The 141,513-nt window shown below is 39.0% G+C and overlaps 3 protein-coding genes, 1 non-coding gene and 1 pseudogene across 12 annotated transcripts; 1 reads left to right on the forward strand and 4 right to left on the reverse strand.

Annotated features, from left to right (window-relative positions):
• Positions 1-11,856: 11,856 nt before the first annotated feature.
• On the reverse strand, positions 11,857-48,421 carry LOC128601621 (zinc finger protein 850-like; annotated as a pseudogene).
• Positions 48,422-52,251: 3,830 nt separating this feature from the next.
• Positions 52,252-55,061, reverse strand: LOC128601505 (gastrula zinc finger protein XlCGF7.1-like). The gene has a single exon (XM_053614769.1). It carries the CDS (start codon positions 53,310-53,312, stop codon positions 52,584-52,586), a length of 729 nt encoding a protein of 242 aa, XP_053470744.1. The 5' UTR covers positions 53,313-55,061; the 3' UTR covers positions 52,252-52,583.
• Positions 55,062-66,434: 11,373 nt separating this feature from the next.
• On the forward strand, positions 66,435-74,014 carry LOC128601489 (zinc finger protein 664-like). Of its 5 annotated transcripts, none has more exons than XM_053614737.1 (6): positions 66,435-66,484; positions 68,506-68,624; positions 68,754-68,841; positions 69,131-69,269; positions 69,386-69,478; positions 71,583-74,014. In XM_053614737.1, exons 3-6 carry the CDS (start codon positions 68,776-68,778, stop codon positions 72,554-72,556), a joined length of 1,272 nt encoding a protein of 423 aa, XP_053470712.1. In that variant the 5' UTR covers positions 66,435-66,484; positions 68,506-68,624; positions 68,754-68,775; the 3' UTR covers positions 72,557-74,014. The 5 variants fall into 5 exon arrangements, with proteins under 5 accessions (XP_053470712.1, XP_053470716.1, XP_053470715.1 ...); XM_053614741.1 differs by having other exon boundaries at positions 69,131-69,245; XM_053614739.1 differs by having other exon boundaries at positions 66,436-66,640.
• A 3,252-nt stretch (positions 74,015-77,266) lies between these two features.
• On the reverse strand, positions 77,267-84,877 carry LOC128601479 (zinc finger protein 260-like). Of its 5 annotated transcripts, none has more exons than XM_053614714.1 (7): positions 84,511-84,877; positions 83,997-84,129; positions 83,698-83,808; positions 81,875-82,146; positions 81,633-81,700; positions 81,286-81,476; positions 77,267-79,840 (listed from the first exon to the last, which is right to left on the reverse strand). In XM_053614714.1, the coding sequence occupies exons 2-7, from the start codon at positions 84,115-84,117 to the stop codon at positions 78,042-78,044; spliced, it is 2,562 nt and encodes an 853-aa protein (XP_053470689.1). In that variant the 5' UTR covers positions 84,118-84,129; positions 84,511-84,877; the 3' UTR covers positions 77,267-78,041. The 5 variants fall into 5 exon arrangements, with proteins under 5 accessions (XP_053470689.1, XP_053470690.1, XP_053470691.1 ...); XM_053614715.1 differs by having other exon boundaries at positions 84,341-84,877; XM_053614716.1 differs by having other exon boundaries at positions 83,713-83,808; positions 84,511-84,876.
• A 182-nt stretch (positions 84,878-85,059) lies between these two features.
• trnae-uuc (transfer RNA glutamic acid (anticodon UUC)) lies at positions 85,060-85,131 on the reverse strand. Its single transcript has one exon. It is a non-coding gene; the product is annotated as a tRNA-Glu (tRNA).
• Positions 85,132-141,513: the final 56,382 nt, after the last annotated feature.

Raw genomic sequence — 141,513 nt, forward strand, 5'->3', positions numbered from 1 at the left:
GTTATGTTAAATCTGGATCACATCCATTCGTTACCATACATGGTACGGCCATATGTTTTCCACCCCACACATGTTGCACACATGGTCTTTCTAACACTCTGTGGTAGGTCATAAAAATATATATAGTTATGTTAAATCTGGATCACATCCATTCGTTACCATACATGGTACGGCCATGTGTTTTCCACCCCACACACGTTGCACACATGTTCTTTCTAACACTCTGTGGTAGGTCATAAAAATATATATAGTTATGTTAAATCTGGATCACATCCATTCGTGACCATACCTGGTACGGCCATGTGTTTTCCACCCCACACACGTTGCACACATGTTCTTTCTAACACTCTGTGGTAGGTCATAAAAATATATATAGTTATGATAAATCTGGATCACATACATTCGTGACACAAACGTTACCATACCTGGTACGGCCATGTGTATTCCACCCGCACACGTTGCACACATGTTCTTTCTAACACTCTGAGGTAGGTCATAAAAATATATATAGTTATGTTAAATCGGGTTCCCATCTATTCCTGACACAAACGTTACTAGTTATGTTAAATCGGGATCCCATCCATTCCTGACACAAATGCTACTATACATGGAATGGCCATGTGTATTACACACAGACATCCAAACAAAAATATGACACACACAAACACACTTTATTTTCACATTATTTAAAAGGAATTTAAGTGTTATGTACTAAATTACCATAATTATGAACACAAGTTGTTAAGTTGACAATCATTTTTAAAATTACGTTTCTCCATTTAGATTGTCTGCAGTAGAATGCAGTCTTTTAAACCAGGAAAAATGACTGCCTTTAAGTTTTATAACAATAGTAAGTAAAATCCAGTGTGATTTACATTACAAATCTCATACGTAACATCTCTGCAGGATTTATAGACGTTAAAGCACTGAATGAAATGAGCAATATAGACAAAAAAGAAACACTCTGTGTCTACTACTTTTATCTCTCTCATAGAACTAGCCACAGTCCAAAGGCTGTGGAGCTAGAAGGCTACGTGTGCGAATGACAAAAGATTTTAAAAAATAAAATAAAAAATGTATCAATACATGAAATTAGATTACACAATGTAGTTGAGGTTTACATGAATAAGCAGAAATGTAATCATGCTTATCTTTCCTATAGCACAAATGAAAAGCCCTCTCTAGATGAGCAGATTTGTCAAATGAAACTTTTTCCTTCTTATCCACTGCTATGGTAAACTAAAGAGTAGATATTCTAATTACACTGCTAAATATGACTAGCATTAGCTACGTGTAGTAGTGCAAAATAGTCCATCAAATGTATTAGCAGGTGTAGCCTATACACGAGTCCACTATTGGTCATATCACTATTGAGAACATGCCCCAAATTCATTGCTTTAGTAGAATTTAATTGTAAGTGAAATGATACTCACATTGTAATGTCCTTAGTATTTGTTCAGTCTACAGGTCCTCTAACACTCTGTTAAATGAATAAATGTAAATGTACTACAACGTAAATTTTGTTTTGAATCAATTAATGCAGAAATTACACACAATATTAAGTTGATGTAATTATCAACATTATTATGTCAACACAACTCATCAAAATAATGTGTACAACTTTAAATATTTAATTAATTCAATAAATTAGAATTTTTATCTTGCAACCACACATTAAATTTAGATTGTGGGGGTTTGTTTTGTATAACTCCGCTGTTAGAAAATACATGATGGTTGAATGTGAACATAAATGAGCAGAATGTAAGCTTGTGAAATAAATTAAACTTTATTGATTGCACTTTTGAGAAAATGGCATGACTTTGAATAAAAATTTACTGAAATAAATACTCTAAAACATTGATATACCCGAAGAAATGTAAAAAAAAAAAGTTTTTACATACCTTCTAAATAGGTCCCTTTAGGAGGTAAACGTTTTAAAGACGGTGTTTTATAAGAAACGCGCGTATTACGTGCCTTCTAAACCTAACCCTTTAGGATGTAAAATGTTTAAAGTGCTGCTTAAAAGAATCGAGAGTTTTGTTTAAACTAGAAGACACATTTTCCGGGCGATGTCTTGTAGGCGTATACACACTGTCCTACACGTGTTTTCCCGGGGTGACAGTTCTGTAGATAGTGTAAATTTTACATTTATGAGCTCTGGTGACAGTGTCTGAAGTGTGTGTGTATGTGGGTGTGTGGGTGTGCGTGCGTGTGTGTGGGTGTGTTAGAGAGAGGGAGAGAGAGAGAGAGAGAGTCATGTGTTTCTTGGGGGTTTGCTGACCAGAATGCTTACAGTGTGTTTATGTTAATGAATTAAGGGACGAGTCGTGTGTTTCAGGGTTTTACGATCCCTACCAATGTGTACATTTGTGGTTTAAGTGAATCTTTGTTTCTGAAATTACTTCTGTGGTAATTATCAGTTTGTGTAACTAATCTATCAGAAAATACTAGACCTGGTGACTGAATGTGGTAGATGTATTAGAATTTTGGACATGTTATGCATGTGTAGCTCCCTATGTGTATGATCTATGTGTAATCCTTCTGTCAAGAAATGAACAGACTGAGGTCTGTGAAATAATTGAACTATTTATTGGCTACGTTGTTGAGAAAAACATTGTGATGTGTAAAACATTTCTACAGTCCTTCAAGGCTGTATGATGTCGTTGTTCTCTTTTACTGAAAGAAAGGTCAAAACCATCGGTGTTATTCGTTGTGGAGACTGAAGTGACAATATGTCTGAAGAAAATGAAAATATGTATTACATATCCTACCTTCTAACCAGGTTATTTTAAGGGTGAAAAAACCTTTTTAAAGACGGTGTTTTAAAAGAGTCGTGCATTTTGTTTAAACTATAAACAAGATTTCAGAAAATGGTTCGCCAATGAGGATACTTACACAGAACTATCGCTAAATACATAAGCTTTTGTCTATGCTTTGACATCCCATGTCCAGCAGTACATATATGACCTCTGATGACCATGTGGGTGTGCGGGGGTGTGTGTGTGTGTGAGAGAGAGAGACACAGGTGTTCTTTTGGGGGTTTTGCTGACCAGAATTCTTACAAATGTGTTTGTTAACGAATTAAAGGGAGTCGTGTGTCTCAGTGTTAAAATAATGGTTAAGATGTCGTAGTTAAAACACAGAAGAAACTCTGCAACTATCTGTTACAATGTCTGCTCCGAGAAATCCTAATACCCTTAGATGATTGCTGTGTATTCACCAACAAGAGGACCTGTTGAAATGAGAGAGGACCTGACTTTTGCTCCAAAAAAAAATAAAAAAACCAAGAGGTTAGTTTGACAATTTATTAATGAAGGTAATGTAAAGACGTTGTTGTTTAACCCTGAGCAGGGCGTCAACAACTCCAAAGATCGTGTCTTAAGTCCGAGGGTTTAGTTAGGAGGTAGAAAAACATTTAAAGATGATGTTTTAAAAGAAACAAGTGTTTCATCCTTAATGGTAAAAAAGAAAAATGGTTGTACTCCAATATAAAATAAAACGGCAGAGACACACTGAGTACATTTCTGTTCCACAGTCTATAAGGATCCCCAAACTTCATGTAGTGTGAAAAATATATACACCCTCCGTGACTACGTTACTTAAGGTTTAAACATTTTAATTTTGTGATGGCAGCAAGACAATACGGTTGTGCATTTGGTGTCTGGTGATTTTAGAATGAGGCCCCAAATGTCAAATATGTTTTGTGTATGGTTTCGTCAGGCAAAGATCACGATGGTATGAAAAGAGTATACAAGAGTAATTGGGGTGATCTAATGCTTAGGACTTGTACAGTACGTCAACTCGGGAACGTCCCACCATGGCGTTCAGAGAGGCATTATCTAAGGTACACGTATATATATATATATATATATATATATATATATATATATATATATATATATATATATATATATATATATATATAATATAGATCAGATCACCAGTCTGTCTTTACCCACTCCTGATCTGCAGTCAAAATAATTAACGTTTATTTCCTTGTAGGGATTTATGACCGGGAGCAGTCATATACACTACAAGCCAAAGTTATAGAAGCAGTCGAGTTATTTTAAAAGGTTCTACTAGACATTTAGTGTAAACTAGTGTAAGAAAAAAAAAAAATCTCTGAAATATTTCAGTGAAAATAGTGGTCCATATTTAATGCATTATATTAGAAATGATAGTACAATCTTTGTTGATCAGTTACCAACTCATACTTTATAATAATTTGTTTAGGAGCATCTGAATCTGGCAAATAACTTTTATTGCATTTAGGCATACAATAAAAGTTAATAAACAAATTAGGAAGAAATGACTTGTACACTACTGCTGCGGGTATTAAGTCAAACCATTTTGTTCAAACTTCAGCATGACCCATAGAGAAGCAGAAACTTATGGCACCTTATGAATACCATGTGAAGGATTAAGTTGACTCGTCACTTACGGTTACAAAGACATGTCCTTGTGCAGGATCACCTTCGCACCAGCATCGATCCCTCTTCTCCCATTTCAACGTATAAGAAAAGGCAAAAAGTAATATAAGATATATAAGAATATATTTATAAAATATAACACATTATGAGGAAGAAACATAAAATATTATTTAACAAGGTCTGCCATTCAGCCCTCTTAATTGTAAGAGCATTATCAGTATTGTACAGCAGTTTCAGATGTCAGATATAAAACAACTTTTTGAGTCACAGTGCCAAACTACTGGTATTATATTTGGATCCTTCTTTTTCAGCATGAAGGACTGGCATTTATTTAATAGACAGATGGTACAGCCATATACTTGGTCAGAGGATTTAGGAATTTCTTTGAGAAAGGTTCATTGTTTTTGTTCTTTTATCATAGCTTCAGTTTGTATACTTACTTTGGTTAGTGACTTAAACTGTTTTATTAGGTATTGACAGATTTCATTAACAGGGAACGATGATAGGTGAAGATTAAGTTGGTATGCGTGTACAAAATAAAACTGTCTATATGTATATTTGTCTGCTATGTATCTGTTTAAACACTGCTGTAATGGCGATATAAAGAGAGAGAGATACCCATTTACTAATTCATAGAACCCCTTTCCACCTTTTCAAGTTCGTTATACATTTTTCTTTTCAAGCATCGTGTTCAGACATTGCAAATCATCAGTCTGAAGGTTAAGGGTTACTTAGATTTTTGCTTCTTCAGCATCAAAAAAAAAAAAAGTCTAAACATTAATCTTATTATTAAACTCAGAAACAATATAACTGTCTGGCTGTGATCATAATAAAAGGCAACGTGAAAGGTGACTTAATTCCCAATGAGATTTCTCTATGTTCTATATGACCTTTCTACAGTATATGCCATTAAGTCCTAGTTTCCAGCCATCATTACAGCACGGGAGAGGAAATCTCGTTTAACAGATGTGTGATGTACGTCTAGACAATCTGATAACAAACTATACACAACATTTATGTTGAGAAAATTCAGCTTGATCTTTGTTCCCAAATAACATTGGATCAGATCCATAGTTTACAGCATCTGTCCCACACGTATTTAATCTGTATTACGAGTACTGAACAAGTTAGAGGAGGAGAAAATGTAGATTTACTGTTCATTGGAACTTTATTGTTTATTTAGATCTGTCTTGATTCATTTTCATATTCAAATTTTAAAAAAAATACATTTTTTTTTTACATGCTTACAGTGTTTACATAAACACTGTAAGCATTCTGGTCAGCAAACCCCCAAGAAACACATGACTCTCTCTCTCTCTCTCTCCCTCTCTCTAACACACCCACACACACGCACGCACACCCACACACCCACATACACACACACTTCAGACACTGTCACCAGAGCTCATAAATGTAAAATTTACACTATCTACAGAACTGTCACCCCGGGAAAACACGTGTAGGACAGTGTGTATACGCCTACAAGACATCGCCCGGAAAATGTGTCTTCTAGTTTAAACAAAACTCTCGATTCTTTTAAGCAGCACTTTAAACATTTTACATCCTAAAGGGTTAGGTTTAGAAGGCACGTAATACGCGCGTTTCTTATAAAACACCGTCTTTAAAACGTTTACCTCCTAAAGGGACCTATTTAGAAGGTATGTAAAAACTTTTTTTTTTTACATTTCTTCGGGTATATCAATGTTTTAGAGTATTTATTTCAGTAAATTTTTATTCAAAGTCATGCCATTTTCTCAAAAGTGCAATCAATAAAGTTTAATTTATTTCACAAGCTTACATTCTGCTCATTTATGTTCACATTCAACCATCATGTATTTTCTAACAGCGGAGCTATACAAAACAAACCCCCACAATCTAAATTTAATGTGTGGTTGCAAGATAAAAATTCTAATTTATTGAATTAATTAAATATTTAAAGTTGTACACATTATTTTGATGAGTTGTGTTGACATAATAATGTTGATAATTACATCAACTTAATATTGTGTGTAATTTCTGCATTAATTGATTCAAAACAAAATTTACGTTGTAGTACATTTACATTTATTCATTTAACAGAGTGTTAGAGATCCTGTAGACTGAACAAATACTAAGGACATTACAATGTGAGTATCATTTCACTTACAATTAAATTCTACTAAAGCAATGAATTTGGGGCATGTTCTCAATAGTGATATGACCAATAGTGGACTCGTGTATTGGCTACACCTGCTAATACATTTGATGGACTATTTTGCACTACTACACGTAGCTAATGCTAGTCATATTTAGCAGTGTAATTAGAATATCTACTCTTTAGTTTACCATAGCAGTGGATAAGAAGGAAAAAGTTTCATTTGACAAATCTGCTCATCTAGAGAGGGCTTTTCATTTGTGCTATAGGAAAGATAAGCATGATTACATTTCTGCTTATTCATGTAAACCTCAACTACATTGTGTAATCTAATTTCATGTATTGATACATTTTTTATTTTATTTTTTAAAATCTTTTGTCATTCGCACACGTAGCCTTCTAGCTCCACAGCCTTTGGACTGTGGCTAGTTCTATGAGAGAGATAAAAGTAGTAGACACAGAGTGTTTCTTTTTTGTCTATATTGCTCATTTCATTCAGTGCTTTAACGTCTATAAATCCTGCAGAGATGTTACGTATGAGATTTGTAATGTAAATCACACTGGATTTTACTTACTATTGTTATAAAACTTAAAGGCAGTAATTTTTCCTGGTTTAAAAGACTGCATTCTACTGCAGACAATCTAAATGGAGAAACGTAATTTTAAAAATGATTGTCAACTTAACAACTTGTGTTCATAATTATGGTAATTTAGTACATAACACTTAAATTCCTTTTAAATAATGTGAAAATAAAGTGTGTTTGTGTGTGTCATATTTTTGTTTGGATGTCTGTGTGTAATACACATGGCCATACCATGTATAGTAACATTTGTGTCAGGAATGGATGGGATCCCGATTTAACATAACTAGTAACGTTTGTGTCAGGAATAGATGGGAACCCGATTTAACATAACTATATATATTTTTATGACCTACCTCAGAGTGTTAGAAAGAACATGTGTGCAACGTGTGTGGGTGGAATACACATGGCCGTACCAGGTATGGTAACATTTGTGTCACGAATGTATGTGATCCAGATTTAACATAACTATATATATTTTTATGACCTACCACAGAGTGTTAGAAAGAACATGTGTGCAAAGTGTGTGGGGTGGAAAACACATGGCCGTACCAGGTATGGTCACGAATGGATGTGATCCAGATTTAACATAACTATATATATTTTTATGACCTACCACAGAGTGTTAGAAAGAACATGTGTGCAACGTGTGTGGGGTGGAAAACACATGGCCGTACCAGGTATGGTCACGAATGGATGTGATCCAGATTTAACATAACTATATATATTTTTATGACCTACCACAGAGTGTTAGAAAGAACATGTGTGCAACGTGTGTGGGGTGGAAAACACATGGCCGTACCATGTATGGTAACAAATGGATGTGATCCAGATTTAACATAACTATATATATTTTTATGACCTACCACAGAGTGTTAGAAAGACCATGTGTGCAACGTGTGTGGGGTGGAAAACATATAGCCGTACCAGGTATGGTCACGAATGGATGTGATCCAGCTTTAACATAACTATATATTTTTTTATGACCTACCACAGAGTGTTAGAAAGAACATGTGTGCAACGTGTGTGGGGTGGAAAACACATGGCCGTACCATGTATGGTAACGTTTGTGTCACGAATGTATGTGATCCAGATTTAACATAACTATAAATATTTTTATGATCATGACCTTTGATCTAGATATAGAGAGTTAGAATGTGTATCTTTTTGACCTTTGACCTATACCTGTCAAAACTAAGGTTACAATATATACAAACTATCTCTCTCTGCCAGTCCATCGCAGGACACACAGGGATGGGGTATATCCATCCATCCATCCATCCATCCATCTTCTACCGCTTACTCCTTCTTCAGGGTCGCGGGGGAACCTGGAGCCAATCCCAGGGAGCATCGGGCACAAGGCGGGGTACACCCTGGACAGGGTGCCAGTCGGGATGGGGTATATTTCCAACTGTTATAAAAGCTTGTTAATCTTTGATAATTGAATAATGCAGTATATACTTTCCCTTGTCCCTAACCACTTTTTAGTAGACTTTGCACTGTAATGTTGATTACACTCATATTAAGTAGCTTTCCTTTAGGTTCAGATCTTTCATTTTCATATGCTGTACAGTGAAGGAACACATGATCCACTGCATCTATTTGGCTGCAGTATATGCATCACCCTGTTTCATGTTTTCCTATTATAAATAGTGACTGATTTAGACCTGAATGTCCTATTCTAAGACGATTAATAATTGTATCCTCATTTGGTTTATTATAGACTATCCTTTGTATTAACTTGCTTTGAATACTCTATAGTTGCCTTTCTTTGAGTCCTCTGTCCCATTTCTATTGCCACTACATTTTAATATTTGCGTTTATATTTGTTTTTAACAATTTTTTACTTAATGGGACCTGAATATCAATATTTCGGTGTCTTAAAGCTTTAAACTTAAAGCAGTTTGCCCTCCACTCCCACATGTGCTGGTATCCATAAAAAAGACAGGATTTACTGTATGTTGTGGATTCTGAATAAACTTGCAAGAATTTCATATATTATATATTGTCTTGATGAATATTGTGCACTTGAGAGGTACAGCGTCTCCTGCTGGGGCAATCTGTTGAGCATTATCAAAATAAATCAATATATGTCTCTGTGTGTGTGCGCGTGTGTGTGTGTGTGTATGTGTGTGTGTGTGGGAGTGTGTGTGTGTGTGAGAGAGAGAGAGAGAGAGGGAGAGAGAGAGAGAGAGAGAGAGAGAGAGAGAGAGAGAGAGAGAATGCATCAGAACCGGATTTAAAGTTTACTATTGACAATAATCATATATCTTTAACCTTCATCTGTCAAGATCAATGACTGATCTATGGGAAACGAGAGTCTCAGGAGTGTTAGCCTTTTATAGACAGGGGATATGCACTCTAAAAAGTAATTCAGGGTACCTATTACCACAATCTAAATTAAATGTGTGGTTGCAAGATAAAAATTCTAATTTATTGATTTAATTTAATTTAAAGTTGTAAACATTATTTTGATGAGTTGTGTTGGCATAATGTTGATAATTACATCAACTTAATATTGTGTGTAATTTAAACTCAAATTTCTGCATTAATTATTTAAAACAAAATGTAAGTTGTAGTAACTTAATTAAATTGGCTTGATAACGTCAAGTTACTAATTTCAAGTCCCCTCCCCTACCCATTTAACATGCCTGTTCAAACTCAGACAATTAAGACTGTGGTAGAGGACCTGTAGACTGAACAAATACTATACAAAGGACATTTCAATTTGAATATCATTTCATTTACAAATAAATTCTACTAAAGCAATGATTTGGGGACATATTCTCAATTGGAATATGACCAATAGTGGGCTCGTGTCTAGGTTAGGTTACACCTGCTAATACAGTTGATGGACTATTTTGTACTACTACATGTAGCTAATGCTAGTCATATTTAGCAGTGTGATTTGAATATCTACTGTAGTTTACCATAGCAGTGGAAAAGAATGATAAAGTTTCATTTGACAAATCTGCTCATCTAGAGAGGGCTTTTCATTTGTGCTATAGGAAAGAAAAGCATGATTACATTTCTGCTTGTCTAAATATCAACTACATTGTGTAATCTTATTTAATGTATTGACACACTTTTAAAAAAAATCTTTTGTCATTCACACATATAGCCTTCTAGCTGTATTGTAGTCAGTTTGGTCTTTGAGCAGAATTAGCAGCCTTTGGACTGTGGATAGTTCTATGAGAGAGATAAAAGTAGTAGACGCGGAGTGTTTCTTTTTTGTCTATATGGCTCATTTCAGTCAGTGCTTTTATGTCTATAAAACCTGCAGAGATGTTAGGTATGAGATTTGTATTGTAAATTAAACTGGATTTTAATTACTATTATTATACAACTTAAAGTTAGTAATTTCTCTTGGTTTAAAAGGCTGCATTCTACTGGAGAAAATCTAATTGGAGCAGTGAAATTTTAAAAATGATTGTCAACTTGAAAACTTATGTTCATAATTATGGTAATTAAGTACATAACACTTAAATTCCTTTTAAATAATGTGGACATACTAGTTGGAAAAACTTAATTTTTATGAGTAATCAACTTAAAAAAAATGTGTTTATTATACAGATTATTAATTAAGGGTTAATTGAAAATACATTTGATTGTAGAGGAGGTAAAGGTAATTTCTTTAGCTCAATTTCATTCCTTGGTTGAAATTATTTAATTAATTGTTGTCATAACTTCATTAGAAGTTGTCATGTTTTTTTTTTTTTTTTTGAGCTTAAACATTTGTTTTTAGAGTGTGCATGCATGGAGGTGTGGAGTGCACATGAATGTATTGATCTATGTGAAAGAACGTGTGTGTGTGTGTGTGTGTGTGTGTGAGATGAAATGGAGGCTGAGACGAAAGCAAGTGCAGGTTTGGCAGTTTAATAACAACGAAGTCCAAGTATAAGGCAGAAATCAGTAGACAGGCAGAGGTCAGGCGATCAGGCACACAGGCAAAACTATGCAGCGCAGAGAATCGAAGTCAATAGAGTAAACAAAGGTCAAATATCAGAATGGCAAACACGAATATAAGGCTTGGATAATGACAGAGACTACGCAAAGAACGTATGAATGAAATGAACGTATACTTCGCAAAGTTGAAATGTTCACAAAGTCTCTTTTATGCTATGTTTGTGATTGTGTGTGAGATTGGGTACAGGTGTGTTTATTTAGAACTCCGGAGAAGGCGAGCGTGTGCGGGAAGTGTAGTCCTCGTTGGCCATGTTTGTAGTTTGTTTCCCAACCGGGAGGGGGAGGGTATCGTGTTACTCTCTACACTGTACACAACCTGAGGGATTCCTGCACTTTCCATCTTTGATGAGAGACAGAGAGAAAAAAATAACTACCACGGCAGCCAGAGTCAAAGTAAAGATAAAGCCGGGATAAAACACTACCATGGCGGCTGGAGCCTAAACACAATTAAGATTCAACTAACAGTTACTTCCAATTGCTTCCATAGAACACCACAGAATATTTATGCAACACATGTAGTACAATTGGGATACACGAAATATCTACTTCTAGGCAGAACAAACAAATTTTAATTATTCTTACCTCTCAGTAGATATCCTGGAACGAGCCCCCAAAAAACTGTTAGGATTTGTGAAGAGAGGGTTACAGGTTACGAAACAGGAAAGAGAAAGTACACAAGAAAGACAGAACCCTCACCCTGCTGCACACTTACTGCACTAAGTGCTTGGGAGAGTTTGCCAAATGACACAGACACAAAGTTCAAATGGCAAGATTTATTCAAAGAAAGGCAGAGTATATATCATGCTTGACACACAACAGAGACAATGAGTTTACATATTTGCAGAAAACAGGAAGCATATCAATGTATAACAGGAACAACTCCATATATGGTTTTTAGGATGTCATAGAAATACGAACAAATATATTTTATTCGGGAAGGTATGTCAATGCATGCAAATGGTATTTGGGGAGACAAAGGAATGTGCAGATGGTGAGGGGCTTTACCTGTCTGTACCTGGCTGGGAGGAGTTAACACACACAGCAAACTTAAATAGGGAATTGGTAGCTCAGTGATTAAGATGTTGGGCGACTGATCAGAAGGTCATGAGCTCAAATCCCAGCACCACCAAGCTGGGCCCTCAACTGCTCAGTTGTATAAATGATCAATGTAAGTTGCTCTGGATAAATACTGTCAAAGGTCAAATGCCATAGAAGTAATGTTTAAACACAGACACACAAAAATCTTTCAAGATGGGAATCAAACCCAGGCTGCCTGCGTGTTAGTGCTGATTCTTAGCCACCCTCAGTCCTACATCGACTCCCGGTCCCAGAAAAAACAACAACAAACAGGTTCAAATGGATAGCTAAATGAACCACCTGTTACATACAAAGCAGAACACACACAAAAGGAAAAACTACATAAGAGATCGTATGCAATTTTCTTGCCTTTTTAATGACGTAGGAACATTTTAAAATCCTTTAGCACCACAGTTCAAGTTCAAAAGAGTGATTTAAAAAAACACACACAAACAAACACTTTTGTTTAACATGGAAGCTCATTCGCATACACAGCGTCACGTAAACAAACTCTGAGCTACCACTCGGCTGTTTCTGATCGCACATGAAACGAGAAAACAAGAAAAAAATAATAAAGAAAAATTAATTTAGGAACCTGGAAAGAGTGAAAATTGTTTAAAAAAAACTATAAACAAAGACTCATTGCAATCTTGGTTATGCAACACTCATTCGAATGTGCCAGCGTGGATGCGTGTGTGTATATGTCAGAATGGCAGGTATGTCTGTGAACATGCATAGGAAGAAACTGTCCAAGCTGGCAGCACGATGTGGCTGAGAGTGACTTGGGTATCTTGGTGTAGTCTGCCCATCTTGTGCGTTCAATTGGATTGCTCCCTGAAGCCACCGGTTTTGGGAGTACGGTGCAAAGCTCCAGTTCGGTGCCGAACTTGACAATGAGGCGTTCGCTGGCGGAGGGAAACGGTGTGTTAATGCAAGCTAACCCAGAAATGCACACTCCTCAAATAATCCACTCGCAAGGACTTCCTCCAAAAGGACATAACCTTTCTGGTCAGGTGAACATGCCCATTCAGACTCTAAACATTGCCCCTATATATACACACACGTTTACTCTTTCCCCTTAATTGGCGCTCTCCTCCAAGCCCGATGTAACATAGATGGGAGGACGTAACAGAGAAAGTGAAAGTGAACAAAAGGGGTGGTACAGAAAACATCTTCACTGCCACAGTATTATGACTAAAACACAATTTAAATAAGTGGAAATGTGATTGTATATTGTTACGAGCCGGTCTAGGTCGGGCCACAACATACAATAAAAAAAAAAAAAGGGTTGGCGAGACCAGGATTGCGTTTGCTTTGTTTTTTTTTTTTTTTTTAAATTTTATTCTCCAAATGGAACACCTTTTATATATCTATAGTGGTTATCTCTTCAGAAGCCGACTAGGCCAAAATAATAAACAAAACTACCCTCTAACTGTGCAGAAAGAAAACTAACAAATCTACACAAAAAGAAAACAAAAATACACCGTCTTCCCTCACTCCCTAGCTAACCTAAACCAGGAGAAAAGAAGAATCAACATAAATGGTGCCGACTTCCTACTAACCAGCCTTAACCATGCACTATTCACAAAGGTGACTATTTGTGTGTTAATTAAAAAAATAATATATACACAAGTGTATCACTTGAATCGTAATGGGGCAGAGCATAAACAAAGTCAAATCAGGCATAAGGTCATACACAGGCGAAATGCACTTCTCACTATACACAAAGCAATGGCAATGATCTGCCCCAGGATGGAGCCTGACGAGGCTTAAGTACACTTCCGTAAACGTGCAGCCAATCAATCCCATCATACAAGGCCGGAGCAGGCGTGGACAAGATGTGATCATCCAGTAGCAAGCTGGAATGTGACGCATGCAGTAGGCAGGGCCTAGAGAATGGGGAGGGGACAAAAGAAACCCATCCCACCACCGGCATAGACACACAAACGGCACATAGAGCAAACAGAAATACATTGGAGAATGTAACAATATTCTATATTTAATCTGAACAGTTTTAACAGTATTAAAAGGTTGTTATTAAAGTTATAGAAGTTGTAAATCAAGAGCATTTCCACCATTATGAGTGGGTCCACAATGTTCTGATTAACCTCTACTGAATCTAGAATGGACACAAGCGCTGTTCTCAGAGGGTCTTCTGGTTATCATAGTGAATATTAAAATCTCCAAGTTTTTTTTTTACAGAAGCAACCAGGTTCCACAAATTAACAAAGACATTCAGAATATGGCCCTGGGGCTCTGTAAATAATAATTAGTGGAATTGACTGGGTAGCCTTTTGTTTTTGGCTACATACAGTATGTTATTTTTCTGTAAAGAATTTCAAATGAGTCAAATTGATGTCCAGGTATGCATGTGACGCCTAGATTATCATTATAAATAACTGTGACACATCCTTCTCTGCCAGTTAGACAGGCCAGTGTATACAGGTGCATCATAAAAAATTAGAATACCATGGAAAAGTTAATTTTTTCCGTAATTTAATTCAAAAAGTGGAACTTTCATGTACTCTAGATTCATTACACATAGAGTGAAATATTTTGATTACGACTTACAGCACATGGAAATCAAAAATCCAATATCTCATCTTATATCTTCCCACACTTTGAGCACTCACAGCTTTTCTCCTGTGTAAATGCGCTGATATACTTTGAGAATATCTTTATCTGTAAACATCTTCTGAGCACTTGTATGTTGTTTTTCTCCTTAGTGAATGCGTTGGTGTTGCTGAAGATTTCTTTGTTGGGAAAAGCTCTTTCCACACTCTGAGCAGTGATACGGCTTTTCTCCTGTGTGAACGCGCTGGTGTGTTTGTAGATTACTCTGTTGATTAAAGGTCTTCCCACATTCTGAACAGTGATACGGCTTTTCTCCTGTGTGAATGCGATGGTGTCTTTGTAGTTCACTCCGTCGAATAAAGCTCTTCCCACACTCTGAGCAGTGATAAGGCTTTTCTCCTGTGTGACTGCGCTGGTGTGATTGTAGTTCACTCCTTTGAATAAAGCTCTTCCCACATTCTAAGCAGTGATACGGTTTTTCTCCTGTGTGAATGCACTGGTGTATTTGTAGTTCACTCTGTCGAATAAAGCTCTTCCCACACTCTGAGCAGTGATACGGCTTTTCTCCTGTATGAATGCGCTGGTGTGTTTGTAGATTACTCTGTTGATTAAAGCTCTTTCCACAATCTGAGCAGCGATACGGCTTTTCTCCTGTGTGAATGCGCTGGTGTATTTGTAGTACACTCCGTCGAATAAAGCTCTTCCCACACTCTGAGCAGGAATGTGGCTTTTCTCCTGTGTGAATGCGCTGGTGTCGTCTGAGATTACTCCGGTCAGTAAAACTATTCCCACACTGTGAGCAGGGATAGACTTCTTTCTGCATTTGTTTATTAGAGGAGTTACTGTCGAGTGTAATGGAGGCTGTTTGCTGAATATTGGAGCTTATTGTGGTGATCTTGTTCATGTCTTTTAACTCTCCTGATTGTAGCAGTCTCTCATATTCCTCATAGTGGTATCTTCTGATGTGTTTGTGGAGGTAAATTTGAGATGTACAGGAAAGTGAACACTGGGAGCAGGAGAAGACTTGTACCTGGGCATCATCCATGTCTGAAGCAGAAAATGAACAGTATTAGAAATAAACTTATTCTGAAAATAGTTAAAGTATTTTTTAGAAAAAAGAATGAATGTAACCAGTGCTCTATAAATTATAAACGAGGCAATGACAAATATAACTTCTGGTGAAGATGTACGGAGAATGGCTAACCAAGCCACACAGCACAAAACTAAAATGTAAACATTAGAGGCAAGACATCCTCTTATAATCTTTTTATAGTAGATTCTACAGGATCCCAACAAGTCCACAAGAATAAATAGGATTTACATAAAGTAAGGCTGAGGTAAGTTCTGGTAGCCCTACTAGACTAACCATGATAGACTAGACCACATGATGCTATACACCTGGGATAATGTGTACGTCGATCTTTTGCTACAGAGACATACATCATAAAAATTAGAGCTGAACAATATCGCCAAAAATGTTATGATGATAAAGTCTTCTATGATTGATCTCAGAAATTATCACAAATATAGAATTTTATAATACTGACAGCTTTTAAAGAATATCGTTCTAAATAATGCAGACTGCACAAATGTCCATTACTGTTTAAAATATTTAGAACATATATACAGTCAGACTGTATATTAAATATTATATAAATCTACATGGAAGAATCCTTCTTTCTTCACTATATTTAGTGGCATCATATTTTGATGAAAATAAACTAAAGGTTACAACCGTTCATGTGGAAAAATAGGGACAACCCCAGCCCCAAAATGAAAAAAAAGTATATATAAAAAAAATCAATCTCCTTTTGAACAATCTCCCTGCTTCTATGGATTTATTATTGTATTATTTCAACAACAGCTATAATCAGACAAGAGTTATCATTTGATGTTATATAGATTGTTATATAGATTGTTATATTATATATATATATATATATATATATAAAAAGGATAGGTTGACCTTGTTTTATTTTTAAGCAGAAAACTTTAAATACATCATTGTGGCAGAAGCACAATGATGAAGCAGCAGATCCTGTCAGGTGGATGGAGCCATGCAAGCGGGATTTCTGACAGGCAAACGCGGTTTTGTGTGCAGCGCCCGCTGTTGCATCCGCCTGACTTTTCTCTCCCTTTTCTTTTGCAGACTGATGTGTCAAACAGAGAGCTGGGGGCCATTTTGTCCCAGGTGGTGGAGGGGGAGAAGAACCGGTGCTGTACATCAGCCAGAAGCTCTTGGGAAGTGAGACCAGGTACAACACGAGTGAGAAAGAGTGTCTAGCCATGAAGTGGATGGTCCTCACCATCCAATACTACTCACTGGGGTGTCCTTTTACCCTCCGTTTTAATCATGGCCTTTAATCAGGCTACAGCTGTTAGCTCTTTCAGCAAGGTGAGGAAAATGGAAATGAAAGTTTAACACATTTGAATAACCTAATCTTAAGATCATCATTGGGGAAAACTTTACAAAGAGTCAACAAAGTTTTATTGCCCACCAAGTAAAACACACCCAAACTGTGCCTATCACACAGATACAGCTCAGTCCAAGTAACCTTAAGTTATGTACATTAAACCCATTTCTCAGAAAAAAACATATGACACAAATATGGGTTACTACATCTTTATGCACCGGGCTGAATACACATATATTCAGGCCTGTAAGGAAGGGGACACTTGGCAACATAAAGGGTCATGTCAGCCATAGAGTAGGGCTGATAAGTTTAAATATTTTTTAAATAACTGACAATAACGATTATCAATGTGGATTTCTTATACACTAAAAACACATTCACACACACACACACACAAAAAGTAAATGCATGGTATAATGCCGTCTGTGCAAGGCATTGATGCCTTTCATGGCAGTACATCAATAATCCATGGGCATTGAAAATATAAGTAACCACAAATTCTTGATTAGTAAATGAAATTTAATAAGTGGTTGATGTAATAGCATCATTATATTTAATTTTTTTTTTTTTTGGATGGTAATGGTACAGCTAGCCTCGACACTGAACTGAACACTCTATGCAAAATGACGTAGCTGGTTAAAAAAAACATAATGATGATCTATGTAACTTAGTAGAGATAGACAAGTAATGCATGGAGATTGTCAGTACATAATGAACACAAACCAGTGAACCTTCAATCCGCCCCACCGACACAGCGATTCAGTTGGTACATCAAAATTCAAGAGGAAACTAGCAGCAACAATTTTTTTCCTAACTCGATAATAAAAATACTACACGTAGCAGTGTGTACTGAATGGCTAAAAAAAATTATGCTTTTTCATATTTAATGTGTTAACATTAACGCTACACATTATTTCAAATTAGGGTATCATTTCAACTGAGGGTACAGTAATGTTAGTTCATCTGGCTAGCTAGCTGTCTAGTAATGGTAGAGCTAGCCTCGACACTGAACTGAACACTTAATGCAAAATGATGTAGCTCTAATGTTATCAATAAATTAAGACAACAGCTTACTAACGTTAGGTAACCTTATCAAGGGCGTACAACTACGAACTTCTGAGTATGTTTTATTTCTCCTATTCACCGTACTTCCCGCTACCACCACTCATTCTCTTCATTCGCTGTTTAGCTCGCTCCATGCTGTCAGCCAAAGAAGAGAGATGTCCTCCCTTCATCCTAGTAATATCTCTGTACTCATGGCAGGGTTGTACAGCTCTGATCAGTCTGATTGCTAAACTCTGCTGTGACTGACTGCAGTAAAATTGGTTTTATACTGGACATTCAAGCTTCTCTCTTCTGTTTCTCAATAAATAAACACACAAAAAGGACAAAATGTGTATTTTCTTACTTCGGCGTGGGCACAGAACCAAGTACAATTGAACATATTTTTAATTTTTCTCCTGTTAAAGACACCTGAAGCCAATCTTTGAGCAATGCAGGTCATCAGCACTTTATAGTAATGGGGTCAATAAGGGACAGTCTGAAATGTGCATGACCTGGGCAACAGTTAAAGATTCAACCAAGATTATAGTCATCTACTTCGCAGGATATCTAATGCATTGCACTGTTGGTAGGCTACAGTATAGATACAATATTTGTTTATTTTTTTATAGCCCATATTGTATTAATGATTAATAATGATATAGATTTTTATAACCACAAACTTATTGTGCCACACAAAACGCAAACAGGCAAATTAGAAAATGTATTCCATAGTGTAAATAATTACTTATTTTGAAAGTTATTTATTTTTATATGTTCATCAAAAATCAGTGTGTTTTATTCTTTATATATATTGAAAATGGAAAATTTATTTTAATATGTAGTTATTTCATAGTTATTTATGTTGACATATAGATAGTTATCTATTTTGAGTAGTTTTTTTTTGTAGTAAGTGGTTTAATCATAAACCTCTGTTTGACTAGTTTATTACTGAACCTGCACCGTCACATGCCGCACCAACCACCACCACAAATAAATTCTCAACCTGGGAAACCTGCACCTTTCTGAAAATATGTGCTTTCTGGGGAAACAAGTATTTTTCTAGAAGAGAAAGTTAATGTCCCTGGAATTTTGTCTTTCCTTTGGCACCACTCCAACACCTGTCACTTAAAAGTAGGAAGAAGTTCTAAACAGTGAGAATAAAAGCTTGCAGGCCATTAGACTTCATGTTTGACCTTTCAGCAGGTAAATCTGCTAACTCTTGTGGGGACCAGAAGAAGGAAAGACCTTGCAGTGCTGCAGACGGACATTCCATATCAAGCTTTTGAGCTGCACCATCAAAAAGCAGAAGGAATTATTGATCTCATGCTGCATGCACTCGGCAGCCAAAGGGACAGACTGGCCAGCCTGCAAAACCTCTATTTCTTTATTTGAAAGGCTCTTAATAATGAGGTTGAGCACTTCCTCGTTATCATAAGCTGTGAGTGCAGCAGGTGAAGAGAATGTGTCTGCTCTGGCTTGCACATTTCTGTGAACTGCTCCACCTGTTTGGCCCAGGTGGTGTTACACTCATCTATATCTTCCATGTTGCCATCAGAATCCCTCTGGGGCGGCTCAGCAAACTAAAAAGAAACAAAAATCACCCTACTGTTCCACCATTGTATGTCAGAATTTTTTTCAACAAATGTGACCCATCTGGAAGAAAGCATACACATCAGGCTGCATCAGAAGTGTCCTTTACTATACCCAGGCAAACCAAGTAGGTATCACAGGCATCATCTTCCTGTTTAGAGAAGAGGTACAGTTCTCAAGACAAGTACAAATACCCACCTTCTTTGAAGCCAAGGTTTGATGAGACCACAAGCTCATGTTACTAAGCTAAACAAAAACTAGTTTAGAGGCTTGTCACAGTGGGCTCAAAAACTAGCAAAAAATCTTCATCTTCATTATCATAAAATGACTCACTGAAGTATGTTATCATTCTAAACCAATAGAGCAAGTATAAAATGTTCTAAAAGAGGTGAAAAGTGTAAACACTGAAAGACAGTGGTGAAGACAGCTGTATAGCTGACATGACCCTCTACGTTACCACACCTCACCTTCCTTACAAGCCTGAAAACATGTCTTCTCTTCAGCAGGATGGTGAAAGCTTGGTATCCCATACATCCTGTGTTATACCAAGTGAACTGACTGAAAGGCAACAATAAACTTCCAGCTGTCTGACTGCCTCACAGCTACCACTCTTGCTGAAGATCATCTGGATGTGGAGGACACTTGATTTCACACATGATACAGGAGGTCTTTCCTGATTGGGTGCCCACATGACAATAAATGTTGATATTAATAAACTGTACAGTATAGCAAGAGTTTGAGCGAGAATGAAAGTGTCAGTGTTACTCAACCCCAGTCTGTCCTTGTACAGAGCTTGTCTTCATCTTCAGAGTCTTCCTGTTTTACATGCTTCCTTTCAAATCCATTATATTGGTCTACATCTTTCACAGAGTTTGATGTCCCAGCATCTGAAATGCCAAGATTTACATTTAAATACTGTCAACTCAAGTAAAACTATAAAGAACAAGAGGGAAACCAGCACTGAAGGACTGGTCTAGTCACAAATAAAGCCTAGTTAAGACTTCAAATAGTTATTCTTAGGGGTGTAACATTACATGATTCGATTCAATTCATGATACTGGGTTCATGTTCTGATATTGTCACAATATTTTAAACAAAATCTGAATGGAGGAATACTATGACTGAAGAGAGTACTACTTTTTATTTCTGAATCTTTATTCAGATCAAATCTTTATTTGAATTCTTTATTCTAATATTTTGAGATACTGCATTTTTGATTTCCATGAGCTATAAGCCATAATCAAGATTAAAACAAAAAAGTCTTGAAATATTTCACTTTATGCGTAATGAATCTAGAATATATGAAAGTTCCACTTTATGAATTAAACTGCAGAAAAAATATACATAAATATAATATAATAAAATATAATTTTAACTCTATGGCATCGGCAGATTGGGACCTCCAAATGTTCCAACATTGCAACTGCATGAGTCATAATTAATAGAATGCTGATATCACACAGTTCCACGCAGCACATCAGATTTTTGAATCCTGATGCATCGTGTCAGGTGTCATGTATTGTCACACCCCTAGTTACTGAGTTCCAGTCTGGACCGTAATACACCCTGTTGTCTTACAGAGATAGTCTGTATCTTCAGGTTCTTCCTTTTTCACATGATTCTGTAGGTCCACAGGTGTGATGTGTCCCACAGAGACTGGTGTCGCTTTAAAAAAGTGAAGTACAAAATATAAATGGGGAAAAGTCAGTGATGTGGTTCATTCACAAATTAGATTAGACGAAAAATTATTACTGAATATTAGACTGGATTGTAATGTGCCATATTGACTTACAGAAGTATTCTTCATCTACAGTTTCTTCCTTTTTTACATGTTTTTGAAGGTTCACACAGGTGATGTGTTCTACAGAGTCTGATGTCCCTCCATCTGAAGACGTATATTTTTCTGTCTGCACATCCCCACAAAGCTAATGAACAAAGAGTAATAATACTTATTTACAAAAGAAAGTCAATTAAGCGATATTGCATAAGCAAAAGTGCTGTTATACAGAATATCGGCACGGCTGTGATTCGGCCGTAGACACGAGGTTGCAGGTAATCACAGCAGTGCCGATATTCAGTACAGCAGTACAACTGCGAGTGTGATCTTGCTTTTATGTGACAGTTTTCTTAATAAGAAATTAATATCAAGTAGCTAACATTTCAGACACAATATGGCCAAATATTGGTTTATTTTTACTGTCAATGGAAATAATTCCCAAAACAGCCACAGCTAGATAGAGCTTTCCATGTTGCCGTGTAACACACAGACTAACTGACAGCCTGTAGTAAGTGTAGTAACAGTTTCAATGTAATGACCTACTGCTAGATTTGTAATTTATGCAGCAAACACAGATAAGTGGAGTGATGCACACAGTGAAGTGTCCCAGTGCCGTTATAATAAATATCAGCACTCTTGGAATGTAACTTGACCAATCAAATTAGTGGACTGAAACTAACGGTGGTATAACACAACATATAGTCCATGAGGATACTGAACAGATGATAATAACATGGGTTACTTGATTAGTAGGACAGCATGCAATCTACCAATGATGGAAGCTGATTAAGAGAAGAACAGTCACACAGTCAGGTGAATCTCTTAGTTATTAAAAATGTTATGTTTAATTGCACACATATAGATAAATGTTACCTGTGAGTCAGTGGGACCTGGAGTGTGTGGAGGTTTTCTAGAAGAACACAGTCGTATCCCTGCTGATTCCATTATAAGTCTTATTATGAGGTCTAAATGGTGTTTCTGGAAAAGGAGGCTCTGATCATAAGCATAACCCACTGTAATCTAAAATACTTCATGTAAATCATGAAGCTTTCATTTAAAATAAAACTGGGAGAATAAAAATGATTTAATACGCCACTGTATCATTCTCTCTGTACTGCACTTCGAAGGTTTGGGATTCAGTCACTAACTATTAGCCGAGCAGCTCAGCTAGTTAAACTTACCTCAGGTTTTAAAGTAGAACATAGTGAACATCCTCAAATACAGACACAGTAACAAGCTTGTTTTTAAATCGATCAAATCTGTAATTGTATATAAACCAGTCAGGAATATTTTCATGTAGAAAAGATCAAACAGTTCTGTCGGGGGTGAAACACCGCCTATACTATTCTTTTGTTGTGTTTTTCTTCTTCTTTAAAGTTTTTTTAGCGGTGGGTAAGTCAGCTTTTTGGTTCATTACCGCCACCACCTGGATAGGAGCAGCGAAAGTAGCTATAAAAAGGGAGTATATTTCAAACTTAAATCCTGTTATAAAAACCTGTTAATCGTAGATAATTGAATAATGCAGTATATACTTTCCCTTGTCCTTAAACATTTTTTAGTAGATTTTGCGTTATAACGTGGATTACACCAATATTGAGTAGCTCTTCTTTAAACTCATGTAGTGAATGTAAGTGTTATGTTTATTTTGACCAGTGGAGGGCGCTCTACAGTTAGACATGTAACATTTCCTCAGAGTCTGTAATCCAGGGCAGTTCCCAGTTTTTGATACCTGCTCCTTTGTTCATGTCTTCAGGGTCTGTGGAATAAAAAGCAAAGTTAATTCCCCTCTGTGTCTCATGTGTCAGCTGCATTTAAGAATATTACAGTTAAAATCTTGAATTTTCATATGCTGTACAGTGAAGGAACACATGTTCCACTGTCTCTGTTTGGCTGCAGTATATGCATCGTCCTGTTTCATGTTTTCCTATTATAAATAGTGACTGATTTAGACCTGATTGTCCTATTCTAGGAGGAGTAATAATTGTATCCTCTTTTGGTTTATTATAGACTATCCTCTCTGTATTAACTTGCCTTTGAATACGCTATAGTTGCCTTTCTTTGAGTTCTCTGTCCCATTTCTCTTGCCATTTCATTTTAATATATGCTTTTTACTTAATGTAAAAAAGTAATTTTTACTTAATGTAAAAATGATCTGAATATCAATATTTCGGTGCCTTAACGCTTGTTTAGCCAACATATCAACAGTTTCATTGTCCTCCACTCCCACATGTGCTGGTACCCATATATATGACAGGATTTACTGTATGTTGTGGATTCTCAATAAACTTGCAAGAATTTCATATATTACAACTTGTCTTGATGAATTTTGTTCACTTGAGAGGTACAGCACCTCCTGCTGTATCAATATACATCTTGAGAACAGGAGCCGCTTCAGAAGCGCTCACTACTGCTGGATCTCTCTCCCTGTCCACGGACTTCAAAATAAAATTCATACAGTGCCGAGATTTTTTTTGTGTGTTAACTTTTGATAAATGTTACCAGCTGTTTTAATCACCAAAAATATGTTCTTATCCTGATTCCTCTGAAATATTTATAAATTTAAATAAAAGGTGTAACATTCTAGATAGACGTTTAGGTTTTGGATAAACTATATAAAACAAACAAACAGTTACTTAATTTTACATTTCTCTTGCATAAAAATCCACGTTTGTATCTTGTTGCTGTGGTCATGCTGATTTGATCAGTTTGTTTAATAATTAAATGTTATTTATACTGATTTAATTGAGCTAGCAGGGAAAAAAAATTCTGCCTCCACTTCAAGTCTCTTCTTTAGAGTTTAATGAAAATAATATGACCATGACCATGGCTCAGCCATGACCTCAAACCCATCACACATACCCTGTAAACTGTACTTGGTGATGTATTTAACAATCAGGTCCTCCATTATTAAAATGCAACAGAAATTCACAAGTTCTCTTTATGACTTCTCATTATATTTTAAAGTATTAGGTTATTGTTTCTCATTTTTGATAACATATTGGTAACACCATGACAGAACAAACTGTATTATAGACATAAGAGTAAGTGCACCCTTTGCTAATTCTGACAAGACAGAAGTACTTTTATTAGGACCACGTGTAGCTAGAAGTAATCTTTCTGATCTCACAGTAACTCTGGATGGTCTTTCCGTTTCATCATGTGCAGCAGTAAAAGACCTTGGTGTGGTTATTGACTCCAGTCTTTCATTTGATGCTCATGTAGATAATATTACTAGGATAGCCTTCTTTCATCTCAGAAATGTTGTTAAGATAAGAAATATAATGTCACTACATCATGCAGAAAAATTAGTTCATGCTTTTGTCACCTCCAGATTGAATTACTGTAATGCCATACTGTCTGGATGTTCCAGTAGTAGTATAAACAAGCTCCAGTTAGTCCAGAATGCAGCTGAAAGAGTCCTTACTAGAACCAGAAGATACAACCACGTCACCTCTATCTTATCCACACTGTATTGGCTCCCAGTATAATTTAATATTAATTATAAAATACTATTACTGACCTATAAAGCACTAAACGGTCTCACGCCACAGTACCGAACTGAACGAAATTTTAGTCATCAATGAGCCGCCATGCTTACTTAGATCAAAAGGTGCAGTTTATTTGTTGGTACCTCGAATAATGAAGGCTACAGCCTACAGGGAAGATCTTTCTCTAACAAAGCCCCACAGTTATGGAACTGCCTTCCAATTAGTGTTCGGGACTCAGACACAGTCTCAGTGTTTAAGTTCAGGCTGAAAACATATTTGGTTACTCAACCTTACCATGATAGACTTTCTTTTATGCAAAGTACACAGTCTTTCTTATCCATTATGGGAAAGTAAGCATACCTAATAATCTGTCCCTCTCTTTACTCCCTCTCCTTCTGTCAAACCACACATGATTTTATGGAGATGCCAGTGACCCTAACCCTTTCTGCACTCCAGACCTCCGCACTCATCAACTGGAGGCTACATTCTGCCACTGAGGATGACCCCAAGCAGTGCAGCCTGGAGATTGCTGAGGATAGTACCACTTGAAGTACCATGGAAATGGTTTTGGACTTCAATTCCACATGGACATGAACATTCTTGCTGTAGTTGCTGGGACTACGGGTCTGCTATGGCCTTGGGACTGCAATTACCACATACAGTTTTGCACTCAGGTCTCCTTTAGTGAATAGGGAACAAGGTCAACAAAACAGACTTAATATGAAAACCATAATGAACTTCCCTGTCCTTTCACACTATCCGTTGTTACCCAGACATGGATGGGTTCCTTTCTGCATCTGGTTCCTCTCAAGGTTTCTTTCTCATATCATCTTAGGGAGTTTTTCCTTGCCACCGTCGCCACCAACTTGCTCATTAGGGAAAAATTCACACATTTAAAATCTGCATCCTGTGTTTATATGTTGCTGCAAAGCTGCTTTAAGACAATGTCCATTGTTAAAAGCGCTATATGTTTAAAATTGAATTGAAATTGAATTCCACTATAAAGACTTATGAGGCCTAAAGGGTCATGTAGGGTCATGAAGGGTAATTCCCTTCATAGAGAATTCATACAGAGAGTTCAGTTAGTTTAACTTAGCTCAGGGTTTAAAGTACAGTGTAGTGAACACCCTCAAATACAGCCACAATAGCAGATTTATGTATTTAAATAAACCAAATCTGTTATTATAAAAACCCATTAATGTATAAAATCCGTTAATGTTCACAGTGCCTCCTGCTGGAGCATTCTGTCACAATGCATAATAAGTTTCATACATAATACTTGTGGTTTTTTCTTAACTTTTGAAAAATGGTACCAAGTGCACTAGCATGTAATTTCTACAAGGGGTTGCTGAAATACAGTACATAATCTACCAGGGCTAAGACCAAACTGAAGAAAAAAAAATCTTCAAACCTTCAAATAATAATTCAATTCATCCATCCATCCATCTTCTATACCACTTATCTTTTTCAGGGTCATGGGGAAACCTGGTGCCTATCCCAGGGAGCATCGGGCACAAGGCAGGGTACACCCTGGACAGGGTGCCAATCCATTGCAGGGCACAATCACATACACATTATAAAATACACACACACCCATTCATACACTACAGACATGCCAATAAGCCTACCATGCATGAATTTGGACTGGGGGAGGAAACCCACAATGCAGCATGGGGAGAACATGCAAACTCCGCACACACAGGGCCACGGTGGGAATCAAACCCATAACCCCGGAGCTGTGAGGTGAACGTCCTAACCACTAAGACACCGTCCGCCCTAATTCAATTCAATGCATTTTATTTGTATAGTAATTTTAACATTGGACATTGTCACAAATCAGCTTTACAGAAATGTTTTAAAAGTTTGAGGGAAGGTAGTACCCCAAAGTACTACAGTGTCACAATGTATCAGCCCGATTGGTTAGATGGTGGTGCTATAGTGAGCACGTTTGGAAAAATGTCCATAACCTTTGAACAGTTCGTCACAGACTCCAGTGTCTTATATCTATGGAATCCTTGGGACCAGACGAACAAAATGTAGATCAGATTTCATTTCCGCCAATAACAATAACAATTTTCAACCAACTAGTCCTAGGTTTTTTGTCCCATCGGGACCAAACCAGTGCAAAACAATTCTATGGAGTCTCATTATCAAACGTTATCAAAAAAAGTTTGAGCTTGTGAATTAGCTACAGTATGTGAAGACACAGGAATTAGGCATGGCCACTTTTACATAAATGTATATAACTCTTGAAATAAATGAAATATCTTCACCAAATTTGGCAACCTTATGTGTCAGGACAGTCTATGGTCGCCCAGAAAAGATGGCACAGTTTTCCACATGGCAGCGCTATAATACCAAAAAACATAAAATTGGCTGTAACTATGGACCGTTTATCCGAATGACTTCAAACTTTGCCTACAGTGTCTTTGTCTCAGTTGCCATCACTGTCTATGAGCACATTCATGTGTGTTGAAAAACATGGCCACCATTGGCCAATAAACTTTCAGTAGCTATTGGACAAGGTTACCACTGGCAGATCAGAGCAAAACTTGGTGGACCTATTTGGCTCTTGGTCTAAGAGGTTTGGCCAAAGTTTTTAAAAATCGGCCCTCTAGTTGGCGCTATCATGATTTTTGTCCTTGTTAACAGTTGTAAATAACGCACTGTTTTGAACAAACACAACTAATATATATCAAATTATTAGGCTTCTCATTCTAAACGTATTTGCCTCAAAAACCATAGGTGTGTCAAATCGTTCAGTAAAGATTTCATATAACGTTGAAAACCTACTTTTGCGAACTAGTCATAGGTTTTTCATTCAAGTGAAAAAACTATTGCAGGACAATACTTTGGATGTCCTAGAGAAATAGTTATCAAGAAAAAGTCGAACTTTCAACTTACCTTTGCAAGGGCACATCAAAAGTTTTGAAGAGGGCATGGCCACTTTTACTTAAATGGCTAGAACTCTTGAATGGAATGAGAAATTTTCACCAAAATTGGTATAGTTATGTAGGATCTACCTCTGAGGTCCACCTACCCCCATTTGTCAATAATTGAGCAGTTAATAGTAAAACAAATACATGGAAATGACTGCACAAATGGTAGGTGAATGGTTGTATATTATCCAATGTGTCAGACATGTTATTTGTATCATGTGTTAGGTCTCCTCATTTTGAACAATTTTGCCTCTAGGACAACTGCTTAAATATTTGAGATTTTTGCAAACTAGTCCTCGGTTTATCAATCAACTGAAATAAAACTATTGCAGCACAATTCTATGGACTATTTAGATCAATAATTATATATATATAAAAAAAGTTTAACTTTTAATTTAAGCTTGCAATGGAACATCAAAAGGTTTTAAATGGGCATGGCCACATTTACTTAAATGGCAATAACGCTTGAATGGAATTTGATATTTTCACCAAAGTTGAGGACAGTTGGTGATAATTTCACCAATCTGAGGACAGAGCTAAAAAAATTGTGTGACCAGTTGGTGGTGCTAAAACAGGACAAAACATGAAACTGGCACTAAAAGTGGAACCACTGGTCCAATACACATGATAAATAAAATGACAACTGATGCTTGCAGCTATATTTCTTTGCATTTTTGACAAAAAATCTGACAAAGGGGATTATTATCACCACTATTACCACATCTCAGGGAGAAAGGACTTCCCATGCCACTCATATCTGTGTGACAAAGTAAAGACAAAAAATAATTTTTTTTGCCAACAACAGCAGACCGGGCCACTTTAAAACATCAAAGCCATATAGGAGGAAATAATAATGCTTACAAAAAATACATTCAACAATTATTTTTTATTACATTTTTAAATTGGTATGTAGAATTAGAATCTTAAACAAAAGCACAGCAAAACATTCTGGCCTTGGTCTCCCATCTGGTCCCACTGAATCTAGGTGTAGTTTTTTCTCTTTCTCCAAGGACACATTTAAAAACATCGGGTACAATCACTCACGGGAGGAGAGACCGGTGAACGTGACATTGTGAATTTGAAGAAGTGTTTGGGGTTTCTGACAGCTTCAGAGAGAATGGGGATATTATTGAAGAGTAATGGGTTGAAGTGTTGGGAAACTGCAGATGTAGATCTTTGAACTGGTGGCTCGCAATATGTGTCGAATGATCAAATTTCACCAAGTGAACCCATTAATCACCCATTAAATTTGCATGCGAATCCAAAGCTACTCATAAGCTATTCAAGCTACTGTAAATGAGCATATGTGTTTTAGTCCCTGGACTGCCCAATGAAACAAACTGCATTCCTTTTCTTAAAAAACATTTTTAAAAAGTTAGCGTGTCCGCCTCCTACATCGGTCGACGCTGGTTCGAGACCCGCTTTGAACAGGTGGACTGGGAACAAGAGCATGTTTCAAAAATAAAATAATACATTTATTGTAAGAGTTAGCAATATTTGTTCAGTTTTCTGAAGATGTTCAAATAAAAACAGATGATGATATTTATGATAATTAATTACAGCCACTTAAGAGAGGGAGCAATCCTTACATGAGATTCAGTTTGGCACTGAGGTTCAAATGCAGGAGTACTTGAGTCCATGCACCACCGGGTGGATATTCTGGAAAGTGTAACAAATGTATTTGATTCTAGGAGACTGGCCTTGCGACATTCTGCATTATAGGTGTCCGGATCCTTCATGAAAAAATTTGCATTTTTTAAGGCCACATCTCTAAATCTCAAATTGTGAATTTGTTGGTGTTGTATGAAATTGCTCGTTTGATTAAAACTCTTCACACACTGATATACTTTGAGCTTATCTTTATCTCTAAACATCTTCTACAGTATGAGCACTTGTACTTTTTCCTCCTGTGTGAATACGCAGGTGTTTTTGTAGATTACTCTGTCGAATAAAACTCTTCCCACACTCTGAGCAGTGGTACGGCTTTTCTCCTGTGTGAATGCGCTGGTGTATTTGTAGCACACTCCGTCGAATAAAGCTCTTCCCACACTCTGAGCAGTGATACGGCTTTTCTCCTGTGTGAATGCGCTGGTGTGTTTGTAGATTACTCCGCCGAATAAAGCTCTTCCCACACTCTGAGCAGTGATACAACTTTTCTCCTGTGTGAATGCGCTGATGTGTTTGTAGATGACTCTGTTGAATAAAGCTCTTCCCACACTGTGAGCAGTAATACGGCTTTTCTCCAGTGTGAACTCGCTGGTGCCTTTGTAGATCACTCTGTTGAATAAAGCTCTTCCCACACTCTGAGCAGTGATATGGCTTTTCTCCTGTGTGAATGCGCTGGTGTTTTTGCAGATTACTCTGGTGATTAAAGCTCTTCCCACACTCTGAGCAGTGATATGGCTTGTCTCCTGTGTGAATGCGCTTGTGTGATTGTAGTTTACTCTGTCGATTAAAGCTCTTCCCACATTGTGAGCAGTGATGGGGCTTTTCTCCTGTGTGAATGCGCTGGTGTGATTGTAGTTCACTCTGTCGAATAAAACTGATCCCACACTGTGAGCAGGAATGTGGCTTTTCTCCTGTGTGAATGCGCTGGTGTCGTTGGAGATTTCGCCGCTCAGTAAAACTCTTCCCACACTGTAAGCAGTGATAGACTTCTTTCTGCATTTGTTTATTAGAGGAGTTACTGTTGAGTGTAACGGAGGCTGTTTGCTGAATACTGGAGCTTATTGGGGTGGTATGGTTCACGTCTTTTAACTCTCCTGATTGAAGCAGTCTCTCATATTCCTCATAGTGGTATCTTCTGATGTGTTTGTGGAGGTAAATTTGAGATGTACAGGAAAGTGAACACTGAGAGCAGAAGAAGACTTGTACCTGGGCATCATCCATGTCTGAAGCAGAAAATGAACAGTATTAGTATTAAACTCATTGTGAAAATAGTTAAACTATTTTTTAGAAAAAGAGAATGAATGTAACCAGTGCTCTATAGATTATAAATGAGGGAATGACAAATATAACTTCTGGTGAAGATGTACAGAGAATGGCTAACCAAGTCACACAGCACAGAACTAAAATGTAAATATTAGAGGCAAGACATCCTCTTGTAATCTTTTTGTTGTAGATTCTACAACAAGGGATCCCAACAAGGCCACAAGAAAAAACAGGATTTACATAGAGTAAGGTAGAGGTAAGTTCTGGTAGCCTTACTAGGCTAACTATGCCACACTATGCTATACAACTGTGATAATGTGTAGGTCGATCAAACACTGCTACACAGATGTACATCATTAAAACTAGAGCTGGGCTATATCGCCAAAAATGTTATCATTATAAAATCTTCTATGATCGATTGATCGATCTCAAAAATGATCACAATATAGAATTTCATAATACTAACAGCTTATAAAGAATATCTTTTGTATTGCAGACCGTGTAAATATCCATTACTGTTTAAAATGTTTAAATGTTCAGAACGTATATACGTGCACACAGAATATACAGTATTATATAAATCTACATGGAAGAATCCTTCTTTCTCCACTATATTTAGTGGCATCATATATTTAGCCACAAAATAGATTAAAGGACACAACCTTTCATGTGGAAAAATAGGGACAACCCAAGCCCCAATTAAGAGAAAGTTCAGCTTTTGTACAACATTCCTGCTTTTATGGATTTATTATTGTATTATTTCAACAACAGGTATAATCATACTAGAGAGTTATCATTTGATATTGTATGGATTATTTCATAGAAAAAAAAGGATGGGTTGACCATGTTTTATTTTTAAGCAAAAAACTTTATATACATCATTGTGGCGGCATGGTCGAGCGTTAGCTGTGGAAGGAGAGGAGACAGGCTGAACCTGGAACTCAGATAAAGTTCTGGAACATTTTGTTTACTTTGGCACCACTCCAGCACCTGCCACTTAAAGTAGTAAGAAGTTCTAAAGAGTGCCAATGAAAGCTAGTAGGCCTTTAGACTTCATGATTGATATTTCAGCAGGTAAACCTGCTAACTCTTGTGGGGACCACAGGAAGGAAAAACCTTGCAGTGCTGCAGAAGGACATTCCATATCTAGCTTTTGAGCTGCACCATGAAACAGCATAAGGAATTATTGATCTCATTCTGCATGCACTCGGCAGCCAAAGGGACAGACTGGCCAGCCTGCAAATCCTCCGTCTCTGTATTCGAAAGGCCATGCTCTTTAATAATGAGGTTGAGCACTTCCTCATTATCATAAGCTGTGAGTGCAGCAGCTGAAGAGAATGTGTCTGCTCTGGCTTGCACATTTCAGTGAACTGCTCCACCGGTTTGGCCCAGGTGGTGGTACACTCATCTATATCATTCACATTGCCATCAGAATCCATCTGGGACTAAAAAGAAACAAAAAAAAAAAATCACCCTACTGTTCCACCATTGTACGTCAATTTTTTTTCAACAAATCTGACCCATCCGGAGGAAAACATACACACATCAGGCTGCATCAGAACTGTCCTTTACTATACCCACGCAAACCAAGTAGGTATCACAGGCATCATCTTCCTGTGTTGAGAAGAGGTACAGTTCTCAAGACAAGGACAAATGCCCACGTTCTTTGAAGCCAAGGTTTGACGATACCACGAGCTCATGATATGCACCTGTTGGAAAGCTAAACAGAATCTAGGTTACAGGCTTGTCACAGTGGGCTCAAATACTAGCAAAAATTCTTAATCATAAAATGACTCAACAAAGTATGTTATTACTCTAAACCAATAGAGCAAGTATCACAAATGTTCTAAAAGAGGTGAAAAGTGTAAAAACTGAAAGACAGTGGTGAAGACAGCTGTACAGCTGACAGGACCCTCTATGTCACCACACCTCACCTTCCTTACAAGCATGAAAACATGTCTTCTCTTCAGCAGGATGGTGAAAGCTTGGTATCCCATACATCCTATGTTATACCAAGTGAACTGACTGAAAGGCAACAATAAACTGCCAGCTGTCTGACTGCCTCACAGCTACAACTGTTGCTGAAGATCACCTCGATGTTGAGGACACTTGATTTCAAACATGATACAGGAGGTCTTTCCTGATTGGGAGCTTCCATGACAATAAATGTTGATATTAATAAACTGTACAGTATAGCAAGAGTTTGAACGAGAATTAAAGTGTCAGTGTTACTCAACCCCAGTCTGTCCTTGTATGGACGTTGTCTTCTTCTTCAGACTCTTCCTCTTTTATATGCTTCCTTTCAAATCCTCCTTTATTTTGGTCTACATCTTCCACAGAGTTTGATGTCCCAGCATCTGAAACTTCAAGATTTACATTTAAATACCGTCAAGTCAAGTAAAACTATAAAGAACAAAAGTGAAACCAGTGCTGAAGGACTGGTCTGAATCATAACCAACGCAAACAATGTGCATTTTTGTCTTGCAAACAAAGGTTTAATATTGTATCAACATCGAAATATTGATATATCGAAATCCAGTACAAACTGATAAACAAAGTCTATAACTGAGGGAAACAGGAAAATACTGACTGAAACATAATTAGCTCTGCAGCAGTGCCCACGGTGTCATTTTTAGACAGAAAAAGAGCTCCAAATTTTTTCCCCCAAAATTCTTTTTCAGGCACTGAAGATCGCAGATGCATGGGGCTGGTTTTATATGAAAACTACAGAAGAGATCTTTTATGGTTATAATATGGTGGTGTAACTGCATAACATAACATCAGTAGTTTTGATCCAGAGATATAAATCACTTTTCAAGTGCAGATGATTCCCTTCTTGGTAACGGTGCAGACTCTCCAAGAAAGAACATGGTCATGTGACCAGCATGCTCTGTATATACAGTATTTTAGCTCTAAGGAAACCACAGATTGGGCCCTCTGGTTTTCAAACATTGCAATTACGTGAGTAATAATTAATAGAAGGCTGATATCACACATTTTCACAACGCAGATCATCACATTTGTGCATCGGGTCACGTGTCATGTATTGTTACACCCTTAGTTATTGAGTTCCAGTCTGGACCATAATGCACCCTGCTGTCTTACAGAGATAGTCTGTATCTTCAGGTTCTTCCTTTTTCACATGATTCTGTAGGTCCACAGGTGTGATGTGTCCCACAGAGACTGGTGTCGCTTTAAAAAAGTGAAGTACAAAATATAAATGGGGAAAAGTCAGTGATGTGGTTCATTCACAAATTAGATTAGACTAAAAATTACTACTGAATATTAGACTGTATTGTAATGTGCCATGTTGACTTACAGAAGTATTCTTCATCTACAGTTTCTTCCTTTTTTACATGTTTCTGAAGGTTCACACAGGTGATGTGTTCTACAGAGCCCGATGTCCCTCCATCTGAAGATGTATATTTTTCGGTCTGCACATCCCCACAAAGCTAATGAACAAAGAGTAATGATACTTATTTACAAAAGAAAGTCGATTAAGCAATACTGCATGAGCAAAAGTGCTGTTATACAGAATATCAGCACGGCTGTGATTCGGCCGTAGACACGAGGTTGCAGGTAATCACAGCAGTGTTGATATTCAGTACAGCAGTACAACTGCGAGTGTGATCTTGCTTTTATGCGACAGTTTTCATAATAAGAAATTAATATCAAGTAACTAACATTTCAGACACAATATGGCCAAATATTGGTTTATTTTTGCTGTCAATGGAAATAATTCCCAAAACAGCCACAGCTAGATAGAGCTTTCCATGTCGCCGTGTAACACACAGACTAACTGACAGCCTGTAGTAAGTGTAGTAACAGTTTCAATGTAATGACCTACTGCTAGATTTGTAATTTATGCAGCAAACACAGATAAGTGGAGTGATACACACAGTGAAGTGTCCCAGTGCCGTTATAATAAATATCAGCACTCTTGGAATGTCACTTGACCAATCAAATTAGTGGACTGAAACTAACTGTGGTATAACACAACATATAGTCCATGAGGATACTGAAGAGATGATAATAACATGGTTTACTTGATTAGTAGGAGAGCATGCAACCTACCAAGGATGGAAGCTGATTAAGAGAAGAACATTCACACAGACAGGTGAATCTCTTAGTTATTAAAAATGTTATGTTTAATTGCACACATATAGATAACTGGTACCTGTGAGTCAGTGGGACCAGGAGTGTGTGGAGGTTTTCTAGAAGAACACGGTCGTATCCCTGCTGATTCCATTACAAGTCTTATTATGAGGTCTAAATGGTGTTTCTGGAAAAGGAGGCTCTGATCATAAGCATAACCCACTGTAATCTAAAACACCATGTAAATTATGAAGCTTTCATTTAAAAGAAAACTGGGAGAATAAAAAATGATTTAATAGGCCACTGTATCATTCTCTCTGTACTGCACTTCGAAGGTTTGGGATTCAGTCACTAACTATTAGCCGAGCAGCTCAGCTAGTTAAACTTACCTCAGGTTTTAAAGTAGAACATAGTGAACATCCTCAAATACAGACACAATAACAAGCTTATTTTTAAATCGATCAAATCTGCTATTGTATATAAACCAGTCAGGAATATTTTCATGTAGAAAAGATTACCTCAGTGACAAAAATCCACTGTTTACTCGGGGTGAAACGCCGCCTATACTCTTCTTCTGTTATGAGTTTACAGCGTCTCTTTCTTCTTCTTTAAAGTTTTTTTTTAGCGGTTGGTTTTGGTGCATTACCGCCACCAACTGGATCGGAGCAGCGAAATGAGATATAAAAAATGAGTATATTTCAAACTTAAAGCTTGTTAATCTTTGATAATTTAATAATGCAGTATATACTTTACCTTGTCCTTAACCACTTTTTGTAGACTTTGCATTGTAATGTTGATTACACCCATATTGAGTAGCTCTTCTTCAAGTTCAGATCTTTCATTTTCATATGCTGTACAGTGAAGGAATACATGTTCCACTGTCTCTGCTTGGCTGCAGTATATGCATCGTCCTGTTTCATGTTTTCCTATTATAAATAGTGACTGATTTAGACCTGATTGTCCTAGTCTAAGACGAAAAATATTTGTATCCTCTTTTGGTTTATTATAGACTATCCTCTCTGTATTAACGTGCTTTTGAATACTGTATAGTTGCCTTCCCTTGAGTTCTCTGTCCCATTTCTATTGCCATTTCATTGTAATATAGGCTTTAATATTTGTTTTACCCTCATTTTTACTTAATGGGACCTGGGTATCAATATTTTGTTATCTTAAAGCTTGTTTAGCCAACAGATCAACACTTTCATTGCCCTCCACTCCCACATGTGCTGGTACCCATAAAATGACAGGATTTACTGCATTTTGTGGATTCTGAATAAACTTGCAAGAATTTCATATATTGAGAGGTACAGCACCTCCTGCTATTGGCTTAGTGGTTAGCATGTTCACCTCACACCTACAGGGTCCGTGGTTTGATTCCTGCCGGGGCCATGTGTGTGTGGAGTTTGCATGTTCTCCCCGTGCTGTGGGGGGTTTCTTCCTGGTTTCCTCCCCAGTCCAAAGACATGCAGGGTAGGCTGATTGGCATGTCTAAAGTGTCTGTAGTGTATGAATGGATGTGTGAGTGTGTATGTGATTGTGCCCTGCGATGAACTGGCATCCTGTCCAGGGTGTACCCCGCCCTGTGCCTGATGTTCCCTGGGATAGGCTCCAGGTTCCCCCGTGACCCTGAAGAAGGATTAAGCGGTAGAAGATGGATGGAGATGTCTTCAGGGCAGGATTCATATCAAATATGTGAAGATTGGTGAAGATTGAACATTATGTCTGAGTTAACGTAAAACGTGTCACTTCCTGTTGGCAGTAGGTGGCACTATGACTATAACTGAATAGTGGTATGTATATAGCCGGGATTTTTATCAAACTTGTGAAGTTTGGAGCAGATTGGACATTGTATGTTTGACATTGTATATTTTGTATGTTATAGCAACTTCCTGTTTCATGGTGAAACATCAACATTTGTGAGACCACCACGCCCACATCATGCAGTGAAAACTCAAAAGCTTTTCAATTTTGCATCATCAGGGCCTTTAGATTAGACTCACCAAATATGATGTCGATCCAATGAAATCTCTAGGAGGAGATTGTTAAAGCACAAGGCCTGGAGATGGCAAAATCTGAGCAAAAATTTTAAAGAAAAGTCAAAATGGCTGACTTCCTGTTGACTTTAGGGCATGAGTTCAAGAGATTTTTTTGAATGGCTTGGCAGATTACACAGGTTTGCCGAATTTCCTACATGTAGGTGAAACGTAGCGCGAGGCGCACATCGGTGAAATTTTGTAGGTGGCACTGTCGAGTCATTTTGCCACACTCAATTCCGGCACCACATCAAACGTAAATTTTCACCGGTTCTGATGCGTCTGCAAAGTTTTGTGAGTTTTCGGCTATGTTTAGGCCCTCTAAAATGCGAGAGAAGGAGAAGGAGGAGAAAAAAAATAGGGCTTCACACCAACGGTGCTCGGGCCCTAATAATAATGCATGGCCACTTAGGGCTTCATTAGGATTGGGTTCAACAACAAATAATTTCTTTGTGTTTTCGAAGAGGATGAATCCTGCTACTTTTTCACCATACTTGACATGTGGATATACACCCCCTCCCCCCACTCCAATTTTGGCAAGTGAACCCATTAATCACCCATTAAATTTGCACGTGAATCCAAAGCTAATCATAAGCTACTGAAGCTACTGCAAGTGAGCATATGCATTACATTCCCTGGATTGCCTGACTGCACATAGGGGTAGTGGTGGCTTGATGGTTAAGACTCTGGGTTATTAATTGGATGGTTGGGGGTTAAAGCCCCAGCATTGCCAAGCTGCCACAGTTAGGCCCTTGAGCAAGGTCCTTAACACTGTATCATGGCTGAGCCTGCGCTCTGACCCCAACATATATGTAATGCATATGTGACCAATAAAGACTCATCATCATTCCTCTTCTTAAAAAACATATCTTTTTTTTCTTGGTCACAATTATAACTGATGGGTCAGTGAAAATAGATATGTAATAAATTATCAGTTGCTTAATGAGACCCATTTATGCAATGCAAATAATATAGTAAAAAAATTCCCCTAGTATGAGATTTTAAAAAAAGAGTTTATTATAGTGTTAACAGTAATTTCATAATTTTATTGAACAGTACAGAGGCTAGCTGGTACATCACTCCTCTGGCTTCAAGACATGCATTAACGAACTACAGGATGCTGTACACTTCCGAGGTTTCATTAGCCCATCCGCCTCCAACGCGGGTTTGAGCCCCGCTCTGAGCAGGCGAACTGGGTACGTTTCAAAAATAAGACAAATTTATCATTAGAGCTAACAATATTCGCTCAATGTTCTGAAGATGTTCCAATAAAAACAGATGATATTTATGATAATTAATTACAGTCACTTAAGAGAAGGAGCACTCCTTGTGAGTTTCAGTTTTGCACCGAGGTCCAGAGCATTTGAGTCCATGCGCCACCTGGTGGATATTCTGGGAAGTGTAAAATGTACTTAATTTTAAGAAACTGGCCTTGTGGCATTGTGCGTGATACGCTTCCTGATCTTGCATGAAAAATCACGCATTTTTTAAGGCCACATCTGTAACTAGGTTACATGAATTTGCTGATGTATGAAATTAGCCTACTCTTTAATTAAAACTCTTCCCACACTTTAAGCAGTCTTACAGCTTTTCTCCTTAATGAATGCGCTGGTGTTTTTGTAGATTACTCTGGTGATTAAAGCTCTTCCCACACTCTGCGCAGGAATACGGCTTTTCTCCTGTGTGAATACGCTGGTGTGATTGTAGATTACTCTGTCGATTAAAACTTTTTCCACACTCTAAGCAGGAATACGGCTTTTCTCCTGTATGAATGCGCTGGTGTGATTGTAGATTAATCTGGTGATTAAAGCTCTTCCCACACTCAGGGCAGTGATACGGTTTTTCTCCTGTGTGAATGCGCTGGTGTGATTGTAGATTACTCTGTCGATTAAAACTTTTCCCACACTCTAAACACGAATACGGCTTTTCTCCTGTGTGAATGCGCTGGTGTTTTTGTAGATTACTCTGGTGATTAAAGGTCTTCCCACACTCAGGGCAGTGATATGGTTTTTCTCCAGTGTGAATGCGCTGGTGTTTTTGTAGTACACTTCGTCGAATAAAGCTCTTCCCACACTCTGAGCAGTGATATGGCTTTTCTCCTGTGTGAATGCGCTGGTGTATTTGTAGTACACTACGTCGAATAAAGCTCTTCCCACATTCTGAGCAATGATATGGTTTTTCTCCTGTGTGAATGCGCAGGTGTGTTTGTAAATGACCCTGTTGAATAAAACTCTTCCCACACTCTGAGCACTGATATGGCTTTTCTCCTGTGTGAATGCGCTGGTGTTTTTGTAGATCACTCTGTCGAATAAAACTCTTCCCACACTCTGAGCAGTGATATGGTTTTTCTCCTGTGTGAATGTACTGGTGTATTTGTAGTTCACTCCACTGAAAAAAACTCTTCCCACACTGTGAGCAGTGATAGGGTTTTTCTGCCGTGTGAATGCGCTGGTGTCGTCTGAGGTTACTCCGGTCAGTAAAACTCTTCCCACACTGTGAGCAGGGATAGAGTCCTTTCTGCATTTGTTTATTAGAGGAGTTACTGTTGAGTGTAACGGAGGCTGTTTGCTGAATACTGGAGCTTATTGCGGTGATACGCTTCATTTCTTTTAACTCCCCTGAATGTAGCATTCTCTCATATTCCTCATAGTGGTATCTTCTGATGTGTTTGTGAAGGTCAATTTGAGATGTATAGGAAAGTGAACACCAAGAGCAGGAGAAGACTTGTACCTGCGCATCATCCATGTCTGGAGCAGAAAATGAACAGTATTAAAAATAAACTCATTGTGAAAATAGTTAAACTGTTTTTTCAAAAAAAGAATGAATGTAACCAGTGCTCTATAAATTAGAAATGAGACAATGATAAATATAACTTCTGGTGAAGACGTACACAGAATGGATAACCAAGTCACACAGCGCAAAACTAAAATGTAAACATTAGAGGCAAGACATCCTCTTATAATCTTTTTATAGTAGACCGTAAGGGATCCCAACAAGGCCACAAGAAAAATCAGGATTTACATGATCTGTTAGCCCTAGTAGACTAACTATGCCACATAATGCTATACACCTGGGATAATGTGTAGGTTGATCAAAAGTTGCTACACAGACGTGCATCATTAACTCTTTCTACCAGAGGGCAACAAAAGGAATTTCCACCTATTTTGGGGAGGCTTTTTTGTTTAACACTGTTTTATTTTCCTGATGTCACACACCACAGTAGTGTTTAATGGTTCATATGAAAGTAGGGCTTTAAGAAGTTGCAGTTTTTCATAAGTATTTCTTTTTTTACCTAGCCTACTAGGTTTAAATGTTATATTTTTATTGTAGCATTTGTATACAGCATTTTACCATAAAAAAAAGCTTTAGCTGTGCTGTCTGTTTTATCTCTGTAATTACTGTGGAGAGGTGTGAATTGTTCGCCAAGCAGGAGGCTCAAACCCCTCCACTTTCCCATCGCCCTGCTCACCAGCAGCTAAACAGAGTCACAATACTCTACACACAGAAACCCAACAGTGTCCTGACTAATCTTATAACAGACTTGTGACAGTAAAATAATTCCTTTGTTTATACTGAGTGAAAATGTCTGAGAAGTCGATTTGCAGAATATAATGCCAGTGTACTGTCAGAAAGAGTTAAAACTAGAGCTGGGCCATATTACTAAAAATGTTATCATGATAAAGTCTTATATAATCGATCTCCCAAATGATCACAATATAGAATTTCATAATACGAACAGCTTATAAACAATATTTTTCTAAACCCAACACCAGAACTTCTTGTCCTGTGCAACGAACAGCAGCTGTTCTCTGAAGCACTCGTGCAGGAGCAGGCTGAGCGCTGGCCCAACAGCTCTCCAGCTGTGTCCCCTGCCACCATGCTACTTGCCAAGATGGCCTCCACAGACAATCTGGAGGCCTTCCTGGAGTTCTTCAATCATGTACACACACAACTGTAGCATTACATCATAAAGAAGGCAGTCCTGCAGTTTGTCGCAGCAGCTGAGGGACTTCTGTTGCCAGTGCTTCATGGCAGAAGAGTGGAACGCAAAACAGTTTATTGAGCTGGTGGTACTGGAGCAAGTTGTCGCCTGTCTCCTGCCAGGAACGGCAGAGTGGGTCCAGTGCTACCGGCCTGCATACCTGGATGAAGCCATGCAGCTAGCGGAGGATTACATTCTGGCAGTTCCTGATCCGGGAGTCCTTGGTCTCTCTCACTCGGTTTCTATCCTCTGCTCCTATCCCCTGAAACCAGCAGCCCGGACCATTTCTCACCTCCCCTTTCCGCCCCTGCCGCCCTAACGCATCAGAAAGCTCAGTCTTTCTCTCCACAGAGGGAATATCTCATGCCCAACAGAGCTGAGACAAAGCTCAGGCAGGTGTGTTGGTGCTGCGTGGAAACCACCAATGTCCAGGATCAGTGTTCCCACATGAAGGTGGGAACTCTGATCCGGATCCCTGATGTGCCTCAGGCCTCCCCTTATTGAGTAGGAACGTACCGCATACCAGCGAGTACACAAGTTACTACACATCAGGCCTTGGTGGGCTCTGTGTATAATCAGACCTCAGTCCATCAAAGCCTGGTTTAATGCGAGGATTTGGGAAGTGCACATTTGGTGAAGGTGAGGTGTGTGCATGGGGATATTCAAGAATATCTGCTTGTGCCAATCCTTATTAAATTCTGGGGGCAAAAGCATACAGTGGAGGCTGTGGTTGATTCTCACATCACATCACAATTCTTGGGACAGATTGGCCAGGGTTTCATGCATTAGTGAGAGAAATGTTTGTGGGTCTTGCAGTAGCAAGGTATGATGTGGAATGTATGCAACGTTGGCTGGTAGGAAGTGCCAGGGCCGTTGAAGTCAACTCAACGTCAGGGGGACACGGAGGGTGGGGATACAATTCTGGGATTTTCCCTTGGAGCAGTCATGCGATGAGACACTGAGGCACGTCTTTGACCAAGTGAGAGTAACTGATGGTCTACAAATTCAGCCTAATGTTGCACTCTCCCACCCATCCTTTTCAATTTATTATGGGATAGGTTATATTGAGTGACACAGGATGCTCAAACTAAAGAAGAAACAACAAGGTGATTGGTACCAAAAAAACGAGGTCCCCTTCGAAAGAATTGGCATGGACTTTGTCGAGTCATTGGAGAGGTGCACACGAGTATAGCACTTTGTGTTAATCCTGGTGGATTACGCCTCATGGTACCTGGAAGCCAATCCTCCACGTAAGATCTCAGCACACAGCATGGCAGAGGCACACTTTTGTGTTGGCTCCAGAGTCAGAAACAGATCCTGACTGACCAGGGCACATCCTTTATGTCACACCTGCTTCACGAACTTAATGAATTATTGGGGATTAAATCAATTCGTACTTGTGTTTACCATCTTCACACGGATGGCCTGGTCAAACAGTTTGATCAAATGCTAAAAAAGACTATTTGAAAGTTCGTTCATGATGATGCTCGGAATTGGGTTAAGTGGCTCGAACCCCTCTTATTTGCAGTAAGAGAGGTCCCACAAGCCTCCACAGGTTTTTCCTCTATTCAAATTATTGCACCGGCAAAAGCCTCATGGCATCTTAAACGGTAACAAAAATTGAGAGGAGGGACTTTCTAATAGCAAAAATGAAATTCAGTACGTTCTGGATCTGAGGGCAAAACTCCACACCTTAAGTAACCTAACACGAGAATCTGCAGCAGGCCCAAGAACATCAGTCTTGACTGTATGATGGGGTACTTAGCTACGGGAATTTGCACCAGGCGATAAAGTGCTCATTTTACTACCCACGTCGAGCTCTAAATTACTCGCAAAGTGGCAAGGACCCTTTGAGGTCACACAGCAAGTCGGAGAAGTCGACTAGACTTCTTAGAGGTCAGGCGAACGGATAGACGCAATACAATATACCATCTCAACCTACTGAAACCATGGAGAGAGGTGGTTCCTATGCTCGACATAAAGTAATCTACAACCCCAATTCCAAAAAAGTTGGGACAGTTTGGAAAATGCTAATAAAAACAAAGAGGAGTGAACTGTAAACGTACTTTGACAGCGTCAAGTACAAAAGCAAGCATCTGCCATGCATTATGAAGTACAAAATAAGGCAACGAAGGCCACGTACAGTTGTGCAGCTGAAGAAATGCATAATGGATGAATGGGGGAAAATTCTGCTTGCTAAACTTATCCAACTGGTGTCTTCATTCAGCGCCCAAACACCAGGCAGTCGACTGTCATAACTTTTTTGGAGTGTGTTGCAGACATCAATTTTGAAATGACTGTAAAGCAAAGTAACATAAAACATCAAATGTGTTAATAATATGTTTTCAATATAGTACAGGGTGAATTAAATTTTCAAATGACTCCCTTGTTTTTTTTTGCATTTTCTATACCGTCCCAAAATTTTTGCGAATTGGGGTTGAAGGAGGCCACTGGTAATCTAGCAGCCCAGTGGTCCTGGTGCCCAAGACTGACGGGTAAGTCCATTTTTGTGTGGACTTTAGAGAATTCAATGTGGTGTCTAAATTTGAAGCATATGTGAAGCATTGATGAACTGCATGATCGGTTAGGCATGGCTCGCTTTTATTCGACACGGGACATAACCAGGCCTTCTTGGAGACCCTGAACGGAGTCCAGTATGGGGCACCAGTAGGGGACTCCATAGTTCTGCTGGGTGACTTCAACGCACACGTGGGCAATGATGGAGATACCTGGAGAGGCATGATTGGGAGGAACGGCCTCCCTGATCTAAACCCGAGCGGGCGTTTGTTGTTGGACTTCTGTGCTAGTCATGGACTGTCTATAACAAATATCATGTTCGAACATAAGGAGGCTCATAAGTGTACGTGGTACCAGAGGACCCTAGGCCAAAGGTCGATGATCGATTTTGTAATCGTATCATCTGATCTGAGGCCGCATGTTCTGCACACTTGGGTGAAGAGAGGGGCAGAGCTGTCAACTGATCACCATCTGGTGGTGAGTTGGGTCAAGGACTGGGGGAAGACTCTGGACAGACCTGGAAAGTCCAAACAGGTAGTGCGGGTGAACTGGGAACGTCTGGAGGAGGCCCCAGTCCTTGTGATCTTCAACTCACACCTCCGGCGGAGTTTTTCTGGCACCCCTGTGGAGGTTGGGGGCATTCAGCCTGAGTGGGAAATGTTCAAAGCCTCCATTGCTGAAGCTGCGGCGTAGAGCTGTGGTCTCAAGGTCTTAGGTGCCTCAAGGGGCGGTAACCCTCGAACATCGTGGTGGACACCGGTGGTCAGGGAAGCCATCCGACTGATGAAGAAGGCCTTCCGGGATGTGTTATCCCGGAGGACTCTGGAGGCAGTTGCAAGGTACCGACAGTCCCAAAGGGCTGCAGCCTCTGCCGTGAAAGAGGCAAAGCAGAGGGTGTGGGAGAAGTTCGGAGAGGACATGGAGAAGAACTTTCGGTTGGCACCAAGGTGTTTCTGGAAAACCATCCGCCACATCAGGAAGGGAAAACGGGGAACCATCCAAGCTGTGTACAGTAAGGATGGGATACTGTTGACCTCAACTGAGGAGGTAATTGCACGGTGGAAGGAACACTTTCAGGAACTCCTGATTCCGACTAACACGCCCTCTATGGTAGAGGCAGAGGTGGAGGCTGATGGGGGATCATCGTCAATTTCCCTGGAGGAGGTCACTGAGGTAGTCAAACAACTACACAGTGGCAAAGCCCTGGGGATTGATGAGATCCATCCAGAAATGCTGAAAGCTCTGGGTGTGGAGGGGATGTCTTGGATGACACGCCTCTTTAACATTGCATGGAAGTCGGGGAAATGCCAAAGGAATGGCAGACCGGGGTGGTGGTTCCCCTGTTCAATAAAGGGGACCAGAGAGTGTGTGCCAATTATAGGGGTATCACACTTCTCAGCCTCCCTGGTAAAGTCTACTCCAAGGTGCTGGAACGGAGGGTTCAGCCAATAGTCGAACCTCGGATTGAAGAGAAACAATGCGGATTCTGTCCTGGTCGGGGAACAATGGACCAGCTCTTTACTCTCACAAGGATCTTGGAGGGGGCCTGGGAGTATGCCCATCCGGTCTACATGTGTTTTGTGGATCTGGAGAAGGCGTATGACCGGGTCCCCAGGGGTTTACTGTGGGAGGTGCTGAGGGAGTATGGGGTGAGGGGTTCCCTTCTTAGGGCTATCCAATCACTGTACGCCCAAAGTGAGAGCTGTGTCCGGATTCTCGGCAAAAAGTCGGACTCGTTCCAGGTGGGGGTTGGTCTCTGCCAGGGCTGCAATTTGTCACCAATCCTGTTTGTGATATTCATGGACAGGATATCGAGGCGTAGTCATGGTGGGGAGGGGTTGCGGTTTGGTGGCCTGATGATCTCATCACTGCTTTTTGCAGATGATGTGGTCCTGATGGCATCATCGGTCTGTGACCTTCAGCACTCACTGGATTGGTTCGCAGCTGAGTGTGAAGCTGCTGGGATGAAGATTAGCACCTCTAAATCTGAGGCCATGATTCTCAGCAGGAAACCGATGGAGTGCCTACTCCGGGTAGGGGATGAGTACTTAACCCAAGTGAGGGAGTTCAAGTACCTCGGGGTCTTGTTCACGAGTGAGGGGACACTGGAGTGGGAGATTGGCCGGAAAATCGGAGCAGTGGGAGCGGTATTGCAATCGCTTCACCGCACTGTTGTGATGAAAAGACAGCTGAGCCGGAAGGCAAAGCTCTCAATCTACCAGGCAACTTTCGTTCCTACCCTCACCTATGGTCATGAAGGCTGGGTAGTGACCCAAAGAACTAGATCGCGGGTACAAGCGGCCGAAATGGGTTTTCTCAGGAGGGTGGCTGACTTCTCCCTTAGAGATAGGGTGAGAAGCTCGGCTATCCGAGAGGAACTCAGAGTAGAGCTGCTACTCCACTGCGTTGAAAGGAGCCAGTTGAGGTGGTTCGGGCACCTGGTAAGGATGCCCCCTGGGCGCCTCCCTAGGGAGGTGTTCCAGGCATGTCCAGCTGGGAGGAGACCTCGGGGAAGACCCAGGACTTGGTGGAGAGATTATATCTCCACACTGGAGATATAACGCCTTGGGATCCCCCAGTCAGAGCTGGTAAATGTGGCTTGGGAAAGGGAAGTTTGGGGTCCCCTGCTGGAGCTGCTGCCCCCGTGACCTGACTACGGATAAGTGGTTGACAATGGATGGATGGATGGATGGATGATATATCGAAATAACAGCACAAACTGATAAACAAAGTCTATAACCTGGGGAAACAGTAAAATATTGACTGAAACATAATTAGCTCTGCAGCAGTGCCCGAGGTGTCATTTTTAGACAGAAAAAGAGCTCCAAACTTTGCTGAAATTCCCAAATTCTTTTTCAGGCACCGAAGATCGCAGATGCACGGGGTTGGTTTCATATGAAAACTACCAAAGAGATCTTTTATGGTTATAATGTGGTGGAGTAACTGTATAACATAACATCAGTAGTTTTGATCCAGAGATATAAATCACTTTTCAAGTGCAGATGATTCCCTTCTTGGTAACAGTGCAGACTCTCCAAGAAAGAACATGGTCATGTGACCAGCATGCTCTGTATATACAGTATTTTAGCTCTAAGGAAACCACAGATTGGGCCCTCTGGTTTTCAAACATGCAATTACGTGAGTAATAATTAATAGAAGGCTGATATCACACATTTTCACAACACAGATCATCACATTTGTGCATCCTGATGCATCGTGTCACGTGTCATGTGTTGTTACACCCCCAGTAATTGAGTTCCAGTCTGGACCATAATACACCCTGTTGTCTTACAGAGATAGTCTTTATCTTCAGGTTCTTCCTTTTTCACATGATTCTGTAGGTCCACAGGTGTGATGTGTCCCACAGAGACTGGTGTCGCTTTAAAAAAGTGAAGTACAAAACATAAATGGGGAAAAGTCAGTGATGTGGTTCATTCACAAATTAGATTAGACTAAAACTTATTTCTGAATATTAGACTGGACTGTAATGTGCCATGTTGACTTACAGAAGTATTCTTCATCTACAGTTTCTTCCTTTTTTACATGTTTCTGAAGGTTCACACAGGTGATGTGTTCTACAGAGCCTGATGTCCCTCCATCTGAAGACGTATATTTTTCTGTCTGCACATCCGCACAAAGCTAATGAATAAAGAGTAATAATACTTATTTACAAAAGAAAGTCAATTAAGCGATATTGCATGAGCAAAAGTGCTGTTATACAGAATATCGTCACGGCTGTGATTCGGCCATAGACACGAGGCTGCAGGTAATCACAGCAGTGCCGATATTCAGTACAGCAGTACAACTGCGAGTGTGATCTTGCTTTTATGCGACAGTTTTCATAATAAGAAATTAATATCAAGTAACTAACATTTCAGACACAATATGGTCAAATATTGTTTTAATTTTGCTGTCAATGGAAATAATTCCCAAAACAGCCACAGCTAGATAGAGCTTTCCATGTTGCCGTGTAACACACAGACTAACTGACAGCCTGTAGTAAGTGTAGTAACAGTTTCAATGTAATGATCTACTGCTAGATTTGTAATTTATGCAGCAAACACAGATAAGTGGAGTGATACACACAGTGAAATGTCCCAGTGCCGTTATAATAAATATCAGCACTCTTGGAATGTCTCTTGACCAATCAAATTAGTGGACTGAAACTAACTGTGGTATAACACAACATATAGTCCATGAGGATACTGAAGAGATGATAATAACATGGTTTACTTGATTAGTAGGAGAGCATGCAACCTACCAAGGATGGAAGCTGATTAAGAGAAGAACATTCACACAGTCAGGTGAATCTCTTAGTTATTAAAAATGTTGTTTAATTGCACACATATAGATAACTGTTACCTGTGAGTCAGTGGGACCAGGAGTGTGTGGAGGTTTTCTAGAAGAGCACGGTCGTATCCCTGCTGATTCCATTATAAGGTCTTATTATGAGGTCTAAATGGTGTTTCTGGAAAATAAGGCTCTGATCATAAGCATAACCCACTATAATCTAAAACACCATGTAAATTATGAAGCTTTCATTTAAAAGAAAACTGGGAGAATAAAAAATGATTTAATAGGCCACTGTATCATTCTCTCTGTACTGCACTTCGAAGGTTTGGGATTCAGTCACTAACTATTAGCCGAGCAGCTCAGCTAGTTAAACTTACCCCAGGTTTTAAAGTAGAACATAGTGAACATCCTCAAATACAGACACAGTAACAAGCTTGTTTTTAAATCAATCAAATCTGTTATTGTATATAAACCAGTCAGGAATATTTTCATGTAGAAAAGATTACCGCAGTGACAAAAATCCACTGTTTACTCGGGGTGAAACGCCGCCTATACTCTTCTTCTGTTATGAGTTTACAGCGTCTCTTTCTTCTTCTTCAAAGGTTTTTTAGCGGTTGGTTTTTGGTGCATTACCGCCACCAACTGGATCGGAGCAGCGAAATTAGATATAAAAAACGAGTATATTTCAAACTTAAAGCTTGTTAATCTTTGATAATTTAATAATGCAGTATATACTTTACCTTGTCCTTAACCACTTTTTGTAGACTTTGCATTGTAATGTTGATTACACCCATATTGAGTAGCTCTTCTTAAAGTTCAGATCTTTCATTTTCATATGCTGTACAGTGAAGGAATACATGTTCCACTGTCTCTGCTTGGCTGCAATATATGCATCGTCCTGTTTCATGTTTTCCTATTATAAATAGTGACTGATTTAGACCTGATTGTCCTAGTCTAAGACGAAAAATATTTGTATCCTCTTTTGGTTTATTATAGACTATACTCTCTGTATTAACATGCTTTTGAATACTGTATAATTGCCTTCCCTTGAGTCCTCTGTCCCATTTCTCTTGCCATTCCATTTTAATATATGCTTTTATATTTGTTTTACCCTCATTTTTACTTAATGGGACCTGAATATCAATATTTCGGTGTCTTAAAGCTTGTTTAGCCAACAGATCAACACTTTCATTGCCCTCCACTCCCACATGTGCTGGTACCCATAAAATTACAGGATTTACTGCATTTTGTGGATTCTGAATAAACTTGCAAGAATTTCATATATTACATCTTGTCTTGACGAATATTATCTACTTGAGAGGTACAGCGCCTCCTGCTGGAGTATTCTGTTAATCAAAATAAATCAATATACGTCTTGAGAACAGGAGCCGCTTCAGAAGCGCTCACTCCTGCTGGATCTCTCTCCCTGTCCGCGGGCTTCAAAATAAAATTCATACAGTGCTGAGCTTTTTTTTTTATTATTTATTTTTTATTTTTTATAAACTTTTGATAAATGGTACCAGCTGTTTTAATCATGTCCTGATTCTTCCGAAATATTTACAAATTGAAAAAAAAAAAGGGGCAACACTCTAGCTGGGGTGACCTACAAAAATACCTCATCCATGCAGGATTGACAACTTCCACATTAGTGACCGAAACTTGAGAAGGGGACATCCCTCACTCTTAATGCGGAGATAAAGTCCATCTCTACAGCGGGGAAGATGCCAACGTGCATGTAACACCAGTCACATTCACAAAGAGCGAGATTTTCTCAGGATAAAATCACATCGTGAGAAAACAGCTTTTGGTTATGTTGCGATCACGAGAAAACAACAAATAATTAATAATAATAATTAAAGCTGCAAGCAGCAATGAACTGTCTGCACGTTGGGTCTTCTCTACCAGGGCGACTCCGTTCCATTTTTTTTAGCACGTTTTAGCATTTATATGTTGTTAGGAGTGTATCACGATGTAAAACATGTAATTTCTTGTTGGTAACAGGTGGTGTTATGACTATAACTGAATATTGGCATGTAGATGTCTTCAGGCCAGAATTAGCATAAACACATGACGTTTGGTGCAGATTGAACATTGTATGCTTGATTTATAAAAACATCCTTTTTAATACCAGTAATAGCATGCTTTAGCACTTAGCTAAGTGTTGCTAGCACATTCTAACATGTTTCTACCATGTTGCTAGCATATTTATAATTTGCTGGCATATTTTTATATGTTCCTAGGAATACATTAGTGTAAAACATGTCACTTCCTGTTGCCAGCAGGTGGCGGTATCATGATGAATGAATATTGGTATGTAGATGTCTTCAGGGCAGGATTCATATCAAATATGTGCAGATTGAACATGTCTGAGTTAGTGTAAAACGTGTCACTTCCTGTTGGCAGTAGGTGGTGCTATGACTATAACTGAATATTGGTATGTATATAGCTTCAGGCTGGGACTTTTATCAAACTTGTGAAGTTTGGAGTAGATTGGAAATGTATGTTTGACTTATAGCAACTTCCTGTTTCATGGTGAAATATCAAAATTTGTGAGACCACCACGCCCCTGCCGTGCAGCGAAAACTCAAAAGCTTTGCAATTTCGCATCATCAGATTAGACTTAGATTAGACTCACCAAATATGATGTCGATCCAATGAAATCTCTAGGAGGAGTTTGTTAAAGTATGAGGCCTGGAGATGGCAAAATCTGAGCAAAAATTTTAGAGAAAAGTCAAAATGGCTGACTTCCTGTTGACTTTAGGGCATGAGTTCAAGAGATTTTTTTGAATAGCTTGGCAGATTACACAGGTTTGCCGAATTTCCTACATGTAGGTGAAACATAGCGCGAGGTGCACATCGGAGAAATTTTGTAGGTGGCACTGTCGAGTCATTTTGCCACACTCAATTCTGGCACCCCACAAAATTTTCACCGGTTCTGATGCGTCTGCAAAGTTTCGTGAGTTTTCGGCTATGTTTAGGCCCTCTAAAATGCGAGAGAAGGAGGAGAAAAAAAATCGGGCTTCACACCAACGGTGCTCGGGCCTTAATAATAATGCATGGCCACTTAGGGCTTCATTAGGATTGGGTTCAGCAACAAAGAATTTCTCCGTGTTTTCGAAGAGGATGAATCCTGCTACTTTTTCACCATACTTGACATGTGGATATACACCCCCTCCCCCCACTCCAATTTTGGCAAGTGAACCCATTAATCACCCATTAAATTTGCACGTGAATCCAAAGCTAATCATAAGCTACCGAAGCTACTGTAAGTGAGCATATGCATTACATTCCCTGGATTGCCCAACTGCACATAGGAGGCAGTGGTGGCTTGATGGTTAAGGCTCTGGGTTACTGATCGGATGGTTGGGGGTTCAAGCCCCAGCACTGCCCAGCTGCCACAGTTGGGCCCTTGAGCAAGGCCCTTAACCCTGTCTGCTCCAGGGTTGCTGTTGCTGACCCTGCGCTCTAACCCCAACCTCCTAACATGCTGGGGTATGCAAAGAAAAAAGAATTTCACTGTGTTGTAATGCATATGTGACCAATAAAGACTCATCATCATTCCATCCATCCATCTTCTACCTCTTACTCCTTCTTCAGGGTCACGGAGCCTATCCCAGGGAGCATCGGGCACAAGGCGGGGTCCATCGCAGGGCACACTCACATACACACTCACACACCCATTCATACACTACGGACACTTTAGACACGCCAATCAGCCTACCATGCATGTCTTTGGACTGGGGGAGGAAACCGGAGTACCCGGAGGAAACCCCCGCAGCACGGGGAGAACATGCAAACTCCGCACACACATGGCCCCGGCCGGAATCGAACCCCGGACCCCCCCCCCCCCCCAAAAAAAGTTAGTGATACTTTCACTAACTTTTCAAAAAACTTTTTTTTTTCTTGGTCACAATTATAACTGATGGGTCAGTGAAAATAGATATGTAATAAATTATCAATTGCTCAATGAGACCCATTTATGCAATGCAAATAATATAGTAAAAAATTTCCCCTAGTATGAGATTTTAAAAAAAGAGCTTATTATAGTGTTATAGTAACAGTAATTTCATAATTTTATTGAACAGTACAGAGGCTAGCTGGTACATCACTCCTCTAGCTTCAAGACATGCATTAACGAACTACAGGATGCTGTACACTTCCGAGGTTTCATTAGCCCATCCGCCTCCAACGCTGGTTCGAGCCCCGCGCTGAGCAGGCGAACTGGGTACGTTTCAAAAATAAGACAAATTTAACATTAGGGCTAACAATATTCCCTCAATGTTCTGAAGATGTTCCAATAATAACAGATGATATTTATGATAATTAATTACAGCCACGTAAGAGAGGGAGCACACCTTGTGAGATTCAGTTTGGCACTGAGGTCCAGGAGCATTTGAGTCCATGCGCCACCTGGTGGATATTCTGGGAAGTGTAAAAATTTATTTAGAAATTTTTTAAGTTTTAAGAAACGGGCCTTGTGGCATTGTGCGTGATACGCCTCCTGATCTTGCATGAAAAATCACGCATTTTTTAAGGCCACATCTGTAACTAGGTTACATGAATTTGCTGATGTATGAAATTAGCCTTCTCTTTTAATTAAAACTCTTCCCACACTTTAAGCACTCTTACAGCTTTTCTCCTGTGTGAATGCACTGATGTACTTTGAGCTCATCTTTATTTAAAGATCTACAGCATGAGCACTTGTAAGTTTTTTCTCCTTAATGAATGCGCTGGTGTTTTTGTAGATTACTCTGTCGATTAAATCTCTTCCCACACTCTGAGCAGTGATACAGTTTTTCTCCTGTGTGAATGCGCTGGTGTTTTTGTAGATCACTCTGTCGAATAAAACTCTTCCCACACTCTGAGCAATGATACAGTTTTTCTCCTGTGTGAATGCGCTGGTGTGATTGTAGATCACTCTGTCGCATAAAGCTCTTCCCACACTCTGAGCAATGATACGGCTTTTCTCCTGTGTGAATGTGCTGGTGTCTTTGTACATTACTCTGTCGAGTAAAGCTCTTCCCACACTCTGAGCAGTGATATGGTTTTTCTCCTGTGTGAATGCGCTGGTGTTTTTGTAATACACTCCGTCGATTAAAACACTTCCCACACGCAGAGCAGTGATAGGGCTTTTCTCCTGTGTGAATGCGCTGGTGTTGTCTGAGATTACTCCGGTCAGTAAAACTCTTCCCACACTGTGAGCAGGGATAGACTCCTTTCTGCATTTGTTTATTAGAGGAGTTACTGTTAAGTGTAATGGAGGCTGTTTGCTGAATACTGGGGCTTATTGCGGTAATACGCTTCATTTCTTTTAACTCCCCTGATTGTAGCGGTCTCTCATATTCCTCATAGTGGTATCTTCTGATGTGTTTGTGGAGGTAAATTTGAGATGTACAGGAAAGTGAACAATGAGAGCAGGAGAAGACTTGTACCTGGGCATCATCCATGTCTGAAGCAGAAAATGAACAGTATTAGAAATAAACTCATTGTGAAAATATTTCAACTATTTTTTTGAAAAAAGAATGAATGTAACCGGTGCTCTATAAATTAGAAATGAGGCAATGACAAATATAACTTCTGGTAAAGATGTACAGAGAATGGCTAACCAAGTCACACAGGGCAAAACTAAAATGTAAATATTAGAGGCAAGACATCCTCTTATAATCTTTTTATAGTAGACTGTAAGGGATCCCAACAAGGCCACAAGAAAAAACAGGATTTACATAGAGTAAAGGTAGAGGTAAGTTCTGGTAGCCTTAATAGACTAACTATGCCACATGATGCTATACACCTGGGATAATGTGTAGGTTGATCAAAAGTTGCTACATAGATGTACATCATTAACTCTTTTTACCAGAGGACAAAAAAAAAAAAAAGGAATTTCCACCTGTTTTGGGGATGCCTTTGTTTAACACTGTTTTATTTTCCTGATGTCACACACCACAGTAGTGTTTAATGGTTCATATGAAAGTAGGGCTTTAAGAAGTTGCAGTTTTTCATAAGTATTTCTTTTTTTACCTAGCCTACTAGGTTTAAATGTTATATTTTTATTGTAGCATTTGTATACAGCATTTTACCATAAAAAAAAGCTTTAGCTGTGCTGTCTGTTTTATCTCTGTAATTACTGTGGAGAGGTGTGAATTGTTCGCCAAGCAGGAGGCTCAAACCCCTCCACTTTCCCATCGCCCTGCTCACCAGCAGCTAAACAGAGTCACAATACTCTACACACAGAAACCCAACAGTGTCCTGACTAATCTTATAACAGACTTGTGACAGTAAAATAATTCCTTTGTTTATACTGAGTGAAAATGTCTGAGAAGTCGATTTGCAGAATATAATGCCAGTGTACTGTCAGAAAGAGTTAAAACTAGAGCTGGGCCATATTACTAAAAATGTTATCATGATAAAGTCTTATATAATCGATCTCCCAAATGATCACAATATAGAATTTCATAATACGAACAGCTTATAAACAATATCTTTCTAAACCCAACACCAGAACTTCTTGTCCTGTGCAACGAACAGCAGCTGTTCTCTGAAGCACTCGTACAGGAGCAGGCTGAGCGCTGGCCCAACAGCTCTCCAGCTGTGTCCCCTGCCACCATGCTACTTGCCAAGATGGCCTCCACAGACAATCTGGAGGCCTTCCTGGAGTTCTTCAATCATGTACACACACAACTGTAGCATTACATCATAAAGAAGGCAGTCCTGCAGTGTGTCACAGCAGCTGAGGGACTTCTGTTGCCAGTGCTTGATGGCAGAAGAGTGGACCGCAAAACAGTTTATTGAGCTGGTGGTACTGGAACAAGTTGTCGCTTGACTCCTGATAGGAACAGCAGAGTGGGTCCAGTGCTACCGGCCTGCATACTGTACCTGGATGAAGCCATGCAGCTAGCGGAGGATTACTTTGTGGCAGTTCCTGATCTGGAAGTCCTCGGTCTCTCTCACTCGGCTTCTCTCCTCCACTCCTATCCACCAAAACCAGCAGCCTGGGCCATTTTTCACCTCCCCTTTCCGCCCCTGCCTCTCTAACGCATCAGAAAGCTCAGTCTTTCTCTCCACAGGGGGAATAGCTCGTGCCCAACAGAGCTGAGACAAAGCTCGGGCAGGTGTGTTGGTGCTGCGTGGAAGCCAAGAATGTCCAGGATCAGTGTTCCCGCATGAAGGTGGGAATTCTGATCTGGATCCCTGATGTGCCTCAGGCCTCCCCTTATTGAGTAGGAACGTACCACATACCAGTGAGTATACAAGTTAGTACAGCTCAGGCCTTGGTGGACTCTGGGTATAATCAGACCTCAGTCCATCAAAGCCTGGTTCAATGCGAGGCTTTGGAAGTGCACATTTGGTGAAGGTGAGGTGTGTGCATGGGGATATTCAAGAGTATCTACTTGTGCCAAACCTTATTAAATTCTGGGGACAAAAGCATACAGTGGAGGCTGTGGTTGATTCTCACATCACCAATCCACTAATTCTTGGGACAGATTGGCCAGGGTTTCAGGCATTAGTGAGAGAAATGTTTGTGTGTTTTGCACTAGCAAGGTATGATGTGGAATGTGTGCAACGTTGGCTGGGGAGGCAGTGCCAGGGCCGTTGAAGTCAACTCAACGTCAGGGGGACACGGAGGGTGGGGATACCTTCGGAGATTTCTGGAGCGGTCACGCGATGAGACCCTGAGGCACGTCTATGACCAGGTGAGAGTAACTGATGGTCTACAAATCCAGCCTAATGTTGCACTCTCCCACCCATCCGTTTCAATTCATTAAGGGATAGGTTATATTCTCCCAACACCCGCACTCTCTTCAAAACCTTTTCCTCTCTCTCTGTCCCCCTCCTCCCCCTTCCCCTACCTCCCTCACTGCAGATGATTTTGCCACTTTCTTTTCCAACAAGGTTACATCAATCAGGAACCAGTTCTCAACCCCAGACATGCATAGACCAGCTCCTCCTCCATGTAACTCCCAACTGCCTTCCTTCTCTCCCCTCTCAGAGACTGATGTCTCTAAACTCCTCCTCTATAGCCAGCCCACAACCTGTCCTCTTGACCCTATCCCTTCTCACCTTCTTCAGTCCATCTCTCCCACACTATTACCTGCACTCACACACATCTTTAACACATCCCTCTCTACTGGCACATTCCCTACCTCACTTAAGCAGGCCCAGGTTACCCCACTGCTTAAAAACCATCACTTAACCCTGCTGTAGTTGACAACTACAGACCTGTTTCCCTCCTCCCTTTTCTTTCCAAAACTCTTGAAAGGGCCGTTTTTAATCAACTCTCCAATTTTCTCACACAGAACAACCTCCTGGACACCAAGCAGTCTGGCTTAAAGAGCAATCACTCCACGGAGACTGCTCTGCTTTCCATCACTGAAGCCTTACGACCAGCAAGAGCAACCTCTAGATCATCTGTCCTCATCCTACTCGACCTCTCTGCTGCTTTTGACACTGTGAACCATCAGATCCTCCTGTCAACTCTCTCCAGCCTGGGCATCACTGGAACGGTTCTGCGCTGGGTGGAATCCTATCTCTCTGACAGATCCTTCAAGGTATCATGGAGGGGAGATATTTCTGAAACTCAGCATCTCACAACTGGTGTTCCACAGGGGTCAGTTCTGGGTCCACTCCTCTTTTCTATCTACACTACATCTCTAGGGCAGGTGATTGAGTCTCATGGCTTCTCATATCATTGCTATGCTGATGACACCCAGCTCTATTTGTCCTTCCAGCCTGACGATCCATCCGTCTCTGCACGCATCTCTGCTTGCCTGTTGGACATCTCGGTCTGGATGAGGGAACACCACCTTAAACTCAACCTGGCAAAATCTGAGCTTCTCATCATCCCAGCCTGTCCTTCAATCAACCACAACCTCACTGTACAACTCAGCTCAACCACACTCAAGCCAACCAGGACGACCAGGAACCTTGGGGTGATTCTTGATGACAGCTTGACCTTTATACACCACATCTCAACAACTGCACGGTCCTTTAGGTTCATCCTGTACAACATCAAGAAAATCAGACCCTACCTCACCGAACAGGCTACACAGATACTAGTCCAGGCTCTTGTTATCTCAAAACTGGACTACTGCAACTCACTACTCTCGGGCCTCCCAGCCAGCTCCATCAAACCCCTTCAGATGATTCAGAATGCTGCAGCACACCTTGTCTTCAACCAACCCAAGAGAACCCATGTCACACCCTTCTTCATCTCCCTCCACTGGCTTCCTGTAGCCACCCACAGCAAATTCAAGGCCTTGATGCTCACCTACAAGACCTTGTCTGGAACAGCACCCTCCTACCTCAACTCTCTCCTGAAGGCTTACGTTCCCTCACGCAATCTGTGATCAATTAGTGACTGACGCTTAGTAGTTCCTACTCAGCGTGGCTCAAGGTCCCTTTCAAGAACCTTCAAACTAACTGTTCCTCAGTGGTGGAATGAACTTCCAACCTCAATCCGGACCGCAGTATCTCTCACCATCTTCAAAAAACAGCTAAAGACCCACCTCTTCCGTGAAAACTTAACCAATTCATAATTTTTTTTAGTTTTTTTTTTTTTTTTAAATTGCACTTACACCTCTACCCTGTGCACTTTGCTTCTTCTGGAACTCAATTAATGGATCTTGTATGGTAGCACTACTTCTATTGTTTTCGCTTTGTATTTTTGTATTGATATCGCTTTGCTTGTACTTTCTCATTTGTAAGTGGCTTTGGATAAAATCATCTGCTAAATGAATAAATGTAAATGTTATTTACATTTACAAACGAACTGTTCGACCCCCTCCCCTCAAGCAGGAGGCTAAGAAACATTAAAGCCAGAAGAACAATGCTCAAATGTAGCTTCTTTCCAGAGGCTCTAAGACTCATGAACTCCCTGCCTTAGTGACTGATCTCTCCTTAAATTTGTAAGTCTTATCTCATTATGCTGTGCTGCTTTGTCATAATGTTGCTCTGGTTTAATATGCTAATATGATGCACTGCTATTTAAAACTTGTTGCTTAGTTATGTATTAAAAGGTTTTAGGTCTTTTTTGTCTATTAAATTATTTTTTAACTTACTGTATGTATATTTGAATATTATTTATTTCCTATATAGTATGTTGCTGGTCCTGAGTACATATTTCGTTCTCATGTGCCAACATGTACAGAATGACAATAAATACCTTGAACCCTTAAAGGTGTATAGCTGACATGACCCTCTACGTCACCACACCTCACCTTCCTTACAAGCATTAAAACATGTCTTCTCTTCAGCAGGATGGTGAAAGCTTGGTATTCCATACATCCTATGTTATACCAAGTGAACTGACTGAAAGGAAAAACTGCCAGCTGTCTGACTGCCTCACAGCTACCACTGCAGTTGAAGATCACCTGGATGTGGAGGACACTTGATTTCACACATGATAGAGGTCTTTCCTGATTGGGAGCTTGCATGACTATAAATGTTGATATTAATAAACTGTACAGTATATCAAGAGTTACTCAACCCCAGTCTGTCCTTGTATGGACATTGTCTTCATCTTCAGACTCTTCCTCTTTAATATGCTTCCTTTCAAATCCTCCTTTATTTTGGTCTACATCTTCCACAGAGTTTGATGTCCCAGCATCTGAAATGCCAAGATTTACATTTAAATACTGTCAAGTAAAACTATAAAGAACAAGAGTGAAACCAGTGCTGAAGGACTGGTCCAGTCACAAATAAAGCCTACTTAAGACTTCAAAAAATTATTCATAGGGGTGTAACAAGACAACATTCATTTCAATACACTGGGTTCATGTTCTGATATTTTGAGAATTTTTTTTTGTTTTGTTTTTACATTTTAATTTATTTATTCATTTTCATATGATTCATTTACATGTGATTCATTTTCATGTGATTCATTTTCATGTGATTCATTTACCTTTTCTCTTCTCTCCTCCCGTCCCTTTCCCAAATATTTCATTGAGAAGAAGAAGAAAAAAAAAATAGAAAAAACAAAACAAAAACCCACCCCCCACCCCCCCGGCTCATCATGGCTACTCAATAACTGTCACTGGTTATATAAATATTATAAGACCCAAGAACAGGCACAAAAATTTAAGTGGGAAGTGTCTGTAACTCCATAAAGTATACAATAAAGGGATGCCATTTATAAAATAATAATAATAATAATAATAATTAATAAATAAATAAATAAATAAATAAATAAATAATCTAAGTTAGGAGCGTATACAATACCTGTCTTTGCATTAGAGTACCAGCAACTATAATATATCTACCGTTCGTATCAGCGATAATGTTAGTGGACGAAAACTGTAACTTTTTGTCAATTAAAATAGCGACCCCTCCTACTTTCAAATTAAAGTTCGAGTGGAAGACGTTTCAAATATGTAAAAACCTTATATCTCTTGACAGGATTACCTCTGACGTTCCAACAAATAAATCTTAAAGGCGTGCCTGTCCCAGCCGGAGTGGGACCCCCCCTCCCCCCCAACACACCCAAAGTCTCCATAAAACAAAGGGAGACAGCAGTATTTCCCACCAAGAGTTGTCCACAATGTGAAAACAACTCAAAGAGTAAGCCGAACTAACCAAATAAATTACCTAAACAAAAAAAAAAATTCCAGTAAGAGAAAAGTCCCCTACTGACTTCAAATCTGATAAATAGTCTGCGCACTTTAACAACTATAATGTCCATACCTTTTAAAGACTTGTAACAAATAATATAACACAGTGTAGCATGTAAAGATGAGGAAACAACACTAATAAAATGAAATAAACTCTAACCCAGTCAGAGCATCAAAACAGAGAAGCACATTAATACAGAAGTAGATTTAAGAGGAGTGAGTCCACAAAATCTAGATGAAGTAATGCACTGACGATATCTTCAATAAGAATCCGAATTCTGTAGAGCTGCAAGGCCGAGTGCAAAAAAAGAATAAAAGTGAAAAAAACTCCACTATATAGGTGATGCAGTTCACCCCGATATCAAGAGTTTAACGTAGTCTCCTGCTTCCTCCGCTGAAATAAACTCCTTCTGAACACCGTTATATGTAATGCAAAGCCGAGCTGGGTGAAGTATTCCATAGCGAGCTCCCTCGATACTACGAAGTTGACGCCGAACCTCATTAAATGTGGCCTGGGCCCGGGCTGTCTTGGCTGTGTAGTCAGGGAAAACGGAGATGGTCAAATCCCTCGTTTTAATCTGCTGGAGCTCTCTCGCACGGCGTAAAATATCAACACAGTCACTGTGATAGTGGAATCTGCACACAATAGCTCGTGGTCGTTCACCAGGCTTGGGCTTCGGCTGAAGGGTCCGGTGGGACCGGTCCAAAACCTTCTCCAGACCAAATGCCTCCTTTAACAAGGCCGCTACAGCAGCAGTTGTACAGGTGTCAGCGCCCTCTGGAACTCCGACTATCCTAACGTTATTGCGCCGTGACCTCGACTCCAAATCCTCACATTTATTCTCTAATTGAGTCACGGTCGCAGTGAGAGACTCGATAGTAGTCTTCATATGAACTATGTCATCGGTGCAACCGGAGAGCGCGTGCTGCATTTCCCCAACAGTACCTTTCAGTGTTGATATGGTAGCCTCGGTAGCGACTTTATCACCAGGCTGCTGTGTCTTCACGGCCTGCAGGTCAAGCTGGATAGTAGACAGCGCATCCCTGAACATCGCCTGAAACTCCTTTTTAAAAATATCGGCAATGTCCTTCCTCAGTGAAGCCAGCAACTCAAGCTTGAGTGTGGCAAAGTCAGGGTCACAGCTCGGGGACGCGGATTCAGGGGGAGAAGTGGACTCGCTCACGGCGCGCACACTAGGTCTCAGTCGTGTCTGAATGCTACCACGGGTTTTCGTGTTCTTTCCAGACATCTTAACGTGCCACAAAGCTAAAAGTGCAAATAAGTAAACAAAGTAGAATAAGTCAAAATATATTGTATGACCAAAAAGCGCTAATTAATTACAATTTTAATCGAAATCAGCAGGAGACTCCAATTTCGCGTCTTACTCCATCGAACACCGAATTCGAATCCATTTTGAGAATATTTTAAACAAAAATTGAATGAAGAAATACTATGACTGAAAAGATTACTACTTTTTATTTCTGAATCATAAACAATGCAAATAATCTGCATTTTTGTCAATATAAAAATGTACTACAGTTTCACTATACTTTAAAACTAAATATATAAATCTTTCCAAAATATTGACTGCATAAACCAGTTCCTCCAGGATTTCACGATTGTAGAAATTAACACAAAATAATGCAAACTCCGCAATATTCAGAGGAGCTTGCAATTTCTTTTTTAAATTACCGCATATTTAGGCGAAGACACATTATTGTGATGCCATCCCAATGCGCATTCATCCTAAGCGCTCTTCCATTCATGAGAGTCGAACATGAGTACAGCTAAAAAGTTTCATTTACCAACAAGCATCACTGCGAAAGACCGTGCAAAATAGTTTAGAGTAATTGCAATCTCGCTAATTCAAATAGTTTTCCACAAAAAAAATACAAAATACTCTGCAACTTGCATCGCAATTTTTTTTTAAAAACCCACAGCACAATCAAGAATTTTTGGCCTCAACAATCAAAAAAACTCCATTAAATCCTGTACAAACTGATAAACCTATCAACTATAACCTGGGGAAACAGGAAAACGATCGATTGAAACACAATTAGCTCTGCAGCAGTGCCCGAGGTGTCATTTTAGCCAGAAATAGAGCCCCAAATTTTGCTGAAATTCCCAAATTCTTTTTCACACACCAAAGATCGCAGATGCATGGGTCTGGTTTTATATGAAAACTACTGAAGAGATCTTTTATGTTTATAATATGGTGGTGTAACTGTATAACATATCAGAAGTTTTGATCCACAGCCATCAGTCACTTTCAAGTGCAAATGATTCCCGACTTGGTACCGGTGCAGACTCTCCAAGAAAGAACATGATCATGTGACCAGCATGGTCTCTATATACAGTATTTTAACTCCATGGGACCTGCAGATGGGGACCTGAGGTGTTCAAATACTGCAATTGCATAAGCCATAATTAATAGAATGGGGATATCACACATTTCCACAATGCAGATCATCACATTTTTGTATCCTGAAGCATCATATCACGTGTCATGTATTGTTACACCCCTAGTTATTGAGTTCCAGTCTGGACTGTAATACACCCTGTTGTCTTACAGAGATAGTCTTTATCTTCAGGTTTTTCCTTTTTCACATGATTCTGTAGGTCCACAGGTGTGATGTGTCCCACAAAGACTGGTGTCGCTTTAAAAAAGTGAAGTACAAAATATAAATGAGGAAAAGTCAGTGATGTGGTTCATTCACAAATTAGATTGGACTAAAAATTGTTACTGAATATTAGACTGGAGTGTAATGTGCCATGTTGACTTACAGAAGTATTCTTCATCTACAGATTCTTCCTTTTTTACATGTTTCTGAAGGTTCACACAGGTGATGTGTTCTACAGAGCCTGATGTCCCTCCATCTGAAGACGTATATTTTTCTGTCTGCACATCCGCACAAAGCTAATGAACAAAGAGTAATAATACTTATTTACAAAAGAAAGTCGATTAAGCGATATTGCATGAGCAAAAGTGCTGTTATACAGAATATCAGCACGGCTGTGATTCGGCCATAGACACGAAGTTGCAGGTAATCACAGCAGTGCCGATATTCAGTACAGCAGTACAACTGCAAGTGTGATCTTGCTTTTATGTGACAGTTTTCTTAATAAGAAATTAATATCAAGTAGCTAACATTTCAGACACAATATGGCCAAATATTGGTTTATTTTTACTGTCAATGGAAATAATTCCCAAAACAGCCACAGCTAGATAGAGCTTTCCATGTTGCCGTGTAACACACAGACTAACTGACAGCCTATAGTAAGTGTAGTAACAGTTTCAATGTAATGATCTACTGCTAGATTTGTAATTTATGCAGCAAACACAGATAAGTGGAGTGATAAACACAGTGAAATGTCCCCGTGCCGTTATAATAAATATCAGCACTCTTGGAATGTCACTTGACCAATCAAATTAGTGGACTGAAACTAACTGTGGTATAACACAACATATAGTCCATGAGGATACTGAAGAGATGATAATAACATGGTTTACTTGATTAGTAGGAGAGCATGCAACCTACCAAGGATGGAAGCTGATTAAGAGAAGAACATTCACAGTCAGGTGAATCTCTTAGTTATTAAAAATGTTATGTTTAATTGCACACATATAGATAACTGTTACCTGTGAGTCAGTGGGACCTGGAGTGTGTGGAAGTTTTCTAGAAGAGCACGGTCGTATCCCTGCTGATTCCATTATAAGGTCTTTTTTTTTTTTTTTTTTTTTGGTTTGATCATTAATCACCGCGGTGGTAAGAAGCTGCCACAATTACTCGAGGGTGAAAAATCGTACATGCTCTTCTGTTGTGAGTTTACAACGCCGCCTTCTTTTAAAAAATTTTTTATTGGCGGTTGACAAACCAGGTTTTTGGTGCATTACCGCCACCAACTGGATAGGAGCAGCGACAGTAGATATAAAAAAGGGAGTATATTGCAAGTTCAGATCATTTTCATATGCTATCCAGAGAAGGAATACATGTTCCGCTGTCTCTGCTTGACTGCAATATATGCATCATCCTGTTCCATGTTTTCCTATTATAAATAGTGACTAATTAGACCTGATTGTCCTATTCTAAGACGAGTAATAACTGTGTCCTCTTTTGGTTTATTATAGACTATCCTCTCTGTATTAACTTGCTTTTGAATACTCTATAGTTGCATTTATTTGAGTTCTCTGTCCCATTTCTATTGCCACTCCATTTTAATATTTGTGTTTATGCTTGTTTTTAACTAATTTTTACTTAATGGGACCTGAATATCAACATTTCGGTGCCTTAAAGCTTGTTTAGCCAGCATATCAGCACTTTCATTACCCTCCACTCCCACATGTGCTGGTACCCATAAAAATGACAGAATTTACTTCATGTTGTGGATTCTGAATAAACTTGCAATAATTTCATATATTATATCTTGTCTTGATGAATTTTGTCCACTTGAGAGGTACAGCGCCTCCTGCTGGAGCATTCTGTTAATCAAAATAAATCAATATACGTCTTGAGAACAGGAGCCGCTTCAGAAGCGCTCACTCCTGCTGGATCTCTGTCCCTGTCCGCGGGCTTCAAAATAAAATTCATATAGTGGTGAGCTTTTTTTTTTTTTGGTTAACTTTTGATAAATATTACCAGCTGTTTTAGTCACCAAAAATATGTTCATATCCTGATTCATCTGAAATATTCACAAATTTAAATAAAAGGTGTAACATTTATAGATGTTTAGTTTTAGGATAAACTATATAAAACAGACAAACAGTTACTTAATTTTACATTTCTCTTGCATAAAAATCCACGTTTGTACCTTGTTGCTGTGGTCGTCCTGATTTGATCAGTTTGTTTAATAATTAAATGTTATTTATACTGATATAATTGAGCTAGCAGGGAAAAAATTCTGCCTCCACGTCAAGTCTCTTCTTTAGAGTTAATAATAATATGACCATGACCATGGCTCAGCCATGACCTCAAACCCATCACCCATACCCTGTAAACTGTACTTGGTGATGTATTTAACAATCAGGTCCTCCATTATTAAAATGCAAGAGTGATTCAACAGTTCTCTTTATGACTTCTCATTATATTTTAAAGTATTAGGTTATTATTTGTCATTTTTGATGCCATATTCTTAGCACCATGGCAAAGAAACTGTATAATAGAAACTGTATAAAGACATATGAGCAAGTGCACCCTTTGCTGATTCCATTATAAAGATTTATGAGGCCTAAAGGGTCATGTTTCTGGAAATGGAGGCTCTGATCATACTGTAGAACCCACTATAAACTAATACAATTCATAGAGAATTCATATAGTCCAGTTAGTTTAACTTAGCTCAGGTTTTAAAGTACAGTGTAGTGAACACCCTCAAATACAGCCACAATATTTTTTTGATATTTATTTGTTTATGTTTTTAAATCAACCAAATCTGTTATTATAAAAACCCATTAAAGGGGTCATATCATGATTTGTAAACATTTTTAAATGTTAATTATGTTGCTTATTGGTTGTAACAGAATATGTTAGCATACTTTAATGTTAAAAAAAATCCATTATTTGTCAAATACTGTAGGCTACATTATTGAAGTACCTCTATTCTCAGGCTGCCTGAAACATTCTGATTTCTGCAAAGCCCCTCCTTCCGAAAAGCCCAGAGTGCTCTGATTGGTCAGATGACCTGTTGCCATGTGACTGGCCAAAAGCCTTGCATGTGTCAGAAAAGTAACGGCCCTTAGCCTTAGTCTTAGTGTTAGCCTCCAAGGCTTCTAAAGCAATAGCAGCAGAGCAGAAGCAATGCATTTTTTTTTTTTTGGCATGCATGTTAACAAATGAGTGTTTTTACACTGGATGTGAGCAGCAGTGAAACGGTAAATATTACATCAATTTAGAAAAAAATAAGAATATTTTAAAAAGCTGCTGTACCGTACAGCGACTTATTGTTTACTCTTGGTTAGTGGTCATAGTGTAATAGACTTTTTTTTATTTATTAATATAGGCCTAATATCAATATTACTTTCATAAACTAATATTAGAAAATAAAATACATTATTATTATTATTATTATTATTATTATTATTATTATTATTATTATTATTATTATTATAGTAGTAGTGGACTATTTTTTGGGGGTAAAATTATTAGATGTGGATTCATGTTAGTGCTAAAATATAAAGTTTCAGTCCTGATTAAGGAGATGTACAGCTGAGTGGTGCAGCTCTCCTACACTGCACCCAGATGATGCCACCTGACTAGCTAACATGCTGTCTTGATTGTTTTATATACTTCGTCACCCTGTTTCTGTTTACCTATTTTACAAATATGACTTCATATCTGTTCAGTGCTTCTTCAAATAAATAAATTTAAATAGCATTTATGTTTCTGTATTGTGTTATATTTTTATGTTAGTAAGTGGTAAAAATTGGTCTAACCATCAATGAGCCAGTGTGTTATGATGTGGTGTCTTGTGGGCCGGGTGTGGTGGTTCGCTCAGGGCCAGAAAGTCCAGGGCCACTTCTTGGTCCCAGTTCACCCCTGATTATTGCTATTAATGCTAAATAACATATGCTGAAAATTTAAATATCGATGTTAAATCACTGAAATGAGGGCCCCATTCCTATATGCTCCCTAGGCCCCTAAATACTAAATCTGCCCCAGATGGATAGATAGATAGATAGATAAATTTTGGAAAAATATAGTCAAACACTACACAGTCACCCAAGCTCAGGCTCAAACCACTATAAGGCTATAACTCTACCAGTGTACCAGCTAGTTTCTGTTAAGGCTCTCCCCTGATGTCTAGTATGTATGCCCAGTAACGCATTTCGACATATGGGGAAAAGAAAGTTGTGACCTCGAGAAAACAACTTCTTGGTATTGCAAAAAAGGCGTTGTGATTAGGAGAGTGCTCCACCAGGTGGCGCTGTGAACATTAACTCCGCTGTAAACTCAAAACAGATGAAGAGGAGCTGCAGCTTTTTTTTCCTCCTCTGAGAAAACGCTTGATTTTTCGTACTGAGGTAATCATCTCTACGTGAAAACATTCCTGACTGTGTGGTGTTTGTTTATTTATTTATTTATTTATTTATTATAACAGATTTGATCGAGTTATGAATAAAAACTTGTTATTCTGTCTGTATTTGAGGATGTTCTCTGCATTTTCTTTGAAACCTGAGGTAAGTTAAACTAGCTGAGCACCTCGGCTAGTTCCTCAGCTGTAGTGGCTGAATCCCAAATGGCTTCCTCCTCCCTTCAAAGAGCACTACACAGGGAGCGATGCGGTACAGTGGCGAATTCACCCTGTGTAGTTCACTATATAGTGAAAGAGGAGATGTTTGGGACTCTGTGTATGATGCAGATAAATGGCTAAAAGGTGTATAATGTAAGATTTCGAAATCCATGTGGATACAGTTAAATATTTGATTCTTCACTAGACATACATATGTTGTTTACAAGTTGTGTCATCACAGGAAAAATTATTTTACCTTTATTTTAAAATAAAGGAATACTGTAATACCATACCAGAAATACCAAGAAATACATTCTAATTAGCCTTTTAAAGGGTAAAGAATGCGTGCAAAACTGAAGATGGGACAGTAAATTAACCTGACATTTTATTCATATGACTAAGCTCATTATAAAATTTAAATAAATGATATAAAATGTGATATAAAAGGTATTCTGGGCTGAACAGCATTAACATACTTATTGCATTATTTTATAGCAAAGAAGCCCAACACTAAAACATAAAGAGTGAGTGGTGGAGCATTATGGTTTTGGGTTTTTTGTGAATTTCTTGCTAGCTGGCTCAAGAACACGTGGTTAAATGTGTGTAGGATTTATCTGGCATTATCATCATAGCCAGTAGATTAGATTTTAGAATTGATCCAGACAGGGTCAAGGTCACATTGAGGTTAAATGTCTGAAATAATTTCCCCTCTGTAGCGTCCTTCTTGTTTAAGGTATATTTTAAGGGTATTTTAGGCAATTTAGTAACAAGAAAGACTAGACTTGTTGGCAGCGGAGGAATCCCTGTCTCAAGCCTGCTTTATGCTAGGGCTGAATGATTTGGATCAAATATCTAATTGTGATTTTTCTAAGCAATATTGCGATTGCGATTAGAATTGCGATTATTTTCTATGAATTACGTTCCAGGCCTGTATTAGTGGTTAACATATCTGCAAGACATAATTACAATCTCATTTCTCCATGAAAAGATCCTCAGTTGACATACAGTTGCTACTAAAACAACTGCTGAAGTGCCGTATTGTTGTAAAAGTAGTGTCCTGATCAAAGAAAATTCTAATCATGAGAGAAGCATTCATTTATCACTTATTAATTGGTTAAATTTACATTTCTTTAATTATTGGAATAATTACAAAATACATTGACATGTGAGGTGTTGTTTCTTTTGGGTACCAGTATGTCCACTTCATCTTGGCCCTTACTCACTTGCTCAGATGAAGCGCTCTTCTTTTTGCCTTCATTGCTTGTTTGCCTAATAGTTGTGCTTTATTGTTATGCACAGCACATGTGATGATTGCCAGCTTCTAATTGGTCATCTACAGGCAGTTCATGCACACTTGTTTTATTGGCCATGATTTTCCCTTGTAAAACTTAAGAGGACACTCATTATTAATAATTTGATTTGGAGAATCCCTAGATAATTACAGCACTCACACCACTACATTTGCATCTGTACTCATTTATACAACTGAGCAGTTGAGGGTTAAGGGCCCAACAGTGGCAGCTTGGCAGTGCTGGGATTTGAACTCACAACCTTCCGATCAATGGCCTACCACTACTACCTCTAATGTGCACCAGTCTCATGGAGGAATGTCAGCCTGAAAGGGCAGGTCCTTTAGGAACAAGTTCATCCTCTTATATCTGGAATAGAACAGAAGCTGCTGGCCTTTTCTGAACATGAAAATCCATTGAGTTCTGATGTCCTGATCGATGGGGTCTACTGTTTAGTGCCTCTGCCCATTAATCTGAACAAACTAAAATGAAACATATCTGTACTTTGTGGTTTCTTTTATAGTGCTACATGTGTGTATTAGCGCCAGCATCCTGCAGGACACAACTGAAAATTCGAGTTCGTTCTGAGGAAGTGACCCAACAGGGCTCAGTAGCCATACTGCATTCCAGACAAAAATAGAGGTTTCTATGGTCTTGCATTATAATACGTTTTTGTTGTTTAATCAAAGTCTCATCATTTGTATGATGAGTATTAATTTACTGATGATTTTGGAGTTCTACTTATGATTTGAACCTTCGAACCTTTTCCAGGGTCTCACAATAAGAGCTTATAATGGAATCAGCAGAGATTCGACCATGCTTTTGCACAAAACTTCCACACACTCCTGCTGGCTCACAGGTAACAGTTAGCAATATATGTGTAATCATCTGATCTGTTTGAATTTTAAACCACACCGAATGAAACATCTGAATATTTGAACAGGTAAAATGACTGATTACTAAAATAAAGAAAACAGTCATTTTAGGTCAGATCATGGGTTAGTTTAAATGTTTAATAGGTAAAAGATTCATCTGACTTTGTGAATGTTCTTCTCTTAATCAGATTCTTTCCAGGGTTGCTTGCATGCTGTCATGTTAATCAAGCAGGGACTTCATTTTGTAAATAAGTATTATTGCACTTTGTGCAGACAGAAACTTGTATGGCTTCAGGTGGCAGGACATCAAACACTCCAGAACACATCACACCTGTGGACCATCAGAAACACATAAAAAAGGAAGAACCTGAAGATGAAGACTACCTGTGTACGTCAGAAAGGCACATTACAGGCCAGTCAGATACTCAGTAACAATTTTAGATCTTACTTGACTTAGTTTGTGAATGTACCACATCAATGACTTTTTCCATCTTTGTTTTGTACTTCACATTTTTACTGTTATTTCAGGTGAAGCAACATCAGCCTCTGTGGGACATGTCACACCTGTGGGCCAGCAGAAACATGTAAAAATGGAAGAACCTGAAGATGAAGACTATCTCTGTAAGAAAACAGGGTGTTTTAGGTTGTATATGTTTTCCCTCTTGTAGTGTTAATTTCGTTAATGAAAACTAAGGAAAAATGTTTGTTGACGATGATGAGACGACACCGAAGTCATTAAACACTAACTGTGACTATATTAACATGCAACGTTGTTGACAAAAAAAAAGACGAGACTAAAATGTAGTTTAAAAAATACAAATTTTACCAAAAACCCTCTTTATTTTTGTTGATAAAAAAGAGGAGACAAAATATTACAAGCTAATACTTTCAAGCTAACATTTGTTTTGGCTAGACTCAGGGCTGGAAATGGTGGGGACGTGGGGGGACTGAGTCCGGGGAGTGAATTTCAGGGAGTGGGGACGTATAAACATACGGGGGCCTTCCAGATCAAACTGGCTACATTTTTTGGGGAAATAAAGAGGGTTAGGGTTAGAGTTAGGGTCAGTCAAAAACAGGCAAGAAAGAGGGAGAAGAGTTTGAAGGGGAGAGAGACAGTCAGTTGGGCAGAATGAAAAAAAAAAGACTATATTAAATTACTTTGGACCACCTGGTAAAAAAGTGAGAGGCAGAGGGTTGTGATATGGAAGATAAAGATGGACGGTGTTTGTATTGTGCCACATGTAATTCATGAATGTTGTTCATTGACCTTTCATGTGCTGTCTTCATATGCAAGAAAGCATATTGTTTGGAGGAGGTATGAAATAAGTGTAATCTTATTATGTATTTTGGAGGTATTTACATTCATGTGAAAAAATCTGGGCTTTGACTTGGCCATTCTATAACCCTACATTTCTTCTTTTTGAGCCATTCCTTGGTGGATTTGCTTGTGTGCTTAGGATCATTATCCTGTTGAAAGGTCCACTTTTGTTTCAACTTCAACTTTCAGACAGATGGCCCGACATTATTTTCGAGCACTCTTTGATATGATGCAGAATTCGTAGTTGAATCAATGAATGCAAGCTGTCCATTCCCTGAGGCAGTGAAGCAACCCCAAACCATAACATTTCCACCACCGTGCTTCACAGTTGCTATGAGGTGCTTCTCCTGAAAAGCTGTCTTTGGTCTGCACCAAACATGTCTACTGTTACTGTGGCCAAACAACTCTATCTTTGATTCTTCTGTCCAGAGCACATTATTCCAAAAGGCCTGGTCTTGTCTAGATGTTCATTGGAAAACTGTAGTCTTACAAAGGCTTTTTCCTGGCTTGCCTCCCATGCAGGTCAAATCTGTGCAATTTCTTTCTGATTGTAGAAGCATGCACTTTAACACCAACAGCTGCAAGACTTACTAGCAGATCCTGTGCTGAAATTTTAGGGTTCTTGGAGACTTCTTTTTGCATCAGACGGTCTGATCTTGGGTTGAATTTGCTGAGATGGCCAGTCCTGGACTAATTGGCAGTCGTTTGAAATCTGCACAATTTGTAGATGATTTTCCTTACAGTGGAATGATGTATTTCAAATAATTTGGAGATCTTTTAAAATCCCTTGCCAGACTCATAGGCATCCACAACCTTTTTTCTGAAGGCCTTACAGAACTCTTTAGATCGTGGCATGATGACACCAGACACTAGATATGAGGGGACTATAAATAAGATGGGTTGCACCTGCACTCCCTAAGCAGGTTCTAATCACTGGCACCCAATCTTCAACACCTGATTCTAATTTTATGGATTTAAAGGTGTGATAAATGTATTTATTTAATTTTTTTTCATGTAACTGATCTGTTTTTTTTTTGTTGTTTTTTTTAACTTCAACTTTATTAATAGGCACTGTTTGAAAGATGATCAAATGTTTGCTCGTCCAAATATGTCAAATAAGAGTCAAATGACTTTATATGTTTATATTATATTTACATTTCGGTCATCTTAAAGTTGATCTGAACACTACCCCCTTGTTCTTCAGAGATTTCGTTGTAAATCATGTAAATGATGGAATTTCAGGTGGAACGAAATCAAACACAGTGGAACATGTAACTCTCATTCTAAAGGTTGCTATACAATTAATTCATATGGAAAAATATAGGGAAAATGTGAGTATTTGGTTGAAATCACAGATATTTTTTTCTATTTCACTGTGTTTCTAATACTATTCATTTTCTGTTCCAGACATAAATGACGCCCAGTTTCAAGTCTTCTCCTGCTCCTGGTGTCCACCTTCCTATAGATCTCAAAATTACCTCCACAAACACATCAGAAGATGCCACTATGAGGAATATGAGGGAGAGATAAAATATGATAATCTTATGACCACAAGAAGCTCCAGTAGTCAGCAAACTATCTCTGGCACTGTCAGAAGTAACACCTCTGATTTGCGAATGGAGAAAGAAATCTATCCCTGCTCACAGTGTGGGAAGAGTTTTACTGACCGAAGTAATCTCAGACGACACCGATATATTCACACAGGAGTGAAGCCGTATCACTGCTCACAGTGTGAGAAGAGTTTTATTCGAAAATATGATCTCCAAACACATCAGCGTATTCATACTGGAGAGAAACCATATCACTGCTCAAAGTGTGGGAAGAGTTTTACTCGAAATTGTGATCTCCAAATACACCAGCGCATTCACACAGGAGAAAAACCATATCAGTGCTCAGAGTGTGGCAAGAGCTTTAATCAACAGAGCCATCTCCAGACACACTTGCACATTCATACAGGAGAGAAACCGTATCACTGCTCAGAGTGTGGGAAGAGCTTTATTCGACGGAATGATCTTCAAATACACCAGCACATTCACACAGGAGAAAAACCGTATCACTGCTCAGAGTGTGGGAAGAGTTTTATTCGACAGGGTGAGCTCCAAATACACCAGCGCATTCACACAGGAGAAAAACCGTATCGCTGCATACAATGTGGGAAGACTTTTTCCCAACATAGTAATCTTCAGCGACACCACCGTGTTCATACAGGAGAGAGGCCATATCACTGCTCACAGTGTGGGAAGAGTTTTGCCCAACATGGGAAGCTCCAACAACATCAGCGCATCCACAATAGGGAAAAACTACATCGCTGCTCGGAGTGTGGGAAGAGTTTTAACAAACAGAAAAATCTCGAACAACACCAGTGCATTCACGTAGCATAGAAACTGATTTGATATTCATAGTGTGGATTTACTTATACAGGTGCATTTAACATCCAGAAGTGTTCCAAGATTAAGACATCGGTGTATTAATTTGAGAACACAGAATAAGCTGACCTGCTAATAGCTATCATGATTTCCTTAAAATATGTAGATAAATGTATTTATTGTGTATGTACAGTATATTAGTACATTATGTATTTGCATAGTAACAAACCTGTGTTTGTTAGACACAAACCTTGCCTTGTCAGGGTGCTCTCAATTTTTTGCAAGCAGTGTAAGGAATATAAGGAATTACAGGGAAAACTAGGTTTTGATCTGAATGGGTTTCCCTTCTCTCATGCCATAAGGCTGAGCAGCTGTAACTCCAAATGACCAAGTCAGCATAGCTACCAAGAAAGATACTCATGTCTGACACCACCTGTACACTTATGCCAGTAAGTATTAAAATCATAATATGGGAACAGGAGAACAATAATTCCATCCTGATGCCCTACTTCTGCTTAGAGTTTTCATCACTCACTGCTGCCAAGGATGGATTGACATGGACAGCCCAGTCCCTCCAGGATTTTGCGATTTTGCAATCACAAAAATTTATGCAAAATCAAGCAAATTCTGCAATATTCGGAGGAGCTTGCAATTTTACTGCAAAATTACTGCAAATTTGGGCCAAGACGTGTCATGTGACATCATCACAACACACATTCAGCCAAAGTACAGCTAAAATGTCTCATTTACCAACAAACCTCGCTGAGATAGACTGTGCAAAACAATTTCGTGCAGTTACAATTTCGCCAATTCAAGTAGTTTTCCACAAGAAAAGCACAAATCGCAGTTTTTGGAAAAACAAAATCAAGCATTTTTGGTCACAACAATCACAAAATAACTGTGAAATCCTGTATGGACTGACAGCCTATAGATCACCATGGAATTACTGTGGATAGTCCTACATAAAAACCCGTAAAGATGGCTGTGGATTTTCTTCCTTAGGACTGCAATTGTTAACAATATTTTGCACTCCAGTTTTCATCATTGAACAGTAAATAACTTTCACTTTGTTACAGTAGACTTGAAGGTAAAACTATAATGATTTCAGAAACTAGAGTGATGCTCATACTAAAGTTCCTCTTAAAACAATTAGTACTTTTTTGAATATGTAAAATACAAATATAGAAAATAATTTATTTATAATAACACTGTCCGGTGACACCCAGATGAAGATGGGTTCCCTTTTGAGTCTCTTTCCTCAAGTTTCTTCCTCATATCGTCTCAAGGAGTATTTCCTCACCACCATCACCTCTGGCTTGCTCAATACGGATAAATTTATACATTTCAAATTTATATCTGGATTTTTGTAAAGCTTCTTGTGACAATGTCCATTGTTAAAAGTGCTATATAAATAAAATTGATTTGACAATAATGATGCTCTGGGTTCAGCCTGTCTCTACTGATTTTGTTGTGTTTTTCACTTTATGCTTCTTTACCACTTTTATTGGAATAAAGACATTATCAATCATTTCAAAAAGCCACACCCCCAAAAAGCTGGCAAACCATATAGTGATTTTCCAATTTTGAAAATGGATTCTAAATTTATTGAATAAACCCCAAGCACTGTGCTAACAGTGCTATCAGAATTATTGATGATTGTTCTCATAACTCGCAGAGACGGTCTTTGGCTTACATTTGATATAAAAAAAACAGAATATACATATTCTTTATGTAACTGAAATAAGCTCCAAAAGGAAAGTAAAATGTAAATGAACCACAAATGGTGCAATGATGTGAATGTTGACAAGGCATCCTAGAAAGCAGATGTAGACCCTAGTTGATAATCCCAGCACCATAGCCAAGGCATGGACAGGTAAAAAGCTAAAAAGAGCTTGGGGTCTCTTTCAAGGAAGACTGATGACCTGACTCAGATGTGGCTGAGCTGAAATCTATGATGATCGGTGGCAGCAACAAGCAACAAGAGCAAACGTTTGTCCGCAAAGTATATGGCAAAAGCCAGGAGCCATTTTTTCCACTTACTCCTCATCTGAAGAGAGTGAGGATGTGATATCTTTGGCTATGCCTAGAAGGCTCTTTTTGTCCAGACCAAGAATTGCCAACCAAGCCACAGCCATCAAAGATTAGACATAAGAAATGGCTCACTCAGCTAAAATCAGTGATGTTGGAACAGAAGCCACATACAGCAAGATTGGAATGCTGGTGGAGTGCTTAGTATAGCAGGATCCAGCGCTCTCTCTCCTGTTCCTCATCCATTTTTCTCTACCAAGCTATTTGTGTGGCTGGATTTTCCCAGAAGGAAGCATGATTTTCCTGGTTAATCAACAAGTAAGCTTGCTGCCAGTATATGTCACATTGTAGCTCATTGGCTCTGAGCAATTATGAGACATGCTACAGGATTTGTGCTTACATATTTAGGCTCTCTAGAAGCAAAGAATGCACACCAGAGATGTCAGCCACTTCATCACTGACTGTAGCAGAGAAACAGTCTGAAGCCTGTATGTTCCCTGTGCTAATTATACAGCAATGCTTAGGATGGCATGAGTTGGGCCAATGAAACATTCAAAACATTTCAAAGCATGCTATGTCTGTAGTTGCATCTGGGACACAGATGGGCCACAATATCCAACTTCTGCTTCAGCAGTATCTGGAAGGTAAGTCAGATTTAGATTTTAACAGTTGATGGTACCGTTGGCAGGCTTCAAACAGAGTGTTAATGCTGTGCCTTATCCAAGCTCGTGGCACAAGCTTACAAGAAGGTTGACCTGGGTGTATACCTTGCATCACTTACAGTGCTCCACTGGTGATTTCACCAGATGTAATGTTATTTTAAGGCACATGAAAGCCAAAACACTCAATATGGTGGCACTTCTGATATCCTGACAACATTGACTCACACGTGATGCACACAGGCAGTTAACTAGTGTTGCTTGCATTGGAACAATCTAATCGGCAGCCATCAATTTACTCTGTGGATCTGAAATCAGATCTCCTCTGATTTTCACATACAACAGTCTCTGGAGTTTACACAGAATGGTGCGAAAAATAAAAAACATCCCATGGGAAGCGGGTCTGCAGGCTGAAACAACTTGATGACAGAGGAATAATGGTCTGAGCTGACAGGAAATCTACAGTAACTCAAATAAGCACTTTAGAACCATGGTGAGCAGAAAAGCATCTCAGAATGCACAACACATCATACCTTGATGTAGATGGGCTGCTACAGCAGAAGACCTCGTCAGGTTCCATTCCTGTCAGCCAAGAACAGCAATTTGAGGCTATTATGGGCACAGACCCTCTAGACCTGGACTGGACAAAGACCAGGTGATCTCTCCCCACAATCTTCAAGTGTCCAGAGTCTGTATTAATATTTACTAATATTTATCAATACTGTACTAATATTTAGCAACCCACTGACATCACCAAACTGTTGCATTCTTCTTTTGTGATGCTTTTCTAGGCATGTAGCACAGTTTGTTTCGGGGCATTTCTCACTTCCAAAATGGCTTGCTTTTCTCCCATAGACAGCTCTTTGGTATTCATGTTGGTTTATCCTTTTTAACAACAAATGCAGTCTTCACAGGCGAAACCCAGGGCTCAAACCAAGAGTAGCCATTCAGAGCTATTAAGTATTAGCACATTTATAGAAGGGATTTATTTATTTATAATTGTACTATACGTTGTCCCCCAGATGAGGATGGGTTTCCTTTTGAGTCTGGTTTCTGCTATACAAATAAAACTGAATTGAATTCTTTAAACAATCAATCTAACAGCTCTCACCATCTTCAAAAAACAGCTAAAGACCCACCTCTTCTATGAACACCTAACCAACTCATTTAAAAAAAAAAAAAAAAAAGGCACTTACACCTCTACTCTGCACTTTGCTTCTTCTGGAATTCAATTAATAGATCTTGTATGGTAGCACTTCTTGTATTGTTCTCTGCTTGATATCGCTTTGCTTGTGTCTTTCTCATTTGTAAGTCGCTTTGGATAAAAGCATCTGCTAAGTGAATAAATGTAAATGTAACAGGACACACCTGTCCGTCACACATTCCAGTATTTTGGCTCACTTGAAAATGGGTGACTTCAAACAAAAGGTGCCATGTTCCAAGTTGTTTAACACATCTAGATCTAAATATCAAGAAATGAAAGCTGAAATTATAATCTATTGTCTCACATTCATCTCTTGGTCTCAAACCCAAATGTCTTTAGTGTATAGCAAAAACAAAAGAATTGGCCTTAATGCTCCAATACTTTCAGTGGGGACCGTAAATTCAATTAGTTAGATGACTGCCTTATTCTAATAATAATAGCTCATAAATTAAGTATGATCTGCAGCTGTAAAAAGTTTTATAAAAGTTTTATTTTAATAACATTCAATGCAGTCAAACATTTCAGATTCAAGATGTTAAAATGAATGTACCTGCAAACAAACACAAACACACTACAAATGTATATAAATACATAATTCTTCTGATTATTTTCTTTTATACTGCTCTATCCTTCCTTTTCTGCATTTTGATATCTGTTTTAAAATATAATGAAGATTTTCTGGCACTTTCCTGCTGCTTCTGTTTTTTTTTTTTTTTTTTAAAAAACAAAACAAAAAAAACCCTAGCTCATTATGAGGTTTTTTAACATCTGGAAACCACCACCACACACACACACACACACTGGCTAAACAGAGCTTTGTTTACCTTTGATACCTTATACTGCCATTTTATTTAATTTCTTTTTTAATCACTAAATAAATCTCTATCTTACTGATATCTGAAGACTTTCTGCACAAGTCCGTCCATCAACACACCTTCATCCAGTTCTTTCCTCAAAACTCAATAGCTATATTTTATTAATAGTTTATTTTTCAAAATAAAATGCTATGGGATTGCATCACTCATATTCTTGCTATTCGTATTCCTGATTTAAAAGTGTTTCAGGATGAGTGTACTAGTGTCAGTGTGTTACTCTCTGCATGACACCATGTTTATGTGATCTTATGATTTCCACCTGGTAGGAGATTTGATATTGAATGCCATTCCATGGCACTTTTCCTAATAGGAGTGAGATCACATTTTCTTGTAATAAAATGGACAGTGAGTCTATGTTTAGTTTTGTGTTTATTCTAGGAATTGCGTTATGTTTTGACTAATCTTACAGACAGGGTCTTTGGGTTAAAGTCAGGTGCTTTTAAACCGAAAAAAAATTATTACATGGTATCTAAATAGCTCCAGATCTCCAGACTCAGTTTACATAGCCCTCAGAAGTTTGTATGTGGTTTAGTGTGCTATCCACTACGTGGGGTCAGAATGGTGTTTAGCAATAGTTTATGTTAGAGAATTGAAATCTTATTTTATACGTATATATAGCCACACACACACACACATTTGAAACAAAACAAACACAAAACAGTAATTATCGCGTTTCTTGATTTGAAGTTCACATGTCAGAAGTTGATGGCTCCATGTTGGTGCACTTGTGTATCTTAAACACAGGTGACTAAGTAAATCTCAGTCCAGACCGAGCACTGAATCGGCATCTTTCCTGTATGTATGCGCTGGTGTCGCTGGAGATTACTGATGGTGGTAAATCTCTTCGCACACTGAGTGCACTGATACGGCTTTTCTCCCGTGTGAATGCGCTGGTGTGTTCGAAAATCACTCTGTTGTGTAAAACCCTTTCCACACTGTGAGCAGCGATATGGCTTCTCCATTGTATGAATGCGCTGGTGTCGTTGGAGATTACTTTGTTGAGCAAAGCTCCTCCCACACTGTGAGCACTGATATGGCCTTTCACCCGTGTGAGTGCGCTGATGTTTCTTAAAGTCACTTTTCCGTGTAAAACTCTTCCCACACTGTGAGCAATGATGCGGCTTCTCTGCTGAGTGAACGCGCTCGTGAGATTGGAGATGGCTCTGCTGAGAAAAGCTCTTCCCACATTTGGAGCACTCGTATGGCTTCTCTCCTGTGTGAATGCACTGGTGATGTTGGAGTGAACTCGCTTTATTAAAGCTCTTCCCACACTGTGAGCAGTGATACGGCTTCTCTCCTGTGTGAAGGCGCTGGTGTTGTTTGAGATCACTATGTCGAATAAAATTCTTCCCACACTGTGTGCACTGATATGGCTTCTCCCCTGTGTGAACATGTTTATGACCATCAAGGTGACACTTCTGTGTGAAGCTCTTCCCACACTCCGAGCAGTGATACGGCTTCTCTCCTGTGTGAATGCGCTGGTGTGTTTGTAGATTATTCTGTTGAATAAAGCTCTTCCCACACTCTGAGCAGTGGTACGGCTTTTCTCCTGTGTGAACGCGCTGATGTATTTGTAGATTACTCTGTCGATTAAAGCTCTTCCCACACTCTGAGCACGAATACGGCTTTTCTCCTGTGTGAATGAGCTGGTGTCTTTGTAGATCACTCTGTTGAATAAAACTCTTCCCACACTCTGAGCAGTGATACGGCCTCTCTCCTGTGTGACTACGCTGGTGTGTTTGAAGATTAGCTTTGTCCTTATATCTCTTTCCACACTGAGAGCAATGATACGGTTTCTCTCCAGTATGAATGCGCTGGTGTCTGTGAAAAGTGCTTACTTTACTAAAGCTCTTCCCACACTCTGAGCAGTGATACGGCTTCTCTCCTGTGTGAACACGCTGGTGTTGTTGGAGATGACTCTGTTGATTAAAACGTTTCCCACATTCTGAACACTGATACGGTTTCTCTCCTGTGTGAATGCGCTGGTGTGCTTTAAGAGATCCTCTCTCAATAAACCTCTTGCCACACTGTAAGCACGGATACGGTTTCTCTCCTGTGTGAACACGCTGGTGTGTTTTGAAATTACTCACATCATTAAAACTCTTCCCACACTGTGAGCAGTGATACCGCTTGTCTCCTGTGTGAATGCGCTGGTGTCGCTGGAGCGTACTCTGCTTAGTGAAACTCTTCCCACACTGTGAGCAGTGATACCGCTTCTCTCCTGTGTGAATGCGCTGGTGTCGCTGGAGCGTACTCTGCTGAGTGAAACTCTTCCCACACTGTGAGCAGTGATAGGCTATTTTTTGTATTTGTCGGTTAGTGGAGTTAGAGTTCACCGTGCCACATGATGTTTGCTGACAGCCAGAGCTTATTGTGGCCACTGGATTATCATATGTAATATCTCCTGATTTCATCAGGCTTACATATTCCTTGTAGTGGTTTCTTCTCAAGTGATTGTGGAGATAAATTTGAGATGTATAAGAAAGTGAACACCAGGAGCAGGAGAAGACTTGCAACTGGGCATCTTTCATTTCTGGCAAGTAAAAATGCAAAGTATTAGAATCTCATTGTAAACCTGACAAATTTTTACACCATATTTAGTAAACAATCCAGTGATGAACAAAAACAAAAGGCTGATATATAGTGTAGACGGTAAGATAGACCTGTAGTTAAGGGGCAACCATTTCTAACAGTTTGTACAGAAATGGACTATTTATAGTCCGTCCAGGATTTCGCTGAGCTTTTTTTTGTGATTGTTGCAGTCAAAAACGCTCGATTTTGCTGTGGCTTCTTTAAAATTTGCGGTGCAATTCGTAGAGCTTTTTGTGCTTTTTTTTTTTTTTTTGCAGAAAACTACTTGAATTGGCAAACTTGCAGCTGCAGAACATTGTTTTGCAGCGATGTTTATTGGTAAATGAGACCTTTTAGCTGTACCTGTGTTCGACGCACCTGAATCAAAGAGGGCTTTGGCTAAATGTGTGTTTTGATGATGTCACATGACGTATCTCGGCCCAAATCTGTGGTAATTTTGAAAAATTGCAAACTCCTCTGAATATTGCAGAGTTTGCTTGATTTGCATTAATTTCCATTTTTAATTAGATTATACATTAGTGTCAAAGCTAGGCCTGATGAGACGTGGCATTACTGCTGGACTAACAACATGACTATACAGAGATGGGTCTACTACGTTCAAACGTGTAAGGTCACCAGGTCATTGCCAGGTGTCTGTGACAAAGAGCGTGTTATAGATATTCGCTCTAATTGAATAATTTCTCTGGAGAGTTTTGTTACCTACGACATACGCTTTAAGGGGTGTAAATTTGGTTCCGTGAGTTGAGGGAGGGTTTTCAATATAATCATGAATGTTAATTTTCCTAAAAGAACAGATAGAAACCAAATTTGAACAAATAGTAGGCATTGATAGTATATGAAAATATAAGCAATATAGCTCTTAAGAGCGCTGGATAATATCAGTGACTTGTCTGATGCTCGGGTAAAACCAAATGAGAATATATACCCGAGTCAAATGTTGTGGAAGAAGGAGTAGCCAGATTTATATAATTGGAGAAATATAGAGAAGGATATTCACTCTGCTATTCATAAAAGAATGTGAGGAATAAGAACGCAAGTAAGGATCACATGGCTTCTTGCTAGGTTCATAAAGAGTATTTAAAATGTAATCTGTTGAAGGTCTATAAAGGTCATCAGGGTTACAGTCATCCACAGTAAAGGCGGTACCCAAGCTTATTAGACTTTCCTGCTGGGCTAGATCCAGCATCTGGAACATCATTAGACTAAAATCTAAGCATGGGTCAGTTTGGTGTTTTTAAAGTGTGAAAAAAGTACAGTGTAGTGTAAGAAGTGGGTATTGCCTGTTTGTCAGGGTCAAGATTGCTTGACATAATGATATATTATTGCCATTGCTGGCCAATGGGTGTAAAGGGCAGTAATAATAGAATCACAGTGCTTGAAAATAACCATTCGTGGAGCATTTTTTCTTCCAGATGAAGTCGAATGCAAGGCCTAGATCTTTGGCATATTCCTCTTCATATCCCACCAAGAGCTCCTGTCCTGGTTTGATGGCTTGACAGCAACGGTACAGAATTCCTCCTCGATATTGGCATGCCATGAGATTCTGCTCTTCATCGTTACGAGCACAATTCACATATCTGAGATAATGAGACAGAAAGACAGCACAAGAGAGAACAGATGGAAGAGAAAGAGATGGGAAGACACCAGTTAGAAGCAAGGGGCAGACAAAGATTTTCTATTAATAAATAACTAGACAGTTGACCCAACAGACAGACTACCAAAGTATTTCTTACCTCATCCAGTTAGCATACATCTCTCTCTTGGCATCTATGTATTCCTCATATTGCTTGTTCTTATATATCTACAAACAAATATATAAAACCCAAAATGTATCCAACTCAGGTCCTGCAGTAGTAACTATTTAAATTTTTGAACATCCTAAATTTAGCCTGAGAACTCCTTCAGAAATTAGATAGTCAGTTGATTCAGGCGTGGTATGAACTTGATGAATGATTATCTTATGAAACTAACTTACCACCCAGGAGTAGCCACTGTTCACTGCTTCTTCTCTGTCCACCAGATCTCCCTGGTAGGGCCCAAAGTGTGCACCAACAGGAACAGTCTCCCCCTTATTAAACACTCCCAGACCTGCATCAGGAATACCAGACTGCCGAACCTCTAGACAAGGTGGAAGGGTCTGTCTGGCTCGGTCAATGACCCCCATAGTAACAGGTGTATCATTGATGAAGTGAGCTGGACCGTGAACTTCACATTTGTTGATGTAAAAGGATCTGCAATCTTCACAATCTGGAAGAAGAGGACACAACTAATTCTCAAGCTATTTTATTTCTACTTCCTTTATTGCTAGGCTTCTTACTTCGTAATTACAAAATGATGTCATACTTTGACATCCTCTTTTCTTATTCTCTACTTAGTTTTAGTGTACAATCTGCTTGGCTCTGTTGGATTCATTATCGTCTAGATCAGTGTTTCTCAGTTCTGGCCCTGCCATCCCTCTGCCCTGCACATTTTGGAGCTTTCCCAGATCTAAAAGAGATGAGTCATGAGTCTTTATGAGTTGGTAAATAGTTGTCTCATATGGATTTGTCTAGAGAGTAAGTGATAGGCAGGACTTCCTCTGATTTATCATAAGGGGAGTATTGACTATGTTTCAATTCTAACCCTTCTTAAACTATCCCTTCCTTACTACAAACTCGGCATCTATTTCACAATTAAGAATCAACCAGTCCCTCCAGGATTTCACGATTGCAGAAATTAACGCAGAATCAAGCAAACCCCACAATATTCGGAGAAGCGTACAAATTTTCCAAAATTTGGGCCGAGATGCGTCGTGTGATATCACCACCGCACATTCAGCCAAAGCCCTCTTCAATTCACATGCGTCGAGCATGAATATAGCTAAGAGGTCTCATTTACCAACAAACGTCAAAACCAACAACACCAACAACAAATTTAAAGCATTGATGCTAGCCTACAGAGCTGAGACTGAGACTCCAGTGATGCAACAGAAAAGCTTTTTCCCTACTGTCAAAAGATTGAGAGTACAAATCCTGATGATGCCACAGCCATCCACGGCCAGGAGTCTATGGAGCAAATTGGCCATGCTCTCTGGTTAGCCGTCACCCTCCCCAGTTGGTAAGGGTTGTGTGATAGGGAAAACCACCTAAACTGACCAGGCCCCACCTGCATGAAGACACCAAACCCTGCTCTGTTTCACCTTCTCCGGAGCCAGAGAGCTTGACTTGACACAATATCACCCACAAGAAAGACATGTATCAAGACTGTGCTCTATCCTGGCAACCAGGTGGTGGAATGAATGTCTCCTGATTGTCTGAACAGCTGAGTAACAGGTTGTCTTCAAAGCAAGACTGGAGATGAATCTCTTCACTAAGCATCTAAATGAGCACTAAATGTATAGTAAAAAGTGGTTAAACTTGTAATTTGACGTCACTCCTTTCTAACAGGGTTTTAGCTTTATGTTACACTTAACCTTGGAGATAACAAAAGCACTTCCATCAAATAAAATTAAACAGGATAAAGAAATCTGTAAAATGCTATAAATACCTCAATTTTAAACTAATGGTTAAAGGCAGATTTTGATTTCTGTCACGCATGTTGGTGAGGAAAACAAGTCCCATAAAGGTAATTACTGGTTTGTGTCCAGGACCTTTAAACCCACAGGATTTCTGGCTACAGACACTTTTAAGAGAGAAATTAAACATACAGCAGGCATTTGCTACGCTCGTCTCTTCCTATCGTTTTTAGATTTTAAATTGTAAAGAGACCATGAGTGTGAGAAACATCACTGAGCCCCCAGACTGCACTCTGTTGTCTTACAGAGGTAGTCTTCACCTTCATCTTCTTCCTCTTTTACAGGCTTTTTCAGGAATCCTTCATTCTGTTGGTCCACAAAAATAAAGTGTTCCACAGAGCTTGACATCCCATCACCTAAAAATAAATTCCATCATTTGACTTTATATACTATATATCAATTTTTTTTTTTTTTTTTTAAAGTGAAGCACCAAACACACAAATTAGAGGATAATGACTGTTATGGGGCTGTTTCCAGCAAAATGAAGCCCAGTTAAACTAAAAAGTGTTATGGAGCATCGGACTGGAGTGTCCTGTTGACTTACAGGGATAGTCTTCATCTTCAGGTTGTTCCTTTTTTACATGGTTCTGATAGTCTACAGAGGAGATATGTCCCAAAATGTCTGGTGTCCTTTCACATGAAGCAGTACAAGTTTCTGTCTGCATATCCCCACAAATCTAATGGGCAAAATAATAATAATAATAATAATAATAATAATAATAATAATAATAATAACAGCAATTAAACAAATTAATTTATTAAAAGTCAAGTGTTTATCTGTTTTAGAAATGGTAAATGTTGGTTTATCTAACTTTAACATAAGCATAACAAAAAATAACAAATATTCTGAAAATCGGGTGAACAACAACGCGAATTTACAGTGTATACCTGTATCTAAGCAAAGGCTGGAACGTGTTTACAAGCCACGCTTGACCTTTCCAATATGGCGGCGGCATTAACGTGTACCAGCAGCTCGCAGTAACGACAGGAAGTAGGAATCCACCAAACCACACAATGCTAGCAAAGTAGCTCACCTAGCAAAATTCAGTTTGACTTACCTCAGAGCGTAGTTAATCGCCTCAAATACACACACTAAAGGATTTTTATATTTGATCCTCTACTGTCAGATTTAACTGTAGCTGCAAAATCATGTCAGAATATTGCGTTTAGATGATTAGCACGGTGATAGAGGTCCAAACAGAGAGAGAGAGAAAAAAAACAAACCGCTTTTCTTCTTCAATCATGTTGAACATCAAAACAACTGTACGGCGCACTAGCGCCTCCTAGGCGGTGATACAGGCAAAATAAGATTGTAAATTTGATTTATGGCACATTAATTACGCAAAAAAGCTACGAAATATTAAGTTATTCAGTTAATTGTTGGTGAATCGACGAGATTTTAATAAATTATTCCCGGTTTAATTTCAAAATTACATTTCTTTAGGCTTTTTTGAAATTGAACATACTTGTTTACTTCAATTCGTTAAAATACAGCCATGGTGTTACTTATTTTAATTTTTTTTGTATAAAAATAAAAATTAATACAAGGCGACTATTAAACCAGAAACTGGAATTTTATTACAGAAAAATTTATGAAAAATATTACCTTCCCATACCGGGAGTCGAACCCGGGCCGCCTGGGTGAAAACCAGGAATCCTAACCGCTAGACCATATGGGAGAGCTGACACAGGGTTGACGGGCTGCCCTTTTATGAAACATTTAACACATTCACCTTAATCAGAACACTTATTTAATCCAGTCTTTTATTTATTAATTTGTTATTAACAAATTCGCCGTTCCACTTTAAATATTAAAGTGATTACAGTTACTTTTTCCATCGCTAGAGGGAGCGCATCAGTCATTTTCTTTTAAAAATCTGTGTTTTTACCTGTTTTCGTTTTATTTTTATTTTAAAACACCACACTTAACAGATATCACAGTTAATCATAACCCTTAAACAAGCAACGTGCAACACGAGATACATTCACTTTGGCTTCCTGTAGGGGGAATGAGCAAAAGTTTTCACTCAGTTCTGTTAACGTTGATCAGACTGTTTTAAGGTGTCTGGGTCACATGACTGGGTTCGAGTTCTCACTGACCAGAATCCAACATGGCCACCGGAGGTGCTGTAGATGCCGAGCTTGTGGTGAGCAATTATACTAGTTACTCATGATCATAATACTCACAATGATGAACATTCTCTTTACATGCTGATGAAGAGCAATAGTTCACATGTTGTTCATAATGTTATTTAATTAATTTTGAAGTGAATGCTGTGAGATTAGGGGAAGAAAAATATTTTCAGGTGAAAGGTTCGCCCATTCAGAAACTGTAAAAAACAAACAAACAAACAAACAAAAAAAAAACACCCAACAGCCCAGTTTATTTGTATTTTAACGCTGCAGATATTGTTTTTTCAGACCAAGGTTGTACTTTCGTATATGATAACACGTCTTGTCTACTAGAGAAATGAAGAATGAAAGACGAAAGTGAAAATATGAACTATAAATGCCACATTGAGATAAGGACGAGTGATAATGTGATGCTGTGATATTTAATGTCTTATTTACATCTTGTATTGTAGAAAAATAATCCATGAAAAGGTGGTGTAACGCGGAGTTACTGTTAACACCCTGCAGGTGATTATTGTCCGCTTTCACCACAGCTATGTACCAATGATTACACATTTTTTATTTATTAAAGAATGATACATCATACTTTTTATTTTTTACATTTAATGTCCATGAAGCAAGTTAGTTCTTGTTGTCACTTTCGTTCCATCAACAGCCCACTCTTTATTCTCTCTCTTCAAGTTAATGAGACAAAAAATAAACACACCTTGTCATTTTTCTGAGAAACAGTAGAGAACTGTAAAAACCCTCTGTCCTGACATTGTGGAAAAACGTAAAGTTACAGCTTCACCTCTGACTGTTACACAGCACTGACACTGGAGACTCCTTCCATAAATGTTTACAGGAAACTTCACCATATCAACGATATCACACTGTGAATGAGTAGTTACTATAGAAACGATAATGTATTATAACGAGCGCATTAATATAAACCAGAATCCAGCAGCGCCGTGGTGTAAATGTATTTAATGAAAGTCTGTCACCAGGGGGCGCTGCGCTCTTTCCTCACAACATGAAAGAAAAACAACACGAAATTACTTCCATGCTCTCTCTCTCTCTCTCTCTCTCTCTCTCTCATAGCAAAGTAAGAAAATAAGCTGCTCGATGATGATTATTGCTGCACTTCAGTAAATAAACCTCACATTTTCTTCAGAGATGCACAAAATCCATAAATATAAAAGCCCATAAATCTGTCAGTTGCAGAGTCTGCACTGGATTTAAAGTTGACAGATTTACAGCTTTTACACACACACACACACACACACACACACACACACACACACATGCAGCTCCAGGCTGCATTATGTGTAAACATGTTTAACACTTATGGTTTGAAGCAAAATAGTAGTTAATTTATAAGCTATTAACGTCAAAACTTTCTAACGTAATTATTTTTTGCACAATTACAACCTTACGTGTCAAACTATGAAATTAAACTCTCATAATTACACATTCAGTTTGCTTAAATGTCACAAACCATGGCATTACAGCTCACAGTAAACTCATTTGAATTCATCTTTCTGTGTAAAACCAGAAACAGGTTTAGAATTAACGTGAACATCGTCACAATCCATTATTCCTCTGAATCTGTACAGCTGATGTCTGGAACTACTGTTTGTCCTTTCTCTGATATTAATAATAAGATGTTTATGTCTGGTTCATTAATCACACACACCCACACCCACACCCACATCCACACACACACACACACACACACACACACACACACACACACACACACACACACACACACACACACACACACACACACATATTCCTGAGATGAACAGAACGAATTTCAACAGTTTATTTCCTGCCTCGAAACAAACATCCGCTCGCTTCTCCTTTCATGATCCAGAAACAGAAGATGAAGACTCGAGTTGAAATTCAGTCTGTGGATCACCACGTAACAGCGATGGAGAATTTACCAATAGATTTCAGAAACAGCGGTCAGATTGTTGATGTGAGATGTGATGAGAGGCAGAAAGCCATCACAGAAAAGTTTTGCAGAATAATTCCAGTGATTTTATCTTTTCTCTAAAACCTTCTTCCTTCTGCAGCGTTGTGAGGTTCCTCCCTCGGTGTCGTTGCTCGTCAGCAGCTTTGTGATGCCATCTAAAATATGATATATAACTCGAACATTACTGCACTCTTTATTCACGTCGTGTGTCTCTGATTCATGTTTATTTTCATCCAAGCTCCAGAAAATATTAAGTACATCCCAACTGATTGAGTACGTTTTAGATGAAGGAGATTTTGTATACATTTCTCTCTCTCTCTCTGTCTCTCTCTCACACTCAGTTCAGTAAACGTCCCACAGACTTGGTCTAATCAGGTTTTTCTCAAAGATACACTTTGTTTTTACATCTGAACAGAACTTATATTTATTAGGAAATAATATACAGTCTACAAATGAATGAAAAGCAAATAATAATTGATTAGCTTCAGTGCAAATTAATTGTTTAACATTGTTAAAGCAAGTATATATATATATATATATATATATATATATATATATATATATATATATATATATATATAAACGTTTACTAATCAATGACTGTTGATAGCTCCTTAAAAACAATGAAATAAAACTAATAATTAATTGGAAAAATGTTTACTGATCGTGTTAAACAATTACATTTGTACTGAAATTAATTAATAATCTATCTTTAATTAATTTCTAGACTGTATATTATTTGTTCATCAATATCAATAGTTTAATTAATGATGGAAAAAAAATGTGTATGATTACTTATCATAATAATAACCAATTAAAAATACTTAATAAATCTAATGGAAACTATTTTAAAATAATTGGTTAATGTGGACAGTTCACTGGAAAAATCCGCTCATTGTTCTCAGATTTTGGAACATTTTCTTTCAACGTGTGTCTCAGAATATGAATATGATTTCATTTTGGCACGGGACATTTCCTGAGATGTCTGCGTTGTATCGCAGGAAACAGACGATGTGCTCTCATTGTAGTGGAGATGACAACTAGGCAGAGTCGACGCTCGCTTATTGATGTGTTTATCTGAGGAGGAAACGAGGTTAAATATGTGACACGATTATGCAAATATGTAGGATATGTAGTTATTACTTTTATCATGCTGGCAAGTAACGTGTGTGTCAACTGATTACCACTTGGTGATGAGTTTGGTTTGTCTTTGGTAAACCCAGGAGAACCTTCTGGGTTGTCTGGCAGAAGTTTCAGTGAATTGAACCTGCAGTTCCAGGTGTACAGGAATGAGAGTCTGAATGGACAGTGTTCAAGACCTCAATCATAGAGGCAGCAAGAAGTTGTGGTTAGAAGGCAGTCACTGCCTATCATGGTGGTAACCCAAGGATGAGATCAATTGAGAGGTATAAGCCATGGAAAAAGACCTTTTGGCCTCACACATGATAAAGAGAGGCAGACAAGACCATGCTCTACTGGGGATACTGTAAGGCACTTGTACAGTGCACCTTGAGAAGCTCTTTAAACAAGTGGATATGGTCTCCATTTCGGAGGTAGCATCTCTAGTGTTTTGGAGTCCATCATTGTTGCTGAGGTTACTGTGGCAGTTAGAAACCTTCATACTGGCAAGTCTGGAGGGGTGGAGGAGATTTGGCTGGAGATGTTGAAGGAATTGGATAAGGTTGGAATTGTGGTTATGTAGTTTACATGCCTTTTCAGTGTTGCATGAAGATCTGGGGCAGTGCCTTTGGACTGGCAAACTGGGATGGTGGGCCCTATTTTAAAAAAAAAGGGACCAGAGGGTGTGTTCTAATTATAGGGGAATCACAATCCTCAGCCTCTCAGGAAAAATCTATGCCAGGGTTCTAAAAACGAGACTGAGATATTTGAACCTAGGATTCAGAAGGAACAATGCGAGTTCCACCCAGACCATGGAACAGCGGACCAGCTCTTTACTCCTGCTTGGTTTTCTGAGGGGTCATGGGAGTATGCTAATCCAGTCCTAATGTGTTTTGTGGATTTGGAAAAGGCCTATGATCATGTGACTCCACATTCTGTTGTGCTTTGCTGGGCTATTATGCAAACATTGTTTTTAAGTGCAACATGCTAATACTTTCACGAGGCTAATATAATAATATATATTAAATACGGTTGTAAATTCCACTTAACTTATCACTTCCCATCATTTTCTGCTTCTCCCTTAATCACATAAACTTAATTTTTTAAATAAAAAAACCTCTATCTCCAAATTTATCTTCAGATAAAGAGAGATTTCCCTTCAACACACAACAGGAAATTGAGTGAAGCATCAGCACATCCTGTTTAATTCTCTTCACTTTGCCTGAAATCCTGAAGCAGTCACAGGTTTATAAATATCCCATTGTGTGATGGTATGAAAAGTGTCCCATTGTGTGATAAAAGGAAAACCTGTGTGATGAATAGCCGGGTGTGGAATGCAAACCAGACGTTTATTCCCAAACGCTACGTATTTGGTATAATTTATAAATCACGGGACTGACCGTTAAATTTCAATGAAAATTAAAGAATGAAATGAAGTACTAATGAAAGTTGCTCTGTTTTATATGGATATTGTTTTAACTGCTATATATAACAGGCAAAAATCAGGCAATGATGTACAGTCATGGTGTGATGCTTTGTTTAATTAATTACTTCTTTTTTTTTTTTTTACATTAACTAGCAAAAAAAGGCTAAATAAACCGGTTCAGTGGATAAGCAATACTAAACAAAGGCCCTAAAATATTCTTGTATAATTACTGTTAGTGTAACAAACAAATGATTTAAACATTTTTTATTTTAACACATGTAAGATAACAACCCACATAATAATTAGCATTTCCTACATCCTCCAGTTCAGAAAGTTGTGAGTTCCAGTCCCCAACCAAGTCCTAGACATAATCCTTACTGTGCAGCCAGATCCATAATTATTGAATTATTGGCACCCTAGTTTAGAAGAATTAAAACGTTTATGTAAAAATGTGTTTGTGGATAATTAGCTTAATCATATATTACAGAGATCTAACAAATATTCTAAGTAATTTAAAACCTTTTTCAATATAGATAGTGTGTATACTATTTATATGTACCAGCCATAACATTAAAACCACCTGCCTAATATTGTGTAGGTCCCATGTGACGCCAAAACAGCTCTAACCTATCCAGGCATGGACTCCACAAGACCTCTGAAGGTGTGCTGTGGTATCTGGCACCAAGATGTTAGCAGCAGATCCTTTAAGTCCTGTAAGTTGTGAGGTGGGCTCTCCGTGGATCGGACTTGTTTGTTCAGAACATCCCACAGATGCTCGATCCGATTGAGATCTGGGGAAGTTTTTGTCAACACCAACCAAAACATCTGACTGTTCACTTAATATATCCCACTGCTTGGCAGGTACCGTTGTAACGTTATAATTGATGTTATTCACTTCACCTGTCAGTGGATTTAATGTTATGGCTGCTCGGTATATATTGCTCATGACCTTATATATGTTCATATACACAAACTGTAGTGATGTTTTCCGTAACGAGCACTGAAGCTCTGCCCTCATTGCTGGAAAACTGTGTCAAATTTCAGTCATTTGGTCAAGTCTGCTCGGCTTAAGAAAATAGTGTATTAATTAACTTTCTAACGGTGTCCATCATCCATCATGTAATGGGAACTGGCTTAGTAGTTACTGTTATGGATTTTCTGTTACTAGTAAACACCAACGGAACCTGACAAGAACCTCTTTCAAGTATAGATGATTAGCATCAGAAAGAATAAGGTCACCTTATTGGAGAAAATGAGTTTCCTTCACAGGATTGCTGGGCTTAATCTCCACGATAAGGTGAGGATCTCGACAATCTGAGAGACACTTGGAGTAGAGCTGGACGGAGACCCCGGGGCAGACCCAGGACAGAGATTATAGCTCTCAGTCACCGTGGTAATGTCTGGAGATCCGGCAAGAGGAGCTGGAATCTGTAGCTGGATTAGAAATGTCTGGACTGACTTCCCACTAGGAGAAGTAGAAGGAAAATGAAGATTAAAAAAATTTGAATTCGAACTACTAGAAACTTCTACTACAGGAACTACTAGGAACAATATTATTAGAAAATAATGCACACTCCGAGGTGGTCGTGATTCGCATCGTGGCCATTACACATCGGGTCTGCATTATTTTCTAACAATCAAACAGACCTGAGTTAATTATTCTGCTTATACCACAGTTACCACACCTCAAGCCATTGTACAGATGTTTTATTTCATAACATTTGCCAGGTTTTTGCCCTTAAAATTCTCCTGTGTGTGGAACTAATTTATTACACATCCCATCTCAAGCCTCCACTGCTAATCCCAAAACGTCATTTTAGAGCTAATAAAGGAGACTCGGGCTGCTGATATGCAGTTATCGGAGAGAAAGAGAGAGAGAGAGAGAGAAAGAGAGTTCACAGTTTTTTTCCGTTACATGCTGATAATATAAAAATAGAATGAATAAATAAATAAATAATAAATTCACAGGGCTTTTAAATTTTTTTTATTACTGCAGTAAATACAACCAAAAAATAAATATTGATACTTGCTCTCTTGTGCTCGCTCTCTCTCTCTCTCTCTCTCTCTCTCTCTCTCTCTCTGGAATAACTGCATATCAATGGCTCAAGCCTCTGCTTCATCTGGTGGCCGCATTACTACCTCGGTGCGTGTTTTCTAATAATTCAACGTCCAGTCGTCAATTATTACTTATATATTTCTGGAAAATCTGTGCTGTGTTGAACAGTAGGCTAACTTTTCCGTTAGGTTCAGGTAACTCAGCGAAGTGATATGGAACTGTAATGCGGTCAAGACTTGACTGGAACTACTTTAACTGTGCATTTACTGAAAAATAATTGCACACCTCAGAACATCTGTCAGCCAATCAGAATCGAGAATTCAACAGTGCTGTGGTATAAACTGTATTAAACCATTACAGACAACCTGAAACACATTAAAACCCATCAGGAACCACTAGAAATCTTGATATTCTTTCAGCAGAGTGAGTAGTGTGAGAATCTTTAGGCTGCTTATCATTGTCACTGAGTAACTCTTCCAAGAACCATGTACAAAAAAGAGCCATAAAATGTCTGAATGCTGTGTTAGATAGATAGATAGATAGATAGATAGATAGATAGTGTATGTTGAAGCACACTATTAGGACCACTAATACACTGGCCAAACTATGTTATATTCTGTATTATACTCTACTATACCAAACTGTTACTTTGGTCAAAACATATACAGATGCAATCAAAATTGTTTAATCCTAATTGCAAATCAGGTTTACTATAAAAATGTACAGACTTTCAGCTGTTTGCGATGAACACATCAAACAAAAGCAATTGAAATAGTTCAACACGATGAATGCTTCAAGTGGAGTCCCCAAATTGAAACCCCAACTGAAAATGCAACTTATAATGATTTCTCCAGTCTCACAATTACTCAACCCCTTCATGGCAAGCATCTTTAGTACTCAGTAGAGCTCCTTTTTGCTGTTATGATCCGCTGCAAACGAGATGCAGAGCTTCAGCAGTGTTCCTGAGGAATCTTCTCTCGTTCCTCATGAGCAATGGACATACCGCTGATCCATCATGCCGAAAAGTTCCGGTTTTGTTTCATCGCTCCACAGAACAATCCCAAAAGTTCTGTGGAAACCTTCTGCATTTAGTACACACCTTACTGTTCTCACTGAAACCTCAGTGCCCGTTGCACCAAGTCTTGCTGCAGGTCTTTTGCAGTCACTCGAGGGTTTTTCGCAACCTGCCTTCTCACAAATCTGCTTGCAGCCATTGATAGCTTCCATTTTCTGCCCCGTCCAGGTATTTCAAATATTTTCTGCCCCTAGCCAGTTCAGGTATTTCAAATATTTTCTGCCCCGAGCCAGTTCAGTTATTTCATGTGTTCCAGCTCAAGCACACCTGGTGCAATTAATGAATCCCTTGATTAGTTTAGCATCAGGTGTGCTTGAGACAACACCTGTTTGCATATTTGTGCTGTTGTGAGGGATTCTATTCAGGGGGGTGAATAATTTTGAGACTGGAGAAGTCATTATAAGTTTTCAGTTGAATTTGTGGAAACCACTTGAAGCATTTGTTGTGTTGAACTATTTCAACTGCTTTTATTTGGTTTGTTCATCGCAAACAGCTGAAAGTCTGTAAATTTTGACAGTAAACCTGACTTGCAATGTGGATTGAATAATTTTGTATATACTTTATTTAACAGTATGTTTGTTCCAAGTCCTTTGGTTCAATCTGAAATTCACAATCAGTCTTCATACAGCGACTTCATTCCATTTACATTTATTCATCCGGCAAATGATTTTTACCCAAATAGACTTCCAGCTGAGTGGAGGCTTTGAGGATAAGGGATCTTACTCAAGCGCTGGAATTTCAACTCTAGACCTTCCAATCAGTAGCCGAGCGTCTTAACCACAGATCTCCCGCTGCCTTATCCTGAATACTGCAGTCTGCTAGTGAATGGAGTCTGAATCTGGGTTCTTCTCGGTAGTGGCTCTGTGATGATGGAACAAACGGTACAGCTCCATTTTCTCTACAGAAACTCCTGAAGCCTGAACCTCTAGTATTAGCATCTATGCAGGGAAATCTGAGGGATTTTTTTTTATCCTGTCCCAAAAATTCAACCAGAAAATCAACTCTGTTATCATGAGCAGCTTCTATGACTTCCTTATGATTTTCATTATCATCATTTTCTTGATTTCTTTTTCCTGTCTTTCTGTTTCTTTCTTTCCTTTCCCTCCCAAGGTCACTCATTTTGTCCAAATTTGAAATCTTCATCACACACGGCCTCATTGGAGATGGCAGATGTTAGATGAATTTATATCTAAATTGTAGAAATGTAGTGAAAGTACGAGCTATAAAGTCCTTGCTCTGATTTGTCCGTATGGGAACGTGGACGTCTCGGCGATGACAGATTAACACGGCTGTGTTTTATTCCTCCATCTCTCTCTCTGTCTCTTTCACTCAGGTGGGAAAGTGATTATTTTTCTTCTCCATGTCCTCAACCGCAGCGCGTGATTAGGTTATGGGCCTAAAATGACGCCAGACTGGTTTCTTTTTAATGCAAGAGACCCATAAAAGTGTCTCATTAAGTTCAAGTCAGCGCCGATTTCCTGTCTGAGCTGAAAGTAAACGAGCTGCCAGCACACTCTGAATGCTAACTTCCTCTCAATGTGTTATAGTTATGATTACATGTCTGCGTTTTAACGTTTTAACTGCCATGTGTCCATAAAACCTTCACACGTTACCAACATGCAGAGAAAACGTGTATATAAATGGGTAATAAACATCAGAAATCGGCTAAATATTAATTAGCATTATTTTAAACAGCTTAACGATTAACTGGCATTGTTGTAAATAATGTACATACTGTAAAATATACAATCTTTTTACGTTGAAGAGGCTAATACATGTACTAGCATTACAGCAAACAGGAGAACACAAACTATCATAAACATAAAACAGGCTAACACACAGAAAAGCATCAACTAAACTTAACTAATATTATAATAAACTAACAAAGTTGCATAACAGTAAATGGGCTAATACAAAGTATCATTACCTCGCTGCTGAAAAAAAATCCAATTGAAACCATTACAGAAATTCTAATGGTTTTAATGGAAACTATAATGGTCCTTGCGTGTCTCTACTGGTAATGTGTTGGGTTCTCTTGGTGGCATGTTTATATCTAGTGGAAACCAATACAAACCATTAAATCCTAATAGAATACTACACACTACATTTGTTAATAGTTTTAATGGTAATTGTAGTGGAAACCATTAGAATTTCTGCAATGGTTTCTATTGTTTGTTTTTTTTCTACAGCAGGGCTAGCTTTAATTACTATTATAACAAACTAACTTATAAACTAGCATAAAGGATTAGCATTAACTAGCCTAAACTTACATTTATGATAAACTAGCATAATTCATGAACTAGCAAATAAAACAGACTGAAACAGACTGCTGTAGCGTACAAGTAAACTAAAGGCTAAAACCTGACCTAGCATTACGGCTAACTTTACTTTACATTTAGCCGTAGAGAACAGTGAATAAATTAATGTTTTATCAATGCAACACACACACACACACACATAGTATATTAAACATTCAGATGTTTGGTGTATAATCAGAACAGATGAGACGTGTGTGCGTGTGTGTGTGTGTGTGTGTGTGTGTGTAAACTCTCATTAGCTTAGACTGTTTAGCTGTTGGGTTAAACTAACAAGACGAGGGCAGCGTGGTGGTTCTGTAGAGGACAGTGTTTGTTGTCAAGACTGCAGGAACCCGTGTTTTCTCAGCGTCGGTGTGTCTGAGTGACGTTCTGGTGCTCTGACAGAATAAACACAGCGTGTCAGTGCAGAAACACAACCCTGTTCACACAAACCTCTGTTCAGGAATCAGTGTGAAGTGTTTTACAGTGCATCTGTGTATCTGATCTCAGCTTTAAAAACACACTGTATTGTATTAGTGTTGTTTTAATATGAATATGATATTCCTGTGTAGGTTTTTATTATTATTTCTGCACATTAAATAAATAAAAATATCAATTCTTATTTCTGTTTCTTCTTCATTAAAGTGTGTGTGAGTCAAATTAGGAAAGTTGTTTACAGTAGGTCTGAGTAACTTGTGTTTTGACTAGAATAGATAATTCCACTGTAGTCATTTGTGTGTCATTAATTGGCATTTAAAATCTGTATAATATACAGGCAAGGAAGTATTAAACTGTATTGCAATAAACTTTACTATCATGTTTTTTACAGTAAAGTTCTAGTTTTTTTTTTTGTCTTTTACAGTGTATTTATAGAAACATTCATTCCCATAGCTCATCAGTCCCTCCAGGATTTTGCGAATTTCCGCTCGCAGAAATGAACGCAAAATCAAGGAAACTCCACGATATTCGGTAGAACTTGCAATTTTTCAAAATTAACACAGCAAAATCCAGCATTTTTGGTTGCAATAATCACAAAAAAAATCCTGTATGGACTGATTCAGTACTATCTTGTAGACATGTACAACATGTCTTCAACAAATATCTCTTTCTTGGACAAATTATTAGTGGTATAGTTTAAAAAAATATTCATGAATTGTCCACTTATTTACAAGCTAGATCTGAATAAAAGTTTTTTTTAAAATTTTTTATTTATTTATTTATTTATTTAAGTATTTTAAAAACACGATAACATGATAGTGTTTCACCATTAATTGTGCAGGTAGATAATATATATATATATATATATATGTGTGTGTGTGTGTGTGCATGTATTATACAGCAATACTTTGTAAGGTTTATGAATTGTTACCGTAAAAATAACAGGATTAATTTGTATTACTATTTATGATGTTTTGGTGTTTTGGAAATACTTTCCCCATTTTTCCATTTACAGGTTTTTAATAAAAAATATATATTTTTTTTACTGTTGCTATTTAACAATATTTCACTGTATATTTCATGGACATTTTTTTCCAATGTAGGTATAATTTTAAGGAATAATAATATAATGAAATATATTCTCTATAATAGCCTAAATAAATATGTCTCCCTTAACAACAACAAAATAGATCTTGCCACTTCAAATAATCATGATAATTCTTTCTTTGTTTTCCAGGCTCAACAAGATTTATTTACAATTTATTTTGTGAATTTTTACTTCATTACTTCAAAGCGTCAAATCAAATCCACAGCCACTGATATGTGAAGAGATCTGTCCATCTGTCACTCTTCATATATTACAGAACAATGACGCTAAAAAAAGCACTATTTTAAATGAGTGAAGGAATTTCGTTTACTTTTCACAAAAAAAGTTATATCAATGAATACTTCGTATTTTTAATCAGTTCTAGTAATTGAATAAACATATTAAGTTAATATTAACTGTATATAGATTATATACAGTAGTAAATATTAAATAAAAGCAAAGTGTGCGTCTCTATGTGACCTCTCAAACATGAATGGAATAAAAATGTTGAAAATAAACACTTTAATCGATAGCACATTAAAACGTAACCCAAAGCAGATAGAAAAGCAGCATGGGAATGTGTTTTTTTTTTTTTTTTTTTTGCAAACTTGCACAGTCTTGCAGAGTTTTACCTACATAGTTTCAGTAAAACTCTAATATTGTAATAATCGAATATAAAACTAGTAATAATAATAATAATAATAATAATAATAATAACAATAATAATAATAATAATACATCAAATGATAAATACTGTAAAACAAAATGTTAATCTTTTTAAAAAAGTTTCATTTATCATTTATTGATGATGATGATGATGATTATTATAGAAAACTGTATAACATAAGATTACTAATAGTTATAGTAAAAAAGAGTCCTCCTCCCTGTCAGTCAGAGTGTCAGCCAATCACAGGCTTGTGTTTGTGTGTCATCCAATCATATGACGTAATCAGTAGTTTGATAAGTCATGGTGTTTTTACACATCTCTGAGAAAGTGATTTTTTTTGATTGATAGCTGAAGGCAGGAAGTGGGAACGAAACTAAACTGGAAGAAAATTAAAAATAAATAAATATGAGCGGCATTGGCATGCAGGTTAGATCACAGCTGAGTTTCATTAAAACATTCAGCGTGACCCTTCGCTTTTTTCTCAGATTTAAGATTTCCATGAGCAGAGCTGACGGCAGAGTTCGGTCTGACCCAACAATGAAGCTCTCATGAAGCCAAACCAGTTATTTTCTGCTGTTTTTGGATGGGGGACAGCGACGGAGCAGTCGGGGACGCTGCAGTGAGCCCAGTGTTTATTAAAAAAGTCTGTGGCCCTGATTTCAGCAAGTCCTTTCACGTCTAGGTCAGATCCGCCTGAACTGCTTCTGCCTTGTGGCTCGTTAAAGAACCTGGCGCTCCGTATGGAGGAGAAACAGCTTGCTGTTTGATGAGAGACTGGAGGTGTTAAGCCCCGCTCGAGGACGAGGGCTTTGGGGTTCAAATCCTCAGTATATAGTGTTGAGCTCCCGAGGAGCGCTCTCAGTCTCGGAGTTTCTACAGAGTCTAAATTTACTTCTCAGAATCTCAGGAGCAGGAAAAGTGGCTTAAACAATTAGAAAATAATAATGCACTAACTGGTAGATGTTATTAGAACTGGTAGAGCATTTTACTAGGTGCTCTGACACCATATAATTTCAGATTCGTTAAAATTTTGGAAATCTTCATTATTTTATAACGAGCAATTAACAAACTTATTAACGAGGGGGTGGGGCTAGTTAATGAGCTGTAATGCTAATCCAGCCCATTTTTCCATATCTGTCCTATTCATCAATAAGACCAACTTGCCTGATTTCCACCCTCATATAGGGCCAACCAGTGAGGAGGTGGGGCTAATTGATGAGGTAGGCATTGCTAAGCCAAATGAAAATGTAACTGCATCTTTTGGCTCTGCCCACATGACAAAGCTAACTAATGAGTGAAGTAAGCCTGATCTCACCTACGTTTCTGCATTTTTTCTCCGCCCAGGTGAGCCTGATCCTTTCCTCACTAATAAATGATGTGGGTGTGGCTAATACAAGCAGAAATGTAATTTTTCCTTTTTGCTCCACCCACTGGCTTGAACAGCTTCTCTATCCTGGTCTTGTATAACTCCCTGGGGGCGTGGCCAAGATGGCCGCCACACGGACAAATTTTACTATACAAGGACTTGGATTAGATTAATGTCTCATCCAAAAAGTATCTATTCAAGACATTTTTGAAGTGTCTCTTATTGATGAGTTTAATATTTATCCATGTCTCCTATCAGGTGATTTCTTTCCAAAGGAAATACGAAAATCAGAAAAAGAATGAGTCATGAGCAGATGTGTTTTTCTGTTCCTCAGTTCTCCTCCTTATTACTTCATGAAGATTATAACAGGAGACAAAAGGATTCTCTTTAAAGAACCCTGAGCCATGTTTTAATATAATTCCTTTCTTAATGATCTCCTAATGAGCCTCTGATTGGTCCAGATGTCAGATTTCTGGATGTGAAAGCAGCATTGCTGATTTTGCCAATCCACTGATTGGGGGTTTTAGGTAAGACCACTCCTGCTAGCGCTGAAGGATTTTTGGCCTGAGTGGACGTCCTGGTCGAATTACGCCTTCACCTTCTGACAACGTAAATGAGACGAGCGTGGATTTATTGTGCGCTCTGGTCGCGGCCCGAGTGCATCCGGAGTGGGGATGGAAATGATTTATAACAGCTGTCAGCTGCACAGTGAGCACACGCTGCCAACAGCCGAGTCGTTTTTCACTCTCTCTGTGCGCCATCCCTCCTCTGTTTGCTCAAAACACTTGTAGTTTGTGCTGTGAGAATAAAACTCTTCAAACCCAACGTCGGAGTACAACCTTGTGATCAAACACCAAACCCCTGTACGCCGGGACGCTGCAGTTCTAACCGTTTGACATGATCTGACATTCTCTGTTCAGTCCGTTTGTTTTTCTTCTGGTCAGCCTGCACTTCCTGATGGACAAATAAAAGAAAGACGCACACTAATGATAACTAGAGACACAACTCAGCTTGTATGTATGAGTGTCAGGAACTGATGTGTTTTTACAGCGGTGTGGTTCCTTTTAGAAGGTTCTGTGTTTGTTATTGCTGGCTGCAGTTTGACGCTACGTGGTTCTCCATCTTGGCGTCATGCTTAGCAACCGCACAATAAGCAAAAAAATCCTGCCCTGTTTTTGTAGGTGGACTTTATTTTCCACAAAGTCTGGCTTAAAGCTCAGGATAAACCTTTCCACTTTGATCTCCAACTGAACTCAAATCACTTTAACCCTTACTGTACTGTGTTCCTGGGTTAAGATTGGGTGGAGCTTAAGTTGCATCCAACAAGCCAATCAAACAAGACAACCACAATAATTTACTTACAGCAACATTGGTTAGCTTTCTAGCAAACTTGGCTACCTACCTAATGTCAGATACCTACTGCTGAACAAGCAATGTTAGCTAAATAGGCGTGGCTTCAGTCTCAGTCCCGTTGAAGGAGGTTTGGCTTCTGTTTTAGTTCGAGTGAAGGAGGCGTGGCTTCTGTTCCACAGTTCCAGTGCATGGGTGTGGCTACTGTCTCAATCCCATTGAAAGAGGTGTGGCTTCTGTCTCAGTCCCATTGAAGGGGGCGTAACCTCTGTTTCAGTCCCATTTAAGAAGGTGTGCCCTCTGTGCTGTCAGTCTCAATAAAGGGGGCATGGCCATTCACTTTAAATGAAAGTCACAACGCTTTAAATTGTATCATATAATCTTGTTGTCAGTTTTATACATGTATATATATATATATATATATATATATATATATATATATATATTTTATACATCAGGTATGTGCTAACGTATCCAGACATACACACCACTAACACACACTGTTAACACACTTTTCTGCTTAACATGAACACCCTCCATTGTTCCCATTTATTCGGACACACAGTCTGGTGAACACACGCCGCTTGAACATGGCTCATGTGCTGAAAGTGCAGTACTGACGAATCAGCGGGTAAATTACACTGAGGACACTCTCCTGGCTCTCTGATGTGTCTCTGAACACATCTGGAACATCTGGGCAATGTTTACTGCAGGAGAAGAGGTGATGTATTACTCAGTGTTCAAGGCTGAGTGAAAGTTACTGAGGGCTTCCTTTCAGAGAAAATACCACGTCCTGCTGCTTCATACTCACCGCCTGAGTCACCCAGTCTCTCCTGTAACCTCAACCACACCAGACACGACTCATCATCTCTGTTTTGACTTGGCTGTTGTGTGTGTGTGTGTGTGTGTGTGTGTGTGTGTGTGTGTGTGTGTGTGTGTGATGATTTGACTAACAAAGATAATGAAAGTCTAAAGGTGTTTTGTTTATAGTGAGTGCATGGGTCTGGTCTTTTTATGGGTCATGATGATGTATTCATAAACTCACACAGAACAAAGAGGAAGTTTTTTTAATCCACACACCTTAGCTTCCATTTTCATGATTTCTAAGTATCATTCATGGACGTGTGTTCACACCTGGAAACTATTAATGCCTCCATGACCCACTAAAGACACCAGAATAAAGAGGTGTAGCTATTCAAATGGGCTGCAGAGAACTGTGCTACACCACACACTCAAATTAGCTGCAGAAATATTTATACCAGACATTTTACATGTTGATCAGCATGAGACATCGTCTGTCATTTCTCTTTAGTTATTTTAAGACTGTTAGTGGTTGATTTGAGAGGTTAATACATTGCAAAAAAGGTACTTGATGTTAGATGTGGTTGACGACTGTCCCAAAATCTTTCTTCAATATTTACATCAGGAAAGTTCCTGGTATTCAGAGTCGGGTTACGCAGCTGCTTAAGTGGATTTTCTGAGCTCCACATCCAGATTATTAAACTCGTCTGCATGTAGCTCATGCCTCCGAGGTTGCCAGATTTATTCTCAAGTGGCGTCCGAGTCTAGGTTTCTCAGTAGTCTAGAACACCACCTTGAAGCACAAGCACTCGCCTAAATTTGGGATAGAAAATACAGATTGAAGAAAGAAATAACATTGTAGACTAGCATTCTTTGCTTTCACACTGATGTTACAGAAAAGCAATAGACAATTTTTTAATGAGAAGAAGAAGAAAAAAAAAATGCTACGCCCGAGGTCACCAACCTTCTTACTTGAGATCTTCCTTCCTGCAGGTTTCATCTCCAACCAAAATCTAACACACCTGTTTTAGTTGATCAAGAACTTCTTAAGGTAATGATTAGATGTTCAGGTGGGCACCATTATGGTTGGAGCTAAAGTCTTCAGGAAGGTAGATCTCCAGGAACAGGTTTGGTGACACCTCTCTTTAAGTTCATTCATCTTTTTATCCCTAAAAAATATCCTGAAAGTAAGTGATGTCGCTGAGTAAAATGCATCTCCTCTGATTAATAATATTCCACAATTCTGAAAGAAACGCAGATAGAAACTTTATTCTCTCCATTTCAACAAGTTGTTTCACAGTAACTGGTAATCAAACTGGTGATATATAATATCAACTTTTTATATATTAACATTAACTGGATATGAAATATACTACTCTACAAATATATTTTTCTGTGCAATATATACTTCTTTGTCAACTCATCTTCATTTAAATCTTTCATCAGTGTACTGAGGCTTTAATTCAGCTCGAGCAATGCAATAAACTTGCGCTTCACTGCTGCAGCGTCCGGTGTAAAATATTATCAGTGCAGAGATTACAGAGATTACACACTGCAGTTTTATCATCATTCCACACAAGAGACATCTTCTTTACACACAGCACGCAATCGATGTTTTCCCGCCCTCTTTTGATTGACAGGATATAATCCACCCTGATCATCGAATATTTTTAAACATCAGCCGATAGCATGAAAAATAGTCTTTATCGGCTGATACATCGGTGCATCTCTAAGTATTATATTCATATGTTTAATATTGTCTTCACACAGTTTTAAAAAAAAGTGTATTAATGTCCGAAGCTGTTAGACATGGTGCTGGAAAAAATAAGTTTAATATGTTTAAAACATAATACGCAAGATGCTAATGACTGCTAGCTAGTGAAAGTTACTACATAAGGCTGCTGCTACAAATTGCTTGTTACAAATACCACATTACCCCAAAAGTGTTTGTAGAACCTGGTGCATGAGGGTGTGGAGGAAGTCTCGGGAGAAAGTCACCATGCTTTTCAGCACACTTTCAAACACTCAACACAAACAAACCAACTGAAAAGAAGCTTGTGGTTTTCAGCCCATTCAAATTCACGCTCTGTCCATGTTTGTGTGTGTGTGTGTATATGTGTGTGTGTGTGTGTGTGTGTGTGTGTGTTACACACTCTGCCAGCTCAGCCACTCGCTCCCTCTCTCTTTGGTTATAGCAATTACTGAAAATACAAGGTGACACACATAAGTAGACTAATAAGCCACAGGTGAGAATAATCATGCGTTACCTGCCAGGTCCACCTGCCTCCTCTCTGTCCATAGCTGACGTTCAACCACGCCCCCACTGCCACAGTGTTTTATTACTTTTATATCACAGCAATTTGTCACCCATTATAATGTTTTATTTATCAAGGAATGACACATTGGACTTTATATCCATTTATAGTTACATTTAATGTGAGACACTACTGTCAGAACTGCTGTTACAGAAAATTAATCAACACTGTTTGACCGGTCACAGCTTCATGTGTGAGTCACTCAGACATCAGGTTTTAAATCTGAGTAAGCACTGATGCCGCCACTCTGTCCGACACAGAGAGGAACAAGTTTCAACACACTCCGTGTCTTATCAGACGTGATGGAGCGGTTTCCAAGACGTGGAAGATTTCCTCTATATTTCCCAATCATGTCTAATGAAACGCACACAGCAGTTGTTTGAGTAAACACTCAGCGTCAGTGTAGTGGTGTATCAGGAGAAAAAGTGTTCTAGTGTTAATATTACAGAACTATTCCTCTTCACAAGTCCATCATAAAAAATATTTTACATTTTCCCCTTTTACACAGTAACCGAAATCTCACACTGACACTGTGCTGTTTAACATCATCCTGTTTAACCCACTGACGATGTTTACATGCACATCAGTGTTCTGATTTAATGGGAATTTGGCAATATTCTGATTAGTATTGAGTCATATAAACGCCGCAGTCTGACTGTCGATTCAGATTAAGACAATATTCTGATTCCCACCCCTGGAATATGCCTGTTTTAATCGGAAATTTGTTGCGAGTAAACACCTTAGTAGGAGATCTATGTGCATGCTCAGTCCGCAAGGAATTGTGGTGCTAACAGATGCTTAGCTGTATGCTAGGTATTTAGGAATGGAAACTCCGGCATACTTACAACAACCATGTATACAGGAATATTCTGATGCATGTACGCATATAAACATCGTATTTGGAACATTGCTGCAACCCGAATATACACCTAAAACGAAATTTGATGTGCATGTAAACGTAGCCAGTGATGCTCATAACACGTCTCGCTAGTGTCAAATTATTTATTCAGATTTTCCACTCATTGGTTCAGATGGGTTATATTTATTTTTTGTGAATTGTACATGTTTAATTTTCAATTTCAGGTGCATCTAAAAAAATTTATATTGTGCAAAAGAACTTTCATATATTCTAGATTCATTACAGATAAAGTGCAATATTTCAAGCCTTTTTTTGTTTTAAACTCGATGATTATGGATTACAGCTAATGGAAATCAAAAGTCCAGTCTCTCAATATATTAGAATAAAGAATTTATAAATAAACACAAACTTTATTGATATTTATTTTTAAGTATATTTGAAAGTTTTTTTTCTTCCTCGTAGAGCACTTAGGCGTAATCCGAAATAGCTATCGCTAATGAGTCTGGTATTTTTTACATCAGTAAAATGGCCAGGAATTCCCATCTTTTACATAAACATTGCAAAACAAACAAACAAACAAACAAACAAACAAATAAACAAACATCAATAAGGCTGTGACACTCAGGACCAGCTCAGTGTATAACAGACTAGCTCAAAAATGTTCACATCTCACCTTACCTTTTCTGCCTCTCCTTAAATATTAAGGATCATCATCATCATCATCATCATCATCATCATCAGTCTAAACGTCTCGGCTCTGTCCTCCTCAGTCCGTCTGCAATCAGAGAATTTATTAGACTCAAAGAGGTTCCTGTTCCATGTGAGCGAGGCTTCAGCACGGTGATTCCTCCACTTATAAAATCAGCCCTTAATGAGAAACAAACGTAGCTTTTAAACTCTTGTCTCAGTCAAATCTCTCACATGTCAGCGTTCTCTCCTGCCAGGATGAAGACGTCATGTTCACTCATCTCATAACACACACACACACACACACACATACACACACACACACACACACACACACGTAAAGTGCACACTGAACATTGTAATAAATAAATAGGTATATTTTAAACATTCTAAACTTTATATAACAGATCTGTCTTTAATCGGATTGTGATATTATATTATATTAATCAAATGCTACTTAAACGATATAAAACTGATCAAACTGTATGTAGTTTACTTTTTATGTTTTTTGACTCATTATCGGTCACCAGGACACATTTAAAAGGAGAATAAAAAGTGCTTAGCTTTTCTCTACTTCACTTTAAGTCTCCACTTTTCACTGTCTGTTAAAAAAAACGTATATATAAATAACGATTCTTTATTATTATTATTAATAACTATTTTTAGTTAAAATGTTAGTTTGATGTAATAAAATGCACTAGTACGACACTTTAAATACATTTTTGTTGGGAAGAAAAGCCCGAGGAAATCGGAGAACACGACGTGAAGCACACAACATTCACTAGAAGCGTAACGACGAAATGAAGAACTCTCAAAACTTAAATATAAACTCTACTCAAGGGGAAACGCTGTGACATGGTCATGTGATCTGGATGTGGTGTGTGAGGCTGATGGGAAATGAAGTCCAAGGTGGGCATTTTGTGGAGTTGCGATGGACGCTGGGAGATACACTGACATGGCAGTTAGTACACAGTAATAACCTGTTGATGAACTGATGCTGCTGTAGCAGTTTTATTTCATCTGGACTGTGTGTTTGGAATATAATTGGATTATCATTTGTAAGTTATGTTGAAAGTATAGTTTTTATGTAAATTAGGTAGCTAGTTTTGGAGGATTTTTCTAACCGTGATTAGCTAGCTTTATGTGGAAAATTTTGGGGATATTCTTTACCAAAAAAATATATACACATAAATATTATATTTCTAAAGGCATATTTGATCACTGTGTCCTTGTTCTGTCCTTGTTCTGTTCTTCTAGAGGCATTTGGGACCCAAAGTTTCATAATTCCTTAAAGACGAATGTTACCAGGATGTGTTTTGAGTAAAATTTGAAGGGATTCTGAACCTAGATGAACTGTGATTGCTTGCTTACTGACCTGACTATTATTCAGACAGTTTGTCAGGACAGACCATAATAATTATCTCTTTTCATCCAGGTCATTCCCCTCAGGGAGAAACGTCTATACGCAGTTTTTCCCCAACATCAACACGCGATCACATTTCTATCGTTTCTCCGTTACAGAAAAGAAACTTTCACTTGATATTTGGACAGCTCTCAAAAATCTCTCCGTACTGTATGTGTGCTCGGCATATCACAGGGTTTCAGACTGTACCATTTTTCCATCAGTTTGGGCCACGTTCCCAGAGTCCAGTCTTAAAAATATTAATATTAATTTGGAGGCTGTATTTGAGTCCAACAGATTTAAACAAGCCAGTGAAGGTGTTCTTTCTTCTCTCGCCCAGAATTCAGATGCAATCCTGGCATTAGAACTCATCATTACCGTGTTTGTTTGGTTCTGTGTGTGTGTGTGTGTGTGTGTGTGTGTGTATGTGTGTGTGAGTGTGTGTGCTTATTTTGTTTAATGATTCCAAGCATTATATTCTGAAAGCTGAGAATGAATATTTTCATGGCGTCCCATCCAGTTGGATCACTTTATTGGCTCGTTAATGAATAACTTTAAAACAGACCTCTAAACATTAAATGCTCATTAGATGGTCTGGGAATAACGGCTGTAAATCCCAGTCTCAGATTATTGTCGTAATAGTGATGTATTGCAGAAGTGTGCTGGAATGGATGGGTTGTTTTTCTCCATGTAGAAGGCGTGGTGGATAAAAGCACACTGCTGTTTTGCTGTAGACCTTTCACAAATCCAATGCTGGACAAAACTCCAGTACTCGAGTGAAAGTAGAGATAGCTTTGTCTTCTGTTTACATTTCTGCTGGGGTTAAAGTATAAAAGTAGCTGCTTTGATCTGTATTAGATGTAAAATATTGAGTTATTATTGTTATCATTTTGATGATCAGTTTGTAGAGATCTCTCCCTCTTCTATCTTCTCCATTTCCAGATGACTGAAGTGTAAATATAATATAAATATAATATATAATATACATATAAATACCTCTACAATATATAATAAGATTACACTTATTTTATGTCTTCTACAAACAATATGCTTTCTTGAGTATCAGGACAGGAACATGAAAGGTCGATAAACAACATTCATTCACATTCATATCTTCCATATCACGACCCTCTGTCCTCTAGTTTTTTTTTCATTCTGCCCAACTGACTGTCTCTCTCCCCTTCAAATTCTTCTCTCTCTAACAATAAAAATAAGAGTGACAGTCTGTGTCAGTGCAATAAAAACATGAAAGTGGTACAGTAAAAGTCTATAGTGGCTTGAGAATCTGCATACAGTTGCAATCAACATTGTTTAACCCCCATTGCAAATCAGGTTTATTGTCAATATTTACAGACTTTCAGCTGTTTGCGATGAACACATCAAACAAAAGCAATTGAAATAGTTCGACACAATGAACGCTTCAAGCGGTTTCCCCAAATTCAACTGAAAATGCAACTTTTAATGATTTCTCCAGTCTCAAAATTATTCACCCCCTTCATGACGAGCATCTTTAGTACATAGTAGAGCTCCTTTTTGCTGTTATGACCTGCTGCAGACGAGATGCAGAGCTTCTGCAGCGTTCCTGAGGAATCTTCTCCCGTTCCTCATGAGCAATGGCCTCCAGTTCAGTAATATTCTTGGGTTTGCGTGCTGCAACCGCCTTCTTCAAATCCCACCAGAGATTTTCTATGGGGTTCAAGTCAGGTGACTGTGATGGCCCTGTAGAATCTTCCAGGACTTCTTCTGCAACCAAGCCTTGGTGGAATTTGAGGTATGCTTGAGATCATTGTCCTGTTGGAAGGTCCAATGACACCCAAACTTCAGCTTCCTCACAGACGACATGATGTTTTCTCCTAGGATTTCCTGATACTTCAATGAATCCATCTCGCCTTCCACACGCTGCAGGTTTCCAGTGCCAGAGGATGCAAAGCAGCCGCAGAGCATCACCGAGCCACCACCACTGACTGTGGACAGAGTGTTCTTTCTTCGTCTTCTTCCTCCAGACATACCGCTGATCCGTCATGCTGAAAAGTTCCAGTTTTGTTTCATCGCGCCACAGAACATTATCCCAAAACTTCTGTGGATTATTTATATAATTGTGAGACTTTTATTGTGCTTTTGGGTCAGTAGTGGTGAACGTCTTGGAGTTCTGGCAAGGAAACCTTCTGTGTTTAGTACGCGCCTTACTGTGCTCACTGAAACCTCACTGAAAAGTCTTACTGCAGGTCTTTTGCAGTCACTCGAGGGTTTTTGCTGTGTTTAATTATTTCAACTGCTCTTGTTTGATTTGTTCATTGCAAACAGCTGAAAGTCTGTCAATTTTGACCATGAACCTGATTTGCAATGGGGGTTGAATAATTTTGATTGCAACCGCAAATGAGCTAAACACTTTACACACATTACATACTGACCAAGTTTATATTTGTAATAAACATGTAGGCTAACAGAACTGTGGATATAATACTTAGCCATCTATGATAGCGAAAATAAATTAAGATGAATAAGGGTGTTCAAAATAGATTAAACCTGGATTATCTCAGGTTTCAGAGTTTCTGCTGTTGCATCTGTAACTGTTTGTTTGAGATTTCAGCCGTTATCTTCCCTGAGGTGGTCTGATCGGTCCTGTGAGTGCGCGCGCTGATAGAGAAGCATTCCCATTGGCTGCATCCTGTATGCATTACGGCCAATCACAAAGGTCAACATTGCGCAACCACATGCAGAATATCGCCACTACACTTATGTGTGGAACTCATTTTCATAGGCTTTCAAGTTGATAAAAGATAGAAACCCTCTTCATTTCCCGAAAAAATGTAACCAGTTTGAACTGGAACACCGTCCCCACATGAAATTCACTCCCCGGAATCACATGTACACTTTCTTTCTTTCTATTCTATGAAAAAGATGTTACGTAAGTAATTAATGATCGCAAATATTTCTAGTGTCTACATTTTAAACAAAACAGACGAGCGGCAGCTTTTATTTCCCCCAAGCACCTGGTGGTTAAAGTATTTTAGAGGCTAAAGTTTAAAGTCTGTATTTCACACTTCATTTTGTTTGGATTGGAGACGAGCTGTACTAGTACTGAGTTGTACAAAAAGAAGCCATTCCTTCCCCCCTTCTCCCCCTCGCCCCCCTCCGTGCAGCTGGTTTGCACCGTGTAACCCCCTGGTAGAATCATCAATAATAATAAAGACATTTCTCAGATGCTGTGTTTTCTGCTGGACCTGCTGGTCAGGAGGGAGTGCGTGGTAACAGATGGTAATGTAATAACGTGACCTTCGACCCTGACTTTGCTACTGAGGAGGTTGCAGATGATATGTGAAGTGCTTGGTAGACGAGTTGTCGGCATGGCCTGCCGTTTGAAACCGTTTTCAGGAAACCCCGAAGCCACATTAATCAGAGTAAAGCATGCTGATGAGGTGTTTATAGCTTGTGTGGGATTAGAATGGCTCGAGGCATTGGATCAACCTGGAAATAATAATAATAATAATAATAATAATAATAATAATAATAAGTAAACCACTCTTATATTGAGTGCATGTGGCTAGGTTTAGTTTCAGTTTGACACAGAACAACACACGACACACAAAAACCTCACCTACTCATTGTTTTATACCACAACTTTTTATACCACAAATTTTATACAGTTATTGTCTGTAAATTATCAGCAACACACCCAGTTTTTATGCACAAACTCGCTTCCCTAGCACACAGAAACCTCATTCTGTATCTTTGTAAATCAGGGCCTTTGTTTTCCCCGAACGTTCATGTACTTTTCTATTTTTAATTTCAGCTGCTGCTTCTCTCTCTGATCTGGAAAGGCAGTCCGTGTGTGTGTGTGTGTGTGTGTGTGTGTGTGTGTGTGTAAAATCTGCATTCACAGTGCCAGTTGTCTCCCAGCCTCATTTTTCTCAGCAAGGTCGAAGCGTGCACTTGCACTTTATAAATATATACTGTTTTCTCGTATGGCGTCTCCTCGCTCGGCTTCATGGACGTGTTCAGCATCTCTGACAGACTCGCTGATGTGTTTTCTGGCTCTGGATGACACATTGATACCTATAACCATGGACAAAACAAAAGGACATTACAACCTATATAAACTACGCAACCTACATTATACGCACACTCTTTGTGGATCTTTGAAATATGACAAGATGACATATGAAATGATAACCGAGATGACGTATCAGTCATCTCAGTGTGATGTTGGAGGGCTCTCAGTTCCTGCTGCTTTAAAGACCTTTGGGTGGATCTTATCTCTGATACTGTCTCTGAGAAAGGTTCCCTTTTCTAACAGCTTTTCTAAAGCATGTAGGATTTTTTGTTTTTACTCCACATGCCCACAGGCTCTTGTAAGAAATCTTACTCCCCAATTTTATTTAATTTTTTTTTAAACATAACAAGGTCTGGATCCGACTATGGAGTGTTATTGAGGCTTTCTCTGGAAACATCGTCAAAGTCCTGGGAAAAGCCAACGTGGTGAACAAAGACATGTCCGTCCTCATAAACCAGGAAAACAGGGGAACTTGATACAGCCTGAACTCCAAACTGGGCAAAAACCAAGGAGGTAAATAAAACACGGCTGTGGGAAACATTGCTGAAAAACATGCAAGAAGTCGCAAAGATCACTGGGGAAACAATGAGCTTAAATAAATGAGACATGAGCAAAACTAATCACTGAATGCATAAGTCGATAATGAGAACAGGAAGACCATATAAGGTAATAAAAGGAAAGTGGGTCATGTAGCAACAAGGCTTGCAGTTTAGGAGGATGGGAATGTTTCTAACTACTCAACCCTGATGTGTTTCTTTATTACACTTTCATTTGCAAGATAAAAATGCTTAATAGTCATAATAGTTGTTCTAGCTGAATATTAACTACACCATGGTGGACAAAGTAGTACAAGCAGATTAAGTATTTTTAATTTTACTTGTCCAGCTGGCGATTAGGTTCAGTCAGACTCTATTTGTTCCATCCTCTTTAGTAACTTTATTTGAAATGTACTTTTGTTTGTATATTTCCTGCTGCTGTGACCCAGTATTAGCATGCCTCTTGTTTCCTGCCATCAACCCAGGATACATTCTGGCCATCGGAAAGAGCTATTCTACTACTTTTTACTGGATAACAGGTGATGTTTTATTTACAAATCTGCAACCCGCATGGACCTGGAAATGATGATGAAACTGAGAACAGAAGAGTGTAACACAAAACTGTCAACTCTGCTAACAGTCGAGAGAAAATAAAGACAGATTCAAATAAGCATTGCCAATGTGTTAGCATTGTGTAGGATAGAGTAAGGACTGTCTGTATGTCACTCCTTCCCCAGGGAGTTGAGTAATTTTTTACTAGTCTGGAACTGGAGTCTCCTCACATCAACATCAGTGCCTGACCTCAACCTAACTAATCCTCTTGTAGCTGAATGAACACAAATCCCCACGGCTACACCCCAAAATCTAGTGGAAAGCCTTCCCAGAAGAATGGAGCGGATAATAACAGGAAAGGAGGAATAAATCTGGAATCAAGAACATATAGGTGTGATGATCAGGGGTGCACATACTTTTTGGCATATAGTGTATAGTGTGCCTAATGAATAAATTTATGATTTGTCTAGCCTTGTATAATTCCTCTAATGCTAGGTCATTTAAGTTAACATGACAGATCAGAAGTGGTGGTCCGATTGATCCGTAAATTAATTATAAACCCGGAAATAACATAAAATTACTATGATTCTTTTAAATTTCTTCATGTTGGCAGCCATATTGAGATCCATGCTAGGTGTTAGTAGTGTTTGCCTATAGTTAAACTTCCATAGCACTTGACCATGACATCAACAAGTGTGTGAGGTGAACGAGGTTTGTCCAAACTGATCAGCATTCGTATGACATTATCATGCTGCTTACAGTAAGCAATATAATAATAAGAAAAAGAAGATCGCCAAAACAGTTAGCGTCATATTGCTAACATTCAACAGTTGAAGAAGAGTGTGGATGTTTTGGCTTTGATCTACCAAACTTTCAAAAATCGAGTTATCAGGTTACAGTGTTTAGAGTTTCAGAATTTAGAAAGAAACATCCAAGTATAATATTCACATATTTGCAGAAATACCTCCCATGCTTCATTAAGAAAAACAACAACTTTAAAACTCCTGCCCAGACATGTCTGAAAACCAGCAAAACTCAGAAGCATTTCTCCAGAACAGATACGTCATGGTGCTGAAAGCCCCGGAGCTGAGCTGTCAGTGCTGAGAGACATGTATAAATTACAGCCTCGAGGACAGGAGCTTTGGAGAGAAATGACCTCCTCACAGCTGAGAGTGATGATGGAGAGGAGTTATACCCAGTCTCTTGCTCCATCTCTCTGTCTTTAGCTAAAAGCTTCTTCTGCTTCCTCACATTCATCATCACCATCACTCTTCTCAACATGTTCCTCATCATCACCTTCATCACGCTGAGCAAGCAGGGTCCAACTGAAACTATGTATTTACCCCCAAAACACCACCACACCGCTAACACACACCGCTAACACACACCACTAATACACACCACCACAGAGAGTGCACCAGCAGAGCCGAAAGAGAAAGGTCCTCTGTGTCCCTACAGCCAAGAACCATTTTTACTCCACCACTGAATCACTCTGAATTGAGTATGGATCACTGAATCAATTCTGAATCATTCACATTAATGCTAAATCACTCTGAATCAATTCTAAGCCACTTCAATTCAAATCTGAATTCTGAATCACTCTGAATCAACTCTAAACAACTCTGAATCAACAACTCTAAAAATCACTTCTAAAATGCTGACATTACTGTAACTCCAGCTAAATAAAATGCTAAATCACTCAGCTCAAGTTTTAACTCAGAACCTTAGCCACAGATTCCTGCAGAATGTCCAGTCAATCAGGAACAGGAGCATCATGGGAAATCAGACAGACTTGCATAGGTAACCTCAGATCATCTGGGCTCATTTCCAGCTCTGTGTTTCATTTTTCTCTTTGCACAGTGGCTTTATTTCATCTTGAATAATGAAATGACTCACACAGCACGGGTTTATTTTTATGTTAGATCTTTTGGGAAACATTATTTTCCCAAAAGGCAGAATTCAATAAGAGCAGAGAATGATATCAAGCACATAAAGATAATAAAATTGTGCGATGTCAGCCGCAACCTGAAGTCTGAGCGAGTGTAAGTGTGCTGCTCTGTTGGTGGGAGGGACCGCCTTCCTCTCTCCTCAGCCAATCACAGACGCCTGTTACATCATTTAAACTAAATAGGCAAGTTAGTTCTTGTAACACACTAATCCTCCAATGTGCTTTAATTTTTTTTGTTTGGTTAAATGTTGAATGTTATTAATGTTTGTTCTTGTAAAATGCCTTAGTTCGGGAATGTTTCGTCTTGCTCGGTGGGTTCCACTTGTTTTGGGTTGGGCACGAGTGTAGAGACTGTTGAGTGTATTCAGTAACTCGAGTCATTTAAGTCTGTGGTTAAGTATAACTTTTTTTATTCTCATAATATGGACGTCATTTTTATAAAGTGGTCAGACTATTAATAAAAAGACAAAGTGTCAGGTTTTTGTCTTCATGTGTAGGATACAGAGCCTCGATTTTTAGCACCGGTGTCACTTTTCTTAATTCTATGCAAATTAGGTGTGAACAACAAATGGTGCACTTAGTTTGATGCAAACATGGAAGAAAAACTTGGAGGAAGAACAATGGTTTCATCTTATCCTGTCATATACGCCCTCTCATTAAATGTGTATAGAGACATTACAGAGAAAAATAAAGCTTGGAAGAAAGTATCAGAGATGGTTGGTGCTTTTGGTGAGTGTCTAATCTAATCTGCTAGGGATTTAAAGAGAAGCATAAATCAGTCTTGAGCAAATGATTCACTGATTCATATAGTGACCCACTGAACAGAACCGAATCCCGTCTCTCATGTGGGCAAACATGGTGGTGGTCAGTATTCAGTCGTGTTAGTCAATTAATCAGAACTTCAGTAAGCAACAAAAATTGTTACAGGACCTAAAGCACTAATGTTTAGTTGAATACCTCTGATCTAGCGGAATAGGTTCTTGCACAACACTTACACCACACGCCCCCAGACCACACTGCCTACACTACACCCCCTAGACCACACCCCCTACATGACACCCACTACACCACACCCCCAGACCCCATACCCTACAACACACCCCCAGACCACACCCACTACATCACACCCACGACACCACGCCCCCAGTCCACATACCCTACAACACACCCCCAGACCACAGCCACTACATCACACCCACGACACCACACCCCAAGACCACATACCCTACAACACAACCCCAGACCACACCCACTACATCACACCCCTAAACCACACCCCTACACCCCCCAGACCACACACTCCAGACCACACCCCCAGACCATACCTTGACCTCCTTGGCTGCTGCAAAGCATTTCTGTGAGTGATGCACTCTGCTACCTGTCGACGGCCCACCTCTGAATCATCTCAGAAGGAAATCATGCTTTGGTTCTCATGGGAAAACAGAGAACTCCCCTCCCATATATATATATTTTATAATTATGAATCAGTTCTGTTTGTTATTTCTTTCAACACATTTCAAGAGAATGAGTAACACATTTTTATGAGTCTGGCTCAGCTGTAACTCATGAATTATCACCCAGACTACATGCCTTTCACTTCTGTAAAGTATAAATGTCAGAGAAAACAGCTCCTGTCAGCAGGATACTGCAGTGTTCTACTGCCAGTGAAGGTGGCTCTCGTGTTCTATGCAGATGACGTCCACAAGATATATTGTGTGGTTCGCTTTACATCAATACTAATAACACACAAATATGGCTCTAAACTCAAAAACACTTTTTTTTTAATGTCTGATTGACAGCTACTGATTCAGCAATGCATGCTGGGAAACTGCACCAGGTCAGTCACACTGGAGCAAATTATCTACAAAACAACTGCGGTTTCATTAAAACGCTTTGTTTGGCCACGTCACAAGTAATTTGCATTTTATCATCACAATAAACACAAACATTTTATCAGGATTTACGATACTATCACGATAAATGATCCAAATTATTTAGTTTATTAACCTAAATAGATTATTTAGGTCTGTCCTGTAGCCCCACCTGTGTGTGATGTCACCAAGCAAAATGCAAGCAGGAAGTTTCAACAGCAAGAGTAAGTTGAGTCATTTACTTTTTTTTTTTTTTTTTTTTTACTAATTCTATTCTTTATATATACTAAGCTATGTGTTTATTAGAAATACATTCTTCATTTCTAATAATTAAATGATAGTAAAAGTATATTTAATTCTCGATATAACAGGGTTGTTAACATTTCCATTGTTCCAGTGAAGTGAAGGAGAAAGAGGAAGTGAAATCAGAGGAAAAACTTCAGCAGCGACGTGTCCGAGCCGGTCCTGTGACAGAAACCCACGATATGGCTCACATTCTTAAGATATTCCAGGAAACTATAGATGTGTGTGTGGAATGAGTTTAAATACCTCAGCACCTCTGACTGCTGTGTGTTTTACTGTACAACCTATACTATTACAATATAATAAGTATGGAATAAAAAACATAGGGACGTGTTGTTAGAGGAAAATAATCAATTTTAGAATGTTAACAGTAACTCCACATCACACCTCCCCAGTGTTGATTATTTTCCTATAAAAGCATGGCCCCAAGTGTTTTATTCCTTTTACACCACAGTACTTTACCATTACAATTTTTTATTTATTTAAGAACAACACATACTTTTTATTCATTTATAGTTGCATTTATTGTTCTCACTTACGTTATAGTAGCTATAAACACTCGTTCCCTCACCATCCCTCTCTTTATTCTCTCTCTCTACTCTCTCTCTCTATTCTCTCTCTATTCGCTCTCTTTATTCTCTCTCTATTCCCTCTCTTTATTCTCTCTCTTTATTCTCTCTCTCTCTCTATTCTCTCTCTTTAAGTTAATAAGACAGAAAATTACATGTTGCATAAACACATTTCTCCTTACTTTAAGAAAACTTCACCACATCAACAATTACACACAAGTTATAATCCGTTAATGTGGAGCGTACACTGTACACGTCCCTGTGAATGACCTGTTGCTATAGAAACGATAACGTATTAGAACGAGTGCATTAATATAAACCTGCGCTACTGTCAGAACCGCTGTTATAGAAACTTAATCAACACCTTCTGACCAATCACAGTCCAGAGCTCAGCAGCGCCATGGTATAAAATGTTAATATACAAATGTAATATTTTAGTGTTATACTGTATGAACATACCATTATATACTCTCATGCTGTTATACTGACATGCTGTTGTATTAATTAACATATTAGCGCTGATTTAATCTTAGCATTTGTATACCAGCTGGAGAAGCCTCTCTATAATCTCTGATCTCAGTGTGGTTCTTCTTCTTGCAGGGTACCAAGAGTACTGAACTGGGACAGGAACTAGTTCTGGATTTGTAACTATATTGAACTGGTGGAAAAGCACTGGATCTAGGGCCAGGATTATTTCCTGATCCAGAGTAGATACGTTTCTGCAGATGATAATTTAAAACTCTATGTACATCATCCCTAGACAGTGATTACTGTTAGGACAAATTCGAACAAGTATGCTTTAATCAGAGCAGAGCCTCGGGGAATTCCTCACCCATGTTCAGCATTGTGTCTTCACTTCGAGCTCAAATTGCAACTCGCCACTCTCTGAGTGTGTTAATGCAATTGTGTTATTTCAGACCAAATTCTCGACATTTCAGAGCACGTCTTGTCTACACCTACTTCCTGTAACAGTGAAACTATTCTGCCTCGAGCGTGTTCACCTCTCATACACACCATGATTGCTCAGTGAAACAAGAGCTCCTTTGTTAAAGCCTCAGCTTATTAAATGAATATTAACCCCGACATTCACACACACACACACACACACACACACACACACACACACACACACACACACACACACACCTATCCTTCAAGCGAACTCAACTCAACCTATCTCAACAATTCTGGTATAAGGGGGTTTGGCCTCAGACTCACTAAACTGGGCACGTCCTCTGTGGTATATATGTTTGACAGTTGTAGTATAAGGGGGTTTGGCCTCAGACTCACTAAACTGGGCACGTCCTCTGTGGTATATATGTTTGACAGTTGTAGTATAAGGGGGTTTGGCCTCAGACTCACTAAACTGGGCACGTCCTCTGTGGTATATATGTTTGACAGTTGTAGTATAAGGGGGTGTGGCCTTTGTGGTATGCTCTTTGTGGTAATTGTGTTTGTCAGTGAAAGGGGTGTGGCCGCTGCTCTCTGTGTGTGATCCTTGGTGAACCAGGCATGAAAAGGTGCGGCCTTTATGGCCTCTATTTGTCAATCACAGTAAAGGAAGCATGGCCTCTGTAATATTTTTTTTACCTGTTAGTCCCAAGGAAGGGCATGTGGCTACATTGATAATTGCACATTTCTGGAAAATTCACAAATTATATTGTATACAGTATATTGTATATATTGTGTTATACTTCTCACAGAAGACTTCATTAATCTTCACTAATATCTGTGCAGTACCATGTCTTCTGATTGGCTCCGTATCAACACAATCCACAGTGGGTTCAAGATGTTTCCGGTGCACCTCTACAGTCCTCCATCCCATTCGAACATGGTACACCACTTATAATCTCTCTACCACCACAAAAGCCCCTCCCAGGAGCTCTGTTTGCTTGGGGCTGCATCTCTTGTGCCCCTGCAGGTTGAAAAGCCATACCCAGTCCCCTTTCGGTGGCTCTTTAGCCCCTGTGCTGAAGCCTCTGCTGCTCATTCTTCTCCTGCTGTCCCCACTTATGTCCTCAAGATACTTACTGCAGAGATGACATCTACAGTATGAAGGATGAAGATGAAACCACTTGTGTGAGCTTATGACCTCATGTTCTCTCCAGTACTGCAGGTGGTGCTGTTCAAAATTTCTTGACATCTTCAGGAAGAAGATTATACACTACAGCATTTCTACTGTATAAATCTATGCTGATGCAGGAATTTGTGGAAGTACATAAACAAAGTAAAAGCACATGAAGAACTGCTTAATCTATTCAATATGTACAAAGAGATCATTAAATATTTCAAAGATGGCGATGCTAGTGAAACAGATACAATACTTGGAATAAGTCAGTTTGGGCATTTGTCACAACGACCAATCACAGGCTTCGTCGTATAGTGCATTCGTTCACAGAGTTTGTCCAGCTGTCTTGTGCAGGACATGGCGAGTAAAGCCACCCCATCTGTCTGTTTGCTCCACAGTTACGTCATATTGTCAAATGTGATCTCTGCATGAAATATTCTGTTCTCTCACCACCTCTCTGATCACACAGGCAGCATCTCTTGACACTGTTGTTGTTGCACCTCTGTACCTCACCTTCTGTTCACTGCCTCCAGCTACTGGGGTTCCCATGGGTGTACCAGCTGACCCTGTCGACTGGTCATGGCATCCAGGGGTCACGCAGGGACCCCAACCAGCTGGCTAATGAGCTTGACCAAAAAGTATTGTGCACTCGTAATACACTTGCTTTTTCATTTTTCACAAGCACAGGGATGGGGGTCAGCCCCAGAACCGACTCACATCTACTTTTTACAGCAACTTTTGCATAAGTATGTGTATCATTAACAATAAGCTCTTTCCTGTTGCCACATACTCATATCTGTTTCCTGAACTCCGGTGGATTTGATCGTGTTTTGTGAAGGTAGTACTGCGGTGCCTTTTTCTGATTCGTTTATTATCATAACATTTGCGACATAACATTTTTTTACTTTTACAACAAGCTTTCTAACGTGGAAATCTCTCAGATGAGTTCCGACAGAACTCTCTGGTCCTCGCCCGTAACCCGGAGAGAACGTTCTTCCCGGTCCAGTCGAGGAACAGCGTTGATGTTCTTTAAGTGGAACTCTAGGTAGCCCGTCTCTATTAATGTTTCAGCAACTCGACTGGATGCCATGGAGCTTCTGTAAGCTTATTCCAGCTTTTTAGAGCTGCAAATGTGATCAGCGGTGTAATAAATCGTTACGGGGTGCTCGAGTAAAACTTTAATATCAGGTTCATCTCTTTAAAACGAGTGTCGAGTGGCGTTAATGCAGTGTAACGTTTCAATAATAAATGATCATTCATTAGTAATGAGGAGATTTCTAATGTCTAATTGAGCAGCAGAGATGTTTAATTCATGTCCGAGTGTGTCTGATAGCGACACCAGTGCGATTAGAGAACGGCACGAAGTTTCAATCCTGCCTGTTACTTAATGCTAATAATCACATAGCTGCTGCTACTATCACAGCCTTGTCAAAGGAGAGACACAAACATTAACACATTTTACTTTGATTTCATTCCCATGATGCTAAAACGTTCAATTTTTTGTAATTTGAGCTAATTCTGTGGGTTGAGGTTGAGAAATCTTGATAGTTATAAAAATATGTATATAAAACAGGCGGTAACTTTTCATTAACAGATAAAAATGTCTTTTCAGATTTATTTTAGTTTACGTGATGTTTTTAAAACAGTTTTAATAGCACTTTTTAACCAAATTTCCCAACTTGATTCCTGAGGACTCCACGTATGATGAATTAAAACGAAGTATGGAGGTGTTTTCTTTTTTCCTGAACAGGTTTATGTTGTACTCTTGCCACACATCTCTCGACGGGAAATGGGCCTTTACGTTTTTCCCTAAATTCAGTTAGCTGCACGTCAAGGCGGGTGAGTTACGGTCCATGTGCCGCAATGTGAAGGCGAATTGTCTGCAAAACATAAAAAAAGACAGAAAGAAAAACAGGCAGGACGGAGGATGGAAGGGATTCCTTTCTTTCTGATTCAGATTTTTTTTTGCTCTCCAGCCGTGCTGTGGTCCAGGTGTCGAGCTCTAATTGGCAATTCGCTGGGCAATAAAGCATTTTGGGTTACTTCAGCTCGTAAAGTGCTTTCATGCCGTTTCCAAATGATGTAATTAGGAAGACATTTCAGAAAGCAGCAGGCGGAGGAAAAGAAAACGGGGAGGAGAACGAGGAGGGCCATTCGTCTGCTGAGGTCTCGCCAATCTGTTTCTCATTTAACATGGAGGTGTAACGCAAGGACGGAGTTTGTGCAAGGAACAGAAACGTTCTTTTAATCTTCTTACACCATAGAATCACTTAGAGCCATTCTGAGAGGAATGAATAACAACACACACACACACACACACACATACACACACACACACGCATACACACACACGCACACACGCACACACACACAAGGTGTTAATGAATTTTTTCTGACAGTAGCGCAGGTTTATATTAATCCGCTCGTTCTAATACGTTATCGTTTCTATAGTAACAGTTAATAAATGTGTTTACAGATGTGTGTAATTGTTGATGCGGTGAAGTTTTCTGTAAGGAGTAATGTGTTTGTGTAACGTGTATGGAAGGAGTCTTTGTAACAGTCAGAGGTAAAGCTATAAAGTTTAAGTTTTCCCACATCTTCAACACAGAGTTTACACTTCTTTATTGTTTCTCACTAACACACACACCTCAGGGTTTTTTTTGTCGTATTAACTTAGCTGGGGAGGGAACTAACTTGTTTCACAAAACAAGCAAGAATGTACCAATAAATGGATAAAAAGTGCTGATGCAGATGTGTTGGTCTGTAATAAAGAAAAGAAAATCCTGTGGTATAAGAGGAATAAACACTTGGGGACGTGCTGTTAGAGGAAAATAAAAGAAAAAAGGGAAATAGTCAGCTTCCGTTTGATCACACCACCCTGTCTCTCAGTATGTTACTATCTTACAAAATCGCGTCTGTTGGGTTATAACGCAGTCCAGTAACCTTTGACCTTTAACTTTCAGTGTTGTGTGTAAAGGCGTGTTTGTGTGTGTGGTGTAGAAGTTCAGTGCTCGAGTTTTCTTTAGTGCTCAAGTTCACACCTCCCGCTGTTTCTCTTTTTCTAACAATAGAAAGGAAAAGAACACACACACACTCACGCACACATACACACACACACACTCACGCACACACACACACACACACACACACACACACACACACTCACGCACACATACACACACACTCATGCACACATACACATACACACACACACATACACACACACACACACTGTCAGTGATTAACAGATTAAACACTTTTACATAATTTTTTAAACAAGATTTTCTCTCTCTCTCACCATCTCTCGATCTATAAGTCCATGTCTGTCTCACTCTCACATGTCTCATTCTCTCTCTGTCTCTCTTTCTCTCTCTCACTGTCTCACTCTCACATGTCGCGCTCTCTCTCGGAGTACGGTTGATGACGGGGAAGAGATGAAGACTTTTTCAGGCTTTTCAACTTTCTAACTTTTAATTTCTGTTTTAAGAGCAACAACAGCTGAAAATACAAATTAACTGAAGTTGTTTTTGGGAATTGTGTGCGTTACAGGGAGGCGTGTAGGGACAGGTGTAGCAGCTGGTCCACAGGTAGAACAGGAAGAAGAAGGAGTGTGGGTGATGATACCATGACTGAGATGTCGAACACGGCAGATGTTATCTCACACTCAGACAAATTCTCCATTCTTTAGAATCGCCTGGTGGACCTTAGGAGCTGTGTTGAGATTATTCTGAGAGAGAGATCAGGTGGACTGGAGTTGCACTTCTCAGGAAAGCAACAGGTCTCAGTTAAAATAAGCAGCTATTTCTACTAAACATCAATGAACCTGACCAGAGTAACCTGACACCTTTCTGCAGGTCCAAGCTAATAGCATGGAACATTGACTTTTCAGTAGCTAGGAACATCTCACAACCAAGGAACTGGATCATGGGGGAACTCCTTGCCACAGACAAGCGTCCTGGCCTCTGGAACCCTGAGGGACTGCTTGGTGAGGGCTGGCTGCATCATAGCAGGCCACCTAAGAGAGGATGGGTGGTGTAAAACAGCAGCATCTCTTCAGGGTGAAATGGAAATCTGGTCACTAAGACTGCTCAAAACCTTGTGGATGAGGTGAGCGAAGTGCTGCCTTCCTTCACAGGAGCAGGAAGAGCCTGAAGATGCAGACAGAATCCTGTCCTTCAAGTCACGTGAATTGGGGAAGTTTCAGGACTTTGAACGAGGCACTGTACATCACCTGTGTGAAAGTAAACCACCAGTCCTCACTGAGGAGAGTGAAAGTGTGGAGGTGTTTGGACCCGACTTCTTTCCGAAGGTCACTGTACGAACCCCATTGAAAAACGGATGGTGTATCTACAGTGGAGGATGATTCACAGGGCTGTAGGTACAAACAGACACATGGTGCATGTTAATCCAGTAGTAGGGACCGACGGTCCATTCTGTGGTGCTGAAGAGATGGTCCAATACATGTTTCTGCACTTTGACAGGCTGCCACATCTTTTTAGGGGACTTTTTAGAAGAAGAGTTCACCTTGCATTGTTTTATTAGTGCTCTTTAGTACAGCTTTAGTAACAGAAAGAAGGTTTGTCTGTTGAACTGTGTTCTAGCCTGAGGTTTTATTCTTTTTTGTGGGGTTTTATTTTACTTTATTATTTATTAGCACTTTAAAGTATTTAGCACTTGAATGATTTGAATTGCCTTTTTAAATGTTATTTATAGTTCTATAATTATTTAACAGGAATACCAATAAAAATCATCAATAAAATAGTCTTAACCCCCCCCCTCTCTGTCTCTCTCTCTGAAAAAGCCTCCACACCCAAAGTTAATTGGGAAAAAAGTGACAGTTTTATTATTGGGCAGTGGAATGTAACTGGCCTCCCACAGATTCCCAATGGTTTGAGATGGGGAAAGGAGGGGTTAAAAGTGTTGGGGTTTTTTTGTTTTGTTTTTTGTTTTGGAAATAATCAGTTTCAGACCAAACATTGGGAGGGATTGCTGGAAAAGGTGTTAGCCTGATTGTCTAAATGGAAATATCATTACCACAACTGTCATACAGAGGCAGAGTTCTGGTGGAGAACAGTTTGGCTGTTTCTATTTTATGGCAGAAGGTAATTGTTATGGACTCACCCGATGAACTGATTTGTAAAGTACAGAGAACAATTGTAGATTTTTTTCTGGAATGGTCAGCTTCGACACTTTCTCTACCGATTCAAGAAGGAGGTCAAGGCTTAGTGGATATTAAGAGTTGCATCCAAGCCTACAGATTACAATCGGTAGAGAAACTACTCTATCATAAGGATTTGGCATGGATACAAACTGAATAATCCTGCACAGAGCAGATAACCTTGGACTTGACAAACATACAGTGTGGGAAATAAGTATTGAACGCATCAACATTTTTTTCAGTAAATATATTTCCAATGAGGTTATTCACATGAAATTTTCACCAGACATCAGTATTAACTCAAGAAATCTGGAAATATAAAGAATTCACAACATTAAAGTCCATAAATACAGTTATGTGTAATAAAGTGGAATGACACAGGAAAAAAGTATTGAACACATTAACTGAAATGTATTTAATACTTAGTGGAGAAGCCTTTGTTTGTAATGACGCTTCAAGACGATTCCTGTATGAAGAAATTAATGGGCCGCAGTATTCAGGTGTGATTTTGGCCCATTCTTCTAAACATATTGTCTTTAAATCTTGTTTAATTGGATTCGAGTCAGGTGATTGACTGGGCCATTCTAACACCATCCATCCATCCATCTTCTATCTCTTATCCTTTTCAGGGTCATGGGGAACCTGGAGCCTATCCCAGGGAGCATCGGGCACAAGGCGGGGTACACCCTGGAAAGGGTGCCAATCCATCGCAGGGCACAATCACATTTATACACTACGGACACTTTAGACATGCCAATCAGCCTACCATACATGTCTTTGGACTGGGGGAGGAAACCAGAGTACCCGGGGGAAGCCCCCGCAGCACGGGGAGAACATGCAAACTCCGCACACACAGGGCCACGGTGGGAATCGAACCCCTGACCCTTGATTTTTTTTCTCTGAAACCAATTGAGTGTTTCCTTTGCTGTATGCTTCGGATTGTTGTCCTGCTGGAAGCTCCAGCCACGTCTCATCTTCATCATCCTGGTGGATGGCAGCAGATTCTTCTCAAGAATCTCCCGGTAAAGGGCTCCATTCATCGTTCCTTCAATTATATGAAGTCTGCCAGTACCATGTGATGAAAAACAGCCCCACACCATGATGCTTCACCTCCAAACTTCACTGTTGGTGTAGTGTTTTTAGGGTGATGTGCAGTGCCATTTCTTCTCCAAACATGGTGTGTAGTATGACAGACAAAAAGTTTCATTTTGCTCTCGTCTGACCAGACTACACTCTCCCAGTATTTCATAGACGTGTCCAAATGAATTGTAGCAAACTTTAAATGAGCTTCGACATGCCTTCTCTTTAGTAATGGAGTCTTGCGTGGTGAGTAGTGAGTAGTGAGTAGTGCATCGCCTATTGTTTTCTCTGTCACAATGGCATCTGCTGCCTCCAAGTGTTTCTGGAGCACTTTCCGAGTGGTCCTTGGCTCTTGTGAGGAGCTCCTGTGCGTGGCCGGTTGATGACAGAGGGATGTTGCTTCCACTTGTGGATAACGGCCCCAATGGTGCTTACTGGAGGATTCAGAAGTTTAAAATACGTCTGTATCCGAGTCCATCAATATGTTTCACAACAATAAAGTTGTGAAGGTCTTGGGAGAGCTCTTTGCTTTTACCCATCATGAGATGTTTCTTGTGTGACACCTTGGTAACGAAAAGCCTTTTTATAGACCATCAATTTACTAACCCAGCTAATATTAATTTACACAGATAGCGGGTATAATTACTTACGGATTTCAGCTACTTCCTTGCCTTACCTTGCCTTAGAGAACTGCTTTTTCTTAGCGTGTTCAATACTTTTTTCCCGTGTCATTCCACTTTATTACACATAACTTTATTTATGGACTTTAATGTTGTGAATTCTTTATAATTCCGGATTTCTTGAGTTAATACTGATGTCTGGTGAAAATTTCATGTGAATACGATATTTGTTTTTTAATGTTACAATAAAAGTTTGGTTAAACCTCTCTCTCTCTGTCTCACTCTCTCTCTGTCTGTCTCACTCTCTCTCTGTCTCTCTCTCTCCCTGTCTCTCTCTCTCTGCCTCTGTCTCACTCTCTCAGTGGTAAATAAGTGAGTCTACAGTGTGGATGATGAGCTGAGGAGGAGAAAGTGGAGCTGCTGCACACACACTGACCTTTCAATCCTATAATCCCCTGCTTTGTTCTGCAGGTCATGACTCTGTGACCTTTGACCTCCTGTGATTCCTCTCTTCCTGTTTCCTTCTTATCCACGCTTATAAATCGCAACTTCAGCACCAGAACTCACACAGAAATCATCACACTCTGAGACAATTTTATTTTTTAGATTTTTACTTGGCTTGACACGCCCACCCCTGTTCCTCAGATCCACCCCTCAGCTCATTCATACTTATTTCTTTGCCTCTTTTTATCTTCTATACATTTATTTCTTTTTACTAAAAATGTGTGATGAGATTTTCTGAAACACCTGTCCACTTACCGAATCTCATTTCATATATGAGCTCATGATAAATAACACAGATTCCTCCACTGCTCACAGGTTTCAGTAAAAAGAGAGAGGAAGTAAACAGAGGAAATGAGTGATGAAGTAGTGATATAATTAAAACTGAAACATCTAGCACTGGCATTCATTTAACTAGATTAAAAATTGATTATATTTAATTTAATTAAACGTTCTATGCTCATGTCCATCAGCGTCCATCAATCACAGCAACACTACTGACACCCGTTAATCTTCATAATACACAACACTGTCTTTAACCTCTTCCCCGAGACTCGCAGAAAATAGACATGTTTATTAAAATGAGCTTTTTTTTTTTTTTCTTTTTTTTTAATGAAAACTACAGCAATGCCTTCTGGGTACATCTTGTTCCTGAAGTCTACAGCTGATAAAATAACAGAACGAGTGTAAATGTTGACCAACTGTATACAGAGAGCAGAAATTAACAAGGGGCCATTAAAAACAGGATTAGAACACAGCCTTTGGTTTATAACGACGCTCAAAACTTTTTAAATACAGATGTGTTACTGAAGCTGTAAACTGCAGTGAAAGAATCTGTACAGATGTGTTACTGAAGCTGTAAACTGCAGTGTGAGGATCTGTACAGATGTGTTACTGAAGCTGTAAACTGCAGTGTGAGGATCTGTACAGATGTGTTACTGAAGCTGTAAACTGCAGTGTGAGGATCTGTACAGATGTGTTACTGAAGGTGTAAACTGCAGTCTGAGGATCTGTACAGATGTGTTACTGAAGCTGTAAACTGCAGTGTGAGGATCTGTACAGATGTGTTACTGAAGCTGTAAACTGCAGTGTGAGGATCTGTACAGATGTGTTACTGAGGCTGTAAACTGCAGTGAGAGAATCTGTACAGATGTTTTACTGATGCAGTGTGAGATTGGATAAACACAATCAGAGAGAAAAGGAGAAAGAAACAATAAATACAATGAAACCGAAATCAGAGCAGCTTCTCCCTCAGTGGAAAGGATGCGTCCTGTTTCTGGATTGGTGTTTGTTTTGGATCCTCTGGAAAGTATGTGTGTGTATGTGTGTATGTGTGTGTGTGTGTGTGTGCATGTGGGTGTGTGTGTATGTGTGTGTGTGTGTTGGCAGCCCACACACACTTTATTTTGTTCTTTCCTCACTGCAGACTCATTTAGCCAACATCACAGCCTCTCCTTTTCTCTCTCAGTCCATCACAGAGGCTTCCTGGGTTTCATACCTGCTCTTATTTTCTTCTTTGTTACTATTTTTCTACAGTTGTGATGTAAAAATGAACAATAGATAAACAGATCTAATTGAACTTTAATTTAAGTGAATCAGACCAAACCATACTAGAACAAAGTATCCCAAATTTAACCAGTTCTGATTATACCTAACCATGTCAAACAACACAGATCACACTAAACAAGACCAGACTAAACATTTCCATTTATTAATTTAGCGGATGCTTTTATACAAAACGACTTACAAATGAGGAAATACAAGCAAAGCGATATATCAAGCAGAGAACAATACAAGTAGTGCTACTATACATGATTTATAATTAAGTTCTAGAGAAGCAAAGTGCACAGAGTAGAGGTTTAAGAGCCAGGGAAAATGTTTTTTTTTTAAATTTAATTTTATTTATTTTTTTATAAATAATTAAATAATATGGAGTTGGCCTTTCAGGACTTAGTTAGGTGTTCATGGAAGAGGTGGGTCTTCAGCTGTTTTTTGAAGACAGTGACAGATGTCCGGATTGAGTTTGGAAGTTCATTCCACCACTGAGGGACAGTTAGTGTGAAGGTTCTGGAAAGGGACCTTGAGCCACACTGAGTAGGTACTACAAAGCATCTGTCGTTGATTGATCACAGATTGCGTGAGGGAACATAAGCCTTCAGGAGAGAGTTGAGGTAGGAGGGTGTTGTTCCAGACAAGGTCTTGTAGGTGAGCATCAAGGCCTTGAATTTGATGCGGGCGGCTATAGGAAGCCAGTGGAGGGAGATGAAGAGGGGTGTGACATGGGTTCTCTTGGACTGGTTGAAGACGAGGTGTGCTGCTGCATTCTGAATCATCTGAAGGGGTTTGATGGAGCTGGCTGGGAGGCCTGAGAGTAGTGCATTAGAGTAGTCCAGTTTTAAGATAACAAGAGCCTGGACTAGTATCTGTGTAGCCTGTTCGGTGAGGTAGGGTCTGATTCTCTTGATGTTGTACAGGATGAACCTACAGGACCGTGCAGTTGTTGAGATGTGGTCTGTAAAGGTCAAGCTATCATCAAGAATCACCCAAGGTTCCTGGCTGTCCGGGTTGGTTTGAGTGTGGTTGAGCTGTACAGTGAGGTTATGGTTGATTGAGGGACAGGCTGGGATGACGAGAAGCTCAGATTTTGCCAAGTTGAGCTTAAGGTGGTGTTCCCTCATCCAGACCGAGATTTCAGACATGCAGGTTGGAAGGACAAATACAGCTGGGTGTCATAATCATAGCAGTGATATGAGAAGCCATGAGACTCAGTCACAGGCCGCAGAGATTAGTGTAAATAGAAAAGGGCAGAGGACCCTGAACTGACCCCTGAGGAACCCCAGTTGTGAGTTGCTGAGTTTCAGAAATACCTCCCCTCCACAATACTTTGAAGGATCTGTCTGAGAGATAGGATTCCACCCAGCGCAGAACCGTTCCGGTGATGCCCAGGCTGGAGAGAGTTGACAGGAGGATCTGATGATTCACAGTATTAAAGGCAGCAGAGAGGTCGAGTAGGATGAGGACAGATGATCCAGAGGTTGCTCTTGCTAGTCGCAAGGCTTCAGTGACGGAAAGCAGAGCAGTCTCTGTGGAGTGACTGCTTTTGAAGCCGGACTGCTTGGTGTCCAGAAGGTTGTTCTGTGTGATAAAATTGGAGCGTTGATTAAAAACAGCTAATACCAGACCAGACCAGACCAGACTAAACCACATCAGACCAGATCACACGAAAACAGATCAGACCAGACTAAACCAGATCAGATCAGACTAAACCAGCTCAGACTAAACCAGATCAGACCAGACTAAACCAGATCAAACCAGATCACACTAAACCAGAACAGACTAGATCAGATTAGACCAATCCTGATTGGACCAGATCAGAGCGGGAACTCAAGATGTCTTTCCTCCATTTTATGACTCTGAGGTATGGTGCTGTTTTCACAAGACCATGATTAAAAAGAGTTATAGATATAATTTGACCTGGAAAACAGAAAACCTTAAAAATGCAGTGTGTCTTTTGCTCCTTTGTTCGTCCCACTTCTCTTCTTCAGAGAGACAGACAGAGAGATGGAGAGAGAGAGAAAGTGAGAGAGAGAGAGAGAGAGAGGAAGAAGAAGAAGGGAGCTGGAGTGTTTCTTTTCAGACAAACGAGGCGTAACATCAAAGCGGGCGCCGTGTCACCACAGGGTTACGCACATATTTTCACTGTCATTTAAATCTAATCCCAATAAGCGAAGGTGAAAATAAAGAAGGAGAGAAGAGACGGAGGGACGGCGCTCGTATCTGCAGGACGTTGTTCTCACACAGACATATGGAGGACATTAAACAACTTTTTTTCTTTTCTTTCTTTTTAATGTTGACACTGGAGCCCTCGTGAAACATGACTCACACTGACTCCAGCTTTCAGGCCGATCTCTGTGTGTGTGTGTGTGTGTGTGTGTGTGTGTTTGTGTGTGTGTGTCTTCCCCCATGTTGTTTCTGGTATGCTTTATTTGTCCATCACCCAATAAAACTTCTACACGCACGTTTTCCGAAACCACATGTCTGTCTTCGCTCCATCCTACAGCCGGGATTCACATTCTGCTCCGGCTACAAGTATAAACTGTTTAAAAAGATCAAAATTAGGATTTATTTTACTTTTAAATATTACAGGAAGCTTGTTTTTAAAGCACAAAAATGTATATAGATTTATGGAAGATAAATTCTAAATAGAATTTTCCCATGCAGAAGTGTTTGCACTCATTAAAATGTGAAAATATGCAAAAACATTTAATTTTCATATTAAACCTGATTGGTCGCTACATTTGATGTTCTCATTTTTACCTTTTCACACTAGTTCAAATTTTCTGCTTGGATGTTCAGCTGCACTTTTACCATCTAATTAATTGTCTTATATCATAAATTATAAACTTGATAAAACTTTAAAACTAGCCTTTATATTTTATATGGTTATCGGTCACTGAGTCGTTCATTTCGTTCAGTTACAAACTGCAGAACTTGGACATGTTCTACATGGAGCCGAGCACGTGTTCGGTTCACGTTATGTGTTAATCTGTCTATTTTATAAACATCCATTAGTGATGCGGGTCATATTTGCAACTCTCTCTCTCTCTGTGTGTGTGTGTGTGTGTGTGTGTGTGTGCACTGAACCTGAGCCTCTTTGATTCATGAGGACAGTGTTTGGATCAGAGAATCATCCGGATTCGCTCCCGTTTCATTCAGAAAATCAGAGTTTGATTCAGTGAGTCGTTCAGTCACGAACAAGACTCAGTGAATCATTCTGTAATGACTCAGATTTGTTCCTGTCTAATGTCAGTGAATCAGAATTTGAATCAGTGAATCATTCAGATATTTTAATGAAAACCATGAACTCAAACACACACTTGAACATGAAAAGAAAGTGTGTGAGGTGTAACAGTCCTGAATAAACATGTACTGATAAGTGTGTGTATGAAGCGTGTGTGTGTGTAGCGTGTGTATCCCTCAATGTTGTGGTCTATATTCCTTCCTCTGTTTCTTTTGTGGAGCAAAGAAATATTGGTATTGTAGAGAGGGATGGTGTGTGTAACCGAGAGAGGGATGGTGTGAGAATGACATCTAAAATAATGATACTATTTCTCAAATTAAATTATTATTGAGATAAAAGTTAACTACAGCTAATTCTTTAGAAAAAAAAATATGTAATTAGAGATACCTACATTTGAGCAAATAATAATTATTAATCATTGACAAACAGCAGGTAATAAAAAAAAAAAGCATTCTATTCTTTGACTTACAGAAAATAACAATATAATTTAATAAACAGTTTACACTGGTGCTAGAAAGTTTGTGAATTTTCTACATTTCTGCATAACTATGATCTAAAACATCATCAGATTTTCACGAGTCCTAAAAGCAGATAAAGAACCCAATTAAACAAATGTGACAAAAATATTATACTTGGTCATTTATTTATTGAGGAAAATGATCCAGTATTACATATCCGTGAGGGGTAAAAGTATGTGCACCTTTGCTTTCAGTATGTGGTGTGAGCTCCTTGTGCAGTAATAACTGCAGATAAACGTTTGCGGTAACTGTTGATCAGTCCTGCACATCGGCTTGGAGGAATTTTATCCCGTTCCTCAGTACAGAACAGCTTCAACTCTGGGATGTTGGTGGGTTTCCTCACATGAACTGCTTGCTTCAGGTTCTTCCACAACATTTCTACTGGATTAAGATCAGGACTTTGACTTGGACATTCCAAAACATTACCTTTATTCTTCTTTAAGCGTTCTCTGGTAGAACGACTCGTGTGTTTAGGATCGTTGTCTTGCTGCATGACCCACTTTCTCTTCAGATTCAGTTCATGGACAGATGTCCAGATATTTTCCTTTAGAGTTCACTGGTATAATTCAGAATTCATTGTTCCATCAGTGATGGCGAGTCGTCCTGGACCAGATGCAGCAGAACAGTCCCAAACCATGACACTACCACCACCATGTTTCACAGATGGGAGAAGGTTCTTATGCTGGAATGCAGTGTTTTCCTTTCTCCAAACATAACACTTCTCATTTAAACCAAAAAGTTCTATTTTGTTCTCATCCATCCACAAAACCTTGTCCATTAGCCTTCTGGCTCGTCCACGTGATCTTTAACAAACTGCAGAAGAGCAGCAATGTTCTTTTTGGAGAGCAGTGGCTTTCTCCTTGCAGCACTGCCATGCACACCATTGTTGTTCAGTGTTCTCCTGATGGTGGACTCATTAACATTAACATTAGCCAATGTGAGAGAGGACTTTAGCTGCTTAGAAGTTACCCTGGGTTCCTCTGTGACCTCGTGGACTATTACACGTCTTTCTCTTGGAGTGATCTTTGTTGGTCTCCACTCCTGGAGAGGGGAACAATGATGTTCAATTTCCTCCATTTGTACACAATCTGTCTGACTGTGGATTGGTGGAGTCCAAACTCTTTAGAGATGGTTTTATGACCTTTTCCAGCATGATGAGCTTCAACAACTCTCTTTCTGAGGTCCTCAGAAATCTCCTTTAAATAAAACAGGGCGTCACTCACACTTGATTGTCATCCCATTGATAGAAAACACCTGATTCTAATTTCACCTTCAGATTAACTGCTAATCCTTGACGTTCACATACTGTTACCCCTCACAGATATGTAATATTGGATCATTTTCCTTAATAAATAAATGACCAAGTATAATATTTTTGTCTCATTTGTTTAATTGGGTTCTTTATCTACTTTTAGGACTTGTGTGAAAATCTGATGAAGTTTTAGATCATAATTATGTAGAAATATAGAAAATTCTAAAGGGTTTACAAACTTTCAAGCATCACTGTAAGCCTTACACTTAATGACAATTTTAAATGTAGAATTTAGTGTTAGTATTTAACTACCTTAGTGCAAGATTTAGACAACAATAATAAGTAATAAAACTCATTGAAATGTTTTGTAAAAGTATTCACTGCTTACAGTCACTGCATATCAGCATCTGACTCAGATAAGGGGCGTGGCCTAAAGTCTGAAGGTGGCTAAGAAATGAAACTTCTGACAGCAGACACGTCTCGGCTGAGTGACGGCAACGCGACTAAATAACACTGATTCCACGTGTCAGAGTGTGACATGTTTATTCAGGCCACTGGTGCTGAGGTGTGTTACTCTCATGTCCACTAACTCCTGCTGCAGTGTATATACACATACACACACACACACATACACACACATACACACATACATACATACATACATACATACACACACACACACACACACACACACACACACACACACACACACAGAGGTAATAACATCACTCCTCACCATGTGGACTCACTGAATATCACGGTAATGACAGACAAATGCAGCGGATATAAAAAGTTTACACACCCCTGTTAAAATAGCAGGTTTTTGTGATGTCAGCAACCAACAAAATTCAAGTGAAAAACAAATAAATAAATAAATAAAAAACAGAAAAAGATCAAATGTTCAATAACCTGGTTGCATAAGTATGTGCACCCTTAACTAATACTGTGCACTTTTTGCTTGTAATTCAACACTCAGTGTTTTTGGGTAAGAGTCTACTGACTTAGCATAAGGCTCCATCTTAGCAAAAATGCTCCAGATCTAACAGACAGTGAGCAGATCTCATGTACACAGCCCTCTTCATATCATTCCACAGGTTTTTGGTAGGATTTAGTTCTGGGCTCTGACTGGGCCATTCCTAGATGTTGATCTTCTTCTTCTGAAGCCATTCTGTTGTTCACTTGGTTTTGTGCTTTGGGTCGTTATCGTGCTAGATTCAAGATTCAAGATTAAGTAATGCTTCAGTCTAGCCACCTTACCCCATAACCCAGACACGTGAAGAACATGAGATATTGCTGTAACACACAGGGAGTGAGCAGTGGGTCTATTGGGAAGTTTTCTTTTCATCAGTTTAAGAGGGATGACCTGTTCTCCCATTACTGTAACTGTGAGCATATTTTTGGCCCAACATCACAAACAATCATCACTGGTTCCTGTGTTGGGTTCTGAGGTTCTCACCAGTTCTAAGCTTCAGTCTGAAATGATGTTTCCTGAAGACTTCTCCTGAGCCATGCACGTGATAAATGTTGTCATGCTTGCTGTTTGTACTCCTCCGTCGGTTGTTGTTCTCTTCTCTCTGCTGGATCTTGTTACTATTTTTGTTCTCACACCATTTTGCAGCTGCGGGTCTCAGATTAAATCACAAAAAAATGTGTTCGGGTTTCAAAAGTTCCCACTCTTCTGTAGGAGTCATGAAGCTGGTGAGATGGGCGGAGAGTGAAACAGTCGCCAAGACGCCAGAAACACAATGCGTAATCCTGTAATGCTGTACAATTATGTGTAAGATTACACGTATGAATCCCCTTCTTCGCATCATGGTTCCCATGGCAATGGGTGCTGTGTGTTAGTGTTTTTATTTGCCTGCAGTGTGTGTGTGTGTGTGTGTGTGTGTGTCTCTACCTGTGTCACTTTATCTCTGGATCAATGTGACTAAGTTTTAAATGAAACATCAGAGTAAAATTAAAGTTACAGCTTTAATCCCCTACAGTGGAGACTCCTTCCATAAATGTTCATGGAAGTTAGGGTCATGAAAATTTAGGGCCCTTAAAATGGAGTCAGTGGCCAGAAATAAGGAAAAAAAACAAACAAACAGGAAGTGATACAGAAGCTAGACAGTGTGAAGTGCAGAAGTGAAGAGGAAGAGCGTTATACGGTTCTGCAGAAGGATTAAAGATATGAGGCAGATCTCTGAGAACAACACACCAGGAGCACAGAGGGTTAAATGGTTGTGTTTGTGTGTGTGTCTGTGTGTGTGTGTTTGTGTTTGTGTGTGTGTGTGTGTGTGTGTGTGTGTGTGTGTGCGCACTCAGCCTGCAGATGTTATTATGAATTCTTTAGTAGAGGTTCACAGTAAAAATGCTAACAAACGTCCTCCTAAAGAACGTCAGGGTAACACACACACACACACACACACACACACACACACACACACACACTGTGCACCTGGACTGGGTGTTTATTTGAGCTTGGAGCTGGAGAGGATGAGGGGGCGTGTCAGTGCAGAGCAGAGAGACGAGTACAGATATAACACACACACACACACACACACACACACACACACACACACACACACAGTGTGTTAATTACATGAGACCACCCTGTATTCATTGAATAATTTATTATTAACAGTTAATTTAATGCTAGCACTTTCTAATCACAAAGAAATAAACAAGAAATAATTATTAGAATTAAATGAAAAAGTTCTTATTACTAAATATTCAACAGATCTTAATTAATTAATCAATAAATTAACTACTGTTTGGTGTTATTTGCGTAATGTGGTCTGTTGAACAACAATTCTGTATTTTTGGATTCTGGAAGACCTTTTAATTTTTTTAGAATATTAATCATATTTATGGATAATGTTCTTGTTTTTGAGCTTAGAGTCAGTTTAATTAAGAAACACATTCAAAACAATGAAAGATCAAAGTGCTGAACATAGTTATTAACTTATAAGACACCAATATGTATACACACACACACACACACACACACACACACATACATACATATATATATAAAGAACAAACACAATATCCAAAATCAATATACAGTACATTTAAATAAATACATTTTATTAATGAAAGAAGGAAAGTGCTGCTCAGTGAAGAACATGTGAAGGAAATATAAAAGAGAAAATAAAGAAGTATAACAAAACAAACACAAAACTTTTTTTTACTTTGTATTTAATTAATCCTAACGTATAACAATCTGTATCATCAGATCATTAACGTGTGTGTGTGTGTGTGTGTGTGTGTACACTAATTATACTTTTAATTAAACTTGTGCATTTTATTACAACATGCTGACGAGGACCACAGTGTGTGTGTGAGTGTGTGTGTGTGTGTGTGTGTGTGTGTGTGTGACTGTGTGTGTGTATGTGAGAGTGTGTGTGTGTGTCTGTTTGTGTAATGAATTAAGTTGCAATGTTGTTATTTTCATTAAACTGAGTGCTGAGCAGTAATAAATTTATTTAATGCTTAAATATATTATTGTTTGTTAATTAAATGGGAGTGGTGTTTAATTAATACGTTTATTAAGCAGTGTGTGTGTGTGTGTGTGTGGTTGAATACTAATTACATACATTTTCAGAGACAAATTCACAATTTTTGCTCAATTGACATTTTTCTAATTAAAATTTAAAAAGAATTTTCTCAGTGTTTCTGTATGAAACTGATTTGGGGCGGAGCTACAAACAATCGCAGCCACAAAACTAGCCGGCTAGCATAGCAACCGTGCACTAATATTAGTGTAAAACTGATTTGTGTCAAACTGTGGTTAAAACAATCGCTAAACTACTTCACTAACTGTTGCTAATGTTAGTGATTTTAGGAGAAGCAGAAGGGTGTTATTTGTAATTTAAGGGTGTAATTTCATGAATATTCATTAATTCTGGAAATTTTAATGAGAGTGAGGAGACCTTAAATGGAGTTTTAGCATTAGCTCTGTAGTAAAGCAGATCAAATAGTGGTGTAAGAATCTAATAAAGTGGTCTACACACACACACACACACACACACACACACACACAGTGATGGAATGTCATCTCTCACCTCAAGGTCAAGTGTTTCTCGTTTATAGCACAATTCTGGTGTGAGTCCAACACGTAAATTGAATTCAGAGCTCTGTGTTAGCATCCAAACACACACACACACACACACTAATCTGCTGAGTGGTATGTGTGTGTGTGTATGTGTGTGTGTTTTAATGGCTCTTGACTGCTGCTGCGTTCAGATGCGAGTCAGCAACTAAGCTACGTAGCAAAGGAAAATTAGCACTCAAAGAGCATAATTGCTGTGAAGTGTGTGTGTGTGTGTGTGTGTGTGTGTGTGAGAGAGAGAGAGAGAGAGAGAGAGAGAGAGAGAGACGCTTGACCTTCATCTGTTTATACTTAAATGGTGTCATTTGACGGCCATTTTGTTTTCAGGTTTTAACCTGTTGTTAGCGATAGCGATTAGCCGCTAATCATTTTGGAGGTTATATTTAGCTTTTAAATTCATTAAAGTGTCATTTTGCTGAAGGTAATGTTGTGTTAGCTGTGATGTGGATGCAATTCAGGATGACCAATGGAGAAACATTTATCTACATAGCACAGGAACATTAGAGCTGAAAGTGTGTGTGTGTGTGTGTGTGTGTGTGTGTGTAAGTGAGTAGGTTAGGGTTAGAAAGTGCAGTGTCAATTGATCTCAGCCTGTTTGTAATTTAATGACATCAAATAGCAGCCATTTTGTTTTAAGGCTTTAACCTGCTGTTAGCGATAGCGATTAGCCGGATAATTGGAAATGGGCTGGACGTTTCCTACCAACCGCTAGCACTGAATTAAAAAATAAATTAATTAATTAATGTAAAAATTATGCTACACGGCTAGTCAGTTTTTATAAAAGGACCGGTGTGGACAGCAAACATGTTAGGACATAAAACCAGCTGCGAGTAATAGAGTAATTCCACATGATTTAATAAATAATTTCATTAAATTGTTTGTAAATATTTTTATATATTTATTTTTATATTAAAAATCATATTTTGTACAGTTACAGTAAGATGTGTGAGTGTGTTTTGTAACTTTGCTCCTTCAATTTCAATAAAATAAACAATCTAATAACACATTTTAGTTTAGTTTTCTTATATTATAACATTCTGAAATCAGATATACCGCACCTTATTATTAAACATATATATATATATATATATATATATATATATATATATATATATATATATATATATAAAACATTTTTCAAAGTTGAGTTAGGAGCAAAATGTTTTTTTTTGTTTGTTTTTGTTTACAATTTTACATTAAAAAAGTAAATACATTTAATTCCTTTTAAAATATTTTCACGTTTTATGTCTTTTACGTGTTAACTTGGTCCTCTCACTGTTTTAAAATAATTAAAAACAATAAATCATGATTAAATCACACTCCAAATATATAAAGTTTTATTTTATTTTTAATGTTTCACATTAAATTATTATTTTTAAAAAATAATGTTTGAAAAAAAAAACACAAAAATGCAAACATTTTAACAATAAACAAACAAACAAACAAGTAAAACGATTTTTGTCATATTAATATGCCCATAACGAAGGAAAAAAGAGGAATTTTGACATATGAATGTCTCGTGATTTATTTACTGAATATCAACATACAAAAAAACAAACAAATAAATAAATCACTAGAACATAATGAAGGACTATGAACATTAGCGCTAAAGCTAGCTTATTTAGCTAGCTATGTTAACTCTGGAGAAACATGAACCAGCCATTGAACACCTGATATTACGGTGCTAACAGTGAGCTAGCAGTGCATTTGTAGCTAACACACGCCTAGCTAAACTCTTTTTTGTTGTAATGCTAGTGTACTTCATAGCAAGCTAACACAGCTGAGTATAAATAATTTGTGATGGGTGTGTGTGTGTGTGTGTGTGTGTGTGGAGGGAAAAGCCTAAAAAGACGTTAAGTAGATAAGATTGAAAGGTAAAGATGTGGCAAATGACAAGATTATGTGAAAGACTTAATGTAAACGTTAAATCATAAACAAAGCAGCTGTTTACGTAGCCGGTTTGTGGTTTTAGTTGTGAGGACTGGAATCTAAACAGCCCTGAGGCTATACCGAGAAACTTGCAGGGAATGTCTGCTGTTAACACACCTTTCATACCTCACACTGTGTATGTGTGTGTGTGTGTGTGTGTGTGTGTGAGAGAGAGAGAGAGAGAGAGAAACCACAATAAAGAAGCCATTGATAAGAACAAGCTCTTCTTGTTAGCCGCTAACAAGCTCGCTGGAGGCTGCAGCGTGAAGTGACAGGTGAATTTCACACACTGTGGGGTTTTATTCCAATGAGATTTCTCCAAACAAAAGTCCATCACCCTGGGCTGATGTGAGTGTAATAACACATACACACACACACACGCACACACACTAAACACTAAACACTAAACACATAACACATAACACATAACACACTGAGTCATGTACAGTAAACAGTAGTTGTGTCAGTCCAGGTTGCCAGATCTGCGTCATAAATGTATTCCCATGCCCAAAACTCACATAGCACTCTCCGAGATCGTGTATTAACTCCACACTCACGACTAATGATCCCAAATATATCGTAACATTTCCAACCAAACATCTCAGCAATGCATTTCTAATGAAACAGAAATAAATTATACAGTTATATCATTCATTTCATTTCAATCTACATGTAATGTACACAAAGCTGCTGACCCTGATGTTCAGCCCTAATCAGACGGGATTAGTTTTCTGTGCAGGTGTGGGTAATTTAAGGTCTGAAAGATCCCAGAAAGATCAGGGTGTATTTTCCCTTCTACAAAACGAGCAGTAGAAATGTTTTTTTCTGAAACCATTTAAAACTAAAACGTAGGACAATAAAAATACAGACGGAGTTTTAAAGGATGTGGCAGAGAAGTGATGCTCCCAGGGGTTTTAGGAAACTTATTGAGGTCTATGCTATGGTCATGTGACCATACTAAGGATCATGCATGGCCACGCCCCCACCAAGCACAAAACAATCAATGTGCATGAACATGAAGTGTGTGTAGCACACGTGGAGTTTTCAGTGTAAATGGTGAAGACACGCCCAGTTCTGTTTCATACTGAACACACACACAAGCAGAAAACTGAAGCACTAATCCCCTCTGAATAGAACTCCACTGTTTAACCCAACACAGCCTACCTCTGTGTGTGTGATGAGTACGAGTCAGAATAAATTTCATACTTTATACTCTCTCTCTCTCTCTTTCTCTCTCTCTCTCTCTCTCATCTAGTTCTTGTTTGGGTCTCTCTGGGGTCTCACTCCTGAAGGAAGAGTTCAAGCTGCTTCTGGGGTCAGAGTTCACACAGATGACTCCAGGACTTACTCTGATCTTCAGTTCGTGCTGCTGGTGAGAAGGAAGTTTTAAAACTGCAGGAACTTCCCTCGTTTCTCAGCTTCTGAGATATTTAATGAACCTGATCTGATATATTTAAATGTAAATTAAATATAATATGATGGGAAATGTTCCTGAAAAGATTTCTAATTGGGATTATTTAAAAATGTGGGCTATTTGTTGATACCTGGAATAGTGAAGCCTACAGCAGGGGGAACAGCTTTCTCTTACAAAGCCCCACAGTTATGGAACAGCCTTCCAATTAGTGTTCGGGACTCAGACACAGTCTCAGTGTTTAAGTCCAGGCTGAAAACATATTTGTTTACTCAAGCCTACCATGAATAGACTTTCTTTTATGCAAAGTACAAAGTCTTAAATAACAATCTCGTCCACTCTTTACCTCCCTCACCCTCTCTCCTGTTGAGCCACACATGATATTATGGAGATGCCAGTGATCCTGATCCTTTCAGCTCTCCGGACCTGCCTGTTCATCCTAATGCCCTACCTCTGGATGGCGCTCTCATCAACTGGAGGCTATATTCTGCCACTGAGGACGACCCAAGCAGCGCAGCCTGGAGATTGCTGAGGGTGGTACCACTTGAAGAACCATGGAAATTTTTCCGGACCTCAATTCCACATGGACGTTCTCGCTGTGGTTGCTGGGACTACGGTTGCTGCGATGGCCTTAGGACTGCGATTACCACATGCAGTTTTGCTCTCAGGTCTCCTTTAGTGAACAGTGGACAAGTTCAACAAACAGACTTCATATAAAAACCATAATGAACTTTCTTTTACTTTCACACTATCCGTTGTTACCCAGATGAGGACAGGTTCCCTTCTGAGTCTGGTTCCTCTCAAGGTTTCTTCCTCATATCATCTTAGGGAGTTTTTCCCTCGCCACCGTCACCACCGGCTCGCTCAATAGGGATAAATTCACACATTTAAAATCTGTATCCTGTGTTTATATGGTTCTGTAAAGCTGCTTTGAGACAATGTCCGTTGTTAAAAGTGTTATACAAATAAAACTGAATTGAAATTGGAACACTGTACATGTCTGGATGGTCAGTAGTTCTAGCTTTGTAAAGTTCTACTCTGACCCTTTAGAGAACCTTCCAGGAGCGTATGGGATTTTGACATTTCCACTTTGAATTTAGCAATCTAACTAGCGGCTAGAAGTTTCTGCTAGTATTATCCGGATGCCCTCTGCCTCGTCCTGGATAAATAGACGGAAATAAAAGCTTAGCTCCACTTCCTATAAAACTTTGGAAACCTTTGTGAATGTAATATATTTTATTATTTGATATCAGCAGCAATCAGAGACGTTCCTCTTTAACGGTTGTGCAGAAATGTTTGCCTCGGGGTGAAAATGATCTGTAATGGTTTATAATTTATTATATAAAGTTCACATGTAATAAAGTCAGTTTCCTCCGACTTTACGCTCAGCACAAGTGTCTCGGCTGCAGTAATCCGAGCGTTCCTCAGTTTCAGACCTGTCTCGTGTTTATCTGCCCCAACCCTCGGCGTGTTTCCCTCCGCATGTGGAAGGCATTAGTCCTGATCATTTCCCCTTTAGTGCTTTTCCCACAGGGACCATTTCATCATTTACGTTTCTGAACCTCGGAACACGACGAACACCTTGGGGTTTGTCACGTCACACTGACTCTCCAAGCCTGAGCCGTGCAGAGTGCGCATTAACTACAGTATAAGGTTTATTTTCTTTTCCCTGTGATCTGCTTTATAGCCATGAGAAAGGAAAGGTGAGATAAAGTAAATACTACAAACTCACTGAGTTTAACACAAACGCCGAGTG

Source organism: Ictalurus furcatus, chromosome 25, assembly GCF_023375685.1.
Source record: "Ictalurus furcatus strain D&B chromosome 25, Billie_1.0, whole genome shotgun sequence".
In the NCBI taxonomy this organism is placed as follows: domain Eukaryota; kingdom Metazoa; phylum Chordata; class Actinopteri; order Siluriformes; family Ictaluridae; genus Ictalurus; species Ictalurus furcatus.

Coding starts and splice junctions, on each gene's coding strand:
- LOC128601479 (XM_053614714.1), bottom strand. CDS start 84,117: ATGCAGACAGAAACTTGTACTGCTTCATGTGAAAGGACACCAGACATT. Junction 82,147..83,697: donor TGAAGGTGAAGACTACCTCT/GTAAGACAACAG, acceptor CTCTTCTTCCAG/ATTGTGAAGATTGCAGATCC. Junction 79,841..81,285: donor GAAAAAATGCTCCACGAATG/GTTATTTTCAAG, acceptor TTTACTTGCCAG/AAATGAAAGATGCCCAGTTG.
- LOC128601505 (XM_053614769.1), bottom strand. CDS start 53,312: ATGGATGATGCCCAGGTACAAGTCTTCTCCTGCTCTCATTGTTCACTT.
- LOC128601489 (XM_053614740.1), top strand. CDS start 68,776: ATGGAATCAGCAGAGATTCGACCATGCTTTTGCACAAAACTTCCACAC. Junction 68,842..69,130: donor ACACTCCTGCTGGCTCACAG/GTAACAGTTAGC, acceptor CACTTTGTGCAG/ACAGAAACTTGTATGGCTTC. Junction 69,270..69,385: donor GTCAGAAAGGCACATTACAG/GCCAGTCAGATA, acceptor CTGTTATTTCAG/GTGAAGCAACATCAGCCTCT.